The 112,553-nt window shown below is 39.0% G+C and overlaps 3 protein-coding genes and 1 pseudogene across 5 annotated transcripts; 2 read left to right on the forward strand and 2 right to left on the reverse strand.

The window, feature by feature from the left end:
• Positions 1 to 35,814: 35,814 nt before the first annotated feature.
• LOC127633770 (nebulin-related-anchoring protein-like) lies at positions 35,815 to 57,972 on the reverse strand (annotated as a pseudogene).
• A 1,823-nt stretch (positions 57,973 to 59,795) lies between these two features.
• On the forward strand, positions 59,796 to 66,984 carry LOC127633700 (caspase-7-like). 2 transcript variants are annotated; one of them, XM_052112956.1, is made up of 7 exons: positions 59,796 to 60,036; positions 61,825 to 61,947; positions 63,511 to 63,659; positions 64,394 to 64,522; positions 65,265 to 65,440; positions 65,611 to 65,749; positions 66,742 to 66,984. In XM_052112956.1, the coding sequence occupies exons 1-7, from the start codon at positions 60,026 to 60,028 to the stop codon at positions 66,966 to 66,968; spliced, it is 954 nt and encodes a 317-aa protein (XP_051968916.1). In that variant the 5' UTR covers positions 59,796 to 60,025; the 3' UTR covers positions 66,969 to 66,984. The 2 variants fall into 2 exon arrangements, with proteins under 2 accessions (XP_051968916.1, XP_051968917.1); XM_052112957.1 differs by lacking the exons at positions 59,796 to 60,036; positions 61,825 to 61,947 and adding an exon at positions 62,651 to 62,871.
• A 2,776-nt stretch (positions 66,985 to 69,760) lies between these two features.
• On the reverse strand, positions 69,761 to 74,371 carry LOC127633699 (probable E3 ubiquitin-protein ligase TRIML1). Its single transcript, XM_052112955.1, has 6 exons — positions 74,253 to 74,371; positions 73,738 to 73,833; positions 73,356 to 73,589; positions 73,004 to 73,023; positions 70,993 to 71,135; positions 69,761 to 70,360 (listed from the first exon to the last, which is right to left on the reverse strand). Exons 1-6 carry the CDS (start codon positions 74,268 to 74,270, stop codon positions 69,762 to 69,764), a joined length of 1,110 nt encoding a protein of 369 aa, XP_051968915.1. The 5' UTR covers positions 74,271 to 74,371; the 3' UTR covers position 69,761.
• A 21,622-nt stretch (positions 74,372 to 95,993) lies between these two features.
• LOC127633681 (pleckstrin homology domain-containing family S member 1-like) lies at positions 95,994 to 102,445 on the forward strand. Of its 2 annotated transcripts, XM_052112931.1 has the most exons (16): positions 95,994 to 96,093; positions 96,322 to 96,361; positions 96,500 to 96,600; positions 97,094 to 97,209; positions 97,294 to 97,446; positions 97,594 to 97,678; positions 98,155 to 98,229; positions 98,380 to 98,538; positions 98,631 to 98,695; positions 99,186 to 99,257; positions 99,576 to 99,719; positions 100,226 to 100,297; positions 100,401 to 100,487; positions 101,175 to 101,267; positions 101,383 to 101,515; positions 101,601 to 102,445. In XM_052112931.1, exons 2-16 carry the CDS (start codon positions 96,343 to 96,345, stop codon positions 101,664 to 101,666), a joined length of 1,440 nt encoding a protein of 479 aa, XP_051968891.1. In that variant the 5' UTR covers positions 95,994 to 96,093; positions 96,322 to 96,342; the 3' UTR covers positions 101,667 to 102,445. The 2 variants fall into 2 exon arrangements, with proteins under 2 accessions (XP_051968891.1, XP_051968892.1); XM_052112932.1 differs by lacking the exon at positions 100,226 to 100,297.
• Positions 102,446 to 112,553: the final 10,108 nt, after the last annotated feature.

Below are 112,553 nucleotides of genomic sequence, written 5' to 3' on the forward strand. Positions count from 1 at the left end.
ATGCTGGGAAGAGAGTAAATTGAACTGAATCACATAAACATTTTGTGCAGGCCAATTTGAGCTCTCATTACATGCATTACTTACATTTCTGAAAGTTGCAAAGCTGAAAAAACAATCAAGTAAATCTTTCGATATTTTATCAGCATTGTTCATCTAAGAATTTATTTTATAGTGTAATGTTTCTGAAAATACTCTGTACACTGTAATGCATATCATAATATTATAACATGTTTCATATTATACAAAAGAAAAAAATATGATTAAAAATAAACTAAATAACAGTCTTATGAATTTTCCATTTTAATTCAATTTCAAATTTAAATTGCAATTCTATATTTTTTTTGCTACGTCAACTCAAATTCAGTCCGAATTCAGGAATTTAATTGGATTTGAATTGTCATTCTTCATTCAGTTCTGAATGTTGCACAACCCTAGCCAATACTGATTAGATGGTGTTAAAAGTTTTGTATTTTGTAGTCTTTCCTTACTGTGATGGGCCCCAAGAGGTGAAGAGAGTCCAAATTGAAATCCCAGATGCAGTTTGTGCAACTAAAATCCCAGTAATAATCAGAAGAAAAAAATCTAATTTGTTGCATAAAGTGGGACTTTTAACTGTAAACTAGACCAAAATACACTGAAATGTCTGTGCTTATAGCTGCTCACATAAGCAGACAAGGGGAACAAAATGTACACTCTTACAGTCATTTACATTGTATCACAATATAAACACTATGACGTAAACATTGTAATATTATGAGCAGTACTTCATCAACAGTAGATCAACAATAGTAGCGACTTGAAATGTACTGTGTTCCTTTTCTCTAGGAACACCATCTATCAAAATCAGAATATAAATTAATTTATGTGCTGACAAGGCATGTTTCCATATACTTTTCATTTCATGCCCTAGTTTCAATATAGAACACTTAATTATTTATTCAAAACAAAACATAAGTATTAAAGTGAGGATTAAAATATACAATATATTTTTAATTACATTTAATCCTAAATTTCAGAGATAACAGAGTACCAAAACTTGTTGTCAAAAACTTTAATTTGGTCAATCTTTAATGTCTAGTTAACCAAGTAATGACTCCTAGATTAATGTCACATACAGTTTAAATTAGGTGAAGGTTAGCCTTTCCTAAACTTAAGCAAAAGCTCCACGCTTCACCACAATGGTAACCCCAAAACTCCAACATAACAGAATTTTAAACTCTATAATACACTCACCTGGCTCAAAATCACATACAATAACACTTCATTTCAACATATGAGGAAATCCTGCCCAGTTACAGCAATGTTATGCCAACAAAAATTATGTTCTCCCAATGTGAATGGATTAAGTAAACAACTATTTGTCAAATTGAAATGGATTGCATGCAATGAAATGACGCAATGTTCAATGATTGTGTTTCATTAGCTCATACAAGTAAATTGATCTTACAGCAAAAACATCATGATTACTGTTGTAACCTCCGTTCCCTGACGGAGGGAACGAGACATTGTGTCGAATGAAGTGACACAAGGGGTCATTGCATACCTCTGAACTTGAGAAAAGGCCAATGTGAAATTGGCAGACAGAATTTGCATGTCCCGCCCCCGGACATACGGGTATAAAGGGAAGCTGGCGTGCATTTGTCAGTCAGGTTTTTGCACTGAGGCACAGGAATAAGGCACGGACGTTTACAGTGGTAGGTCTAGTGCTGTGGCAGGAGGGACAACATTTATATCCACATTAAGGTAATTATCTGGGTAATCCTTTATTCCAAAATGTTTTTAAGTTTTAAATACTTCGTAGAGTGTAAATCTATTCAGAATATTCCTGCACACGGAGGATTACAAAAACAAACTTTCAAACACATCAAATGCTTTTCATTTTTAGAAATATATATCTTGCAATTTATTCCAGTGCGTTGAACTAATTCTGCACATGTAATTTAACGTATTATTATGTCCTCTGCAAAAATATGTGTACATTAAGACTTGAGTGTATCTGATTTACGGTGCTTTCAGTTTTTAGATTATAATCATTTATTCTAATTTATTTTAATATTCATATTTGTCTTAAATACTCATTGCAAAATGTGTACTTGACATTTTGCAATTGCTTGACACCTCATGCCTCCAGTGTTTTATTTACACAGCTCAGCAATCAGCTCTCGAAATGTCCTCCTTGATCCTCCTTGCTCCCTGTTTTGAATGCAGTTGTTAAGGCTCACCATATTTCATGAACTACTCTTTCAGAAGGACCTTGGCAGTGCGATCCTCACTCTGATTCTTTGTTGGAAATGCCTGTGTGAAATTTGTGAAAACAAGTCACAATTAACATATTCTCACGGCCATCAGAGGCAGGTTCAAGCGCAGTAAAATCTGCTGCCTCTACTTCAAGGGGCCTAGAAGCCAGAAATGTATTCAAAGGAGGATGTATCCTTGGAGGTGGCATCTTAGTTAAGATGCACCTTTGAAACTTTTTGATCCACTGCTCCACATCATTATACATGCCAAACCAGAAGCATCATTGCTTCAACAGGTTTAGCATGCACTCAATGCCCTGATGTCACATACTGTCATGGATACTTTCAAGGATATGTTATTTTAAACATGAGGTTAAGAGCAGCTGTTGGCATTCTCCGTAATGCTGTTTATTCACAATGTAATAAAGCAAGTAATCTAGCTCTCTAACACACTTCCACTGCTTTTTTAGTGACAGTACAGCCTTTGATTGACCAGATCTCTCATGAGTGGTGGGATTTTGTTTAAAAAATCAAACGGTTCTGAAAGTGTGATCTTTCATTTAAAAATCCTTCTTTGAGGGTTACTGCCTTCCTCTACTCCACACTCTAAAGCACAAATCTGTCTAAACCTCTAAGGCTGTTCCTTTTTCATGATATTGAAGATGACAATACAGTCATCATATTCTGCATCCTCAGAAGTGGGAGGCTCTTCTGCTGATCACTGCCTAGAGAGGGCATCAGCAACTGCATTATGCAGTCCTGGCGTTATTTCACCTCAATCTCAAAGACAGCTAATTGAGTGATCCATCTTTGCTCAATTACACTGAGCTTGGCCGTTTTTAGATGGCACAGAGGGTCATTATCTATTACCACAAACTTTGAACCCAGTATATAACCACAGAATTTTTCAGAGATAGCACACTTCAGAGCCAGTAGCTCAAGCTTCATGCGACAGTAATTTTTGTCATTCCTTTCAGCCTTACAAAGTCTCCAACTGGTATGAGCTATGACTCTCCTACACTCACCCTTCTGATGGTATAAGACAGCACCCAGGCCTTCAATGCTTACATTAGTCTCCAGTGTGAAAGGAAGATTGAAATCTGCATACCCTAACACAGGAGCAGGAGTAAACTTCTCCTTCAGCAGCTCAAACGCTGATTGGCACTCTGATTACCACAAAGCACTAAACTCTCTCTTTGTAGCACCAAACTGCTTGATACACAGATTCACTAAATCATTAAAAGGGTGTTCAGATCTAGAAAAACATTCAATGAACTTTCTGTAGTAACTACAGAACTCTAAGAACGAGCGTAATTCCTTAACTGTACTGGGAATTTTCTATTGTTTGACCCCTTCAACTTTACCTGGATTAGTACCAATACCTTGAGCTGAGATCTGATGACCTGATAAAGTTATTTCTTGCTGTAAGAAATTACTCTTTTCAGGCTTAACTTTGAGACTCCCAGTCTCTGTAAGTGCTCAGGGAAAGTGGGTGAGCACACTAGTAGGTCATCAATTTACACTAGCACAAAATATTACATCACCCATGGAAGCCTGCATAAGATGATGAAATGCCGAAGGCCATTTGCAAACCCCAAAGGGCACCAAAGAATACTAAAATATCCAAAATGGAGTCGTAAATGCAGTCTTATGCCTGTCTAGCTCGTGGTCAGCAATTAGATGATATCCTCTTGCTTAATCAATGGAAGAAACTCCTTGTAGTGCATCAAAGCTTTCATCTATCCTAGGCAGAGGAAAAGCATCTTGCTTGGTCTTTGAGATCAGCTACCTGTATTCAACACAAAGCCTAAGATTGCCATAGGTTTTCCTGACTAGCACAATAGGTGAAGCATAAGCACTAGTGCTTTCTTGGATCATTCCTTTCTTAAGGAGCATGGTGAGATGTTCTCTGACTTCCCTATACTGAGTGGGTGGGATACGCCTATAAGGCTGGACCACCGGTACATCATCCACCACGTGAATCTCATGTTGCACTTTGTCTGTAAAACTGAGGTATTCATCCTAGAGGGCAAAAACATCACAGTACTCAGCAGAAATTCTGTGAAATCTCACCTCATATGTCTCATTGGACTTAATCTTGACACGAGACAGAGTACCAAGTCTGGTACTAGCCTGCAACAAGATATCTTCTAGGGAGAGGTTCACAACCTGTACAGGAAACAACAGTTTCTCTGAAGACAACAAGAGAGGGAAAAGAAATCAGACGGCCAGGTAAGGGTATGTTTGGTGGTTGTAACAGGAAGTCTCGTGAACCATCATTTTACATACTCTTTGCTCCCTTGACCATTACCAATCTAACTGATATATTAGGTATATGTACCATGTCTTTTCCAACAACTTGGACTATGCCTCGTTTCTGTAGACTGCTGGCACTATGCATCTGCTGAAATTCCTCCCGCCAATCAGACTGCATCTCTCCACCTTCGGTAGTATCAAACTATTTATGAACCAGTTGTCTACATCTTTTAATGATGTTCATGCCGATGAGGGCTGCAGAAGAGATTTGTGAGTCTCTGACAACTAGAAAACCACACTCTGGTGGGGTAATACCCACGGTTTCAACCTCCAAATCAAGATAAGGGAGGTAAGGTATGTCTAAACCATTGGCAGCTGTAATCTTCAGCCAATCAGCTGTTGACAGCATATCTTCATCCTCCTCAGAAAGGTGTTCTCTGAAGAAACTCTCACAAATAGTACGCACTTGGCTTCCTGTATCAAGTAAACAACAGGCCATTACTCCACTAATCTTTAGATTAGCGACAGGACATTTTCAGACAGCACGCTTGAGTAGTCGGTCATGACAAGTATCAAAATTGGTACTCGCACTATCTTGCTCACAGCAAGCAAGAGCCCAAGTTTCCCTGCTGCACATTCAAAGTGCTTTACAAGCGATTGATGCAAAATGCAAGCAGTAAAATAACAATACAAATAAAATTATGAAATATTACAAAAAATAAATGTATTAAAATAACACTATCACTAACAAATAATAATCATCAACAGTAAAATGTTGATAAGACTAAAATAGGATAAAATAAATAATAATAATGATAATAAATAAAATACTAAAACTATAAACATTTTAAAATACTACATGAAAGTGAGACTGAATAGATGTGTTTTTAATTAAATACATTTAAAAATATCAATATTTTCAGTTCCTCTCACATCCTCTGTTTTTGTTCTGCTATGTTGAGCAGATGAAATAGAGGAACCGGAGGATCTGAGGGGCCATCTTCTGTAAACCTTGGCTGCATCTTGGGTTTACTATGAGCCATAGGTTCTGACTTTGCGCACTGCAAAGCAAGTCACTAGATCGAGCGACGTCTGTGGGAGTGAGGCCAAGTGATGAAGAGTGGTAAGGATCGACACCTGTGGGAAATTATCTCTAACAGCTGTTTTGTGTTGCAGTGAGAGCTTGAGAGAGATAAAAAGGCAATCCAGACTGCCAGAGCAGAGAGAGAGAGAGAGAGAGACAGAGAGACACGCAGAAGTGATTGTGTGTGCCATCATTTATATTCTGCTGAAAAGAAAACGTTTTGTTACACTGAAACATTTTGGAAAATAAAGACTTGCGTTGGTCATTTTACCCGGCCCTCGCTTCCTCCTTCAAAGAGATTTAGTGATTTATCACACACTTAGAGTAGAAGGGCTTTCCTCAGGTCTACCAACAGCAGTGCACAAGCTTCTGCTGTCTCAGACACAACACTTCTGTTGCTGACACATTTTTTGACACAAGATTTAAAATCTACTAAACACCACAAAAGGGCTTCATCTCACTCTTTATTTAGTGTTAACCGTGGCTTGTCTCTCACAAGCTTACAAAGCTCCCTTTTAAAGTCTGCATCCCTTATCCCCTCAATGAACCGATTGCCATATTCTCATTTGTTATTACATTTGATAATTGTTTCAGGATAGAACTCAGAATTTGAGACAAAGCATGAGAGTTAGCACAAATATTCTCGTTTTCCATTTGTTTTCAGCTATAGAATGTTTGCAATAACCGAGACACTGCGCTTTTCTCAAAAAGCTTCTCTCGTGGACACAAATAGGATACTTGGTCACTTTGGTTCATTCCCCATCCATAATCTGACCTCTTCTAAGGCTGTACCCTTTGAGAGGGAGAGTATGAGTTCTAACTTGTCCTCTGTGGTCTGATTCCTAGCAAGTAGTACCCTGTCTACTTCATCATTTAACTCATCAACATGTCTCCCATCTTTGCTGAAATCACCACTAAATGGTTGGATGTGACTGTCTCTTGGCACATAAACATAAGAACAGGTTGGCTCTTTACTCAAATTGGCGATAGCTTCGTCTCCATGCTTTCTGTTGAGTTCTTGAATCTGTCCCTGAACATCATGCATACTACTACCTGCATCATGTTCATCATCAGATTGTGACATTTGAAATGTTCAATTTATCTCATTTCAACTCAGTAAAAAATGGTGTCAGTTCACTTGTGATCAAAAAGTCTCTTAATCAGTTTTTTTTTCTGACTTATATGCTCCCAACAGTCAGATACCACACTTCTGGTAACAAAAATGTTTTTTTTTATTTCTGACTGCTATCTCAGAAAAAGGACAGTGTTCGATGGGGCTGTATTTTATTTAAAAAAAAAAAGAAATAAAGAAAAGAAAAAATGAAATACAGTAATGAAATACAAAAATGAAATATGGTAGAAGCTAATAACCAAATTAAAGGAAAAACAGGGCATTAGCTTACCTATATACTTCAACACATACTTAATGCATACTTAGACAATCACAGTATTTAATGCATTTAACACATGCTTAAATCACTCAAAGCATTTTATGCATTTCTCACCAGGCTTTAAGGACATATATAACAGTTTAAAATAATACAATTATCACATATTTACATATAACATGTATAACACAGATTCACTAAACTGGAAAACACTTGGCTATAATAAGATATAAATAAGATATAATTAATACAAAATTTACATACCCACGTCTCACATCTGAAAAATGTCAAACTCCACTGTCACTTTATACCTGGCTGCTACCTCAATAACTGTTATGTGCATAGAACACTCATCTCATAGTATGCTATGTTTACATTTGTCATTTTTAGAAACTGTCATCTTTTTGCACTACTGTGTACTGGTTGGTGCTGCACTGTCTCTCACTGTGCCTATTGTCCTGTTCATTTTTAGTAATTTACTGTACTGTCCCATACTTTTTGCACACGTTTGCACGTGCACTTTATATTGGTATGTTATTTAGTCTGTGTAGTCTCATGTGGTTCTGTGTTTGTCCTATGTTGTTTTATGTAGCACCATGGTCCTGGAGGAACGTTGTCTCGTTTCACTGTGTACTGCACTAACTGTATATGGTTGAACGACAATAAAAACTTGACTTGACACATGCAATCCATATGCATCTTTCAAGATTTATCTATAAAAAATATTAAATTTTAACATGACTCTTCTGATCACATAATGCAATTTATAAACATCTTGTGTGAAATGTTATATTTACCAATAGAATTCTCAACTGATGAACAAACCCGGGGACTCTTTTGCACAATGTATGCTCTCACATCTCTAACACAAGAAATGCCGGTGTAAGTCTGGACTACCCCTCGATAAAACAAAAGGCTCACATGAGAATTAACATTTGAACTCTCTCTTGCATATGTAACAGCAACACCCGAAACGCAACACACAGTGCAGCTCACACCTCACTTCTACAGTGTCAACATCTCCCCCTACTCTGGGTTCGGGGAGTCTGTAGGTAGATTTCCCACACGATCGCTGTGTGTAGTTTTCGTTGCAAGGTAAATATTTCTATAAATTCCTCGATTTCCGAATTGCTGTTATTATATTTGATTGATCGATGATTTTACGCTATGCAATTCCATGGGGGCTATACTGATGTATCTTTGATTGTGTAAATGTGAATGTGACCGATCTAGCAACATAGTTTCCTAATCTGAACGGGTAAAATATAATTAAAGATTTAAAAAGAATAATCAAACATTTGCTCACTTTTAATGATGCTCAGATATCATTAAAACCTTTTTCATTTATGGAGTCAGATGAAATAACGAGGTAACACATAAGAGAAAATGTATTTCATTTAATCTTGTGTTGCGTAAAAGGAAAGACAGTAACCTGCAAAGACGTTCACCCGTATTATTGGAGACCGCCATTGGACCGACAAATGGGCTCACACCGGAAAGCAGGTGTTGCAAAACTCCAGTGTCACAAAACTCCAGTTTATGACTAGAGTTAAATTACATGACATTTCTCCACTTGCCCCCCCCCCCCCCACCCCCACCCCACAGAGAACTCCCAAGTCACTGGTGAGGTCCACAAGCAGAATATGATTACATTAACAGGCTGTGAGTCCCAGCCCCCTCTTGAAAAGCACTTTGTCCAGTACAAAAGAAGAAACAAGACAGCAAAAATCGGTCAGGCATTGGTCAGCATGACTCAAACCAGACAACTTTTACTCCTGGCCTGCTTAGACTATTTTTATTTTTTTAGGTTTCTAAGGATCTGCTTTGCCACTTAAACCAAGTGAATTATAATTAATGTTCTAAACTTGATTCCTAGTATGAAGCATAATTAATCTATGTAAATAATCAATGTTTTGGACTTCTATGTTTAGCTTATCCATTTACTTTTTAATGCATTTGGCTGTTGCTTTATTCAAAGCAATTCACAGTGCATAAAAGGTAAACATTTTATCAGTATGTGTGTTCCCTGAGAGTCAATGACATGGGTGTTGCTAGTGCCATGTTCTGTCAATTGTGCTAATATGAACACATTCAGATTGATCACACTGTGGATCCAGCGACAGTAGTTTGAATGTTATGCTGCTGAAATGGGCTAAAGCGCGATGCAATTTTAGTAGTATTTTATGTAAATTTGTCTGTACAGTCACAGAAATGCATTGGTCCCTATCCCCTACCTAAAATCCCAACCCTAAACCTAACTGTTATTGGAGTAACAACACCATTTTATAGTAAAAATACATCCTCTGAATCAAGATCACCATTGTTAATGTGATTACTTTCTGGTTCCCATGGGACAAGTTCCTGGGTCTCGAATGTTGTTGGTAATGCCACCGGGAAAGTTCATCATGGTTGAATTGATGCAAAAAAATAAAAATAAAAAATAAAATCAAACCATATGATCATTTTGCCACATTGGCCTCATTATGCAGTCATTTGGCAAATCATCCATTCTGGCATATGTTTTTGCTATTTTGATCTTTTCCAGTCCTCATCTGAGAGTAAGTAGCTAAACCTTCTGATCGGTTACATAACTTCTAAATGACGGACACCTATATTCCTATATTTCATTTTTGTTTGTGAATATGTGTCCAGATGACGTAGCCACAATTTAGCACAATCTGTTTTGAAATTTAACTCAACATTGTCATATTTTGGTTATTTATGGCCTGACAAATAGTTCTGTGAGGATTCATTTTCCTCCTCAAATTCATTGAGTTAGAACTCAGAGAACTCCGACTGATGTGTGTACTGGATTCAGATTCAGTTAAATGGAATTTGCTATGTAGGATGAAAATTAAAAACCTTACTCCTTATAATTCCAGTGCACTGAAAAAATATATTTAGCCCTAAGTAAACTGTGTTTAACTCTGATTTAACTCTTTTAATTAATTTTATTATGTTGTTCATTGTACTCAATAATAATACATTGTTTTTAAATGTATTCTGTGCTTAGAATGAATGTTTGTCAATTATTTAAGGTCAATAAGAAAAAATTCTTATACTGGAATATTTATTTATTTGGCTCATGCTAGATATGTGGAATGTAAAAAGTTGTTGTTCATAATTAATAAGGGTTGTAGTTGTGATTACATTTCTGTTTAGTCCTATCCATGCTGTTTTGTGTATGTGTGTTTGTGTGTGTGTGTGTGTGTGTGTGTGTGTGTGTGTGTGTGTGTGTGTGTGTGTGTGTGTGTGTGTGTGTGTGTGTGTGTGTTTATATGGTGTTATTAATTATTGTGTTTTACTTGAAGTCACCATCATGGAGGTTAGTGTTTCTTCTCACTAACATAAACCTTGTTGTGTATATGCTTTGAAAAAGTTGTGAGTATATTACAAATATTAGTGCAGTTGGGGTCTTGTTGGTAAGTGCTCCAAAAATATTAATAAAGAGTTTCTTGTGTGTTTTAATTAAGTTGAATGAACATGATTAGGTTTGGTTGGTTTTACTGACCAAATATAAATATTATACACAAAAATCAGTTGTATCTTTCTATTGACTGTCTTTGAGTTTGGGAGCTTAACAAGATAAATAAAAGACCATTAAAGCTCCTTTCCGTTCTCCTGGACCTTTGGGTGAAATCATTACAGGATTGCTACTTATTTTGAACCTGTGAGGTCATCGCACAGGACTTTTTTTTCTCAATCATGCCAAGTACTTTCCAAACAACACAAGAGACAAGCCTTGAGATATCATTAAAACGTAAGCCCTCAGTGAAGTTGAAAGTTCCAGGAGCAGACTTGGAAATATCCATTGTTCCCTTTAAATCTGGATTGTTTTTAGTGATTAGTTGTCAAAGAGTGGCCACAGACTGTTGAAAGAAATGACATTTGTGCATCAATAAAATAATCTGGTTGTTTTTCATGGAAGAAATCTCACTTGGTTGAGGGATGAAGCATCCAACTACAGACATTTCATCTCAGTTACTGGCACATTTTGGTGAGATATGTTGAAGACCTAAAGTTCCTTTAATGTTGATTTGTTGTGTCTCAACAGTTTTTTCACAAGGGTCCTGATGACCAGATTATTTGACATTGATTTGCACAAAATGGTTTAGCAAGTGTTATTCAACCATATGAGTATTGACTTTGGGTCACTATTACATTTCTGGAGACTAGAGGAAAAATACAAGACGTACCCCTGTTTGCTTCCTGCTTTGCACCTGTGGAAGTTCAGAGTTCTGTGTGCATGGTTGTCCAGACAGAAATTAATTAATTTCCCCATTGTACTGCAACTTCAGATGCTACTTTTCAGAGAAACACCCATGTAAATGAATGAACTCACTGTTCTGAAAAACTTAGATGGTACAAACAAAATCCAGGCCGTTTTTAGACTTGCCAGTCGCTTGCTTATATTTGTAGGTAAAACAAATAAATAAAACAACCCTTATTTTAATAGGCTGTCAGTCAGACAGTCTAACCAATGAGGCCCTATTCAGTTAAGTTGCTTTCCACAGTGCTCAATGCTCGAGTGGTGGTGGTGTAGTGGGCTAAAGCACTAAACTGGTAAGCAGAAGGTTGTTGGTTTGATTCCCACAGCCACCACCATTGTGTCCTTGAGCAAGGCACTCAACTCCAGGTTGCTCCAGGGGGATTGTCCCTGTAATAAGTGCATTGTAAGTTGCTTTGGATAAAAGCATCTGCCAAATGCATAAATGTAAATGATGTTGATCTAAATTAATAGTCTAGAGATGAGGAACACACAAACAACGGTTATTTGTCTGCATATTGTTCTTGAATGGCAGCATTACTTGAAATGCATTGCAGGAAAAAAAAAAAAAGAATAATCCTTCTTTTAAGCGAACATTGCCCTTAATAAGTTATTTTTTTACATTATGTTTGTGAAGTAAAGTCTGATCATTTCTTTTTGCCAATTTTAGCAGATAACTAGATCTGTTTAATACGTAAAGCTATTTTAATATCAGCTTCTGTTTTTTTTTAACCTCTATGTTGGTGTACAGTCAACAAACTGAAGGAAAAAGATAGATCTGCTGTGTTCTTAGAACACTTATGCATTTTACTGAAGTCCGTAGACATGTAGACACATTTTTATACATAAAAAACAAATGTACCTTATTGAAACTCATTATAATTGTCATAAGAGTATCATTGCTATCTTTTGATAAATGTCATGCTCAGCAGCTCAGAAACTGTAGGGAAATTATAGATTTGCTTTGTTCTTATACTAACCTCTACTTAAGTCTCTGTGTAGGTCTGTAGACATACACATTTTAAGGATTTAAAATGATTGTGGACTTTTGATTGTTGATTCAGTGACTAAATCATTTCACACAAGACACTTATTTGTCACCATCATTTGTTCTGGCATCACCAGAAATGGTCACTGAACGAATCATTAAATGGATCTGAATTTTGGCGCACGTAGTCAAAACACTCGAGCCACTTAGATACATTTAAATCACACAATGCACTAGTGCAGGGTAAAATATAAAATTGTACAAATGCACATTTTTCATTATTGTAATTGAATACATTTTCGATTCAGGACCATCTTGAGCTCAATCTTTTATTGTCATGTGTGAAACAGAAGTGCTCTACAAGATGCTCTTTATTTTTTCAGCTAATTTTGCAATTAAATTGCAGTACATGAATCTTTAAAATACTAAAAATATTAAAAGTATATAATACATATATATAAATAAATAAATAAATATATATATATATATATATATATATATATATATATATATATATATATATATATATATATATATATATATACTGTAAAATATGAATAATACGCTGTAATATTTGGGTTTGTGCGAGCCACTTACACACAGCTGTACACATTTTTTAAATGCTACACCCCTGGGTCCAACCATATGTTAAACAAACAATATGAATATGCATGTGTTGTGGTATGGCATATTGGAAATTAACTAAAGCTGTAACTCAAAGAGAAATCAGTTAATAAAATCACCATTTTCTGGCCTCAGCACTTTGAGTTTGATTCTACTGGGCCGGTGGAATCATCTAGAGCTGCTATTAACATTTTTGCTGCTATAAAGTTTTCACTGTGTTCTTCCCTGCTTTCTCCTGGGCCACTGTCTTCCTGTTTGGACACAGGAAGATTTATAGCTATTTGTTTTGTCCAACATTTTAAGATAAAAACCGTTACATCTCTATCAATCACCACTGTTGCTGTGGAGGAATCTAGACTGCTCTTTTTTTTTCTGTCCTCACTCTGGGGGAAAGAGAAATTTACCATATGATATTCGAATAAAAAAGTGGGGCTAAGGAACTAGTGGTATTAGAGTGTGAGAGAAAGGGACAAGACATTAAGTATCATCCACAATATTTGGCGAGGTCAGATGAAACCAGATGTTGAGATTTTTCTACCAGACAGAGCATCACCATGATCGCTGCAGGTGTTTTCCATTTTGGCTCCCCTGAACACAGCGTCATTCCGGATCTGACACAAAGATAACGTATCACAAACATTACAGGGACATCCATCTGTCTAAACAAACTGTGAAACCACAGAACGAAGGCATAAATGATGAATGTCACAAAAAGGTAATAATGAGAGAACTATTAAAATGAGGCATTAATTATAGTAATCATAGAGGATAAAACTGGACAAATTAGAGGTAAAGGCTCGGTCACATTTATCTTTGCTGAAAGCGTGTTTCGTCAGTGTGGGAGACCCAGTTCGAATCTCGCGTTGAAACCAGGAAGTTATTGCGTTTGCATATTCAATGATCAGTGTAAGTCGGAGATTGCATTTTCCACTCTAACTTAAAAATTTTACTCCACTGATGCTTAGGTTTAAGTTTGGGGGGGTTCAGTTTAAGCATTCCTCTTCATTGTATTACAATGCATGTACAGCTGAAAACAACTCACTTCCCAACTCGCTTTTGGCACTCCTTCATGGGCATTTTACATGGAAAATTAACCTCACACGTGCCCAATCAGAATGATATAAATCTGCCTACACAGAGGTCACAAGCTACTTTGCATTGGTCAATGCAGTGAATTAATGTGAGCGAATTTCACCAAAGTTGAACCGCATGCTAAATTTGCATAGGGAATTTTCATCACCATTGGAAGTCCATCAGGTGAAATACCTAGTTTTTCACGGATTCCTATTGAGCTGACAATGTATTTCGTGCCATAAGCAGAGGCGATGGAAACTTTTGGCCCACACAACCAAACTTAGTCAGCTGATATTAAAATATATACATCTGTTGGCTTGCAGTAGAACCAAATTTCTAATGCAGACTGTAATTCATATTAGCCTTAGTCCCTGATATTATTTCAAACTGGTAAATGTTGCTTTTTGCCCCTTTACAAGGTGCTTTGCCAACTGCCCTAACACCTTACATACTAAAGCAAACTTTACATTTGAGTTTGTGTATTCTTCCAGGTGTTAGAAGTCCACAAATAAAATATAAATGCACATTTGTGCTCATTAAAAAACCCCACCACCAATCACAATGATTTCAGGAAACTGAACTCACATGAATGCAAAACATAACATTTTGCTACATGAAAAGTCTGTACACTATGTCTCATCCAATTTTCATGAAATTGCAAGTGCAAGTGGGCGTGGGTTGATTTAATATATCAAAATCAAATTCGGCCAGTAAAAGTGAAGTGTATGCGGATACAATCACTGTTGTGTGTCAGCAAATGAAAATAATTAATAATAATTACATTCTGTATAATTTAACTACTATAATGAGCCTACATTCAAATCCTGAACCACATATTAGATGCATAGAAAAGGATAATACTTAATACTTAAAGGAAGAGTATAAAAGTAATTGAAATATGCCTGACATTCAACAAGAACACAGTTAATGCACAAAAAATGTCCACATTTCCATAGTCCATATTTCTTCCAATTCATTGCATACAGTCCATTTACACTACCAACTTCTTATTAATGTGCTCTCTTTGTTTATATTGTTGATGTTTGAAAGGAAATAGACTAAATAATTGGACGCAGATGCAATAACCAGAGAAGAATCTCCAGATTAAATGGTTGGTTCACCCAAAAATTTTAATACTCTTAGCATTTACTTTCATTCATCTCCTGAACACAAACGATGAGTAATATCTCAGCTCTGTAGGTCCATATAATGCAAGTGAATGGGAGCCAAAATTTTGAAGCTCCAAAATCCACATAAAGGCAACATAAAAGTACTCCAGATGATTCTTGTGGTTACATCCATATCTTCTGAAGCGATATGATAGGTGTGGGTGAGAAACAGATCCATATTTGAGGCCTTTTCCTTTTAATTTTCTCCTTCTGATTTTGGTGTTTCAAATTTTTGTGCATATGACCCCCTACTGGGCGAGAATTAATGGCACAATGTGTGGACATTTTAGAAGGCCCTTTATCCTTATTAGGCAATATTTACAGCTAATATCAAGATTAGACCATCTGACCAACTTAAAATACAATACGGGAAGCAAATTTTCATCTTTAAATACGGGACGATCCCATATTTTACGCCCTCATTCACTTGCACTGTATGGACCTACAGAACTGAGATTTTCTTTCTTCTGCAGAAGAACGAAAGTCATACACATCTGGGATACCATGAGGGTGAGTAAATCATGAGAGAATTTTCATTTTTGGGTTAACTATCCCTTTAAATTGCACTCGACCTAGCTCATTAGAGCTTTGCGTAGGTGATTTTGCCAAACCCATTTCTGCATAGATTTAATGCATGCTTGCACGAAAATAACAAAACTACATGACCATGCCAATTGACTTTGCACTTATAACTTATGGCATAGCACTGCACATAGTGCAGGTGCTCTTAAAATAGGGCTTCATATTTCAAACCATATCTTGATGTTACATTTTTGACATTTTTGGGATGTGCTGCAGACACAATCTCTGAATTAATTATCGATTAATATACAAGGGTCATGAAAAAACATTAGAGCAAAAACAAAAAGAAAAAAAGCTTTAAATACATCTATGGGAACTGTAGAGAATTACTAATAAATAAGTGTAAATAATATTCCTCTGTTCAGCCTTCTCCATGTAGTGATAGCACATTTGTAACATTCACCTTGTCCCGTTTTGCCCTTACCTCTTCTTTGCCCATTTCGTCCCGTATTTAACTCCACAGTCCCCTTGTTAGCGTGCACGTTCCCTGTTATTAGTTTCACCTGCACCCGCCCCCTCTGGCTCTCGCGCTCGCTCACATTCATCAGAGTATTAGTTTCACCCGCACTCTTTCTATCACTAGATTATTAGTCTCACCTGCACTGTTCGTTTTCCCATATATATACGCTGCCCTTTCGCTTCACTCTTGTTGGTTATTGTTTAGTTTACCCCTTCGCTTTGCCAGCTCTAGTGTTCCCCTAGTATCCCCTGTCTTTTCCTCTCGCTTGTCTCGCCCCTTTGATATACTCTGATTCCCCGGCTTCGACCTAACGCTCCCCTTGACTACTCTTCTGTGGATTTGCCCCTTTTGATATTTACTGATTTTCCGGCTTCGACCTTACGCTCCGCTTGACTACGCTTCTCTGGATTTGCCCTTTGTACTGTTGCCTGCTTTTTTCAATAAAGCAGTTTTACCCCGACATTGTGACTGTCTCAACTTGTGTTCGTCACATAATAACCAACCCTACAGAACAGTCACAATGGATCCCCCGGTGGATTTTCACAGCTCACTACAGCGGATTTTCACGGCACGTTCTGCGCGAGGATCTACGTTTGGGAGGCATGACCGAAGGCCATGCCAAGGGGCAGCAGGTACGTACTATTTCCAATTAATTTCACCCTGTTCCGCCTGTGTCTGTCCCTGAGCCCGTTGATGCTCTCAACGCATCCGCGAGCGCCGTAAGCTATCCACCCCGGAGAGGTTTGATGGCTCTTCGGACGCTTGCCAAGGGTTTTTTATGCAGGGCAGCGGTTTTAGAACTTTAAACCGTGCCCTTAACATTATGGACCCAGCAGCCCAACTCTTGGTTTTGCGTCAGGGGAGTCAACCCTTGGAGGCTTATGTGGTTGACTTTTGTGCCCTGGCTAACCAGGTGAACTTTGATGAGGTGGCTCTGAAAGACATTTTTCAATGTGGACTGAATGAGCCAACCTCATCGTTCATGCCTGGTGGTCGCTGCTCCCTCAACCTGGCTCAATTTATTGACCTCGCCCTACTGTTCGCTGGTTCCTCATTTACTGTGGGGGAAGCAGACACTGAACCAGAGTTCCACGCCACGGCCCCAGTCTCGAAGCCTGCCACGGCCCCGGTCTTGAAGCCTGCCACGGCCCCAATCTCGAAGCCTGCCATGGCCCCAGTCTCGAAGCCTGCCACGGCCCCAGTCCCGAAGCCTACCAAGGCCAGCGAGCCAGCGCCCACGCCTGCCACGGTCAGTGAGCCAGCGCCTGTAGCCTCGACCGTCCCAGAGCCAGCGCCTGTAACCTAGACCGTCCCCATGGCCACGCTCCCTGTTGGCCGAAGGAGAAAGAGAAGGAAGAGGGCACCTTCTCCCCAGTCTCGTCTTGTGCTCAAGACCACAGAGGTTCCCTCAGAGTCTTTCACGGCTCTGCCGACCTCTGCTCCGCCCTCAGAGTCTTCCACGGCTCTGCCGGCCTCTGCTCCGCCCTCAGAGTCTTTCACGGCTCTGCCGACCTCTGCTCCGCCCTCAGAGTCTTCCACGGCTCTGCCGGCCTCTGCTCCGCCCTCAGAGTCTTCCACGGCTCTGCCAGCCTCTGCTCGGCCCTCAGAGTCTTCCATGGCTCTGCCAGCCTCTGCTCGTCCCTCAGAGTCCTCCAGGGCTCCGCCTCTTGGGCCTCCCAGGGCCCGCCTCTCGAGCCTCCCAGGGCTCCTCCTCTCGAGCCTCCCAGGGCTCTGCCTCTCAAGTCTCTCGAGCCCCCCCAGGGCCCTGCCTCTCAAGTCTCTCGAGTCTCCCAGGGCCCTACCTCTCGAGCCTCCCAGGGCCTCGCCTCTCGAGCCTCCCAGGGCTCCGTTTCTCAAGCCTCCCAGGGCTCTTCCTCACGAGCCTCCCAGGGCTCCGCCTCTCAAACCTCTCGAGCCCCTCAGGGCTCCGTCTCTCGAGTCTTTCAGGGCTCCCCCTCCTCTCAAGCCTCTCAGGGCTTCGTCTCTCGAGTCTTTCAGGGCTCCTCCTCCTCTCGAGCCTCTCAGGGCTCCGTCTCCCGAGTCTTTCAAGGCTCCTCCTCCTCTCAAGCCTCTCAGGGCTTCGTCTCTCAAGTCTTTCAGGGCTGCTCCTCCTCTCAAGCCTCTCAGGGCATCGTCCCTCAAGTCTTTCAGGGCTCCTCCTCCTCTCGAGCCTCTCAGGGCTCCGTCTCGCGAGTCTTCCAGGGCTCCTCCTCCTCCTTAGCCTATCAAGGCTCCATCTCTCGAGTCTTTCATGGCTCCTCCTCTCAAGTCTCTCGAGCCTCCCAGGGCTCCGCCCCTCAAATCACTTGAGCCTTCCAGGGCTCCGCTCCTCAAGTCACTCGAGTCTTCCAGGGCTCCACCTCCAGAGCCTCTAGAGTCTTCCCCGGCCTTTCTCCCCGAGCCTCCTACGGCTCCGCCTCCTGAGCCTCCTGCGGCTCCCCCTCCAGAGCCTCCTACGGCTCCGCCTCCCGAGCCTCCTACGGCTCTGCTCCCAGAGACTCCAGAGCTTTCTAGGGCTCTGCCTCTCGAGCCTCCTACGGCTCCACCTCTCGAGCCTCCTACGTCTCCACCTCCCGAGCCTCCTACAGCTCCCCCTTCAGAGCCTCCTACGGCTCCACCCCCCGAGCCTCCTACGGCTCTGCTCCCAGAGACTCCAGAGCTTTCTAGGGCTCCGCCTCTCGAGCCTCCTATGGCTCCGCCTCTCGGGCCTCCTACGGCTCTGCCCCCAGGGACTCCAGAGCCTTCTAGAGCTCTGCCTCCCGAGCCTCCTGCGGCTCCGCATCCCAGAGCCTTCCAGGCCTTCGCCCCTAAAGCCTTCTTCGGCCCCACCTCCAGAGCCTTCCAGGCCTCCGCCTCTAGAGCCTCCCACGGCGCCACCGTCATTGGCTCTGCCTCATGAGCCTTCCAGGACCCCGCCTCTAGAGCCTCCTACGGTGCCACCTCCATCGGCTCCGCTGCCAGAGCCTTCCAGGTCTCCACCTCTAGAGCCTGCTGCGGCACCACCTCCCTCTGCCCTGTCTCTCGGGCCCCCTATGGCACCGCCTCCTGAGCCCCCCGAGCCTTCCTCGGCGCCTCCTCCTCAGTCTCTCAGTGCCCCGCCTGCCGAGTCTCTCACGGCTCCGCCTTCCAGGGCTCCATCTCCCAAGTCCTCCACGGCCCCGCCTTTCACGGCTCTGCCCCCGGAAACCCTTCCTCACCTGGTTCTGCCAGCTCCCCCAGTAACTGTTCGTCTTCCCGGACTTCCTGACCCTCTTCCTGTCCTGTGGCCTCTTCCCTGGCCTCCTGACCCTGTCCGGTGGCCTCCTGCCCTTGTCCCGGCCCTGTTGCCTCATCCCTGGCCTCCTGACCCTGTTCCTGTGCCGTGGCCACCTCCCAGGTCTCCTAGCCTAGTCCCTGTCCTGTGGTCACCTTCCAGGCCCCCGGACCCAGTCCCTGTCCTACAGTCGCCTTCCAGGCCCCCTGACCCAGTCTCTTCCCTATGTCTGCCCCCCAGATCTCCCGGCCACCCACCTGTCCGCTATGTTCCCCCTGACCTTGCCCTGAACTGCCCATTTACCCTGTGGACCGTTTCATTGCCCCTCGTTGCCCTCTTGGACTTCCTGCCTACCCTCTGTGCCCCTTGGACTGCCCTTTTGTTCTTGTGCCCCTTGGACTGCCCTCTTTTTGTTTTTGGGTTTTTGTGGGTTTTCCGTTCTGGGGTTTTGTTCGTTGGGATCGTCTGGTATCCGATCCCTTGAGGGGGGGCTATGTAACATTCACCTTGTTCCGTTTTGCCCTTACCTCTTCTTTGCCCATTTCGTCCCGTATTTAACTCCACAGTCCCCTTGTTAGCGTGCACGTTCCCTGTTATTAGTTTCACCTGCACCCGCCTCCTCTGGCTCTCGCGCTCGCTCACATTCATCAGAGTATTAGTTTCACCCGCACTCGTTCTATCACTAGATTATTAGTCTCACCTGCACTGTTCGTTTTCCCATATATATATATATATATATATACGCTGCCCTTTCGCTTCACTCTTGTTGGTTATTGTTTAGTTTACCCCTTCGCTTTGTCAGCTCTAGTGTTCCCCTAGTATCCCCTGTCTTTTCCTCTCGCTTGTCTCGCCCCTTTGATATACTCTGATTCCCCGGCTTCGACCTAACGCTCCCCTTGACTACTCTTCTGTGGATTTGCCCCTTTTGATATTTACTGATTTCCCGGCTTCGACCTTACGCTCCGCATGACTACGCATCTCTGGATTTGCCCTTTGTACTGTTGCCTGCTTTTTTCAATAAAGCAGTTTTACCCCGACATTGTGACTGTCTCAACTTGTGTTCGTTACAACATTCCACCCATTTCCCCCCTCCCCCACCTCTCTAAAACTCAGCACTCCCTCTTTCCTTACTCTTCCAAATTGACAGACTGTCCTATTCCTATACTGTGACAAACTTCCCAATTCCTGTCAGCTACACTTTTGCCTTTGTTTTGTCAAATCCAGTCCAATCCGAGGGCCATCTCAGACATTCTCCAGAATATCCATCCAGAGCAGCAGTAGCTGTGAAACATCTGTGGTCAGGAAACCCTGGTCTCCACAAAAACTATTTTGAAAGCAATGATATGGAAACAGTGAGCAATAATGATTTTCCTCTGGAGCCATTGTATTGTGAAATATGAAGACAACTCGAAAAGAATTGGGCCAGTAGGAGATCCCTTGATAACTTCAAATTAGACTGTCAGTTTCTCATGGAACTACCAAGCCTCTATGGAAATCTTGGAGATCATCTTCCTTGGTTTGGCAGTTTGCACGAGTAGTAAGATCTATTCATACGAACAATTTTCAAAGCCCACAGAAATAAAACTGTATTCTTCATTTTCCCTTTAATAGATGTAAGATTGTGAGAGAGCAAAGAATTTAGGAAGAGAAGACCCATGATGTTACACTACATAGATAAGCACCACAGAGGAGAACTCAAGTAACAATGTCAGATATTTCTTAGTATATAAAACCCATTTTAAATGGCATTCTAAGGGAGCACTTACTTCCACAGTCAATTTATTACCTAGACAAATGAAAATGACCTACATATGCTTCTGTCTTTTCTTTTTTCTTTTTGGCCTTTAGGACTTTCAAAGCTTGTCTGTATATCAAAGCATTCTATTTGGTTTGGCACAGCCTCCCTCTGAAGGCGATCACATATGTCCAGAATCTGGGTTTGTAATTACTGTCGTACCATGCATGGCTAAGATACTGGCATACCAGGGAAGGATTGAAGCTAGGCTTTGGATGCACTCCCTTAGTGTTATTAATGAATAAAACAGAGACCATAGCTCAATGTGGAGAATGAAGAATCATTACAACCAAGTTTAATTATTTACAGATATACAAATCTCGAAGACCAATAGAATGTATAAAAATCAAACAAGCATTGCATGACATATTTCTACATGCGTATGCTCAACAGATACGTTTAGCTCAAGATGTATCATGGATTATACTTTAGACTGTATTCTTTTGTTCTGGTACAGTACAACACTTGCAATCAACACTCCAAAAATTGCTGGGTTAAAAACAACCAAATTTGGGTAGTTTTTTAAACATACACTAGGGTAATCTAAACCAGGGGTTTTCAAAGTCTTTCAGCTGTGATTATGACGTGCAAAGGCCCTGGGGCCAATTATCTCCGTTGTTCATGCCCAAAAGGGATTTCAAGCGGGGGGCAATAGGGCACTGGCCCTATTGGCATGGTTGGTAATCCGTCCCTGCTTGAGATGCATGCACTCTCGACATTTAACTGTGTTGTAACACCATAAATCTACTGTCTATTAAGCTGGACGCTGGTCTATTAAGGATTATTTTCATTTATCTTAACAATACATTTTATATTTATTAATCTTTTGATTTGACTTGGTGAATTTATCAAAATTCTCTGCGCCTCCCCTGACATAGCCTGGCACCACCCGGGCAGGCACACCTCACTGTTTGAAAACCATGGATCCAAACCAACAAGTTAGGGTGCTTAGTTCAATAAGCTAGTTAAACTGAAAGGGATAGTTCACCCAAAAATAAATTTCTGTCATTGTTTAGTCTTCGTTATGTTGTCCTAAACCTGTATGAATCTTTTTTTTTTTTTCGTAAAATACAATTTAATTGAATAATTACCACAAATGTGTATTTCAGTTTGACCCTCCTTTTCTTAAAAAAAAACCAAGTATTCAAATGTACAGACCATTTCAAGGCCAATTCGTAGGTTTTAGGAATTTACATCATGTTTCTTTAACATTTCCTACTAGTTGTCATACTCATTCAAAGCAACAGCATGAGGCACTTCATTCATAGTTACTAACACGATTATACATAAAATGTCATTATTAAAATGTGTATGATGGTCGGTGGCTGGATGTTCCCTGGATACCTGGAACTAACAGAAATTAAAGTGTTTAGATCACTGAAAAACATCCACAAAAGGATGCAAGAAGACAAGTGAGACAGCTGGATAAATGCAGTACTAGCAACTGTAGCACATATTTTATCTCTAGTAGGTGAACGAAATTTGTGCCAACTGGCAACTAAATGTAAGTCTGAGAGGCAGAGCTGTAAAAGTGACTATAGATCGCTCCCATTAGAGTAAATGAAGCTGTGCAAGTAATTTATTATTACATTTATTAATTTAGCAGATGCTTTTATCCAAAATGACTTAGGAATCAAATTAGGAATACAATAAAATAAATCCTTACCTTGTTCGCAGGTCATGCAGACAGCTTCCTTTAATGGCTTCATTGATTATAATAGAAAAAAGAAGTGATCTAATATTCCCAGTCTCTTCTGCTGAATAGTTGTAAGCATCTAAACTACGATACATTTTCATCACCTCTCTCGCATAGATACTCAGTATCATCAACATGTCTGGATAAGTCACTTCAGGTAAACGTTTGATGTTCTGTGAGAATATATGTTAACTCAGAGCCTTATTTAAAGGATCCTGTAATGATACTGGAAGTGCTCATAGGCCAGTAACATTCTAATTCAAGTTAAGTCAAGTCAAGTGGTTTTATTGTCATTCAACCATATACAGTTAGTGCAGTACACAGTGAAACGAGACAATGTTCCTCCAGGACCATGGTGCTACATAAAACAACATTGGACAAACACAGAACCACATGAGACTAAACAGACTAATAACATACCTATATAAGTGCACATGCAAATGTGTGCAGAAAGTACGGGACAGTACAGTAAATTACAAAATATTAACAGGACAATAGGCACAGTGAGAGACAGTGCAGCGCCGACCAGTAAACAGTAGTGCAAAAAGATGACAGTTTCTAAAAATACCATATGTAATCATAACATACGTTCATAGTTCTATGCACATAGCAGTTATTGAGGTAACAGCCAGGTATAAAGTGACAGTAATTAATGTGCAACTCAGGACACATGTGTGTGTTTCAGTCCAGTCTCTGAGTATTGAGGAGTCTGATGGCTTGGGGGAAGAAGCTGTTACACAGTCTGGCCGTGAGGGCCCGAATGCTTCGGTGCCTCTTGCCAGATGGCAGGAGGGTGAAGAGTTTGTGTGAGGGGTGTGTGGGGTCATCCACAATGCTGGCTGCTTTGCGGATGCAGTGTTTTTTGTAAATGTCTTTGATGGAGGGAAGAGAGACCCCGATGATCTTCTCAGCTGTCCTCACTATCCTCTGCAGGGCTTTGCGGTCCAAAACGGTACAGGTCCCAAACCATGCAGTGATGCAGCTGCTCAAGATGCTCTCAATAGTCCCTCTATAGAATGTAGTGAGGATGGGGGTGAGAGATGTGCTTTCCTCAGACTTCGAAGAAAGTAGAGACGCTGCTGCGCTTTCTTGGTAATAGAGCTGGTGTTGAGGGACCAGGTGAGGTTCTCCGCCATTTGAACACCAAGGAATTTGGTGCTCTTGACGATCTCCACAGAGGAGCCGTCTATGTTCAGCGGAGAGCGGTCACTTTGTGCTCTCCTAAAGTCAACAACCATCTCTTTTGTTTTGTCGACATTCAGGGACAGGTTGTTGGCTCTACACCAGTCTGTTAGCCGCTGCACATCCTCTCTGTATGCTGACTCGTCGTTCTTGCTGATGAGACCCACCACGGTCGTGTCATCGGCGAACTTAATGATGTGGTTTGAGCTGTACATTGCTGCACAGTCGTGTGTCAGCAGAGTGAACAGCAGTGGACTGAGCACACAGCCCTGGCGGGCCCCAGTGCTCAGTGTGGTGGTGGTGGAGATGCTGTTCCCGATCCGGACTGAATGAGGTCTCCCAGTCAGGAAGTCCAGGATCCAGTTGCAGAAGGAGGTGTCTAGGTCCAGCAGGTTCAGCTTTCCAATCAGGTGCTGGGGAATTATTGTGTTGAATGCTGAGCTGAAGTCTTTGAACAGCATTCAAACGTATGTGTCCTTTTTATCTAGGTGGGTGAAGGCCAGATGGAGGGTGGTTCCTTTGTTATGTGTTTACATCCTTGAAATGGTCTATAGCCACAAGATATTAACTATATGTGTTAACATAATTTTAGAGTGATAAATTCACTTACCACCCTTTTCTATGTAAAGTTATATCCAATTTTTTCATTGTCATGACAACGTCATGGCGTAAACCCCTGAAATCCTGTTAAACAACCATTTAAACTTCTTTAAACAGCTCAAATACTGTAATACATGAGTTTTTTTACAGAACATTTAATGCATTTTTATAAAATTATAAGCATCACATTTCTGACTTAAAACCCAATTCACTTCCATTGTCAGTGCCTCACTGTAACCTCAATATTTACTTTTTAATATAAATACTGCCTGGGGATCATTTTAAGCCCAGTCTATTCTGTTAATCAGAAGGTCATTGGTTCGATCCCCACGGCCACCACCATTGTGTCCTTGAGCAAGGCACTTAACTCCAAGTTGCTCCGGGGGGGATTTTCCCTGTAATAAGTGCACTGTAATCGCTTTGGATAAAAGCATCTGCCAAATGCATAAATGTAAATGTAAATGTATTCCTCAATTATCTGTTAGTCTTCCACCCCTCCATCAGTTGGCCTACATGAAGTTGCCTGATCTATCCACAGTCACAGTGGTTATCTGGAAATAATCAGATAGAGGAAAACAATACACTCATATAACATCAAACCATCCTTTGAATGGCTACAGGCTAAAAGATAGAAACAGTAAATAGCTTGCTTTGGGAATTCTTAGATCAGATTTCATGTTTGAGTAATGCAACATGGGTAGTCCTGGAGAAACATTGGCCATGTGGTGCCAATTTATGGTGTGCAGTTTTTGGAGACACATGGGAGGCTGTTAAAACACTAGTATGTCAAAAAGAGGTCAAAGGCTAATGGCTCTTTCATCCAATCAGAAACATTCATATTTAAGGATTTAGGCCAGTAAAATATTTTTTAATAATTTAAATTAATTGTACCAAACTCACATTTGTTTATGAATAATTAATGTGGTATTTCTTGTAGCTTTATTTATTTATTTATTTATTATTATTATTATTATTATTATTATTATTATTATTATTATTATGGACTCACTATAATCTTAAAATTAAAATTCTGTCATAAATTATGTAATGAAAGTGAATGGTGATTAAGGCTAACTTTCCAACTGGAATTAGAATGTCATACTGGTATAGAATGATATGAATATGAAAATATGAGGAACAATTTAAATTTATTTATTTAATAATTCATTCATTCATTTATTTTGCAAACTAACCCTTTAAAAAAAACTCCCTATGCTACACAAATAATTTGGTCCTTCTATTTAAAATGTGCTTTCTAAATGTACACTTCAGAGATAAACATATGTCTGTGTTTAAAGAATAACCCCGTATTGAAAGCAAGGGTGAGCTACCTAATTGGCATTTAGCTGCTCCGTGTAATAGCAGGGTGAGATTGGGGCACTGACAACAGTTTTTTTCAGAGGTACTAATCATAAAATAAGACTCAAGAGAAAAAGCAGAGAACTTTATTAGCTGTAATCAAATAGTTTTTTCAACAGATGGCCAGAAGCCACTTTCATGCCAGAGGCGGATCAATTTAATTTCCAAATGTATGTCAAAACTAATTTGATCCTCAGAACATTTAGAGTAAATGATCATTGCAGGAAAGTTTGCTCTATGATATTCAACATACTGCAGAAGGGAATGATGAAGTAAGCGGGTGATCCCGCTGGGCAACCAGCTGTACTTCGTCACTGTTAGCCTGTTGTTAGTGTGACATATAGCCTTTGTTCGAAAGCTGAAAAATGCTGCCTTCTCAGGGAGTATACGGCATTAAGCACTCAAGTTTAGGTAACATCGTGTCCACTTAGATGCCTTTATCTGGTCATTTTTGCAACAGATGTATTTTCTGAGGATTATTATATCCAGCAACAGGCCTACTAAACCTACGGTTTGTTGGCTGGTGGAAAAAATAATGTCATCTAATGGAGCAGTTGAAAGATGTATACTCATTTACAGTATTAAATGGGAAAACCAAAAACCTTTATTTCAGACAGTTTGTGTAAATGAACCATTTACAATAAACGGTTACCTCATATCTAGCGTTGGGAGCTCTGATTAATATTAGAGAGTCGGTTCATGTACATGAACTTGTTCACCTAAATGATTCAGTGATTCATTTGAGCCCATTATGCACAGCCTTAAAGGGATTTTGCCTGATTTTTGAAGCACAATATTTAGTTGATTGCTGCTGTTTATCACTATATTTCGATTGAGTTATGTAAAACTGGATGATTTCGAGTTATATTAGTGTAATTTATACATTTGTGTTCAAAGTAATGTTTTACTATAGTAGTAATATTGATGAAGTCCAAATGTGAGCAAGTTTTGGAACCTCTTTAGAAAGCACTTGAGCAACTTATCAAAGACACGTGGGGAACACTGAGATGTATAAGAAGTTGAATTGCTGCAGCGTTTGGCCAGGACCTGCTACCAGGCATGGCAATCCAGCAAGGTGAGTTCAGTTAAGGACACTATGAAAGACTAATGAACATAACGCAGTCATCAGAGAAAGGCTTCTGTCCAAGGTATCCGTGAGTTTTCTGAGGAAACAAGGTAGTGTGATGTTTCAAATATACTGCCAGTTGCAAAAGAATGTGCTGACGCTGCAGTCCAAACCAAAAATCTTTTTTCCAGTACTGTCTGTTGACAGATGCCCACTTCTCTGTAAATGTCTCCTGAGCTAATCCCAGGGACGGTAGTATTTGCACCCAAAAAGTCATAAATTGTGGTTTACATTCATTTCTGCTGCTTTGCTGTGCGTTTGGCTGGTTTCCTGTTCCATTCTGAAAACTTGATGGTATATCAGTGTGTAATGTTTTATTTAACATGCATGTTTTAACTTTTTTTTTATTATTGTAACCATGCAAAGGCATAGATTTGGCTTGAACATTGGGAATTTAAATTTTTCGATTGATTATGGTATAAATAATGGGGAGGTTATTGCAGGGATACTACGCTTTGCAATTATGGCATATTTGGAGACATAAATCAACCTATCTTCCATGGGGAAAGCACTGAATAGGTGACATTTTCCATTTTAGATCAGTTTGTCCAGGAAAATGGAGGACATCTTCAGATGGAATTCTGAATTCCTCCCAAAATAAACCATCCTTAAACCTTTGGATAAGAAGTAAGTAAAGGGTTGTTCACACAGTACGCATTCTTACACAGCGGAATGGAACAAAATCTCAAGATGTGCCATGGCATGCGGTCGGTGCAATGTTCAAAGACAATTCAAAAAAGATTTACAGTCATTGCACAGGATAAGGGACTCTTCTTATATTGCATAACAAATCATCTGGATGGCTGAGTTCATATTCCAAGTAGTATATCTGGGACATAATAATTGGCATATAATTTTAATAAGAAGGATACAAATTTTGGCCAATATTTTAACCTCAAACTCTCTAGCAGAGATTTGTTTTACTACACCGTGAGGAGATCAAGTCATTTAACAAAGGTTATTTCAAAAGCTAGCTAGCGAGGTCATTTGCCATCAAAATTTGTTGTTACCTAAGTGCCTGCTCAATTATCTGTTCATAAAACAGAGACCACATTGCCTCTCCATTAATGACATCAGTGAGAAACATTAACTACCCAATATAGAAAAATAAGAAAAATATTATATTTGGACATTTTCATGTAATTGTCAAAACAACCAGTAAACCAAGATTACATCAAGTTACATTACAGTCATTGGCCTTAGAATATTTATACCTGTTAATGAATGTTTGCTGGTGGAGGTAACGTGACTTTATGTAGACCCATGTATGTAGAATTGAACACAGTTTGGAAAAGCTTACCAGTTTTGGATATCTATTTTCCACAACTTTCTCTGCCAAGCTTAATGCTTCTTATTACCTCATGAGAGAATGCAATTCACTAATCCAAGCTATAACTGGACCCCAGGGGCAGATTTGTTGAAGAAAGACTTGGTTTTTAAGCCAAGAGAAATAACTCAGCAATTGGGTTCATTTCTGGGATTTTGGGAAGTGACCCCAGCAGGATCACCTGGGAATGACTCAATTTCAAGCAATTGCAATGCACCCTCTCTTTGCTTTACAAGAGACAATACCATTGTAGGAATAGTTTACCCAAATATTACAATTCTGTCATGTATGTAATGCAAAAAGTTATTTTTTCTTAATTTCCTGCCCACTTTTCCATATAATGAAAGTGAATGAGGACTGGGGCTGTCAAGCTTCAAATGGACACAAAAGCACCATAAAAGTATCATGAAATTGCTGGTAACACTTGAGAATAAGGTTGTATTTGTTCAGATTAATAAACGCATTTGATATCATGAACTAACAATGAACAATATACAGTATTATTACTTTATTTGTTAAGCTATGTTAATGTTAATTTATCCAAATAAAATGTTGTTCCTTGTAAGTTTATGTTATTTAAGAATGCCTTAACCAATGTTAACGTAGAGTACTTTTAATACAAAAAATGTATTAGTATATGTTGAAATAAACATTAACCAAGTTTAATTAGTGCTGTTAAAGCATAGCTTTTTTTTTTATAGCAATGTATAGTTCTTGTTAACTAATATACTGTAGTTAACTAATATTAATGATTACAACCTTATTGTAAAGTTTTACTTAAGTACTCCATACTTCTCATGCTATATATTCTAAGGATCCGATCACACCAAACGTGTCCTTTCAATAAAAAATAAATAAGCTAGAGGGAGCACCACAAATGCCGGTTATTTAACAGTTGAAGTTCTATTTCACTTGACATGCCGTCAAAAAACTGTAGTGTATATGTGCAAGACCCTGAAAAAAAATAAAATAAACATGATGCAGAGCAATGGTCAAAAACATTTTTGTTTTTGCATATTTAAGAAGGAAACAAATTTAAAACATATATATATATCACGGAAGGACACAATAACGTGTTTGTTGTAAACATCCCTAACATCTAAGTCTTCTTAAACCATTCAACAGCTTATTTTTTCTTTTATTCATGATCGAATTGTTCTTTTGAGCATGACATTTTCAGTGAAACGGTTGATCCAAATCACAAAAGTGGTCTTAATGATTCTTTCTCAAATCAGACTGATCTGGTTCTCGAGAACTCAAGTCGCAGCATTTCTAGAGTTAACAGCTCACTGGAGTGGAAGATTATCAGTGAATAACTACTTACATTTTGGTCTGGTACTCACACAAAGCTATTGTATGTTTTCAGAAGAATTGAAATATAGTACATGATATGTATGGGCTACTTTTATGATATTGTTATGTCATTTTTAAGCTTTTAGACCTTTTCAGTTTAATTGCATGAAAAAGATCAACCAACTATTCTTCAAAACATCTCTTTTTGCACTCCATGGAAGAAAAAAAAATCACACAGGTTTGGTTGGACCAAAATAAGGGTGAGTAAACTAAGACAGAATTTTCATTTTAGGGTGAACTATCCACTTAACAAAGGCTGTCTCAAGATGAGACTTGTTAACATATCAATGAACTCACAGTGAACATTACTGATAAATGATAACACTCATGTGGTTTGTTTGGTTTTATGGACACGGGACGCCTGTTTTCTTCTCTGCAGGATCCCACTGGCTCTGTGAACCTGTACGTCAGAAACGGGCAGCTTGGGCATTATGGCGAAGCAGGAGTGAAAACAGGCACCCATTGAAGTAGCTTTAAATGTCATGTCATGGAACCATGATGCAAAAGTGAAGCACGCTACACTTTATATTTGTGCACATGATTAATGACCACTACAAAGGTTGCTTTCCAATGGAAGCGTGTCCAGTAAAAACTCATAAGAAAACCTCACTCTGCTGGGAATCCCAGAGGCCTGTCATAGCAGCCATTCTCCTGCATCCTGTTTTAGTTTTCACACTTAGGTCACCCTGCTCTGGCACCCAGAAACAAGTCCCTGGCTCTTTCATGCTCTTATTTATTCTGCCCCCTTGCCAATACCATAGAGAAAACATGAGTGAAACAGAGATATTGAACAGTAGATCTGTAGTGCATAGAATATGGAAAATTAAGGAAGAGCTACCTGCACACACAAGGAAACAGTGACGGACCAATAGCCTAATTTAGCTACATCACTTTGTGGTCCTTGACTGTAAATAACATTGCTGGTGTTGTATTATGGTTCTTAGGTTGAGATCTTGTGTTAATTTTTCCATCTACAGATCTAAGTCCGACAACTTTCACTGCAGCTCAGAAGTCTCAGGAATTTCCTTATTTTCCATGTGGAAAGCCGACTCATGAAAGCAAATACTCCAGGGGTACACAACTCATTAGTCAGGCTTTTGTTATACAAGCCATGTGGCACTCTTTAAACAGACAGGGTTCACCTAAAACTGGACAGAACAGACTGACCACCATGTCACGATTCATGTGTGTCCTCTGTGTCTCCCTTCACTGGCTGTACAATATACAGAGTGTCCAGTGTTTGTCTTTCGAAATTAGCTTGAAGGTGCATTAAACATTTACAAGATGTTTAAACTTATACTCAGAGGCAGTATTTCCTAAGATCTTTGGCACATTAATGCTCTCTGAAAAAAGCACACCAATCATGGAGCCAGGAAGTGGTTGGTGCTCTTATTGCTGATGTTATGAATTCAGCAATTGATTTCCATTACGAAAGATTATAAAACTTCTGTTAAAACAATTTAAAATCAGGGCTGTCATTTAAGATAAATACCAGACACATCAGAGCACATTTGCTTTTGAGAACTGGTCGATCTTTTTCAATTTTGCATTAGTAGAATTCAGTCTTGCTCCCTGTATTGGCTGATGATTGTCGCTAATTAGAGTCAAGTCACATAAATTTCCATGCCCTTCCAAGCTTTATGTTGGTTAGTGCTAGTTTGGTGGCTTGTCTGGCTGGTGTTCACCAACAGAAAATGCTGGTTCTGATGAAGATGGCTGACCAAGGAATATTTGCTGGTTAAGATAGTTAAGAAGATTGGTAGGGACACCAGCATCCAAAACATATCAGGTGGAAGCAGAGGCACCACAAATTAACTCTGTGAGGCCTAGTGAGACCATGCACTGTAAACCCTAAATTTGTCATTACTGGACATGTCAAGTTGTCTTAATTGAGTATTACTTGAAATGTCAGGTTTTGGGCTCATAACTCAATATTTAAGTTTACTGAACTTATTTATGTAAAAAATCCTTAGACTTTAAAACTAGATTTTAAGTGTTAATAACTCAAAACTTAGAGCACAGAATTGAGACCATGGGGAATACCCATAATGCTTTGAGCTTGAATTATTAAATTATGTTTCCTTGGTCAAAGGGAAGTTATAGGGCATTTAAAAAGTTGTAGTTGTTTAGCTCTTTTGAGTTTGTTTTGTAGCAAATCTTTTGTTCGGGTGATGTCACCATTAGGGTGATCTGTGTCCCCTTTGGTCAAATTGGACCCTGTTGGACCCACTTCTCTTTGCATGTGCAGCTGAAGTGCAGGTATAAATGTATTTCTTTGGACATTTAAGTTTATTTAATGACTGACCTAGAATACATTATGATCTTTGTGAGCTATGTTATTGTTTGATCTAAAATTGAATCAATTCAATTTAAATGATTAACAACTGTATAAACAACAATAATCAAATAATAATTCTGAGTTTAGTCTACTTGCATCTTGTTACATTAACTTAAATAGATAAGTACATTCTATATGATAACCAAGATAATTGTACGTAATTACATGTTTTTAATCGTGTTCAATTGAGTTTACTCAGGCAAATGTCAATTGGGTTACTTATTAGGGTTTTCAGTGTGTCAGTGTTTTCATAAAGAACCTTGGGTGACAAGGGAGTTTGTGGGAATGAGGCTGAACATGGGCTGTTCTTGTCTTTATAGGAGAAACTTTCGGTTATGCAAAGTTTCCTCAGCCATGAACTTAAACTCAGGGGGTGGATACTTTTCTAACATGTAAAGTATCTTTGTGCAGCAGATTTTTGCCTTTAAAACACTTTCTATGACATGACATATGGGGACAAAAGCTGCATACAGTAATCTGCAAAGTTTGGGCAAATTTGTCAAGATTGGTCATTGTATAATACCACATAAACATTTTTATAAAACACACACACACACACACACACACACACACACATACTATTAGAAAGATTTATTGAGGGAAAAAAATTCTAATAGATTTAGGAATATGATTACTGCAATAACCTGAAGTAAAATAAACAAGCATTAAGCAGCTCTTATCCTATTGTTTCATTTATTTACCCTAAAATGCAGTAAAGCAATTGCTGGGCAAATATTTTTACATGTATTTTTTTTTTTCAGTTGAGAGGGTTTTTCCACCTATATTCTAGTAACCATCTCCAAAAACCCAGTGCCGAGAACTTGTATCAGCGATCAGGCCTTTGCAGCTGTGTCCCTATGGACTAAAAATCACCAGTTGCTCAGCACCTCTGCTTTTGGCATTACTGGTCAACACTTGCATTAGAAAAGAAAGAAAATAAACATGATTTATTTCCTTTAAATTATTTTCATTAAATTTCAGCAATAGTAAGAGAGGCCCCACTGAGCAATAAATCTAAAATTCTTGGAGGAACACTAAAACGTTTTACTACTTTTTCTATGTATCGATCTATCTATCTATCTATCTATCTATCTATCTATCTATCTATCTATCTATCTATCTATCTATCTATCTATCTATCTATCTATCTATCTATCTATCTATCTATCTATCTATCTATCTATCTATCTATCTATCTATCTATCTATCTTGAAACAAGTCATAAACCACTCAGAAAAGCCTGTCTGTGGCTGCCCTCTAGTGCTCAAGGTGGTTGGGGGAGGGGGTGTATTGATGTGACATGTGAGATGTTTCATTTTTATGAAGAGCATTAAAAAAAAATCTTTATTTATCATATGCAATATTTCACACATGTACTTACATTTCAGCTTTTTCAACTGCTAGCTGAGTTCTTTTTCATAAAATTTCTCATGAAGCTCTGCTTATCTGACTTAGTATATCCTATATCTTAAAATATATCTCAAATGTATCTCTATTTTAGTACCATTAGAGCAAAATATCCAAAATTATAAAATATGAACAAAGCAACCAGTCATGTTGCAGTTGACTCTTGTTTATCATATTTCTAGCCAAGAAAAAAGGAGAAACACTTTTCTTGCATTTCTTCAAAATTTCACTCACCTTTCTTTATTACATACATTGTATACACTCCTCCATATATCCTCAATAACCATAATCACTTCCATTTAACCATAAAAACCATTTCATTTTCAGGGGTGTAAAGTAACTAATTACAAATACTCACGTTACCGTAATTAACTACTTTTCCCCAAGAATTGTACTTAAGTAGTTTTTAAATTTTATACTTTTACTTTTTCATGGGTACATTTTAAGTGCTGTAACTGCATTTTTACTGTGCTATTTTCCCACCGTCTGTGTTCGCTACTTCCCTGTCCTGATTTAATTTTTTTCTATCAACATGATTGGCTAGAGAGAGTCTCATGACTCCCGTCAAATCAAATCACATGTAGAAGCTGCAGATCTGGCGCCAACTGTGAAGAATGCCTCAAGCATAGTTTACAGCAGAACATATCCGGCCACACCTGAAAGGCCTTTTCGCAGTGAAAAAGGTCAATTGCATGATCGTGTCATGTGAGTTTAACTTGCTCAAGCCAGATATCAGCATTAATCCTGCCTCTAATTTGAAGAAACATATTGAAGTAAATTTCATATTTCTGCTTACTAGATTCTGTGTGTCTATAACATAGCCTATAATCTTTCACTGAGATTATTGGGCTGCCATGAGAGATGAATTCAATGTAATCAATAGGGCTGGGCAATAAAATGATCTAGATGTTTGTCTGAAAAAAAGAGAGATGTCCTCGATCAAACTTTTGAGTAATTTTCTATATTTAGCCTATGTTTTACGTCCATAACAGGGGTGTTCATTACATCAATCGTGAAGCGCCCCACTAGTTGGTTGATCTTATAGATGAAATATAATATATTTACTTATTATTTCTTTATGTCTGTAGATGCATGTTGTTTGATTGACAGGCGGATGCCGGCTAATGTTTGAGTGCTAATGCAGGTACGTGCTCATCTTGATGAGGTATTAATGTAAACAAAGTTATTTATTTCAAAGTTATTTTATTAAACAGTGGGAAAAAAAGGATATTTGCATCAAAATGTCGGAAGTGTACATGTAACCGAATTGAGCACTGTCTAGTAGGCTATGTCAAATAAAGGCTATTAATCAAATAACATTAACAAAGAAACGAGAAAACCACTCACTACTTTTGTCCGAATAACTTGAGTAGCTTTAAAAGTATTAATGTAATAGAATAAAACAGTGACATTTTTAATAAATATATTTTTATTTAAATATTGTTCATTTTTTAATAATACTGACCCCTGATGTAGAGAGTGTGTTAATTTGTATAATAAATTACCAGGAAATTAGAGATGATAAAATAATTTATAATTATGCTTAGCATTTATAAACATAGAAAAGTCTCAACATTTGCAGACCAATACTTCAGGTAGAACATTCCACCAGTCACAAACTTCAGAATGCATTAGAATGAGAACACAACTATTTCTGGGCTTAAAAGATACAATAACTAAATCAATGTTGAACATTGTATCTCAAAAGGAGGACAATGTGGCCTCCCATGTGCTACTTAAAGAAATAATTCACACAAACATTCTCTTATCATTTACCAAAATGTTGCTGCTCCAAAAATTACATAAAGGCAGCATAAAATTAATACATACAACTCCAGTGGTTTAATCCGTGACTTCAGAATTTAAGTAAATTTTTGCTATAAATTTTCCTCTCTGCCCAGTAGGTGGCGATATGCATGAAGAATGTGAATCACCAAAAAAACAAGAAGAAATTGAAAGTTAAAGTTGAGATTGACTGAGCAGGGAGGAGAATTAATAGTAAAAAGGGAATTAAACATTGATCTGTTTCTCACCACATCTATCATATGTCTTCTGAAGACATGGATTAAACCACTGGAGGCACATAGATTAGACTACTTTTATGCTGATTTATGTGATTTGTGAAGCTTCAATATTTTAGCACTGATTCACTTTCATTATATGGACCAAAAGAGCTGAGATATTCTTCTAAAAACACCCACAACTATCCTATCACTTCTGAAGACATAGATTTAACCACTGGAGTTGTATGGATTACTTTTATGCTGAAATTATATGCTTTTTGGACCTTCAGAGATCTGGCCACAATTCAATTGCATTGAATAGACCAACAGAGCTGAGATATTATAAAAATCTTCGTTTGTGTGCTGCAGAAAAATAAAAAAATCAAACACATCTTGGATAGCACGAGGGTGAGTAAATTATGGGATATTTTTTTATTTTGAGGTGAACTATCCCTTTAATAAAATAGAAAACAGAAGTTGTGAGATTACATTTTTAATTACTTACATCACTAGCAATTTCTCTGGAGGCCTTGGCTGTTTGGAAGGGAATGGCGTCGAACTTGAGGTCATAGCCTGCTGACTTCACCTGCTCACCTGACGTTTTATAAACTTTCTGCAAAGTGAAAACAAAAATGGATGATAGACCATCTTAGAGGAAGTCATAAGAACTACGTTAACTCCTTACAACATCAATCTTACATTGCTTATTTGCTTAGCGTTGATCTTTGCTCTGATGAAGTCAGGATGATCAGGTGGTAAAGAGTATTTGTGAATGGACTTGGAGTCTCCAGACTTATACAACCTCTGAAACAAAGACAAATGCTTTGTTATTCACATTAGCAAAGCAATCACTGTCTGCACATATTTGAAAGAGATATTGATTGACATAAGCATGCTGGGTGAAGTTTACCTCACGACACTGCATGTAACTGTTCTTTGCATGGACAATATCTGGTGAATCGGCCACTTGGGTGAACTTCAGGCTGGCAGGGTGTTGACGGTACATCTTCTATTGAAGTTAAGGTTGGAGCAAATCATTTATTATTCATTTCAGGTGGTACAATTATAATTCCAAGATAGCATTAATATAATTAATCCAGGCCACCCCCTTCATGATGATCAGATCAGATTTGTATACATTCTTTAAAAAAAAAAAAATCGAAGAAAGAAGACAATTTGCTTTGTATTTATAGACACTATTCTATTATATTGTTTGAATTATGATTTGCATTCTCTCTTTTCTATGGTATGAGGCCAAACATCAAGACTTAACATTTCAATCACACAATTTATCTTTTGGTGCAGTGGGTCTCAGCTGGTTTTGCTCCAGATCCCAGATTTTACATTAGACATCAATTGGCATTTCAATACCAATAGCATACAAAGTTGTATTCTAAAGGCTCTTGGCAGCCCCACACACAAAACATACTTGTGGTTGGCACAAACCATTTACTCATTGCAAGTTAAACCATAATCCATATAGTCTGTTTTGTACTTTAGTTTAAATTGCATATATTTGATCATGATTTATGAGGATGAGGGCATCACAAAAGATGTCCGTGTTGGCAGCTGCCTAATTTGGCTAGCTTCTACCAAGTGACAAATTAATTTACATCAAAATACCCTACTGTTTGAATGGATGCAGATCTCCAATTAAATAAAAGAGAACATTTTATCTATCTTTCTAAAAGTAGATAAGCTTATTAATTTTCCTATCATAACCAAGCACAATTAAATGGTTAGTTGCATTTTATTATTTGCATTCAGCATTGTTTTATCCCTGCTGCCCACAACCCTAACGGAACAGACATGCAACCCATTTTTGGGTTCAACCCAAGAGGATCATTGCTCTATGGTCTCTCTCTTTCTCACCTCATTCTGCAGGTCATATGCCTTCTTGGCCCACAGCACCTTCATATCATCAGGTAGGACAGTGTAAGTGTGTGTGGGGGTTTTGTAATCCTGATCGCTGGCTAATGCCTGGGCATTCTTGGCATGAACAAGGTTCACCATGTCTAGGGGCAGGTGTTACTGGCCACTGGTGGACATGGCATCGTTGCGAAAGTACTGGTCGCTCTGTAGACGACCCATCTCCATGCAATGCATTAGATGTGAGTCCTCCAGGACACTGCGAGCTCCAATGTGCTTTCCCTTCTCCAAAAGATGGTTGTGTTTGTACTGGTACTGTCAAAGCAAAGGAGGTGAACAAATTCAATCAGATTGTAGGGAATCTTCTATAAAGTTTCAGTTGCAACAAACCTGGCTGCATGACTAGTTGAAGGAATAATTGACCTAAAATTGACCTCAGCATCATGTTAATTAAAACCTGTAAAACTGTATTTCCCCTTCTGTCGCTCTCTCCACGTTGTGTCGGAAAAAGCGACACTAGGGGTCTCTCTTGAGCGCCGATATTCACCTCTGATCTTATTGAAAAGGGCCAATGGGAGTTGGCAGTCAGTATTTGCATACCCCGCCCCCGGACATACGGGTATTTAAGCGGGGCAAATACGGGAGTTCATTCAGAAAATTTCTTCGGAGCCGATGGTCTGTCTGCAGTTTGCTGCGAGTTACACGCCACTTAAACGTTCCTGTTTTCCTCTGACGATCTGCATGCTGTTGGTCTTGACGGCGCACAACAGCGGCTTTCTCCTTCTCAGTGCACGGCGTGCATTGTTGCCCCTGAGCGCTTCGACAGCGCAGACACGTACACAAACACACTGTGTATTAAAAGAGTATTTACTAAAAGAGTAATTTTCTCTAAAAGAGCAAACACAGCGGCGTTGAACGTCCTTTTAAGGACGCGTCTTTTTCAAGATGCCTTTCTTGAAAACGCCCCTGTGTCATTCCTGGATGCGGTAGAGTGCTCTCCGCTTCAGACGGCCACAATCGCCGTCTCGTGTGTTTGGGCCGCGATCACACCGAGGCGGCGTTTGTGGATGGTTCATGTTCTCACTGCGAGAACATGACCATGACCACGTTGCGGTCGCGGCCTCCGTCCACGCTCGCGGCGATAGCGGCTCGCCTCACGGCCCGGCTGTCTATCCTCCCGAGTCCGAAGCAGATGAGCTCGCCGCTGCATCGGAGAGTGCGGTGTCTGATGCCGAGGGCTCCCCTGGACTGCCGCCTTCGGGCCAGCAGGCCCAGGCTGAGGCCGACGCTCAGATGTCCGACATGCTTGCCCGGGCCGCCTTGAGCGTGGGGTTGGACTGGAACCCTCCATCCTCCCCACAGCCTTCTCGGTTGGATGATTGGTTCCTGGGGGCAGCGCGCCATTCGCGGCCTCGCATCCCCCGGTCCCTTTCTTCCCGGAGGTGCATGATGAGCTGACGTCTACGTGGAGAGCCCCGCTCTCCTCTCGTCTAGGTGCCACTCTCTCCACCCTCGACAGCGGAGAGCGCCACGGGTACGACGCGTTCCCCAGGTTGATAGGGCAGTTGCGCACCATCTATGCCCCGGTAGCCCTACCTCCTGGCGGGGTCGCCCCGTACTCCCATCCAAGCCCTGTAGGACAACATCCTCGCTTAACGCGAAGGCCTACACTACGGCTGGACGCGCTGCCTCCACCCTGCATGCGATGGCCCTCCTGCAAGTCCACTAGGCCAAAGCTCTCAGAAACATGCACGGGGGTGGACCTGATCATGATGTGCTGCAGGAACTGCGCTCAGCGACCGATCTCGCCCTGAGAGCGACGAAGGCCACAGCGCAGGCACTCGGACAGACGATGGCCACCCTAGTGGTCCAGTAACGCCATCTTTGGCTCAACCTTGTCGAGATGCGCGAGGCTGACAAAAACCGCTTCCTGGACGCACCTGTCTCCCAGATTGGCCTTTTCGGTGACACCGTCGAGGACTTCGCCCAACAGTTCTCCGCGGTGAAGAAGCAGACGGAGGCCATTTCGCACATCATGCCCCGCCGCAGACCTGCCGCTACGGGCCCTGCCCCGTCTGCCCGCCGAGGGCGTCCCCCTGTGAGGAAACCAGCTCCTGCTCCGCCTCAACCCGGGCCAAGCTCTCAGCCCCAGCGTAGAGCACTCCGCAGGCGGCGTACGCCCCCTGTCTCACGAACCCCCTCCAGGACCCGGAAGGCTCCCAAGCGTTCCTGAGACAGACGACCCAGAGCCGAAGACATTAGCTCCGGAGGTGGTAAGACCGCTCCGTCCCCCGGTGGAGGGCGGGAGGAGAATCCTTTGTTCTTTCATTTGCCACACCCCCTGACGGGGGCTGTGGTACCCACATTCTCAATAAAAGAGCTATTTCCTTTGCCTCTGGGTCACCTGGCCCGCAAATGCCGTTTTCACGGCAATGTGCTTTCAGATCACAACAGTCCCGGTACACCGGACGCGGCGATCCCGCCTTCCGCCTGCCCATGACTGTCCCCCGGCCGGCCGGTTCAGACGAGTCCAGAGGACGTCAACATCAGACCTCCTGCTCAGTCAAGAACCCACCCCCTGCCGGACGCACGGAGCAAGGTAAGTGCCTTGAGTCTATTCTCAGCACCTCAGCCTCAGGCCGCAACGAAGCCGCCCGACGCTGCATTACCTGTTCCGCCCCGCTGCGAGGCCCCGCTGGGTACGTCCAAAATACTCTTCCCTTTAGTGCCCCTAGCGCAGAGCTGGGAAGCGTGGCTTTCGCTTCCCAACGCATCACGCTGGCTGCACCGGACCATTCGACTCGGTTACGCAATTCAGTTTGCCCGGCTCCCGCCCCTTCAGGGCGCCCGCTTCCGCAGTACACGGCGAGCATGCCAGTTCCCTGCACACGGAAATCGCGACCCTCTTAGCCAAGGGCGCGGTAGAGCCCGTCCCTCCAACCGAAATGAGGAAGGGTTTCTACAGCCCTTACTTCATTGTACCCAAGAAAGGCGGCGGCTTACAACCAATCCTGGACTTGCGAGTCTTCAATCGGGCCTTGTTAAAACTCCCGTTCAAAATGCTTACGCAGAGAAATATTCTGGCTGGCGTTCAGCATCTAGAGTGGTTCGCAGCAGTGGACCTGAAGGACGCGTACTTCCACGTCTCAATTCTGCCACGACACCGACCCTTCTTACGGTTCGCGTTCGACGGCCAGGCATTTCAGTACAAAGTCCTCCCCTTCGGCCTGTCTCTGTCCCCTCGCGTCTTCACGAAAGTCGCAGAGGCGGCCCTTGCCCCGCTACAAGTAGCCGGCATCCGCATTCTCAACTACCTCGATGACTGGCTCATCCTAGCTCATCCTAGCTCAGGTCAACTGGGAAAAGAGCAAGCTCACTCCGGTTCAGAGCATCTCTTTTCTTGGGTTGGAGTTAGACTCAGTCTCAATGACAGCACGTCTCATGAGCGAGCGTGCTCAGTCGGTGCTGGACTGCCTCGCTTCCTTCAAGCCAGGCACAGTGGTCCCTCTAAAACTTTTCCAGAGGCTCCTGGGGCATATGGCGTCCTCCATGGCGGTCGCCGCTGGGGTTGATGCATATGAGACCACTCCAGCACTGGCTCCAGACTCGAGTCCCGAGACAAGCATGGCACCGCGGCACGCATCGGGTAAGGATCATCCCCGCCTGCCTCAAAACACTCCGACCCTGGACAGACCTCTGCTTTTTACGGGCAGGAGTGCCCCTGCAGCAGGTGTCCCGACACGTCCTGGTCACAACCGACGCCTCCCGGTCCGGGTGGGGTGCCGTGTGCAGCGGGCCGTAAAAAGGGGCCCCGCTGCATTGGCACATCAATTGCCTGGAGTTGCTGACCGTCCTTCTTGCTCTCAGGAAGTTCCTCCCGTTAGTTCGGGACAAACATGTCCTTGTGAGATCGGACAGCACCACGGTGGTGGCGTACATAAATCGCCAAGGTGGCGTACGCTCCCGCCACATGTCACAACTCGCCCGCCGTCTCCTCCTATGGAGCCAGCAGCGACTCAAGTCATAGCGGACGCACTATCACGTCAACGCCTGCCCGGCGGGGAGTGGAGGCTTCACCCCCAGTCGGTCCAGCTGATTTGGGAACGGTTTGGCAAGGCCCAGGTAGACCTGTTTGCCGCCCAGGAAACCTCCCACTGCCCGCTCTGGTACGCCCTAACAGAGGCTCCCTCGGGACAGACGGCTGGCACACAGCTGGCCCTCGGGGCTGCGCAAGTACGCATTTCCCCAGTGAGCCTTCTTGCACCGGTGCTGTGCAAGGTCAGGGAGGACGAGGAGCAAGTCACGTTGGTGGCCCCCTACTGGCCCACTCAGACTTGGTTCTCGGAACTCAGGCTCCTCGCGACAGCTCCTCCCTGGCGAATTCCCTGAGAAAGGACCTCCTCTCTCAGGGACGGGCACGCTCTGGCACCCGCGCCCAGACCTCTGGAACCTCCACGTCTGGTCCCTGGACGGGATCGCGGAAGAGCTAGCAGGCTTACCGGCGACCGTTGTGAATACCATCAACCAAGCCAGAGCCCCCTCTACCAGGCACCTTTACGCCCTAAAGTGGCACTTGTTCGCAGATTGGTGTTCTTCCCGAGCCGAAGACCCGCAGAGATGCACGATTAGGTCAGTGCTTCTGTTCCTACAGGAGAGGCTGGACAGGAGGTTGTCCCCATCCACCCTCAAGGTGTATGTTGCCGCTATCGCCACCCACCACGATCCTGTAGACGGCAAGTCTTTGGGTAAGCACGACCTGATCCTCAGGTTCCTGAGAGGTGCCCGGAGGTTGAATCCCTCCCGGCCAGGCCTAGTTCCCTCCTGGGATCTCTCGGTAGTCTTGGCAGGACTCCAGAGACCTCCCTTCGAGCCGCTCGAATCAGTTGGACTCAGAGCCCTCTCTCTTAAGGCGGCCCTGCTGATCGCGCTCGCCTCCGTTAAGAGGGTCGGGGACCTGCAAGCGTTCTCTGTCAGTGACACTTGCCTGGAGTTCGGTCCGGCAGATACGTCTGTGATCTTAAGACCGCGACCGGGCTATGTGCCCAAGGTTCCTACCACACCATTTCGAGATCAGGTAGTGAACCTGCAAGCGCTGCCCTGGGAGGAGGCAGACCCAGCCCTTTCGTTGCTGTGTCCAGTGCGCGCCCTGCGCATTTACCTGGACCGCGCTCAGAGCACCAGACGCTCTGAGCAGCTCTTTGTCTGCTTTGGGGGACAGCAGAAAGGGAATGCCGTCTCCAAGCAGAGGCTCGCCCACTGGGTTGTCGACGCCATCACACTGGCTTATCACACCCAGGCCGTGCTACTACCCTTGCGGGTCCGAGCTCACTCAACAAGGGGTGTTGCGTCCTCGTGGGCGCTGGCCAAGGGCACCTCCCTAGCAGACATCTGTAGAGCCGCGGGTTGGGCAACACCCAACACCTTCGCGAGGTTTTACAACCTCCGCGTTGAGTCGATTGCGCCTCGTTTTTCTCAGGTCCGAGCCCGTAGAACTCGGTAACACGTGGACCGACCGGCCGGGTGGATCGCTTGCGCTCAGCGCCCTTTCCTGACGTCAAGGTAAAGTAGTGCGCCTTCTTCCCAGGGTGCCCCACTCCGAGTCGGGCACCTGGTCGATTCCTCCCCAGCCCTCCGGGTCCAGCGGTTCAGCGGAGGAACTCGCCGACCCAAGCCACTCGCGGGTACCCTGATGGCTACCCTGTACTGGTATAGGTGCTCCACAGGTAAGGCCTCCTGCTCGGACTCCCCTGTGTGTAATTCCACGGTTCTGTCCCCTTACGAGCGGACCCCCGTGTCTCCCTTAGGCAGTTACAGCTGCCCCGGTCGCCGTGCTGTAGCAACTCCCCCCTTTCGAGGCTGGATCTACCACCGCATCATACTTTCCACACGAGCCCTAAGACGGCCGTGTGAAGTGTCTACCACCTTTCCTCCCCAAGAAAAAGGCCAGGTGTGGTCTCCGCAGGGTCTGAGTAAGACCCCCTTCCCTATATGCGTGTAAGGGCCCCGGCCATGATTGCTCTATGCGAGAAACATAGAGAGAAAAGAGGCCCAGCCAGGCTGGCCCGTTCCCATGTTGGCAAACATCGCCTTGTTCCCCTCCCAGGGTAACTAGAAGGACTCCGATGTTCTTATGGGGCACTGGGGAAGGGTACGTGCAGCCAGGTACAGACGATGCGTGGCATTGGATGAAATCCCTGCCCGCCTCTGTATCGGCGGTCCACGTATAAGGTTCAGCGCATGGCAAGATTGGAATGGGTCCCCTAGTGTCGCTTCTCCGACACAACGTGGAGAGAGCAACAGAAGGGGAACGTTTGGTTACGTATGTAACCTCCATTCCCCGAGGGAGGGAACGACACGTTGTGTCTTTCCTCCGCCATGTCGCTGAACCGAGCCACTGTTGTGGCCGGACCATTTCTGGCTCCTCAGAAAAATTATTTAAGTATTTGCCCCGCTTATACGCAAGACCCGTATGTCCGGGGGTGGGGTATGCAAATACTGACTGCCAACTCCCATTGGCCCTTTTCAATAAGATCAGAGGTGAATATCGGCGCTCAAGAGAGACCCCTAGTGTCGCTTCTCCGACACAACGTGTCGTTCCCTCCCTCGGGGAACGGAGGTTACATACGTAACCAAACGTTCTTCAATGGAACACAAAAGGAGATGTTATACAGAATGACTGTGCCGAACATCTCCTTTCGTGTTTCACAGAAAAAAAGAAAGTTATACAGGTTTGGAACAACATGAGGATGAAACTATGTTTTAATATTTTGGGCAAACTGTTATTGGACTTGTTTTTACCCATAGGTGTTTGTGTGTATAAAATCAGTGCGTGTATTCTTACATCACTTGCAATGCTGGTGGATGCTTTGGCAGCCTGGAAGGGGATATCCTTCATGGTGAGTTTATAACCCTGAGCTCTGAGCACATGCCATGACTCCTTGTACGTAACCTGAAATTGTACAGAAAAGTTTACAATCTGACTATTTAAACTTTCTATCTGAATCTTTTGCATGTAATTCTATTTTAATCACATTCTTTAAAAATATCTTTGAAACAAGCTATCAACATTGGTTTAGAATGGTGGATTATATGATTAAGCAATAACAATGAACATAAAAATAGACTTGGAAGGCTCATCTTACATCACTGAAGTTAGCAGCGTTAATCTTAGCCTGGGTAATTTCAGGTTTCTCTGCTGTAATGGTGTAGTTGTGCCTGAAGTTCTCTCCCTTTTCTTTGTACAAGCGCTAAAGGAGATCAGACCAGAAAACATCATAATCCCTGTTCACAAATCAAAGGACACTGAGATGATGTTGCGAAAGTCCTCTTACTTCATTCGTGATCTTGCTACTGAGCTTAGCATGAACAATATCAGGAGAATCTGTTACGGATGTGTGTTTCAAAGTGTAGGGTTGCTGGCGATACTTTTTCTGTAAGGAAAAATACATATACAGTATAATAAATATAATGGTAAAACTTTACAATGAGGTTCCATTCGTTAACACTGGTTAATTAATTAGGTATCATGAACCTACATATATAAAAAACATAATATATTTTTAACAGCATTTATTAATCTTTGTTAATGTTAGTTAATAAAAATACAATTGTTCATTGTTAGTTCATGTTAGTTCATAGTGCATTAACTAATGTTACCAAATACATCTTTTGATTTAAAACATTTATTAGTATATGTTGAATATGTACATGAACTAAGATTACAAAATGCTTAATAAGTATTGTTCATTGTTACTAATGATGTTAACTAATGTTAACCAATGGAACCTGGTTGTAAAGTGTTACCTACATAATATAACATATAAGAGAAGATTTAAATATACAGTGTAGCCCTTCAGGTTTCAAGGTTTAGACTGATATTTAAATAGCCAGTCATACATCATTGATCAGATCTGTGGCTCGTTTGGATCCTTCAATCTGTAGAGCACCAGCGGCAATCCAGGCCGCACCACGAAGGTAGTTTAGATCAGAGCGATACAGTTTCTGTTGTATAAAAGCAGTGAGTTAAAGATCACCCAACTTTCAGAGACATTCTGTGCAGCAATAATTACAAGTAACCATAGGGTGCAGTGAATGTGTGTTGAATAAGGCTTTACCTCACTTTGCAGTTCATATGCTTTTTTGGCAGCTTGCACTTTGAGGTCATCAGGCAGTGTTGTGTATTTGTGCAGCGTGAGTCTATAGTCCTGATCACTGACCAGAGACTGAGCCTTCTTAGCATGAATCACCTCTAACATGTCCATTGGTAGATGGAACTCAGAATGCACCTTAGAAGAGTCCTTTTTGTATTTGATCTAAGGAGAGAGAAAGAGAATCACATGATCATCCAGACTCTGTACTATTTGTCATTCAACTACACATACTCAAAACCCATTTTGATCCCCTGGAATACTCACATCACTCTGTATCTTTGAGGCATACACAGAGTGTGCAATGTTAATATTGTCATGTAGTCTCTTCAGCCCAATCATCTTCCCCTTAGTCTTCTCAAATTGTCCCTTGTACTTTTGCTGGAGGTAAACATTTATACAGTTTTATTGGTAGACAAAAAGATAAACAGACAAATAACCAGTTAATCAAAAAGAAACAATAGTTTCTGTAGTGTATTAAATGTACTCACATCACTGAGAATTTCTGCAGAAGATTTGGCTGCTTGGAATGGAATTGCATCCAAGGGCAACTTGTAGCCAGCATCTCTGATCTTTGTCCAGGACTCTTTGTAACATGACTATACATAAAATAGTTCTCTTAGTAACAACTTATTGTGAAAATTGAATTGCATGTGTGTGTTAAATAGCTTCTGAAACGAAACAGCTAAGTGTGTGTGTGTGCGTGCGCTCGTTTAAGTGATTTACGAGGACTTTTTTTTAGGTTATAAACTGGTAATAACAAGGGTATTAGGCTATAAATGTGGTTTATGAGGACATTTCTAGTGTCCCCATAATTCAAATCGCTTAAGAAACATACTAAAAAATGTTTTATTGAAAATGTAAAAAAGCTAAAAAATGTAAAAGCTAGTTTGCTGTAAGGGTTAGGTTTAGGGGTAGGGTTAGGGTTATGGGATATAATCTATACAATGTACAAATTATTATGTCTATGGAGACTACTCATAATGATAGCTGCACCAACATGCGTGTGTGTGGGTGTGTGTGTGTGTGTGTGTGTGTGTGTGATGTGGGTGGGATTCACACCTCGCTGAGGTTCATGGCATTGATCTTTGCCTGCACATGCTCTGGAATATCTCCCTTCATTGTGTACTTGTGCATTTCATTCTCTCCTTTCTCTCTGTACAATCTCTGCAAAACATCAAGATAATTAAATCAAATTACAGTTATGTGGTTAGATCGTCTTACAAATTAATATCAATCAATTGATGATGCAATCACATACAAAGAAGAAACCCAGCATTTGTCCATCTCTTTTAAAAAAGATTAGTTGACCCAAATATTTAGTCATAATTTACTCATCCTCATTTACCCATTTCACTTTCTTTCTTTTGTGGAACACAAAAATACATCTCCTTTGAAATGGATGAGTTTACATACATCCAGCACCAGTTTGGTGCTGATTTTGGCCTGCACCATCTCTGGCGTGTCCTCCACACTGGTGAACTTCAGAGCACTCACATCCTGTCTGTATTTTTTCTGGAACATACATAAGGCATGGCAAAGCTGAGAGATGTATGGCATGTTTTGAATTTATGTTTGTTAACATTTCTTTATGTATGTATACCACTACATCACAAGCACATCACAAGGCTGATGAGGATTAAACATTTGTTACATTTCAAATCATACTCTTTAACATATGAAAGATGCATGATTAAAACGTTAACCCCAGGCATGTTCTTTTCTATTTTAGCTTACTTTATTTAACATCTTTACCCAAAGTGAAGTGCATCTAACAATGGTCATGGCTGCCATCTATGAGCCATTTATGAAATTGCAAACATATATGGTATTACAATATGAACTCTTCCTATTAATTACATATAATTTGGCTTAGTAAACTTACTGAAAATAAAACAAAGAATAGTGAATATACATTTTTCATCTATGTTTGCTGAGTAGACTGCTCTTTTAACCTGTACAAGGTCATGATGAATTCAGTAAATACGTAGTTCATACCTATTCTTATCCCTGCTAAATTTAACACATTATTCACTAACCTATCATTTAAGCTATTTACAAGCATTACTTAACTGGTCTTCTGGTGGTTATGTACAGATGACATTTCTGGACATGCAATTGATGATCTATAAACCTGGTTACTGGTGATTTTAAGAGTTGAAAGGATGAAAAACCATGACATTTAGTGTGCATGGAGTTCTTGTAACTCAACCATTAAAGAATGGTGCTGGCAATGCCAAGGCTATGGGTTCAATTCCCAGGGAACAAACATACTGAACAAATGTGTACATTGAATGCAATGCAAGTCACTTTGGATAAAGACATCTGCTAAATAAATAAATTTGTGGTATGTTGTTTTCATCACATTCATCTGTACCTCACTGGCTAAATCTGTAGCCTTTCTGGCCTGTTGTACATCAAGGGACCTGCTGGTATCCCAGCCTACCCCCTTCATCCTGGTCAGGTCAGAACAATAGCGTTTCTGCAAAGAAATCAAGTTCGATCTTGATTCAAAAAGTTATGGTCTTATATTTTGCATTTTGTGTGTTGGAGCATTGTGCATTGCAGCCATGGTCTGAAAGGGATAGTAGACTCAAAAATGAAAAGTATGTCATTATATACTAACCCACATGTCAGACAATGTATTCACCTTTGTATGACTCAATTTTAAGCTTATAAAATAACCCAAATGTGTTGTGTGGACTACGTTTATGAAACTTTTGGGTGCTTTGTAAGGTTTAAAGTGAGTCACTATCAACTGCCCTCTTTGGAAATCAGGGACTGGATGGCACATTCTTTAAAATAACTTATTTCGTGTTCCACAATCTTTTGTGTTCCACTGAAAGATTGGCATATGTGTATTGAACAACATGTAGCTGAGTAATAATTACAGGTTAAATTTTTGGGTGAACTATCCCTTTAAATTGCATGCGGGGATAGTTCTTATATGTGAGTCTTACATCACTATGTAGGCCGTAGGCCTTTTTGGCCCATTCCAGTTTCATATCAGTTGGTAGGCTGGTGTACTTGTGTAATAAGATTTTGTAGTTTGTCTCAGTGGCCAGTTCCTGGGCTTTCTTGGCATGGGTGAGGGTCATCATATCGAGCGAGGCACTGTGTTTGGTCTTGCTATCCTCATACTCTTTCTTATATTGCCGGTCACTCTGGAGTTTGGTGACCTGGGTTGAATGCGCCTTCTTAGCATGGCTCAGATTTACCATTTCCAGAGGAAGGTGGCACTTGGATTGTGTCTCCTTAGAATTCTTTTTATAAGCAACCTTTAGCAAAAAAATTGTATTGCTTCGTTCTAATACTGATCAGCTGGTATTTGCTAATTGTGAATTTGAGATTGATTCTTATGATAGTGGGAGCAATCCATGATTGGTTATCTTATCCAGACTTTAATAAAAGGACTTACCTCACTGCTCAGCTTAGCCACCTGAAGGGAATGAAGTGTTTTAGAGTCACTCACATCCATTCCAATGGCTTTGTCCTTGTTCTTTTTATATGAATCCTTGTACTTGATCTGTACAACCAAAGAAGATAAAGGCATTTAGGAAACACTCCTATCCAGAGCAACTTGACATATGACACTGTTGTTGTTATAACATAATTTCATGTATTTTCTTAAGTAACCCTTAAATGCATGGGTTTTTCCCCCAAACATTATTACATTCCACAGGTCTTTAGCAATCTGGCACATTTATCTATCACAAATGAATCTACAAAATGCCCAGATAGTGTCAAATAGAGTTGGGGTACTCGAGTTTGAACTCAGACTCGAGTCTAAGTCACGAGTCCAATTTTATTGGACTTGGACTTGTCACAGATTCGGATGCATTTTTACTCTGTCTTGGCTCAGACTCGAGCCTTTGGGAGTCCATGACATCTGTGATGCAATTTAAAAAAAATAAATAATAAATGACAAAACAGAAATTAATAAACACATCTCTGTCTGCATGCAACTGTATTAGCCCCTGAAGTCTTAGACATAGCCAGAGTTGTTTCACTGTGTTTAAGCAAACACACATACACACGTGCACAGACACACTCATCAGTCAACCAATATGCTTGAATGTTACTACAGAGACTACAGTATAACATCGACAACCGAGGTGACTGACTCGACGAAAACATAAATACGGGTATGTATCAATGTAATAGAAACTAAACAAGGCAGTTTCACATAACATGGGACCTGACAACTTGTAAAATTGCATTGTGGTTTCATATAGGGCAGTGGTGGCTCAGCGGTTAAGGCTCTGGGTTACTGACCAAAAGGTCAGGGGTTCAAGCCCCAACACCAACAGGACACCACTGTTGGGCCCTTGAGCAAGGCCCTTGAACCTACATACTAAAGCAGGACTAAACAGTACAAGCAATTTAAACTGGAATAATTATTGAAATACAATTCACATTTCACAAGCTTTTCAAAACAGAATACCCAATACAGAATGTTTTAGATCAAGACCAGTAAAATGAATGGCAGACTTACATCTTTGAGAGGCTCCAATTTTTTCTGTGTCTGGTAGGATGGTGTTATGTTGGCTGGATAGTTGTACTCACCCTGCACATTCTTCTTCTGCTCATACTTGGATTTGTAAGCGATCTGAAATCAGATGGTGTCAAAGCATACTGTATGTAAACACACTGCACTATGACATGATGATCTATCTAAAAACTTCAGTAGGTATTTACATAATCTCATATGAATAAATGTTAGCCAAAATTACCTGTCTCAAACATAGTCTCTTGTGAAATGTTTTATTAATTTATATTTAGTACAACATTATGCAAATTTAAAGCATCTAAGCTTTAGCAATAAAACTACATAAGAGATGATTTTGTCTTACATCACTGGCCAGCTTTCTGACGTTCATGGCATGCATTGTTTTTTTGTCGATGCCTCCCCCCTCATAGTGCCCCTTCATGTGATTTGTGTAATTCTCTTTGTATTTATTCTGTAATCAAACAACAACACAGGAAAAAAATTATGCCACACCAACAGTATTCTCTTTTCACTTTTGTACAACCAAGTTTTCCATTTATATACAGTACAAAGTCATATATTTTCTACCCATTGTTCACCTCACTCCATAAATATGCTTGCATATGACAGCATACAAGTGCCATGCACACTAACATATAGAGTATGCCTTTATGCTTTGTATGTAGCAGCTATATCACTGACGAGGCACTCACATCACTGGTATACTTGGCGATCCTTGACACATTCTTGAACTGTAGTGTTTCACAATAGTTGATGCTGTGTCCTTTGGTGGTCTCAAGGTCCTTCTTGTATTCAACCTGTATAAAGAGAGGAAGTGTGAGTCAGGTAGGCACTGACACTCTCGAACTTTAAATCTTTATGGTGACCTTGATGCTCCTCACACAGATACCCATGTGCTATTTTGACATTTGCTTGTAAATCTTTGCAGAATGATGATGAATTATTGTTAGAAGCATCATCAGGTGTAAGGCATGGCATGCAGACAGGGTCAGAATAGAATGATGATGTTGTCCTCCTGGCTCGCAAGCTCTCTTTGTTTATGTCTGTGTGTGGCTGGACTCAGCAGGGGAGCTCATGGAAGAGACATGGTGAATGCAGTTGTGGAGACTTTATGTCTGGCTGATCTGATGTCCAATGTGTTCTTTGATCCTGTCTGTCTCTCTCTCTCTCTCTGCACTAATCCCAATGCAGACTGAGAAACCATGTTACCAATCTATAGCTAACTAATCAATTTTTCTTCCTAAAGATTTTTGACAGGGGTGAAAACTTAATCATTGGTGTTTACAATGGAAAGCAGTACTAAAATTGCTCATTCTTAGTTTTAGGGATTTTAATAAAGGCCAACCTGAGGAATTAATCTTTGCAGTAACTCATCATGCACCATTTGAAAATGGACATGAATGAGACCTCAAAGCATGTGGCTTGCTATTACTTTTCGAAGCAACTAGACTTACAGTTTCTGCCTAGTGGAACATAAAACAACCTAAAATAAAGCCATTCTAGGGACCAGAATATCATAGAGACTTACTCCTTTTACTTGGAGCAATAATCAGCAAGAAACCATCCAAAAACCTGAACAGATGCAACATTTGCAACAAGGCAAGCGCCACTCACATTTTCTTCCCAAAATGTACAAATCTAGTTGCATGCATACTTGTAATTTCCCAAATTCTCTGTTGTAAACTATAGTAAGTAACTAAAAAAGAGATGCTGTCTTAGAGAAACCTTAGTGATAATCCACCTAAAAACTATCAAAAATATTTCCAGTTTACAGTAGCGTAGCAATCATGCATTTGAACTAACCAGTGAAAGCATCATCCTGACACCATCCCTGAATGAGAGGCTTTTCTATTTTAAATGTAAAATGTTAAACCACTGAGCATCTTCTCAACTAATGTTCAGGGCTAGGGGTCAAAATCTGCTTACCTCGCTCACAATCTTGTTGATCTTGCGTGCGCTATTCAGAGTCAGGTTGTCTTCAGAGTTTAGAGTATGGTATGCAGAAGATCCCTTCATCTTGTTAAGATCCTTCTTATATTTCAGCTGCAGGTTAAAAATGGAGAAAGGGGGACAAGGTAGGGGTTATTCAAACATAATAATACCAGAACAATCTCAATCTGCTGTCCAGGGTGCCTGATCTATCAGGAGGAATTCCTGTGGTGCAAGAGAACATTCACAATCAGTCATTCACACAGTCAGTGTGTCTAAATATGTCCTCTTGATGCCTCTAGGGTGACAACATTGGATTCTTGGTGGAAGCCATGAGATAAAGTATCCATATTCCAACAGTGATGATGGGCCAAGGTGACGAAACATTGCCTTAAAATGTTCTTTCCAGTAACCTGTTTCCAATTCTTACACTTAAATGTGAAATATCTAACATCTGGAACAGTGTCCTCTAAAGACAGACCACAAAGGTGGTGATACTTACATCACTGGCTATGTCATGAGCTTTCTTGGCCATCTGGTATCCAGGGGTTATCATAGCAGGAAAACTGCCCTTGCCTTTTTGCTGTTCATATTCTTCAGTGTAGGCATGCTAAGGGAATTAGAGACTAAGTTCAGAATATCTATATCATATGACACTTTGTTTTCTCTAAGGGAATGCTCAATGTTTGGTGTAAACAAAATGGTACATTAGAATTTGCATTCATCCTAAAACAGAGGCACTGTCCAGGAATCCATTTGACCAAAGAATTTCCATCACTTTTTCAGTTGATTGTGATTACAGGATTTTTTTCTATATTATTTAATAGAGATTGCATTAACAAAGAGTGATTTCTAGCTGATAAAATATTTTAGAGCTGAGCATAACCAGAAAAAAAATTATTCACTATAGAAATTTACAGGACTTTTTCAGGCCTGTAAATCACAGTTTAATAATTCCCTGATATTTACAGGTTTTCCATGACTGTTGGAACCCTGACAGAAAGTGTCCAGCATTCTCACCTGACTGAAGTGCTCTGCGTTCTCTTTGGCCAGAGCAAACTCTGCAGCACCAGCATCAGTGCTGGCCTTCCCCTTAATCTCTTGCTCATATTTTTGCTGCTACTTCACCTGCACACAAACAACATTGATTTTATAACAACCAGTTGTGTGGAGCTGATATAGAGTGGCCACTGGACACTTAAGTCACACTAGTAAGTGGCAAGTTTTCTCAGACAAACTTTCTGAACCATTTTTGCAATTACTTTTAACCAACTAGTCTCAAAGTTATTTTTAGTATAATTACACAGGTGTCCTTGTTGACCAAATTGCTACATGTTAAGTTTATTTTATTGACTATGGACTTGTTCCAATAATGTTTCAAATTCAGGAATTTTCGCTGTGAACATTATATCTATTTTATAATTTCAAACAAAACAAACTTTTTTTGCTTGAAAAGGATAATTTTGCAATCTTTCTTTAAAATAAATGACACTTGCTTTGATATTTTGTAATCTAATGCATTGACATTCATACATTTTAAAATGTGGCTTTAAGGGATATTTGACCCAAAAATTAAAATCCTCTCATCATTTACTCACCGTCATGCCATCCCAGATGTTCTTTTTCAGAAAACAAATAATGATTATAAGTCAGCATAAAAGTAATCCATAAGACTCCAGTTGTTAAATCCATGTCTTCAGAAGCGATATGATAAGGTGTTGTGAGAAATATATCTATATTCAATTCCTTTTTTGCTAGAAATTCTCCTCCCTGAAAATAGGGGGGATAAGCATGAACAAAGTGAATCTCCAAAAACACCAGAAGAAGAATGTGAAAGTCAAAGTCAAAGTGAGATTGTGTTACGCTGATGCGGCGAGGCAGGCAAGGAGAGCGGATCTAAGAGCAGGCTAACTTTATTTACAAACAAAAAGGGCAGGTGCAAGACAAAATCACGGGAACAAAGGAAAACTGCCGCGATGGGCAAAACAAGGTTGTAAGACACACGATGGCATAGACAAAGGACTCGGGGAGAAAACGCAGACCAAGCTTAACAACATTCAACAAACGACAAAGGAAAGGGAAAAGAAGCGGGCTTAAATAGACAGGACACGGTGATAACAAAATCACAAACAGGTGCGGACAATAACATTGTGCTGGGAGAGGGGGCCGGGAAAGATGGGAAATGTAGTTTTGACAGAGACAGTGAAACATGGGCGGACAAAACGGAAGACATGACAGGGAGCGTGAACGGTAAAACAGAAAACACGGGCGGAAAACAAGGGAGCGTGACATGGAAAGTGACTAGTGACGGGTGAAACAGAAAACAGGGGGCGGAGAATACGAAACACGGTGCAGACGACGCGAAACATGGTGCGGATGACGCGAAACACAGTGCAGGTGACACGAAACATGGTGCGGGTGACACGAAACCGTGACAGATTGACTGAGCAGGGAGGAGAATTTATAGTAAAAATTACTTAAATATTCATCAGTTACTCACCCACACCTATCATATTGCTTCTGAAGACATGGATTAAACCATTGGAGTCTTATGGATTACTTTCATGCTGATTTATGTGATTTTTGGAGCTTCAAAATTGTGGTGCCCATTCACTTGCATTGTATGGACCAAAAGAGCTATTATTCTTCTAAACATCTTCATTTGAGTTCAGATGAAAGAAAATATGTGTCATTCACATCTGGGATGGCATAAGGGTGAGTACTGAAAATGATGAGAGAATTTTCATTTCTGGGTGAACTTTCCCTTTAAGTGTCCAAACACTTTTGGGGTCACTCAATGGATAATGCACACACTATTTGGACACTTACTTTGCTGGCCATCTCGCCTGCATTTTTGGCCACCTGGTATCCAGGAGTGAAGTGTGCTGGGAAACTGCCTTTGCCCCTTTGCTGTTCATAATCCTCAGTGTACACATACTTTTAAAGAACGAGATGCAGGATCAGCACATATGGACAATTTTCAGCCACATATATCAAATAAAGAGTAAACTGCATTATTTGTGAGTTAATGCTTACATTACTAGCAATCTTCTCCTGGTTTTTAGCTAGAAGTACATCAGGAGTATCTGTCACTGTGGTATGCTTTGACAGTCTTTCTTCATGTCCTTTCCTATAATCCAACTGAAAAGAAAATTGTGGAAAATAATAGCTGTCATGCTGTCAAATATGGATTTCACAGTAATACATTGGATGATCTTATTGAACAGAGACTGCTCTAGTTGCAACATGTATTGTTTTACTTACATTGCTAGCCAGTGTGTTGGCTTTCTTTGCCATCTCATATCCTGGAGTGATCATGGCTGGAAAGCTGCCCTTTCCTTTAGACTGCTGATATTCATCTGAGTATTTCACCTGTAAACCAACATGAAGCATCTCAGATACCATATCAAGTATTCAATGACTGATTATCACATAAACAGGGGTAACCTGTACAGCAAATAACATTTTATTGTCTGTGTGTAAATATTCTTGAATATTCAAAGACATTCATGCAATTTTTTGTGTGTTGTGCATTTGTCAAATGTGCCCTTACATCACTGGCCATTGAGACTCCAGTCTTGGCATGTATGATCTCAGGTGTGTCTGCCACAGAGGTAAACTGTGTGACATGCTCCTCATGGCCTCCCTTGTAATCTACCTATAGCCCAAATTACAGTATGGGTCACTATTTGTTACATATTACATATAATTCATTTGTTTTTTGGCGCAGCCAAAGATAATTAAAGTCATAATGTTTCAAAGCATTTCTCCACTGATTCTGAACCAGACCACTCATGTCACTGATGGTCTTCTGTGCCTGGCTCACACGTATCATTTCCTGGCTGGTAACACTGTCGGAGTACCAGGACTGTTTGCCCACAAACTCAGTTTGGTAGCCCAGCTGATTTCAGAAAGATTTGAAAGCAGTCACTAATTGGAATACAATCTTTTATTTTCATTATGGTTTTTATACACACAGCTATAAATACAGGTATTTCAACATTTAACCCTCCTGTTGTCTCATTTTTGAGTAATTTTTGGCCCAGGACAGGTAAATAATAAATAAATGTCGTATCAGACTTTGTAAAGACCATCAAAAAATGTTTTGTTTGTTTTTGGTTTATATAATTTTTTAAGATAAATAACTATTTAAAACAACATTTATTTTCATTTATTTTCATAATGGCCCATATTGTCTTAATGGGTCTTAATGGCCCGTATTGGAAGAACAAGTTTGGAGTTTGGACCTTTAACTTTTTTATTTTATTGGGATGTTAAACATCTTTATATATTTATTTATTTATTGCCCCTCTAAAAATCTGATTTGACCCATAGCATTTCAAATGTTGTTACATTTAGCCCCTACCTAGCCCCATACTGTTCTCTAGCTTCCCTACCTGCTCCACTGGGTACTGCATCTTTTTAGTTTCAAACCAAACGAATGTTTTTGTTTAAAAAATTATAATTAAGTGTGACTTATTTAAATAGTTTTTGGGTTATTATTAATATTTTTTGGTTACTCACCTGGCTGGCAAACTGACTGGCCTTACGAGCCTGTTCAGTTTCTTTTGATCTCATGTCATAGTGGAAAGTAGACATGAAGCTCTCCCCTTCCTCACGATATTTATTCTAAAAACCAGAGAGAGGTAAACAGAGGGCTGTCAGAGCACTTACTCAGGCTCACACTTCAGTGTTCTGAGGTGCATTGCAAAGCAGCAATGAATGTTATTGAATACCACATAGAAAGACAAATCCAAGGAAATGCAATATAAGTGGGTCTAATGGGTCCCATGGAGAAAGAGATACAGAGAACCAGAGGGAGGGAAATGAAGCATAAAAGAAAGAGAGGTGGGCTATGTTCATGAGGTGGGCTATGTTCATGTGGTATACATTTAAACAGCAAATAGATAAAGAGGGCCAGAGAAGGGATCATGTTACACCATAGAAATAACTTGGAGGAGAGATGATGTACTCGTTCCAAACCGGCAGAGTCAGTGGGGTTTTGGGCTCTCCTAAAAACACGCCAATGTCTTGACTCATATAGGGGAAAAGCTGGGTATTACAAGCAAAATGATTCCCATTCAATTCTTTAAATACTTTGCTTGTAAATTACTGACCATTCGCAGCAGCATCCTAGTGCAGCACTAGACAGTTTCAACAGCCCATCTACAAAGCTACCATTTCATTTAAAACAAGAAAAGTTTTTTTTCCATGTCTGAAGAACCTTGGAACAAGGTTGTTCAAATGCTTATAAATTTCAAATCTAAAGTTTTTATTTAGATATTGCAATTTCATATATTCTATATAATACACCTCAATGTGGCATCGGTACCTTTGAACGTTCAACTTGTAAAATACTCAGTAAAATAATGTTATTGAATACCACAACAAATATATAGCTTAAATTTTATTTTTTCAACCTAAACTTTTCTCTGTGACAGATGTACAGTATTGGCTGTTGTAATAACAAAGATTGGTTGTGTTTTTTGGTGTCTTGACATCATCAAAAGCTCACCTCACTGACTGCCTCAGACTGCTTCTTGGCATTGATGTTGATTGGAGTCTCATAGTCACTTGTGAACATGTTGTTCTTTGGATTGTGCCTATGAGAGACCAAATGTATGTGTATATATATATATATTTATATATATATATATATATATATATATATATATTCAACTCAATGAATTGCCAAATTGTACAAATTATACTTTCAAACTGCACAAAGCAATGGAAATGCAATGCTAATTTACTGGAACATTGAGCCTTGATTATAGGTCATGTGTTTTAATACTTATTGTTATATAATAAAAAAAAAAAAGAAAATAAAAAATTAGATCCCAGCCAAAAATTGCCCAAAACTTACACTTGGCAGTATGGAATTTTCTGATTGCTGGCATAATTATTGGCTGTCAAAACCATCTTACAGACTTCACAGTGAAAACATGCTTTGTGCCAATTCTGAAAGAGAAAAGGATGGGTGACATAAAGACTGTTTAAATGAAAAATAGGATTTTGAAAATAACTCAGTCCAATTTGTCCACACAAGAGGAGACAGACAAATATGTCCAACCTAACTAGTCTGAAGTAGTCATGCTTACAACATACTGTAACACACTCATAATAATAATAATAATAATAATAACACTCCTAATATAATAATACACTCATGATTATATGAATTGTTTCTAATTTGTAAGATCAATGAGACATTATAAGGCAAGCTTACCTGACCAATAAGATTTATTTTCTCCGCTGGGTACACCACAAACCCACACCTGGCACACTTTTGAACATTAATTTTTTTTTTGTCTTATTAAAACAGCCGTTCCAATAAAAACTAAAAACTTGTACAGACAGTCAGTGCAGGTAAAGCAAGGTGTCCCTGACAGTCTCTTGTTCCCACTACTGTCTCAGTCTCTGTCCTGTGTTAAACTTAGATCTGGTCCCTGACATAGACCCTGTCTATTTCTTGTCAGTGGGGACAATGACCCATCCCTCTTTGGCTGTTGCCGGTCAGCTGACTGGCTGTCCATCAATCTGACACTTGAAAGGAGAGAGAGATGTCACTGAATTGTTATCAAGGTGTTGCTCACTTTGAGTATCTTAATCAGAGGCTTCAGACTTTCTCTTAATACAGTAGGCACATGAAGTCACGGCTAGATTGTTCGTTGCACATGTAATGAACTGAAATGCAGTATATGTTGATTCTACTTACTTGTCACCTATGTATACAACCTCATCGTTTCTCTGTCATTTTATTTTTATTTTTTTCAAATAAGCATATTCACTGTGCTATATTGCTGCTATATACTACTATTTAATGTACTGTAGTGTACATGAATTATCTGTAAAACAATTTAAAGTATAATATAATGAGGTGTTTCCATTTTCACACATATAATATTTTATATAATACATAAATAATATTGTAACACTTTTTGTTTAATTTGGCAAAATTACAGCTTAACTGCAAACAACGGCCAATTGAATTTAAACCCTTGAATTTTCTCAGTCACTTGAAAAGGTGAAAAGCGCACTAACTATTGAGGGGGGAAACATTGTTGCCAACATTGTTGCTTTAGTGGACTTGACTCCAAAACTGTGAGTCTGACCTAGCCTCATATTTTAAAAAGGTTTAGATTATCATAGCTATAAATATTTAATAATTAATTTTTATAATGCATTTTTATTTTTAAAACAGTATTTTAACATCTATTCATATTAGGCATTTGAAAAGAAACTAAAATAAACGTTTCTAATTCAGTTTTAATGAGACCCTCATATAACAAAAATAAAAAGTTTAAATCTGTTCTGTTTGATGGAAATTTGATGATCCAAATTTGAAGAAACACCCAATGATGTTTGTTAATTTCTTACTAAGAAATTAAACAAGTTAAGAAATGTAAAAAAAAAAAAAAAATAATCCAGAATGCATACAGAATATGACATAATTAATAATGTTTACAGTAATGATACAGTAAAAAAATATGAATTAATATAAAAAATATATAACATAATAATTACTATATTATGAACTGTATAATTATAGTATACTCTATTTTTTATGTGATAAATATTATAACTTATTATTATTAATATTTTCTTAAAACTTTTAAATTGAAAATAAATATATTATCTAGATTTAAACATGTATGTATATAAAAATATAGCAAAAACATATTATCCAAAAACAGCATATACGTAGTTATTTCGGATGACACGTGTTTCGGCTTCAGAACATTTCTATTGGCTGTCTCGTTTCAAAGGACTCGTCCTGGCTAGCTCGCAGTCTTTGATACTGCTATTGTATTTAATAAATAAACAGGAAGTATATAAACAATCGTTTTTACATCCTACTAAGTGGCTCTGTTTCTTTAAATAAAGCGAGACTATCGGAAACTCAGCAGAATCAGGACAGAGTGGAAGTAGTTTCGTTTTCTGTGTAGTGCTGATCTTGAGCTGTACTTGGAAGAACATTCCTCACAGAACTGAAGTTGATATGACAGAAATGTAAGTTCTGACTGTAAAGATTCAATGTCGTTATAAAAAACATCTACGTACGCTAAACTTAATTTTTATTAGATACAAACGCCATCAAAATGTGTGTTGTGATGGCAAACATCACGCGAAGAAGCGTTAGGAAATCAAATTTATTTTTTAAATAAATACATTTATTTAATAAGTATCTAGATTTATATATATATATATATATATAAAAAAGTGGTAATGAACATTGTCGAATGTAAAAAAAAAAAAAAAGTTAAATAAAATAATGCTATAAAACAAGTAGTCAGCAAATAATCGTAAAGTTCAGAGGAGTCGTTAATCCTTTACGCAAGTTAGTGAGACATTACATGTGTTCTTACGATGTAATAATATGCTAGCAACAATAATTGCTAATGCTAATGAAATGTACATTTGACGTTGCACCCGGCTTGTTGTGATAACACTTTAATAGAGCTTTACTTTATCAGCAACCTCAAGACTAAACAAAATACACAAAAAACACAGGGGTTTTATTTGACCATGAGCCATAAATAAGAGTAAAAAATACATAAATAAATAAACAGTTAAGATGGCATAACATACTAGTGAAAGCAGAAGTTCTGGCTGAGGGGTTTTAGGTAATTTACACGTATGTGTAATAACAAAGGATCAAAAGGCCATGACTTTGTTTAAAAGGGACTTTAGGACAGTTAAAATTGCACACATTTACCGTGGTAACCATAGTGTCCTCTAAAATACTACATACAATTGTAATGTTTCATGATAAGGAGGAGGAGGCATGGCCGGAGGGTGCACTGCTAATCAAAGGGAGAGAGATAAATGGGAGCCGGAAAGGCCAGTGCGCTGCTGTGTGTGTCTATCTATGTGTCTGTGTTTAAATTGATTTAAGTTAATTTATGGCATTAAAAGTTATTAAAAGTGTACTAGTCAGCCGATTCCCACCTCCTTGCCCACCCTTTACCTGTTACATTGGTCCCGAAACCCAATGTAGCAGAAAGGAAGGATGCGCTGCCGTGGAGTCTTCGCCGCTGCCGTTAGCCAGGGGAGGAGCTGCTGCCGTACACCGGGGGACAGAGGAGTCGCTGCCAGGTGTCGGAGGAACCGGTGCCATCCGCCAGGAAGGGGAAGAGCGGTTCCATTAGCCAGGGGTCGGAGGACTCCCTGCAGTCCGCCCAGGGAGGAGCAGCTGTCATCCGCTAGAGCGCTCGCCCTTTCCCTCTCCCACTCCCTCCCCTCGTCTCTAACCAGGTTCCCAGGAGGCGGGGTGGACCATCGGCTGCCGGAACAGCTGGATGGGCAGCGTCTCCCCTCCAGAGGTGGGGGGGGGGAGTAGGCCAGTCCTGATGGTGCCCCGGCCTGAATTGGGAAGGGGAGGAGTGTGACAAGGAGGAGGGCGCAGTCGGGCCATGAGGGTGCACGGCCAGCGCTGAGCCAACTAATCAGTGGGAGAGAGAGATAAAGGGCAGCCGGAGACAACAGTTCGAGAGAAAGAGAGAGCCATAGGTCGCCGCTGTGTGTTTGTCCATGTGTTTATTGATTTAAGTTAATTTATGACATTAAAAGTTAAGTTTAGCCGGTTCCCGCCTCCTCCTTGCCCACCTTACCCCGTTACATTTTTGTTCAATCCTTTTCAATTAAAATGGGATCTCCTTCATAAAATCTATCTGTCCTTTTAATGTTCTTATTTTGATGTCAGTGGTGGACAATACTAAGAAACCACAGTTTTATTGCAGTAAGAACTAGTAATTTGCATAGGTTGAGTGAAGTAACAGCTTTCATCCTTGTGTTCAGAATGGATGAAGAAACTCTGACTGCTGAGATAGAGGTGACAGAGGAGGATCAAGAGAACTGTGGAGAAGGAGATGTGACAGATGCAAAACCTGACTGGAAAGGGAGATTGAAACGTTTTGTCAGGTGAGACTCTATTATACTGTTCATCTAAACATCTAGGCTTAGACATCTTTCATCTGTAATATTCCAAATAAATATTCCATGTAGTCTCTCAATTGAAATAAGGTCATGAAAGTTGCATGCATAGTAATTATAAAAGAATAAGCCAAATAATGTTTAAGTTGTTTTAGCATGTCAAGCCACAGGTCAACTTCACAATAATATTTTACATCTATTGTATAATATTTAAAATTACAACTACCCTTGCACAATCTTCAGGCATGTCCACACTAGGTGGCGCCACAGTCCGCTTCGTAAATAACAGGACCAGTAACGAGCTGTAACATGCCAAACGTGCATCATAATCATTTGGATATGCCTATTTATTAGAGGTTCGGATTTGGTGTTTTTTATGACAGTACACAAATGAAAAACTTTTTAATAGCAACAAATACTCCATATACATGTATGTGTTTTGAAACGCTCATAATAACTTTTTTTATAGCTCATCATTATGAAAGCATCATGCAAAAATTATATAGACGTCTGCATATTTTATATGTTTGACCAGTTTGACTCTTTTTGAGATTCGGATTGTCTCTTTTGAGCATGCTTGCTCTGCCTAACTGGGCTAGTGTGTAACTCATGCCTGTGCTCGATTGTATGTTTGTCAGTAGAGGTGTGCTAATGTCCTGTATAAACCTAGTTGAGGGGTTTGAATAGGCCTTTCGAAAGCTCTGGGTGTTGGGTTGGTGCTGACTCAGGTAGCGTGCACCGCCCATGCCCAGAGGAGCCACCACTTCACTCTTTATAGAGTATAGAGCATGCCAGTATCCTAGCACACCCCACATCACACGACAAGGAAAATTTGGGACAAATTCAGCAGCGCTAGAGAGAGGAACAACACATTTCAATGCAGAGTGGCGTACCATTAAATGAAGAGCCCAGGTAGGAGATCATTCAGATGGGATATGATGTAGGGAGGAAAGCCAGGGTCTAGTTGGGGGGACGGGGGGATGGGGGTGCTGCTGCCCAGATCACATGGGATATCTATGGAACAGTTTGTGTCCGAGAGAGAGAGGGTGTATAGGCAGGAACCCATTGTTATGATTGGGTAAAGTGATGACTAGGCTCTTCTGGAATACAGGCACATATTGTACATCCATTGGCCACTATGGCCTACTAATCTGGATGGATCCTTTGGAAATTTGACAATTACGATATGAGATGTCTGTGAGAAGTCTTCCTTCAGGCATGTGGAATATTATCTCTTGGGGACAGTGTGTAGGTTTAGAGCAGCTAATATTATGATTGATAAGGGGACTTCATCATTTTTATGAGACTGGAGGATAGTCTGGTTAGCAGTTGTTTCATATTCTCTCACATGGTTGTATTTTGCTTGAGGTTTGTTTGTTTGTCTACTTACAGAGCTATGTTTTAAAAGACCCTGTATATTTTTTCTATTACATTGCTATAGCATATACTTGTGGAAAATATGTGATGATCTTTGTTTGGAGGCCAGAATTTCTGTCATAGAGTTGCCATGTACAGTAATAGATTGGTCAGCTCTCCATCTCTGTTTCTCAGTAAGAAGAAGGATGGCAAGTTGCAGGAAAAAGAGCAATCTTCTGAAAGCCATTACAAGATTGATTCACCAACATTCCTGTATAAGATGAGCCACCAGCGCGTGGGCAAGTGCATCATCATCAACAACAAGAACTTTGATGAAAAGACAGGTGAGTCTTCTTCCTTCCCATAAGAAAGAAAAATCAGAAGTGAGATCTCTTTCTTATCTCAGTTGCTTCCCTTTGACAGTAATGAGATTTATTGAGGGTAAAAATTTGTATCCTGCTTTTCAGATAAATAAGTCCCCTGCATCTAAGAAAAAAATCCCAGTTTGTTTGTTAGTTTTTGAAGAGATTTAAAAAATGTCTCAAACTCTCTTTGCCAAGATACCAAAGTCTACCATCAAATGTCACATTTCTCATCAAATTCTTCTAAGAAATCTTCCAAGGTCTTAACTCTACTATCCACATAATTTTTTTTGAATTAGACTTATGACTTGCCTTGATGTACCTGTATGTCAGCAAGTGTTTTATTTCAATTTATTAGAGAAACACCTGATTTTAGGAGAAAAAACTGAGACCATGTTGATAGCCTACTTACAGTAAAATAAAACATAATTTAGAACTCCATAAAACTTTTGAGCAATAAAAGTTTCCTCTGGGATATGTCTGCCCATTTTAAAGAACCAATATTTATCAATATTTTCAAGCTATATTTTAAATAGCTCACTGTGTGTAATAACATATTTTGCAATTATTTAGATAATGTGCACATTAACAAAGGAAAAATTAATTGGCTTATGTCGTGAAGTCATTTTGTTAATTAAACGGTGAAAAATGTGCAATGTTAAAAAAAAGATGTAAAAATTAGCAGTTTGGCTAATGCTTCATGCTCTGTGCTTAAGGGATGACTGTACGCAATGGCACAGATCGTGATGCAGGAGAGCTGTTCAAATGCTTTAAAAGCTTGGGCTTTGAAGTTTCCATCTACAATGACCAAACCTGTAAGAATATGGAACTGCTTCTTAAAGAAGGTGAGTGACAAAAAGTGTTGCTTTACCCCGCATCATTAAAGTGTTTCAATGGAATTATGAAAATTAACATTTAAAGTATTCTGCTACAGAAAGTACTAGTATATCATTTGGAAAATATCTAAAACCAAGTCATGGAAAATTAGCAGAATGTGGTTGGGCTGCCAGATTGTTAAAAGACTGCATCATGACATTTGTTGTTTTGATTGTTTTTCTGTGTGTATTATTTAAACCTTTTTGTGTGTGTGTGTGTGTGGGGGGGGGGGGGGTTGTTCCTCTTGGGGTTCCTCTTGGAAAACAGAAACGTTTCTGAAGCAAAGTTTCTAATTTTGTTTTTCAAGTGTGTAAGCTTACAGTAATCAGTTCAGTTTGTCAAGCATTACAGTAATATGTCTCTGGATCTTACTTTAAGTCTCTGCTGTCCTCTACAGTCTAAAAGCCCAAACTACTTCTATTTGCAAACCTGCAGCCGTTAAATTTCTTTTGGCACCTGGCATTTTCTTTCAATGCCAGGTGCCAATGCAAAATGAGAAAATTCTTTTTTGCTTCATTTTTATTTAAAATATTAAAATATTATATTTTTGTGCTTCCAACAATGGAATTTTTACCCCCTTTGGTGCGTGTTAAATAAGTGTTTGTTAATTGTGGACCCTGCCTACAGTTTCCCTGTGCTTTAAGCTAAAACTGAAGTTTAATAAGAGTAAGCTCTTACTTGAGAACTTTTGTGTTTGTGCATGTGTGTCAGTCTCAGACGAGGACCACAGTGACAGCTCCTGCTTCGCCTGCATCCTGTTGAGTCACGGCGAGGAGGGCATGATTTACGGCACGGACGGAGCCGTGCCCATCAAGAGCATGACCTCGCTCTTCAAAGGAGACATGTGCAAGAGCCTCGTGGGAAAGCCCAAGCTCTTTTTCATTCAGGTAAGATGTGCATGGCCACAGGAGATAATGGGAGGAGAGAGGAGGATGAGGAGGAGGAAAACCTACACACAACGGTGTCTATTGTTTTAATGCCATTTCATTCGCACTGGAGGTCTTTTTGAGGCATGCTTCAAATGGATGTTGACATGGTCATGTGTTTTTAATGGCAGGCTTGTCGAGGTTCTGAATTTGATGATGGCTTACAGACGGACTCAGGGCCGCCCAATGACACGATAGAGACAGATGCCAATCCAAGACACAAGATTCCAGTAGAGGCAGACTTCCTGTTTGCATACTCTACTGTTCCTGGTAATGTAAACACGTCAATACTTTTAACTCTGTAACTTCTGTCACTGTGGGTTTAATTACGGTACTGAGGCATGAAGGAAGTTTAGTTCCAGAGATTTCTGGAATCTTTGCCTTACTCTTTTTTACCGCTTCATGACCCTGCATTAAATTCATGTATATTAATACTTTTTTCTCCATTAAAACATTTTGCTCCTACAGAAATTAATTGTAATTTTGAAACATATGTATAAAATCATGACCACTCACATGAGATGAGGACTCTAGTCATATCAGTAACCTTATAAAAGCTGTTTCATTCTACATGGGGCAGGGGTGCCCTCATGGGGGCTGCCATTTTAGAATCACATAACCAGCTGAATACACCTTGCTTAATCTCAGTAAACGTCTTGTTATTGGACACTTTCACACTTGGATTAAATTAATCATGGCTGATTGTGAATAGTGAATTTCTCCAGTTGCATCTGTAATTGAAAACTATTGATTTTGAATGATGCGGTATCCACATCACCAGGTGTCACTGTAAGTCCAAGATGACGCAAACAAAATGTTACTGAGTGCACCTTTATAGCAATAAGCCATGAGAGGTTGTGCATTACAATTGTTTTACTGTGGGTAAAGGGTGTTCTTAGTCACAATGTGAAGTGGACTGTCCTGCTTTTATAAATTGGCAGCAACAGCAATTTGATAAAAGACACCAACAGCGATGTGTGATTTGTGAGCAAATCTTACTTTTGAGTCATTGCTATTCAGTAAATTGGCCAAAACCAATTTATTACCGAATCATTTTATATCAAAATGAATTTAAAAAATCCATATCCAGTAATCAGAGATCACTGGAAAAGTCTTTGAAAAGCTTTTTTAATTACTGTTTCACAACGTCTTCAAACGCAGCTTCCCCAGTCGGAATTGTCAGTTTTATAACAATGACGTGACAGTGATCTTACTGTTATGACACTACAGTATTGTAACATTATACACATTTGTTTTTACAGGTTATTACTCCTGGAGGAATCCGGGAAGAGGGTCCTGGTTTGTCCAAGCCCTCTGTAATGTTCTTAATGAGTTCGGCAAGCAACTTGAGATCATGCAGATCCTCACACGGGTCAACTACATGGTGGCCACCAGCTTCGAGTCCTGGTCAGAGGACCCCCGTTTTAGCGAGAAGAAACAAATACCCTGCGTGGTCTCCATGTTGACTAAAGAGCTGTACTTCAACTGATCTGAATAGTCAATTTCACATCCTTTCTCAGAAAGCGCAGATGTTCTAGCCAAGGACGTAAAGGAATAGTTCACCCAAAAATGAAAATCATGTCATTATTTACTCACCCTAATGTTGCTCCAAACCTGTATGTCTTTCTTCCATGGAACTCAAATGGTGAATTTTAAAAAGTAATCTCAGTGTTTATTTGCCGTATTTATTTTTCAAGCTTGAAAAGAGTCAATAAAACTATATAAGCACAGCAAAAGAAAAAGGAAGAAAGAAAGTCACGTGTTTAGAGTGACATTAGGGTGAATAAATAGTAACAGAATTCTAATTTCTGGGTGAATTATTCCTTTAATAGTAGCTCACTTTTAATCTGTGATATTAGCCAAACTGTTATCCTTTTTTGTCATTAATCTGCCATACAGAGGGAAACCTCAATGTAATACTTGAGCAAAATATTTGTTCCATAAATTTTAGGAATTGTTAAACGGTGCACATTTCCATAGCAGACAGTGAAGACACATCGGGTGTGCCAAGACTGACCACTGACTGACTCACTGACACTTCACTCAACCAATCGGTCACAACATTCAGGGATGATCCAAACCCAGCTGGAAGCGTTGTTGTTTGTGTGTGAAAGCAATTGTTTACGTCATGCTGGGCATACGGACACTGAAAAGGTTTTCCTCTGTGCTACTACATGTTCAAGTTTTGGTGGTTCGACTTCACTTCCACATTGTATTCCAGGTAATGGTGATGTCACATTTGATTTGATCTTTCTTAACTGGCAGTGTAAAATATTCATGTTGCTTTGCCAACTTTGAAAGTTTGCTGCCAGCTCTCTCAATAAAACGCCAGTGGCTTTTTATGGCTCAAAGGCGTCTGCTCATTTGGATTATCAATCTACTTACTAAGTTCTTCCCTTAGTCAAAGTTTCAAAGTTCAGCTATTTTATTTTTGTTGCTGTGAAAAACTGGCTGAAAAAAGGAGTGGAACCGGCAATGGAGTGGGACTTATCTATTATGTTTTATCTGTTTGTCAGCATCTCATTAGTCATTGATACTCTTGGAATGTTTTACATCCAAGATTGAATCTCACCACTAAAGTAAACTTTCTTTTTCTATTTATTCTGCTGTGCCAGCAAGAGCAATGGTAGTTTTTATTGCTTGTCATCTTAGTTTCAGCCCAGCAGTCTATGATTTTTTTTATAAGTGTCATCTTTAGGCTTGGATTCAAATGATAATTTCCATAAATCCTTAAGTTTGACCTGCAAAGATACTGAATGGTTCTTTCAAATGTTTCTGTCACCGCTTATCAAATGTTTAATCCACTTGCCTGTTTATATTTTCAGTTGTACAATTCTAAGCATAAATGGCAATTTGTAGCATTTTAGCATTGGTTTGGCTTGGTTCTTAGTCCAGAATGCTCTTCAAAGGGGGTCAAAGAAAGGTCTTGAATGGAAATGGAGTGGCAAATAGTGTGGTAATGCTGACACATGCCTGTTTTAGAGGCTATTCATCCATCCCTCAGTGGTTAGTTTACAAAAAAAAAAAACAATTACCCTCTGTATTCAAGGTGTAATTTTAAGCACAGTGAATCTTAAGTTGTCTTATGTTTTGTATTGATTTGTTTGTAATCCTCAGAGGCAGCTATTGTACCACTGGTAACCAGTTTTACCATTTATCATCTGTCCCAGCTGACCTGATCTACTCTTTCAACCTTAAAGGATAGTTCATCCAAAAATTAAAGTTCTGTAATTATTTTACCTTGTATGGTATTATTTTTTTGGTGCAACATAACATGATAATTTTATAAGAACCTTTATGAAGCCTTTACCTATACAACATGTTACTGTCAAGCTCAAAAAAGGACAAAAAAGTAGTCTATATGACATGTGCACTATATTCCGGGTCTTCTGAATCAATGCAGTACAATAGCTTTGTGTAAGGAACAGACTGAAAGTAAGGAAATTATAAAAAAAAAAACAAAAAAACATCCTTTCTATTGCATCTCTCTAATTGTAGGGAAAAGAGCTGCGTAAAGATTCATTAAAATTTGTCATTTTGTGTGCCACAAAAAATAACAGCATATAGGTTTGAAACAACATGAGGATAAGTAAATACATAATTATAATTTTTTGGTGGACTATTCCTTTAATGAAAGGCTCTGATGTGTTGGCTGGTTGTGTTTGGTTTTGTTTAACACTTTCTTTCCTGACAGTTGTTTCTGTGTATTTCATTCTCTTTTATTCATACATTATTCATCCAAATAACACTGAATCTGCCAGCCTGTGCACTGATAAGGCCCTCTCTTCTTTATGCATGGATTATTAGTGAAGTGCTCTGACTTGCTTTGAAATGGAATTGTAGGGGAAAAATATAAATTTTATTGTAAATTAGTTTAAATTCTAAATGCTTTACAGTGATAATGAAAAATTTTAAATGATAATCTATGATATTTTTGGGTCAAATGCCCTGAAACAATTGTTTGTACTGTGTTAGCATTATATTTTGTTTCATTTCTTCACAACAAATGACTGCATTAGTTAGCAATTTACTGTGTTGTATTAAAATACTTTATTGAACTTTTTGTTTTCTTTCTTTTTCTTTTTTGCCACTACTTCATGTCAATTATAAATTACATGAAATAAGTTTAGTAAGCATATAAATTCATATTTCCCCACTGGTCTCAAGATTGAATAAAATCCACTGTACAATATGCTTTGTTTAATTAATACATTTTGGGAAATAAGTGCTTGAAACATGAATCAGTATGTAAATTAAGCTAATTTTAATCCTGACTCTGACCTTAGTTCTTATTGGTTGTCCATCTCAACATTGAAGTGGACTTTGAAGCATCACAAAGCAGCAATGGTTTGTTGTTCGTCCCCTGGTTGTCATGGCCAGGACAGACAGCTTGGTAGAGTGAATCTGTGAAGGTTCCTGCACAAAAGCTGTATAAGGGTGTCATGGTGTCGGCCCCCAAAAAACAAACCAAGCCTCCTTCTGAGCTGGAGAAGATGCCAATGCGCTCAAAGTTTCTCCCAGATAAATGGGTGAGATGATGGGGAACGCCATTGTGCCAGGCTGTGTAATCGGCATTAAAATACTCAATGCACCAGGACGTTGGGCCCCGGCCCAGCCAGCAGTCCTCCTCTCGTCCCTTCCTGGGAATGTTAGGGTATGCGATCCCTAGCTCCCAGTATGTCTTGCCAGTAACCTGCACCTCCCAATAGTTGCGAACATCCTGAAAGGCCTTTCGGCTTAGCACGTTCAGGGTGGTGTCGAAGCGAGAGGGATTTTCAGGAACTTCCTGCCAGGTGTCGGTATAAGTAACTGATTCTCCTGCAGGGCAAATAATAAGCTTAGGGTGAGCTGACTCAGGATCCAGAACAACTTCTTGGGCATCTGAGAGAAGCAAAGTATCAAAAACATATGATTAGAAACTATCATTTGAAAAGGAAAGTTTAAGACAAACTTTGAATGTTGGCATGCAGTATGAACAGTGTTACTTTATGTCACAAGGTTACTTAAAGTAATATAAAAAGTTTGGTTTGAATGATTTGGCAGTATGAATATACTGTAGATTGAAGTTTGATGGGATGTAGGCCTTGCTTCACCATGGGTGGTTGTTAAGGTGCTCTGAGTTGCTGCAAGGCAGTTGTTGTGTCTAGCTACTAAAGTGTTGCTTGCATAGGCGTCATTTATCTGCACATAACCTAATTAATATTTACGAGTTTTGCCATGGTTGCTAGGAGGATGTATGTTCTGGCTGGTTGCTAACGCATTGCTAAGCTGTTTCAAGGGTCTTCTGTGTGGTTGTTAGGTGGTTGCCAATGTGTTCTGTGTGGTCGCTAGGGTGATTTGGATGGTTGCTAAGGTATTCCAGCTGTTTTCTAGGGCATTGTGGGTGGCTGCTACAGTAGGGTATTCTGCATGTTTGCTAAGGAATTGCAAGGTGTTGCTAGGGTGTTCTGGATGGTTGATTCCAGCAGAATATCTTAAACAAAATGGTTCAATTTTCATATGAAGATGCTCACAGCTTTGGAAAAGTTTCTTGGTGACAGGAACCTGTGAGCGTATGAACAGCAACAGGTTAAGGGTTAAATCAAGTAGCTGCTCATTCTTAAACTCATCCATCTGTATTAACTCTGGATCTGTCTTCTTCAGAGTCTTCATTACCCTTTGGACAAGAAAGCAGATGTAGAGAAAAAAGGCTGACATTAATTACAGTAACAATTTATAATAATGGTCTGTCATTAATAGGTGATTATGCAGGAATTATTGCAGGACAAACAAGTAGTAATACATTCACACTTTAGTAACTACTATTAACTAATATGGAAACATGATTTACCAATCAGTTAGTAATAGTGAACTGATGACTGATGTAGTTCACTGTTAGGTAATCAGTAATTATTGAATTTGATCTGCCTCATTGAGAACTATTAACTAACTATGGCAAATTTAAAATGATTACTAATGAATTACTAATCAAAACATAAACATATGTCTAAAATAGGAATGATTATGTTTTTATTGTGAACAAGGTCATGCACGAGTTCTTTGTGGGAACTGATTTATGAATGTAACAGGTCACTAAATCAAGGCTACAGTGTCTGGTAGAGTATCATAGTTGAGGATGTAACCACATATTCAGGATTGATGGGGACCAAATTGATGGGGTGGGAGGCATGTCCCCCTCAATGTCTATGGTGGTTACGGCGATGATCATGTTCAGCTTACCTTACAGAAATATATGGATGTATGTGCCCAACCTGTGTATTCCTTGGGATATCTCTTCTGTTCATTAAAAATATATACATATAAATCTGTAAGTTGACTATGATACTCTACCAGACACTGTAGCCATGATTTAGAGAGCTCTTATGTTCATAAATTAATTCGAGCAAAGAACACACATGAGGCACATGTTTCTCTGAAGGCGCATTTCATGATTATGTTCACAATAAAAACATAATCATTCACATTTTAGACATATATTAATGTTTTGATTTGTAATTAATTAGTAGTTATTTTAAATTAGCCATAGTTAGTTAATAGTTCTCAATGAGGAAAATCAAATTCAGTAATTATTGATTATCTAACAGTGAACTACATCAGTCATCAGTTCACTATTACTTACTGATTGGTTAATCATGTTTCCATATTAGTTAATAGTAGTAACTCAATTATTAATGTAGTGCTACTCATTTGTCCTGCATTAATTCCTGCTTAATTACCTATTAATGACATTAGCGAACTTAGTAGTGTCACATCTAGATGTGTTTTTGTCCATGATTTTATGTTTATGTCTTTTATTTTGAAGTTGTTCCTTGTCATGTTATTTCATGTTTCCCTGCCATGTCATGTGATTCCCTGTCTCCATGTCAAGTCATGTGATCATCCTGTTTTCCTCCATGTTCATGTGTCTTGTTAACTCGTTATCAGATTTAGTTTGTCATTGGTTTATGTTTATTAGTCTTGTTATCTTGTTTATAGTTCTGTCTGTTCATTGGTTGTTTTGTTACTCCTGTCCAAGTATTTATATCCTCATGTTTGCTATGGTTCTTTGTCAGGTATTGTTTATGTAACTTTGTTTAAGGTAAGTCAAGTCAATTCAAGTCAAGTCAAGTTCATGTTTATGTTTTGTTTTATAGTCAATTCAAGTCAAGTTCATGTTTATGATTTGTTTTGGTTTCACATTTGGATATATAATTCTTTGTGTAAATAAACTGCCGCTGGGTTCTTCACATCATCATCGTCTTTGTCTGCCTGTCACTGCCAGCATCGGTACAAGTAGATTTGATGTGATTAAATGCCTGACTAATTTATTGAGTTTCCTGTATAATATGTGCTCTATGTAGTTCACACGAAAAGAAACATCCAATTACCAAATAAATAAATAAATCACTTAAGTTCTTGCTATCAAAAACTATATTGACTGGAGTTTGGTTAATATACTTAAGCTGACATCATGGACATACATTAAATTCATCAAGGTACTTACACCAAATTGACAAATACTCCCTTAACTGCAAAACTACTTACCTTCCTTCCATTTCTGAAATCTGTAATTAAAGGAAAGAGAGAGAGATGTCACCATCGGTGAAGAAGTGAACAGCACAAAAAAAAATTATATATATAAATATGAACATACAGTTTGATATACAGTATGTTTAGTATATGGCCATATATCAGATTTCTATGTAGGATAGATTTGTGTGTCTAAAACTATCTACATTTTGTATTATGCTATTGGCGATGCAAATAGGTGAGATTTTGACCATTTTCAACCTGCGCATTTGAGCACAATGACGGCAGCTCATTAATTGCTCCTTTAGGGTTCAATCTGTATAACTTTTTGATAACCATCCCATCTATATCTGAACTAAAGATGCACCTTCTCTTGACACTGTTGTTTATCTTTCTCCAGCTGTGCAGATAGTTCAGCCAGCTGTTGGTCAATTTCCAGGGTTAGATGGTAACACTTCTCAATCCTGTCCTCAACAGTTCTCTCCATGGCCTCTGCCTCAGTGTCCAGCTGGCTCAATGTAATTTGCAGGTCATCATCCAAAATCCTTTTCATGTCATCATATTTCTTCTTAATGTTCTCTTTAAGAGTGGCAGTTTTGCTCTATGGAATAAGCAAAGAGTACTGTGCATGTAACATGATACAACAAAGTAATTTGCCATTTTAATAGTGCATATTAATGTTTATCTGGAGCACTCAAAGCAATGCATTTTTCATATTTATAGGCATTTGTGGGAGTTTGACAACTTACACTGAAGTCAGATTGTTTTGATGACAGCTTTTTCGTTTGGAATGACAGAATGTCACTTTGTCTCTTCAGGTGCTCCTGATATTTTATTGGGGTGTCCTTGAATACAAAGATGTGATTAAATATTAAAGATCGGAAGGGACAAAATAAAAAATAAAAAACTATTCTGAAAATTGGGAGGGGGCATGATCCCCTCAATGTCTATTGTAATAATGCTACTAATTCTCTGCTTGAATGTGATGTTTTTATAGAGTCAAATATGCATTTCACAATATAACTGTTCAGTTTGTAAAGTTTTCCTAAACCTGAAGAGAATTAGTAAATGTTGAGCTCTCTGCCTTTTCCAATGGGTTTTAGAATAGCAGTTTGCAATTTACAATATGAGTTCAGTAAGGTAAATTTCATTAACATGCTTTCACATTTTGTTGTACAACATAAAATACACATGTAAAATATTAAACTGCTACAAGTTGTTAGATAAGGACCAATAAGTTGCTAAATGTAATGAGATTCTTTACCTGAGTTTGGGTTTTCATGGTTTACTCATCAACTCTAATCCGTACTAGTGCCAGTTCGTAACTTGATTTGATAGATGATTTAAGTTTTTATTCCCGCCTTTCCAATCTCTTTCTCCACTAGCAAACAACTAGCCCAAGCCCCAATCTTCAGTCTTTATAGTGGACTGTTAAGATCCCAAGGATGGGGGAGGAGTGATGGGGAGGGTTGTGCCTATTATGGACTATTTGTTGTTCCCGTGCCCTGAGAAGTATTCACGGTGTACAACTGGTGTCTGTAAATCTGGCCTTGGTGAACAGGGAAAGGCATGACTCCTCAGGACTGAAGGAGCTGTACTAGTACTAGGCCTGCTGCAGTCTGAGTACACTGTGCCCAAAATAGAGGGTAAAGCCGGTGCCATACTAACAGACTTCAAACAACTGAAAAGTGCTTTGCTGAGATCTTGCTCTCTTCACTCAGAGCAGTGACACACTTTCCGATACATAATGGCAGAGGGGTGACAGGCATACCAACTCACCGCAACTCTCTCTCATTCCCTGTCACGTGGAGCTTACCTAAATAACAACAGGAGTACAGTGTGAGCATAAACAACTACAACAGAGTGATTTAGGGCATTTTCAAATCTGTCTCTTGCTAGATTTGGTCTGAAACAGGGGCTAAAATAGTTGCATTTTTTTCATTGTTTGGTTCACTTTCACAAGGTAATATTTCAAAATGACCCAAAACTGTAAAACGTCCATTGTGGTTATGTTTATTTATCATTAGCTGCTTCTACATTATTTCTGCATTAAAAAGAAGGCTACCTGTACTCACAATCACAGAGCTCTTTGTCTCTTCCTCTTTTGCTCCTGTACACTGACACACAGAAAGCATGAAGCCACGTTTTTATCTGTCAAGAAGTTGCCATGCAGTCCGACCTGTGCCTGTTCTGCCGCTAGAGAGAGAAGCAATGCCGAATCTAATATCCTATATTTAATATAGCTGCCAAAAGGGTATATCTGCTTTTGATTACAGGGACAAACTGACCAACAGATTTCTTCTCCATCCAGGTGGTCTCAAACCAATGGTTTTGGAGCAGGTGGGAGTGTGATTCCCATGTTCATATGCCTACTAACCCAACAGAGGAAGAAAATGCACCAGGTTCAGAAACAAAGGCTCCAAACGAGCCAGGTGTGAAAACGCCCTTTGGCACTTTACCATGTGAATTTGCGTGATTGTGTATTTATTCCATCGAGACTTGCTATAGAATGCATATGTCCATATACTGTTGTGGCTCTACATTTAGATGTCATTTTAGTGTTGGGAAAAAAGGCATGAAAAAGCATGGTGAAACAATCTCTATTGATTATGACTGCGTTTGTAATAATATGAAGCTAAGTGGAATGAAAGATCAGCTTGATGATTTGTCAGTTCTTGAGTAAAAGAAGACGCTCATTGGTCACTTGACGAGAACACTAGAGCCTGCCAAGGCGACAGAATTATTTTTTCAAGCAAGCTTGATGTGCATTTTAGTTTTTGAAGCCATAAACTCGGTCAGAAATCTAGGGGTAACCATTGATAACAAACTCAATTTCACAGACCACATCTCAAAGATTAATACTCTACAATATCAAGAAAATAAGATCCTTCCACTCTGAACATGCCACACAACTTCTTGCTCAGTCACTTGTCATAACTAGACTGGACTACTGTAACACTCTCATTGCAGGCCTTCCTGCATGTGCAATTAGGCTTCTGCAAATTATCCAGAATGCAGCAGCATGTCTGGTCTTTAATGAACCAAAGTGCATGTTACACCACTCCTTGTCTCCCTTCACTGGCTGCCAGTTACTGCACGTATTAAATTCAAGGCTCTGATGCTGGCATACAGAACAGTCACTGGGTCTGCTCCAGCATACATAAAATAATTTCTGCAGAGCTACGTTCCCATCAGAAGCCTGCGGTCGGCTAATGAGCGACGCCTTGTTGTACCAACACAAAGAGGCACCAAAACACTTTTACAGACTTTCGGTTTCACGTTAGAAGAATGACCTTCCCAACTCCATCTGTGAAGCAGACCACTATCTGTCTTCAAAAAATGGCTAAATCACATCTTTTCCATGAGCACTTAACTGTTCACTCATAAAAACAGAATACAAATATTATATATAAATATATTATATAGATTTATATATATATATATATATATATATATATATATATATATATATATATATATATATATATATATATATACAGTATATATATATATATATATATATATATATATATATATATATATATATATATATATATTATGCTTATGATGCATTATTCCTCTTTTGAAAGTCGATTTGGATAAAAGCATCTGCCAAATGAATACATGTAAATTTAAATAAACTTAGCAGGGATTCTTAGTGATTAATGACCTCCTCTTGGCAGACACTAATGTACGCCTGCCCCTAGTCTGGCCAACAATTGTGTTACTGAAGCTCACACCTAAAAATCACTGGAAAATCGTCTTGAGTGGCGTCAGCTTAAGCAGCACTTCAAGCCATCACAAATCCTCTATTTATATCATTTTCACATGTAAGACTTGCATGCATCTGTCACATCAAATGTTTGGATATTTAAATCAGTATGTCCTGTTTAATCATTAAAACAGTGAGGAACATTTCAACAAAGTGTGTCCTAATGGTATGTCTGGTTGTGAGTGTGTGTGTGTGTGTGTGTGTGTGTGTGTGTGTGTGTGTGTGTGTGTGTGTGTGTGTATGTGTGAGCGTGTATTTATCACTTTGTGGGGACCAAATGTCCCCATAAGGATAGTAAAACCCGAAATTTTTGACCTTGTGGGGACATCGGTCCCCATGAGGAAAACAGCTTATAAATCATACTAAATTATGTTTTTTGAAAATGTAAAAATCCAGAAATTTTTCTGTGAGGGTTAGGTTTAGGGGTAGGGTTAGGTTTAGGGGATAGAATATAAAGTTTGTACAGTATAAAAACCATTATGTCTATGGAAAGTCCCCATAAAACATGGAAACACAACATGTGTGTGTGTGTGTGTGTGTGTGTGTTTGTGTGTGTGTCACAAAGGAGATCTCTTTAATATCTCAATCGTTTCTCCTAGACACCAATGAGATTAAATGGAAAGTCACTAAGAAAAAAGCCCCTAAAAATCTCAGAATGTCCAAACAGCTCTGACCATGGTCACCATCATTGTTAGGTAAGTTACTTAAAAAGTAATCCACAAAAAATGACTAATTACTTTTATAAAATGTATTCAGATTATTGATTACTTCACTGAAATGACTTGCATTAATAGTTACTTTTGTAATTACTTTTTACAACACTTTTTATCTCTATGTTACCTCCTTGTTACTTTTCGCACTCAGCACCATGTTTCTCCCTTACAATGACTTGTTAGGGCTGTACGCCCTTCTGATGTCACAGAAATGCCAATGATATTGTCACGTTCCTGTGATGTCTGCCCCGTGTTTTCTGTTTCACTCAGCACGTCACATTCCATGTCACGTTCCTTGTGGTCCGGTCCATGTTTTCACCAGTCATTGTCTAGAAATCTACACTTCCCAACTCTCCTTGCCCGCACCACCTGCCAGCACTCACTCATTGTTTTCACTTGCGTATGGTTTAGTTCCATCACCTCTGTGTATATAACCCTGTTTATTTCTCCATTCCCCTGTCGGTCTTTAATGTTTGTGGATGCTTGTTTCCGTGCTCTCCGTCATTGTTTCTCAGAATCAGCTTTATTGCCAAGTATGCTTACACATACAAGGAATTTGTCTAGGTGACAGGAGCTTCCAGTCAACAACAATACAAACAATACCAAAAAAAACAGCAGCAAGGCATAGGTAATTAAAAACAAAAAAGAACACAAAATAAATAATTATACATATACGTACATAAACTCACCTTCATACATACCCACATACACACACGTAGTGCAAATCTAATACAATCTGTATATAAAGAACAAAAAACAGTATATTATGTACAGAGCAATGTAAGTAATGGCAGAAGTGGATAAGTTGGATAATATAATTTAAATTAAAATTAAACTGTGTATTGCACATAATTATTGCTCAATGGGGGTAATTTAACTGTTCATTAGATGGATGGCCTGAGGGAAAAAACTGTTCCTGTGTCTGACGGTTCTGGTGCTCAGTGCTCTGAAGCGCCGGCCAGAAGGCAACAGTTCAAAAAGGTAGTGGGCAGGGTGAGTGGGGTCCAGAGTGATTTTACCAGCCTTTTTCCTCACTCTGGAAGTGTATAGTTCTTGAAGGGAGGGCAGGGGGCAACCAATAATCCTCTCAGCAGACCGAACTGTCCTTTGTAGTCTTCTGATGTCTAATTTCGTGGCTGCACCAAACCAGACAGTTACTGAAGTGCAGAGGACAGACTCAATGACCGCTGAGTAGAACTGTTTCAGCAGCACTGGTGGCAGGTTGAATTTCCTCAGTTGGCGAAGGAAGTACAACCTCTGCTGGGCCTTTTTCACAATGGAGTCGATGTGTATCTCCCACTTCAGGTCCTGTGAGATGGTAGTGCCCAGGAACCTGAATGACTCCACTGCTGACACAGTGCTGTTTAGAATGGTGAGGGGGGACAATGTTGGGGTGTTCCTCCTAAAGTCCACAATCATCTCCACTGTTTTGAGCGTGTTCAGCTCCAGGTTGTTTTGACTGCACCAGACAGCCAGCCGTTCAACCTCCTTTCTATACGCAGACTCATCATCATCTCGGATGAGGCCGATGACAGTGGTGTCGTCTGCAAACTTCAGGAGCTTGACAGAGTGGTCCTTGGTGGTGCAGTCATTGGTGTACAGGGAGAAGAGTAGTGGGGAGAGCACACATCCCTGGGGGGCACCAGTGCTGATGGTACAGGTGGTGGAAGTGAATTTTCCCTGCCTCACAAGCTGCTGCCTGTCCGTCAGAAAGCTGGTAATCCACTGACAGGTAGAGGTGGGAACAGGGAGTTGGTTTAACTTAGTCCGGAGTATATCTGGTATGATTGTGTTGAAAGCCGAGCTGAAGTCCACAAAAAGGATCCTTGCGTATGTCCCCGGTCTGTCCAGATGTTGCAGGATATGATGCAAACCCATGTTGACTGCATCATCCACAGACCTGTTTGCTCGATAAGCAAATTGAAGGGGGTCCAGAAAGGGTCCAGTGATGTCCTTCAGGTGGGCCAACACCAGTCTCTCAAATGACTTCATGACCACAGATGTCAGGGCGACAGGTCTGTAGTCATTAAGTCCTGTGATTTTTGGTTTCTTAGGGACGGGGATAATGACTGAGCGTTTGAAGCAGCATGGGACTTCACATTGCTCCAGTGATCTATTGAAGATCTGAGTGAAGATGGGGGCCAGTTGGTTAGCACAGGAACGAAGGCAAGCTGGTGAGATGCCATCTGGTCCTGGAGCCTTCCTTGTCCTTTGCTTCCGAAAGACACGGCACACATCGTCCTCACAGATCTTTAGTGCAGGTAGTGTAGCAGGAGGGGGAGGAGGGGGTTGCAGGAGGTGTTAATGGTTGTGTGAAATGAAGGTCCGAGTGCATGTGGGGTGTGAAATCGGGCCTTTCAAATCTGCAGTAAAACACATTCAGGTCGTCAGCCAGTCGTTGGTCCGCCACAGGGTTGGGGGTAGGAGTCCTGTAATTAGTAAGTTGTTTCAGGCCACTCCACACTGATGCTGGGTCGTTAGCTGAAAACTTGTTTTTCAGCTTCTCAGAGTAGCTTCTTTTAGCCACTCTGATTTCCCTATTCAGTGTGTTCCTGGCCTGATTATACAAGACTCTATCCCCACCCCTGTAAGCCTCCTCTTTGGCATGACGAAGCTGTCTGAGTTTTCCTGTGAACCATGGTTTATCATTGTTGAATGACAAAAATGTCCTAGTAGGGATGCACATATCCTCACAGAAACTGATGTATGATGTAACAGTATCTGTGAGCTCGTCCAGGTCTGTAGCTGCAGCTTCAAAAACACTCCAATCAGTGCAGTCAAAGCAGGCTTGTAGTTCCAGCTCTGCTTCAATAGTCCATCTCCTTATAGTCCTTACAACTGGCTTGGTTGATTTTAATTTCTGCCTGTAGGTCGGGAGAAGATGAACCAGACAGTGATCAGAGAGACCCAAAGCTGCACGTGGGACAGAGCGATATGCATCCTTTAATGTAGTATAGCAGTGGTCCAGTATATTCCTGTCTCTGGTGGGGCATGTAATGTGCTGTCTGTATTTGGGCAGTTCGCGTGTGAGATTTGTTTTGTTAAAGTCCCCAAGAATAATAATGACTGAGTCCGGGTATTGTTGTTCTGTGTCTGAGATTTGATCAGCCAGCTGTTGCAGCGCTAAGTTCCCAGACGCGTTTGGAGGAATGTAAACACTCACCAGAATAAACGAAGAAAACTCCCGCGGCGAGTAGAACGGCTTACAGTTAATAAAGAGCGCTTCCAGATTAGGACAGCACATCCTCTTTAGTGTTGTTACATCTGTACACCAACTTTCGTTGATGTAAAAGCATGTTCCACCACCTCTCGTTTTCCCCGTTAACTCCGCGATGCGATCCGCTCTGAACAGCTGGAAGCCCGGCAGATGTAATGCGCTGTCCGGAATGGCTTCACTCAACCAGGTTTCAGTGAAGCACAGTGCAGCAGAGTTTGAAAAAACCCGTTAAACCCTTCTAATGTCTTTCGTGTTGTTTTTGTAGTTTTGCTTTATTTTTCCCCATCGCGGGTATTTCCTTTGTTCTTGTAGTGTTTGTTTCCTTTTGTTTTATTTCAAATAAAGAACCGCTGCACCTAGATCCTCGCTCCTTGTCTGCCTTCACCTACATTCGTGACAGATATGAACATAAATCATGTTTTTAATTCTACATAATACTATATTAAAAATGTGTAACCCTAATGTACTTAAAAGTAATTAATTTAATTAAAAATCAGTAACTGCAATCAAATTACTAGAATTTAAAAAAGTTACGTTTTCCACTACTTTTTGATTAAATAAGTAAATCGTTTACAACAACTAATTTCTTTGTGACAAGATTACACCCAACACTGGTTATCATTCACTTATATTGTATGGAAACAATGCAATGAAAGTGAATGGTGACTGAGACCAACATGTTACCTAACATCTCCTATTGTGTTCGATGAAAGATAGTAAGTCATATGGGTTTGGAACGACATAACGTTTTTTAACTGATGACAGAATTTTCATATTTGAGTGAACTATCCCTTCAATTCTCATGACCTATGAGCAATAACATTTTCCTCTAGGTGTCACAACTGGGACAAATTCCAAATAGTTCAGGAAGACTTATGGAACAGGTTGCACCAATATTAGGCTTTAGCCATGACCCTTGCAATGACTGATTCAAATTCTATGAATGGCATGTGCTTAGGAACGCTTGGATTGATGCCTGTGCCAAACCACCTGCAGCTGCTGCTTGTCTTTCTACAGTCCTGGACTTAGAGAGGATCTCTGACACTCCACTGCAGCCAACTTACCCCTTACACAGATGGAACATGTGCAGGTTCCAATCAGAGTGCCATTAAGCAAAAATGTATGTTTAATATCCTTGGATGAGGTGGCATGTGGGAAGCCTGAAGTGAGCCAGCAGTTGAAGTGAGCCATGGCATTTTGATTTATACAGTGATTTAAAATATGGTTGAAAATTAAAGCAAGTGTTAAATACATTAAGTAAGTGTAAGGTTACACTGCCTTTATTTCTGTCAGTTGGCACACAAGCCAAATTTCTTCAAAGTTGCCTTTTGGAATGCATCAGATTGGCAATTGTCTAACTGTAACACTAGCAACACAAAAAAATGTACATAGACTGCTGAGTCAATCCTGATAATGTAGTATATGGGTGTGTTAAACTGGTTTTAGGTTATCTTGGTTATTTGTTGTGTTGCCATGTAGTTGGCACGTTTGGTGCAGCAGAACCCCTGAGGTGTATCTATGAGCACTGATTATTGTGACAGTAGTGTTGTGTAACATTACACAACACTACTGTCACATTACTTAAGTTGTGAATACATAAATAGAATAGTTTAACAGATTGTTTGGACACCAAATTCTGTTTAGATGAGCCACAACGTTTTTGTAGAGATACTGATACCCGGGATAGCACACGGCACATTTTAATGCCCCAAGTTGCTATGTTGCTTGGTAACTTTATATTGCCAAAAAGTTACTTTATAACTTGACAGAAAATAGTTTAGTTCACCTGTTATTATTATAATTTTAAAAGTATTATAATGCATTCATAATGTCTCGTAATACAACGTATAATAAATCTTCTCATAAATGATTGTAAGGACAGTTATAATACTTAACCTATTGATAGTAACAATGTTGCACCTGGAGAAGTTAGTAACATTGTAGAAACATTGTACCACAACAGCTGCCCTGAAGGTCTCGAATGACATCTTTGAGGCCCACGAAAAAGGATATCATTGTGCATTCCTTTTCATTGATTTACCTAAGGCTTTCGATTCTGTGGATCATGATATATTTATTAAGCTTGTACATAAAAATATTGGACTATCTGTTAAAACTGTATTTTGGTGTAGCCAAGAGGAGAAATTTCATGAAATTGATCTCTTATCATAAATTGGATGTGGCCCCTTAAAGACCGGATTTTTTTGACACCAGGGTTTTTGTGACACCTGCTTTCCGTCACTCTCTTGTGTTAAAAGCATGAGAACATACATTGTACTATAGAGCTCCCGGTTTAGTTCATTGATTGAGAATTCTTTGGGTAAATATAACATTTTACACAAATGTTTATAAATTGCATTAAATATGTGTTCAGAAGAGTTGTATGAAAAAAAAATTGTGTTTGTTTTGGGTAATGTTTGATAGATGCATATGGATTGCATGTGTGGAGCTTGACCACGTTTGTGCACATGCAAGTGGGTATGCAACTGGGTACGTAAATTTAGCTTTAATCATTATTGAATTATATATATATAGTCTTTTCCAATTAAGTAACATGTGTAATGAGAATTTTATTGTTTTAAACTGCAATACATGTCCTTAAAGCATGGCTAAAAATAAGTAAAATACAGTGAGTGATTTAAGCATGTGTTAACTGCATAAGATGTTGTTGTTTTTTTGTGGTTTGAGCAAGTATTTAAATGCATAAAAAGCTGTGAATGATATAAGCATGTATTAAGTTGATGTATGATGAAGCATATGGTAGGCTACTGCCCTGTTTGTATTTTCTTTCGACATTAGCCTCTACCGTAATTCAGTTTCAGTTTTTTTTTTAAATACAACTTGTCTACAGTTTTTTGTCTTTTTTATAAACAGTCATCAGAATAAAAACCCAAAAAAGATATTTTTGGTATCCAGTGTTGTTTCTTTTCAACTCACCAGCTACATTGGTTTGAAAATGGTAGAACTCAATGTGTACGAACTGAAGGTTACCAAGGGTGTTCTCAGGGATCTGTTTGAGGCCACTCATTCAATTTATATTAATCGCCTTGATATTAATATTTAATGATGTTGCGCAATATAGGCTTTATAGTTTAAAAAGTCATGGTAAAGCTAGGGTTTTATTACAGACATAAGTCCTGTATTTCATTTGATGCAAAAAATAAACAAATTTCTGCCACTTTTCAGTGCTAGATTATGGATATGTTTTGTATAATTTTGCACATTCTTGTCTTTTACTTTCCTACTATTAATCATGGGTTGTTAATATTCATAATAAATTGTAATATTGCCACTCATCATTGTTGTGACGAAGCAGGCGGAGAATGGGGATCTATATGCAGCAGTTTATTCAAAAAACATAAAGAAAAACTCAGAAGAAAGCAAAACAAGGGAGACCTGGCACAGAGCATCCAAAACATGCAAGAACTAACAAGGAAACAAGGAAACTAAAAGGGCTTATATACACAAAAGGAACAAACAAGGGAATGAGGAACACATGGGGAAACAATCAGGGAATCAGAACTAATCAGGGGAAAACCAATCATAAAATGAAACTACAAAGGACTACAAAAACCAAACAGGAACTAAACTAAATTTCAACATAAAAGCACAAAACAAAAGACAACAGTGAACATGACAATTGTGAGTTTTACAAAATAATTTATTGGCATTCATTGTCCAAATGCAGACTTATGCATTGGTATTTGTTCATCTAAAACTCTATTTTGGGTTTATTGCCACCACATCTACTCTCTCAGAATGCTTATTCACTCTCGGCTACATTTGTTCGAACTGAACTTGGGAAACAAGTTTTTCGGTATGCTGACCCTGTGACTGGAATACTCTACAAAGTGATTTAAAGATACAAAACCTGGTGTCAAAGTGTACTTTCAAATCTTTAATTCGAGAATTTGAGAAAGATTTATCAATTTGCAAATGTCTTTAAAATACTATTCTATCTTTGTGGTAAATAACATATTATAAGTTGTATTATGAGGCATTACAATTTTATTGTAATGCATTTATAATGCCTTTACAATGCAAATAAAAATGGGCTTCACAGAAAGTGTTACCATATTTTTTTTTTATTAAAGCAATAAACCATTCAAGACATTGCAGTGCATTACAGTGATTTTACTACAATTAGTTTATCACCAGTGAGTTTCCACACACTTCTATTAAGTTCACACAGATGAGCAGTCAGACAGTGCATAACATACTATGGCTCAAATCATTGCCTTCCTTTTGACATCACCTTTAAGGGTTTTTGCCACTGATGGGGAATTCCTTGTATTTTTACTACAATTTGTGTCCTCACAGACCGGGAACATCCACATCAGGTACAGTCAACACATTCTCACACCCCAACTCGTCACATACGGACGCTAGGGCAGGACCCCTTGGCGGCGCTTATTGATGCGCCGGGTGTACCTTTACAGTGACAAACTTTTTCAGTCAAGTGAGAATAGTACAACCATTATGTTTAATAATAATGACATATTACATTCATATGGGATTGTGGCTGCAGAGGGAGTAATTGTGTTGTGTGATTGACAGGGTTGATGCCTGAGGTTGCAAAAATGTGTGTGTGTGTGTGTGTGTGTGTGTGTGTGTGTGTGTGTGTGTGTGTGTGTGTGTGTTGTTTGTTTGTTTGTTTGTTTGTTTGTTTGTCTTTCAGGTTCACATTCACAGCATTTCATTTGTTACCACAACTGTAAAATGGCCAGTATGTCTTTTTCAGGAACTGTGATTTACAATAACTAGAAATTAAGTTGAAGTTAGCATGTGGCTTCTGTGGGTGTACTGCTTGCTTTAAAATATATAATTTTTTTTTTCAGTCAACTCTACATTCAGTCAATATGAATGGTGAGTAAATTATAACTTAACAACATTTTTGAGTGAACTAACATTTCAATAGTAGATTACCAATCTCTTTGTTAATTTATTGCATGCTGCATTGTTTTGCAGAAATCATTGAAGCGGAGGTATTTCATGCTTCTAAAGTACAGTGACCACACATGCCAGCTTAAATACTTTAAAAGTGAAGTCAAGAACAAGCCAGTCATAGATTTGTCTGGGTATGAATGCTAAATAATTACCAATTAATAATTAAATGTTTGTACATTCTGTGGGGCTGCAGAGAGAGAAATTGTTTTTTTCTGTCTGTTCTTTTTAGGATTACCTTGATGTTTTTATGCCCCGAGATGCATTCAATGTGGAAATGGATTCACAAAAATGTCTCCTTGTGTACTGTTTATTAAAGTACCAGAAAGTGGCATCCTTTTTGGAGGGAACAGGTTTGTCCTGATTTTGTTTGCTTTGTTTGTGGCAGTGATGTGTTGCTGTTATATATATATTCTTGATAATAATTTTTGTATTGTTTCCCTGTAAAATATCTATAAATCATTAAAACAAGATCAGTTTGATTTATCTTGTTTTAGAAACAACACTGCATAAGATATTTAGGTTTTTCAGAGAATGTATTTTTAACATGTGTATTTTGTCTTACTGTACTGGCAGTTTTTATAGTCAAAACAAGTGAAAAAATCTACCAGCACTGAAGAAGTAATCCAAAGTATTTAGTTATGTTACTGCTCTTGAATAATCTAACAAAATACATTACAAATTACATTTTGCAGCATGTATTCTGTAATCTGTAGTGGAATATTTTTCAAAAGTAACCCTCCCAACCCTGAGTCTATATGTATATACACTCACCTAAAGGATTATTAGGAACACCATACTAATACGGTGTTTGACCCCCTTTCGCCTTCAGAACTGCCTTAATTCTACATGGCATTGATTCAACAAGGTGCTGAAAGCATTCTTTAGAAATGTTGGCCCATATTGATAGGATAGCATCTTGCAGTTGATGGAGATTAGGGCACGAAGCTCCCGTTCCACCACATCCCAAAGATGCTCTATTGGGTTGAGATCTGGTGACTGTGGGGGCCATTTTAGTACAGTGAACTCATTGTCATTTTCAAGAAACCAATTTGAAATGATTCGAGCTTTGTGACATGGTGCATTATCCTGCTGGAAGTAGCCATCAGAGGATGGGTACATGGTGGCCATAAAGGGATGGACATGGTCAGAAACAATGCTCAGGTAGGCCGTGGCATTTAAACGATGCCCAATTGGCACTAAGGGGCCTAAAGTGTGCCAAGAAAACATCCCCCACACCATTACACCACCACCACCAGCCTGCACAGTGGTAACAAGGCATGATGGATCCATGTTCTCATTCTGTTTACGCCAAATTCTGACTCTACCATCTGAATGTCTCAACAGAAATCGAGACTCATCAGACCAGGCAACATTTTTCCAGTCTTCAACTGTCCAATTTTGGTGAGCTCTTGCAAATTGTAGCCTCTTTTTCCTATTTGTAGTGGAGATGAGTGGTACCCGGTGGGGTCTTCTGCTGTTGTAGCCCATCCGCCTCAAGGTTGTGCGTGTTGTGGCTTCACAAATGCTTTGCTGCATACCTCGGTTGTAACGAGTGGTTATTTCAGGCAAAGTCGGCCCATTCTCCTCTGACCTCTAGCATCAACAAGGCATTTTCGCCCACAGGACTGCCGCATACTGGATGTTTTCACACCATTCTTTGTAAACCCTAGAAATGGTTGTGCGTGAAAATCCCAGTAACTGAGCAGATTGTGAAATACTCAGACCGGCCCGTCTGGCACCAACAACCATGCCACTCTCAAAATTGCTTAAATCACCTTTCTTTCCCATTCTGACATTCAGTTTGGAGTTCAGGAGATTGTCTTGACCAGGACCACACCCCTAAAATGCATTGAAGCAACTGCCATGTGATTGGTTGATTAAATAATTGCATTAATGTGAAATTGAACAGGTGTTCCTAATAATCCTTTAGGTGAGTGTATATATACATATATATATATATATATATATATATATATATATATATATATATATATATATATATACATATATATATATATATATACCGTGAATTGAATAGGAACATTTTAGAGTTTCTAATTTTAGATGACATTTTTCACATTTAATTAAATTCAAATGTATTTACAAAGCACTTTATAAAACCACAAAGTGTACCAAAGTGCTATACAAATAAAAGTTAATTAAAATACATAATAACAATAAAAAGCACAAATATGTCTTTACAACACCTAATGATCATTATAAATTAGCATAGTCTTAAGATGGGTTTTAAACATATTATCAGAGGATCTAATAGATAAAGGTAGTCCATTCCACAATGTTGGGGCAGTGATTGATAATGTGATCTCCTTTACCCTTTAAGCGTGACCGGGGAATATCAAGGAGCAGCTGGTTATTAGATCTAAGAGATTTCTGAGAGCAGTGAAAATGTATATGCTCAGAAATGTAATCTGGTGCCAGTCCATGAAGAGCTTTAAAAACATACAACAAGACCTTTTATTATATTCTAAAATGAACTGGTAACTAGAGCAGAGATGCCAGAATAGTGGATATATGATCCCACTTTCTTGTGTTAGTCAGCAGTCTTGCTGCTGCATTCTGCACCCTTTGCTGTTTTGATAGTGAAGACTGACTTACACCCAGATATAAATCATTACAATAGTCCAGACGTGATGAAGGAAAGGCATGGATTACTTTCTCCAGCTCATTAAATGAAAAGACAGATTTGAGTTTAGCGATATTTCTCAGTTGAAAGAACACAACTGCGTTTATCAGCCTGTCAAACTTTAGTTATGTGTCAAAAATTAAAACGCGCATGAAAATTAGATGACAAAGGAGCAATATTACTCTTTGCAATATTATAAACACAGTTACTAGTTCCAAAAATTATAATCTCTGTCTTTTTGTCATTTAACTGGAGAAAGTTATTGTCCATCCAGCATTTATCATCTTTCAGACACTCAAAATGAGATTTTACATATACATCATCACCAGATTTCAAAGGGAGGTACATCAGCATATCATCAGCATAAAAGTGATACAAAATACCATATTTTCTAAAAATAGCACCAATGGTGAGCATAAATAATGAAAATAAAACTGGTCCTAAAATGGAACCGTGAGGGACCCCAACTGGTGATAGAAACTGAGGATGACGAGAAGTTTCTAATTTTGACAAAAAATGTATATTGTGCAAATATAGCTTAGGGCAGCTTAGGGCAGGTCCTTGGATGCCAACATGCTGCCTTAGGCATTAAATCAGAATAGTATGATCAATTGTATCAAATGCTGCACTACAATCCAGCAGAACTAAGGCAACCCAGCTATCAGAGTCCACTTTAAATAATAGGTCATTGGCTACCCTAAGAAGAGCTGATTCTGTGCCGTGACCAGATCTAAAACCAGACAGAAATTTATCAAAGACCTAATTTTTCATTAAAAATGAGGTAAGTTGAGTGAAAATGATCTTGTCCAGTATATTAGATATACTTGGTAGCTTAGAAATAGACTTAGATCTAAACTGTGTTTCCCCGTCTGTCGCTCACTTCAACATTGTGTTGAGTGAAGCGACACAAGGGTACTTTCTTGAAGGCCTCGGTTAGGTCTGAACTTGAGAAAAGTACCAGTTCAATGTCCTCCCCTTCAGTCTATACCTGTCACCTCACGCCTTCACGAAGGTCACAGAGGCAGCCCTTGCCCCACTAAGGGAAACGGGCATCCGCATCAACAACTATCTCGATGGCTGGCTGATTCTAGCTCACTGGCAGGATTTGTTGTTTGCGCACAGGGATCTGGTGCTCAGGCATCTCATCCGGCTGGAGCTTTGGGTCAACTGGAAAAAGAGCTAGCTCTCCCTGGTTCAGAGCATCTCTTTTCTCTGCATAGAGTTAGACTCAGTCTCAATGATGGCACGCCTCACGAGCGAGCGTACGCAGTCAGTGTTGAACTTTCTGAAGGCGTTCAGGTGGGGCATATGGCATCCTCGCCGGTGGTCATGCTGCTCTGGTTGATGCATATGAGACCGCTTCAACACTGGCTTCAGACTCGAGTTCTGAGATGGCATCGCATGCTCGTCACATCGGTCTGCCACTGTCTATTCAGCCCTGGGACGGACCTGGTGTTTCTACGGGCAGGGGCCCCCCTAGAGCAGGTCTCCAAGCGAGTTGTCATCATGACAGACGCCTCCAAGTCGGGCTGGGGTGCCGAGTGTAACAGGCACTTCAGGGCCTATGGGTAGCTCTATTTGTTCCCCTGGAGTCAGTCGAGCTAAAGACACTCTCCTTGAAGACTGCCCTCCTGACTGCGCTCACTTCCATCAAGAGGGTAGGGGATCTGCAGGCGTTCTCTGTCAGCGAACGTGCCAGAAGTTCAGTCCGGAAAACTCATGTGGTCCTGAGACCCTGTCCAGGCTATGTGCTCAAGGTTCCCACGACCCCGTTTCGGGATCAGGTGGTGAACCTGCAAGCAAAAACCTATCCACTGAAATGGCTGGTACCTTGTCTCGGATCCTCAACACAAAACCCGAATGCGTGGTTGCGAGCCAGATCCTTTAACACACGTATGTCTGGGGGGATGGCATACAAATACCACTTTTCTCAAAGATCAGAGGTGTTTGGGTCTCCCAAGTGTGACTCCTAGTGTCACTACATCGACACAACGTCTCGCTCTCTCTATCAGAGAACGGAGGTTACATAAGTAACCAGGATGTTTTATGTCTCCTTAACTTGAAGGCAGCAACATGATCAAGAATATCCATGCAAACCTTATTGAACATGGTAACCAATTCCTCTCGACCCACAGAAGTATAAGGGAACTCAACAGTTTAAGTTGATGAATGGTCACTAAATGGTTTTGAAACATCGCTAGCTGTATTAGATGTAATTAATCAAGAGAAATAAGCATGTGACTGATGTTTTGGGAGATCACATGAAAAGATAATATGAAACACAATAGGCTTGTGGTCAGAAAAGTAATAATCTAGAACCTGTATACTACAGACAGGAATACCCATACATAAGACCATATCAAGAGAGTGACCATGCTGATGAGCAGGACCAGTAACACACTGGAAAAAATGTAGAGAACGAATAAGGTTTAAAAACTCTTTGGCTAAAGGCTTTGATGGACAACAAACATGAATATTTAAACAATGCCAGTGTTGTTGTTGTTGTTGTTATTGTTGTTTTAAATATAATTTTAAAGTTTCTGTGATGACTGTTAGAAAAATGCTTCATCATTACTCACCCTCATGTTGTTCCAGACCTGTAAAACTTATTTCTTCGTTGGAACACATGTGAGGCAGAATGTTGACTGACAACCTCAGTCTTTATTTACTTTCATTGTATGGAAAAACATTCAACATTCTTCAGCATTCTTCTACATTTCTCCTCTTGTGTTCTTTGGAAGGAAATATGTGTTTGGAACAACATAATGGTGAGTAATGATGAAGCATTTCTCTAACAATTAAATAATGCGTACTCACCCGAGGAGACAGTTTAGACCCAATAATAAAAGGAGATGCAATATACAGTATGAATCTTGTCAAACAAGCTAAGAACAACATTCCTGTTTTCCTTTAAGAAAAGTGCCTTTAAAGCCCATCGATCATGCCAAAGGCAACAATGGAAGGGAAAACTTCCTAAGAACACACAGATTTTAACCCATGAAACCTTGTTTTCAAAGTGCACAAAGAATATAAACAGTATTGTATGCTGTTTAATTTATGAATTTCTAAATCTAATCACATTCTGGTGACAGCTCTTTTACGAGACACTGACATTTCTCTATTCCACCTTTTATAAGATGTTTGACATTCAAATTTGTGGGTCTTCATTTGTGGCTGTGCAATCATGTAATAAGTTTATCATCTGTATTGTGCTTATGACAGAAAGCCGAGTGGGAGCTGAGTCTCACAAAATGTATCACACATGAGCTGTCATCATCTGTGATTCATGAGCCAGTGGCGTAAGTCAGGGCAACTATTCATTTGCCATGGGGGGCTGCAACAGGGGGGTGACATTTTGCGACTAAAAATTCTATGGCACACATCTATCCCACATAGGCTAACCATCGTCAATATTTTTCCTTTTCAAGAACTTGTCCATGTTTTCTGACCATCTCAGTAGCTCGTTTACTTGTAAAGTTTGAAATTCGTCAATGCAAAAAAAATTTTTAAAAACTCTGTTTAGGTCACATAGGTAGGCTACGCTGTGTGAGGTCAAAGGTGGCAAGAGAGCTAAATGGCTAATGAAAAAACAACAAATTTGCTACGTTTCTAATTTGTAGATTTGTTCTTGCAATGCTGCAACAAATTCTAGGGATGCAAACTCGTAAGCGGCGAAAAAAGTAAGACAATAACATCCACGAAAAAAATATTTCAGAGGATATTTTTTTTAAAGAATAAGCTAAAAGCACCAATTCCAGTTATTTTAGTGATTCAGGTTTACAAATGTGCAGAATTAGCTGCAAAATAAAAGAGTATTTTTGTGAGGCTTGCTTCTGTTTCACAATTTATTTCAATTTTATTAACTGATTAGTTCAGTGACCCCTTCTGGAAATGTCACTAGGTGGCAACAAATGAGCGTCTTATGTGCCATGAGTGAGTCAGTGAATCATTTTGAGTCATTCATGACCAAAATCTACCAAGAGACTTGATAGTGTTTAAGCATTAAAAGCACAAAGCAGATCTATAGTCTTCCTTCAGTCTGAGCATTATTTTTCATCCAAAAAGACAACAATAATAGTGTAATAATAGTGTTTCATTAATGTCCTTACCTTCTCCTTTATTAAAACTTGCATGGCTGCAAATCTACTGACTTCAGTATAAGAATTATAAACACAAAGCAGATCTACGGTATCATTTTCCTTCAGTAGCCTATTTAAACTGCTGAGCATGGCTTTTATCAGAAAAGACCACAATAATAGACAAATAATAATACTTTTGAGTTTCAATAATGTTCTTTCATTGTAAAGCGCATTTCACATTAGTTGAGTCAAGACATCAATGCTCTGTTCAACGCCAGCGTCAAGCGCCGCATCGCCCTCCACATAACAAGAGTTGCAGAAAGCTTCACAGAGGGGCAATTTATGAGTTTGCCATATTAAAAAGAGGGAGGTGAGCACAATAAACATTTAAATATGTATTTGGAAGAGGAAAAAAAGCTTGCAGTCGCTTTGATAGCAGAAAGTAATAAAAGACTTGTTTATATTTTCTTGGTGAATTTAAATTAGTTCAATAACAGGGGTCTCTGATATTCTTTAACGATAAGGTAATATTTAATTAAAATAAATTATAAGACATTCAATGTCTCTTCACAAATTTGGACAGTTAAAGTAAATATTTCTTGTTGCTTAGTACTCTCAAAGACATTATTGGTGAAGCAAAAACGTGTGTGTGGCATCACTTCATAGGCTACAATGTATTCTGCAGTGCTGACACGAGTCATGTGTTGACCCTTAACACGTATAAATATCAGTCACTTTTGCACATTAATCATTGCTCTTCACAATCACTAGTGACCGATTATGGCACCAAACGGCAAATTTCTCTGAAAATTGAGGAGTTTGGATCCCTGATTTTATAAAAAACAATTTCATGCATTGGAATTTTATAATTTTCTACGGCACACCTGACAATCTTTCATGGCACAGTGGTTGGGAAACACTGTATTACTGTATATTTGATACCAAAATTTAATTTCATAATTAAAAGAACCACAAAAGACATTGATTAAAGCATTTGACCAGCAGACTATAATTTCAGAAAATGTAGCCTTTCGTAAGAAATATAAAACACCTTGATAATGGAAGTACTGTATTTATTGTATATTACAACATGTTTGAAACAACAAATGTGCATCCATAAAAACTGCGTTGTTATGAAAATAGCAGCACATGAAAAATATAATGGTTTAAATGTTATTTGCTGTTTAAAAAAAGATTTGTTGTATCCATTAACAGTTTCAGTGAACAAGATTGTTTCATGGATTGTTTTTTAAAGCAGTTTCCAGTGTTTTGTAGCTAAGTTACATTTATGCAAGTTTACATAGTTTACATCAGTGTATTATTTGTAAACTACATAATTTTTAAATTGTGTATTTATTTTGCATTTAGCCTGTGGGTGTGTAACCTTTTGACTGTTCATTATGCACTAATTAAAAATCTTTTCTGTTTGGAAAAAAAAACAAACATTTTGTTTTTTGTGTTCCATAAATTACTTCTCAAAATCAAGCAAAATTTGTAATCTATTACACAGCACAAACAATCAATGCTCTGTTAAATGTAGCACGTGTTTTGATGCAAGTAGATACAAAGATTAATCAGTAAATCAGCAGAACGTTTGCAAAGGAAGTTTTTGTGCCAGGAATGAGCCAAGAGCAAAAATGAAAAGCATTCTCGGTACAGCAGGTGCAAGAATGTTGCCTCACTGTCCTGCCACTTGAATGTTGTTTTCCTATAAGAATGGTATGTTTTACTTGAAAAGATATAGAAAAAAGTGCACACTGTTCACAACAGTCAGTGACTTGCAGTAGGGGTTTTCATATTTTACAGTTGCAAGCAGACCACGCAATCTCTCAGTCTTTTTTCTTGTTTCCGCAGGGCCCCTGCAGTACCTTCATGGACTCCCAATCCATTGATCCCTGGTTGAAAATCCTGGTTATTCGGCAGGCTCTAGGCTACTATGTTAGCATTTTGGTGAAGGTCTTATGAAGAAAGTGCCTTTACTGTAAAAAAAAAAAAAAAAACTATATGAGAGACTGATATTTACATTGAATTCTGGTGCTTGGCAATTTATTTATTTATTTAATGCTTTAAGATGAAAACACAAAAATTATGCCATCCATCATAGTTGAAAACCCTAGTTATGTAACCAAACATATACCTACTGAAGAATAAAAATCTGTATTACTTGGAGCAAATCCAGGAGAAAGGGTGGGGGGAAAACAATTATTATCAAATAGTGAGATCTAGATCAAGGATTTCCCCAAAACTTTCCAGTTGCGAGTTCCTGACAGGAACCAGAAGACTAACTGTAAAAATCACTGGAATCTGCAGAATAGAAGAGCAAGACATTTCAAATTAAATAAAATCCTTTTATTTTCACTCAACCACATACACAAGTGCAACAGTGGGTGAACGTTTTGGGTGCAGATCAGAGGAACAAAGCACTATGATAATTACTATAACCATCTGATATGCACATAACACAGTTTACACATCTGTTACACAACACAATATACACCTAATAATATACAGTATACACAAAATAAGAAGACTGTATCCAAAAAATTATAATAATAATATATAATATACAGTATACACAAAATAAGAAGACTGTATAAGGCTAATAAAGTGATATATGTATCATGATCGATCAAGAGTTCAAAAGTCTGATTGCTTGGGGGAAAAAGCTATCATGTAGTCGGCTGGTGCGGGTCCTGATACTGTGATACCGCCTGCCTGATGTTAGCAGTGAGAGCAGACCATGGCTCGGGTGGCTGGAGTCTCTGATGATCCTCCAAGCTTTTTCACACACCACCTGGTATAGATGTCCTGGAGGGATGGAAGCTCACCTCCGATGATGTGTCTGGCAGATCCCACCACCCTTTACAGGGCTTTGCAGTTGAGGGCGGTGCTGTTGCTGTGCCAGGCAGTGAAACAGCCAGTCAGGATGCTCTCTACAGTGCTGGAACCGTGTGAGGATGTGGTGGTTCATTCCAAACTTCCTCAGCCATCTCAGGAAGAAGAGGCGCAGGTGAGCCTTCTTCACAACGGCCTCAGTGTGGATGGACCATGTGAGTTCCTCAGTGATGTGGACACAGAGGACCTTGAAGCTCCTGACTCTCTCCACCAGTGCTCCATTGATGGTGATGGGACTGTTTTCTCTGTCTTTTCTCCTGAAGTCCACCACAAGCTCCTTGGTCTTGCTGGTGTTGTGGGAGAGCTTGTGCTACTGACACCAGCATGTCAGAGAGTGCACCTCCTCTCTGAAGGCTGTTTCTTCATTGTCAGTGATCAGACCTTCCACCGTTGCATATATCAGAAAATTTAATGATGGCATTGGAGCTATGTGTTGCCACACAGTCATGTGTGTACATGTATAAAGTATGTAAATGAGTTTCAAAAAATGTATTCAAACAAAACTTTTTCATTTTAATTTTAATGTGCAGAAGCTAAATCTCTTCTTGTCATGTCAAACTTCTTTACACTACCTTACAAACTATTTATATCAAGATGCACATTAATAAAGCCAACATAATTTTTACGGTGATTTCCACAAACTAATATTAGACACAATCAAAGGGGAGGGACATTAAACCTGAGGTCTAACGAGAAACTCCTCCTCCTCTTACCAGCATAACTCTATGAAAGAAACAAAATACCTTGAGCTTCCTTCTAAACTAACATATTGACATGCACATTGTGAGTGCAGGATAACTTAAAAGAGGACACTGATTTTAAACTTACAGCTACTAAGGTAAGGCATTGATAATATACTTGGAACATCTATAGAAATTATGCTGATACTTTTCATTTGGGAACTTTAGCTGCAACACAATTTTGTTATCATTATTATTGCACTTACACTTCTTTGAATATTATTATTGCATGAGTATCAATCATTGCTCAAATGTGTTTGCATCTGATGTGCATCAGTGGCTCATGGTTAGACAACAACTTACAGAAAATTTTGCATCTATTGTAGCACTACAGCAACAGCATCAATATGGTCAGAAGTAAATCAAGTAAGTCTGAAATCTATTGGGGAAATAACAGAATCAAGGAACAGTCTTTTTGATCAGTCTAATGACATATTACTTTTAAAAGATTTTAAATGGGCGGTGTCTGTATTTGTGATTACTTTTGATGGCTTATTTCTGCAGCACCAATGTCTACATTTTACAATGAACCAGCAAAGTCTGAGGAGCTTTACACTGGTTACCTGCACAAGTCCCCTTGTTTGACCAGATTAACAAATGGCTTGGTAAGCATTTTAACACAATAATTAAATTCATTCTAATAGATTTATTTATTAGATTTATTTATTTATTATTATTTTTCAAATAGATTTCAAACTAATTGTAAATATATGTTGTGAACAGCATGGCTGAAAAAATAGAACCCATATTATGTTTAATCTTTCAAATGAAAAAAAAAAAAAGATATATTAGCAAAATATATTTATGCTGTAGTGGCAAGAAATCAATCAAAACATTGGTATAAAGAAAATGTTTTCTATTCTTGCTTAAATGGTTTTTAAAAATATATGTTTTGGACAATACATAAAAAATATATAACTAGATTATATTTTAAATACATTTGCAGAGTGTAAGTATGTTTTACAAAATATATTAGCAATACATTACTAATTTTTCAATTTGTATGCATATTTTCAAAGACAAAAATGATTAATGCCATGCGTTAAGGTCATATAGTCTATTGAAATATGTATGTAAGCAGTTTCCTGTCCACTGCAGAAATCATGGAAGCGCCGGTTCTTTGTGCTCTCCAAGATGGAGGAAGACACATATCAATTGGCATACTTTAAAAACCATGAAAGGAAGGAACAATATGGAAAAATAGACCTTTCAAAGTAAGTAAAATAGCATCGAACATTCATTACAAAAATATATAAAGTATTATAACAGTGTAATGAGAAATTATTCCTATTTTATAGAGTCAGCTGTCTGACTACTGGCCCTGAGGAACATCATATGTGGGACTGGATCCAGAAAAACTTCAAGTGTCCTCCATCCTCAGTGTTGTTCTTGAGGGTGGATGATATTGTGTCAAAATTTACAAGAGACTATTTCCTCATTGGAAAAAACAGGTTAGCCATGATTATTATGAGCATATCTCTCACTGATGTCACACCATAATTTTATGAAACTCAGGATGCAAGCAAAGAATTTATTCTTTTGATTTTAAAATGACCAGAACTGTGTGTATTCTGGTGTTTGTTTGTTTGTTGTTTTAGTGATGAGGTAGATGGTTTGTTCAAAGCCTTAATCAAGGTTCTGAAGAATGAGAAATTAAAACAGAATCTGCCAGATTGTCAATCGGTAAACAAACATTTACATATCTCTCTCTCTCTCTCTCTCTCTCTCGCTCTCTCTCTCTACACACACACACACACACACACATGCTTATACACGTGTCCAATACCAGTCCATACCAAGATCAGACACACTCATGATCTTAAATTCAAATACTGTTGAAAAGCATCCCAAGTGGACACCTCATGCACACAGAATGCATATAAAGAGTGCTTAGCTGTAATCTAAGAAAAGTGTGGCTACTTTGAAAAAGAAAAACAAATTACATAGTATTAATTTGTTCAAATGCTTTAGGCCATTGAATTCCCATTCTTCCATTTGTGTTTTTTAATAGTTGTTATAACAAAACAAAAAAAATGGTATGACATTGGATTTATAAATATGGAAAGCATTGCAGTAATAATAAAGTATAAGTAGGAATGTCCACATTATATATATATATACCGCTTGTTATATTCAAGTAGTTTACTCTTTTTTCACAGGAAAACAGATGTAGATCAATATCTGCACCTACTCAAGGTCCAGAATCCAACTCTCAAGATTGTACTGGAGAGCAAGTAGGTCAAATCCTGCATTCTGCATACAAGAATATATTGTATATGTATTATTGATTTGTTTATATATTTTAGCAATATAACAAGACATATAATCACCCATCCAATGTTCAGTCGATTTGAATACTATGGTACATCTCTTAATGATTGCAGAGCGTAACTGATCATTGCCCCTACTGGTCCCATGTGAGACACACTGCACCTGCATGTATATTCAATTATGTGCCAGCAACGAACGACCACTATGATATTCCTCGCAAGTTCAGCGAATCAGCTGCAATGCCAGAAGCCCACATGGTTTTACACAATCAAGTACATACTGTTTCTTTCACATATGCAAGCAATTGCTCTTAAATCTTTATATGAAAACAAATTAAACAAAAACTCAAACCTCTATTTGACAGACTCAAGAGAGTGATGATGATGATGAGGATGAAGACGACAACGAGTACATGCATATGTCATCAGTGTAAGATAGCCTACTCTCTGTTTGTTAGTGCATTAAGAGCACTTGTCCCTCTGAAGGTGAAGTGTTTCATTTCTGCGCCATTAGAGTCACCAAACAGAATTGAAAAAATTATGGTTTTAAATATGTTTTCCAATCGTATGTTCATAGTGGTACAAATACAGTACTGTATGTAGCCAGTCCCCCAAACACATGCTATTGGATGGATGAGCAAATTTTGCTGTGCCAGGCTGGTCAGTATACTCAAACAAACAGAGCAATGTCTTGACAGCGCCACAGAGCCAAAGTGTTTACACTTTTCAGAGGAGTCAACTTACAAATGGCTTGTATATAGTTCATTGAGTTGGAATAGTGAAAGTATTTTAACATTGAAAATAATGAAAAACTTCACCTTGAACTGGCCATGTGAAACATGAAATGTACTATATTGCTGAATGTACTCTGACATGCAATTTAAAAAAATTTAATGATTTTCTTTTTCTTTTATGGCTAGGCAATCTGTGTTTCAACAGTCCCTGGAGGAGGAGGAGGAGGAGGAGGAGGACATTGCATGCATTCAGAAAAAGTGTGTTTGAACTCTTTGGTTCACTGTTGTTTAACCCATGAGAGTTTTCTAATATTAGTTTCTGTTACATTTTACAGTACACAATTTGTACATTTCAATGTGTGTTTGCTAGATATCATGCACAGCATTTCCTTTTATGGAAACGTAATACAGTACATATTTGCTTCCTTGTTAGACTTGACATTGAAACCCTGTTCTTAGCTTTTATGATCAAACAGTATAGTGAGAATATATAAAGACTGACAGGGTGTGTGCATTGATAAGATGTACTGGTGCATTGTTGGGTGATGATTTGTCATAAATAATTTGTTTCTGAAGGGACAGAGAGATCTCTGCTGTGCGTGCAGACAGTCTGTCAGATTGTGTCACAAAACCACAATCTGAGGACACGGCAAATCTGAGGACACAGCAAATATCATCCACTGAGTTTGAGGAGCAGAAAAAGCAAAAAACTGAGCAAAGGTGAAATATGATGAACTACAGTACAGTATTTGCTAGTAAACTCTCTGTTGCAGTCATCAGTGCATGCCATTGTTATATGTGCATTATATTTCACTTGTTAAGTTCACTCCTTGCCATGCCCCAATTGCTAAACACATACATGATTCTTTGTTTATTTAAGGACCGCATAACAACACTGTTTTTCTATCTTTACATGGCTGAACAGTCTGTTTTGCTGTTTGGAGAATGACATTCCAATAAAACTAGTCTTGCCGAACGGGTCTGTATAGACATAGGTGATTGTTGAGATTAAAACAAACACTTGGCATGGTTTTTAGCATCCTGATTCCTGAGACTTATGGTCATGGCTGACAAAAGGATTAACCGCTGTAGTAGTTTTGAGTTGAGATATCATGTTCGATGGAGGTGTGACCCTAATTCAGCACTTAAAAGATCTTGATCATTGATGCCTTTTTAATTCAAACACAGTTCATATTTGTTTTTTTCCTTTTTTTCTGGCTTTTCAGCCCTTCCACAAAATCTTCCCACGATTTGTGCAATGGTACTGTCAACCAGGATAAGGAGAGTGAATCTAAAAGGTCAAATTTGGAATGAAAAAAAAAAACAGAGAGTTTTCTGTTTTCATGTGAAACATGGGTTTATCTCTCCATGTCTTACTTTTTTTTTCTTTTTCTTTCTCAGATCGAGGAATATTTCTAAGGACTTTAACCTCAACTTCAATGGTAATTGTGACTCAGCTGCGTTGATTGAGGCACCTCCAAACAAGAGGTGATTTTTATAATTTTAGTCAAGGCTGTAATCGCTATAGACATTGTGAAGGTTGCAGTGATGTGCACAGACTGTAACTGGGGCAGGGGCAATAGAACATGTACATGTATGCCAAATGCATAAATGTAAATGTAAATGAAAGACTTGTTGGAACATGTCCAAAACTGCTATAATGTAATGAACAGCTACACCTGTGATTACTCTGCTAGGGTACCTGTGTAAACTTGACACGGCCACTAGTTGAACTTGAGACCAGTTGGTTAAAAGACATTTAAAATGTTATTATATTAAATGGTTAGCAGAAGTAAAGTTGGTTCAGAAAAAAGATCTAGTATAATTTGCTTGCAGATGTCACTTGATTTGATATTTTATCCAATGACACTCCTATGATTTTAAGAGTTGCATAAATGTCCAAATCATTCTTAAGGCCACTGTGAAGGCGTGGACCAATAATAAATTATTTTATCTGGTCTCCTCCAATTGTGATTATGTGGTTACATCTTTAATTTCAGAGATGTAAAAATAACTTTGGGAGGGCTCGTCTACTTTAGGGGGGAAAAAAACAAATCTGAGTAATTGTGTCCATGACCAAATTAAAACAGTGCCATCTGATTGTTAAATATGTTTAACACTATGTTTAAGAAAAATGTGGTTTGAATTTTGAACATATATATTTCTATTCTGTAGTGAAACACACACACGTGTTAAGAAGGACATCTGCTTAAGTCAAAAAGACCTGGAAAATGGCTTGATCTTCACACAGGAAGGAGGCAAACCATGGTACAACTCTCATACGTAATTAAGAACATTGCCATCTAATAAGTATCCTGAAAGAGTACAAATCAACCACTTCTAATGTATTACGCATGTGTTCTCTCATCCTCCTCCTCTTCAGTGTGTCTGAGTGTAAGCTGATTGAAAACTCATGTCTGTTCCATAAGGGGGATCAGATCTTGGCTTTCAATGACCTGCTAATAGACACAGTGGAGGAGATACACAAATACCTAAGAAGGCTAAGCAAGGATGAGGTAGGGTAATAAGCCATAGCTAAAGAATGCTTTTATGTCAATGTAATTGGTGAACTTTACTAAATGTTACTTAAATGACTTTCAGGTAAAACTGACAGTTCTTCGGCATCCGGGATCCCAGCCTTTGCACTCTGAATCCTATCTATCATAGTGAGGACATGAAACAACATAAATATTAATTATATTATCACTGCTTAGCTCATTCTAGGTCAAGTTTAGGTTATTATTTCATTAGGACTGTTGTGTATGAGTCTGGTTTCAGCTCAGCAGGTCTCTAATAAGTAGTTCCTTCTTGTAGAGATTTCAGAAACTACACTGTGGGAAAGAAAAGCTCATTCTTTAGTGTTTAATCACAGATGTGGGAAACGGGGCATTGAAATCAAGTAAAAGGACCCATTGGGTTTTTGGAAAGTACCATGTACTCTTTTGTGTGTAAATGTAGATGGATAGTGCAATAAATGATGATGTAAGTAAGACCTGTCAATCTTAAAAAAGTTGATTGACAAAAATTGGTAAGATTTTGATTGTATATATGTAGATAAGACTATATGACTGGTGATGGGTATATGCTGTCTAAGATTAATTAGGGTTTTTGTTTTATAATGTGAACATAAGGCACAACAATACAAAAGTATTACTTGATGGCAAATATGAAGGTTTATCCACTGTGAAACATTTAGTTGTAAACTGCTCAAATATTTGAACCTCTTTAAAGCTGCACTTTTCTACCATTGTTACACTACGAGGCACTTTATTAACTGTTTATATTCAACTTTTCTGTCATGGTCACGTATTGCCTTTAATCATTATGCATTGATTAATGTTTCAGTAACACTTTAGACTGATCTGATTCATTTAGAACATGTACATGTAATCCACTAAATATAGAATTATTTTGTGGAAAATCATTGCACCATGTTTTTGTTACACTTTAATGTAGTTTATTAAACTTTGATAATATTACATCTTTGATTTTGTGTTTCACTGAAATCCATCTTGGCTTTATATACAACAACAATAAGATTTTTTTATTATTATTTTTATTTAATTGAAGAATGTAAAGAACATTCATACATGTTAATCTATTTAAAAAATTAGTTTCAAAAGATTTTCTGATCAACTTCTGATGAAACTGAAATCAAAAACTTTTTTCAGCATTCTGCAAAAACTACAATTTACTTTAGAGAGCTGCATACGTTTTTTGTTTTTTGTTGTTGTGGTTTTTCCATGTCTGGAAAAGCAGATTGCAGAAACATATCACAGAATTTCTTAGAAACCCCTAATACACAAGAATATTCAAGTACACAGACACATGTGAATTAATAATGCGCATAATTTGCATGACTCATCCTTTTCATTATAATCAGACTTTATAATCAGCATTAGTGATTTGTCTGTATCTCTGCATATGTGAATATATGCACAACAACAATATTAGGGTTTAACTAATTATATGCACATGTATATCACAAATGTAAACTTTTTCATGTATTGTCCGGTGGTTTCCCCAACAAAATGCGTAACACAATCCCATGATGAACTATACGTTTTTTTGTTGCTAAGAGAGGGGACTTTTGTCTGAGCGTCTAAACAGAAACTTCATCTCCTTTTCCGATCATAGCCAGAAACAAAAGATGCCTAGCTTCCTTCTAAACTACCATCATGAAAAAACTGTCTGCGCTCAGCAACAGTGCAGAAATTCTGCAAGAATGTAAACCTGAGGTTGAAAATAACAAAGGTTAGGCTACTGTATGGAGGAAAACAATTGAACTGAAACTGTGAAGAAGAAATATCAGCTACCACACATAGCTGCATATGACACCCTGGTTGAACCAATCTAAGAATGTTTTGTTGTAGAATCCAATCAACTTAAAGAATGTTAAAGAAATAGTTCACCCAAAAAAAATAATTATCTCATAATTTATTCCCCTCACGCATCCCAATTTGAATGACTTTCTTTCTTCTGCATAGCTCAAACAAATATTTTTAGACAAATATCTCAGCTCTGTAGGTCCATACAATGCAAGTGAATAGTGACTAAAACTTTGAAGCTCTAAAAAGCACATAAAGGCAGCATAATTCATAAGACTCCAGTAAGGTTTAATCCATTTCTTCTGAAGCAATCTAATTGGTTTTGGGTGAGAAAAGGCCAAAATACAACTCTTTATTCACTGTACATCTTGCCATTGCAGTCTCTAGACATGATCATGATTTCAAGCTCGATTACAATTCCTAGTGCTTAACATTTACATTTACATTCATGCCTTTGGCAGATGCTTTTATCCAAAGTGACTTACAGTGCACTTATTACACTAGAGGCACTATAACAACAATAACTTTTATTCCATCTCACAAATCACAGATCATATGGAAGATTGTCAGTTCATAAACACCTGTTTCTCATACGTTATTATATGACATCAAAACTCTATACTTTTGTACTACATAAGCAACTACATTTACAAGCTTGTTCGAGCATGATTATATTGTACAGTACCTCAACATGTTTGCTTCAGCAATTGTGTTTTTCATGCCATATTTGCTTTTTGTGACACTATCATATCGGTTAAGTTTAGGTTTATGTTTCAGGGGAAGTTAGATTTGTTGATTTAAAACAGCATTAACCTCTAAAACCTGCTTTTCATCTCTCATTTGCTTTTATGACAATATTAGTTAGGTTTAAGGTTTTGTTCCTATAAAACTTGATCATTAACCTTTAGAGCGTTATCTGTAAAACCCCCATCTGTTTGGGAGAATATGTAACTCGCTTTTAACACAACACAGTGAAAATGTCACCTCAGAACTTCCGCAATACGTGTATTGAAACATAATATCATTTTGCAAAAATGTCGCCAGAGTCACATAATTTTCATACACTACTGTAATACAATAAGACAACATCACTAAAAATAAATTTCACATGTATTTTAGCACCAAATCAACAGTATGCAAATGACTAGTTGAGGAAAATCTAATAAATAGAAGCTATTGAGATGAACTACCCTGAAAGGACACAAGATATCTTTTTGGTACATTTTTTTTATTACCTTTCTCAAGAAGGTTCAAATTCAGGTAAGGGGAGTAAACATTGGCCACTTCCTTCCTGCCAAACAAAAACATTTGCTTTGAGGTTTATCTGACATAGTAATGGATTTTTAGAAACTTATTCAACCTGTGTATAGATAGCAACAGAGGGTTTTCAAAGATTATTTCCTCATTGGAGAAGTCAGGTTTGTCAGGTTGCGTCACATCCAAGAAACTTGACAGGCAAAAAAAAATAAAAAAAATAATAAATTATGTAGCATTTACACAACTTTATGTAAATCAGTTTTTTAAAGCATTTATATAAGGTGTGCACTGAGTTTTGATGTGAGTTTAGACATAGGCTCTCTGGCATTTGTTGTTATTGATGCATTGAAAAGAAAATACAGGACTCATTATACACATGAGAAAAGACATTTGATCATATTTGCTATAATAATTGTATCTAATAGACCAGTAGTTTCCCAAATATGTTAAGGTGTTTTTAGTGAGGTCCATCATTTACTCAAATCTCTGAAGACTCCCATAAGCTGCAAAAAGCCTTTTGGCATTGTACATGTACATCATGATCTGCTTCTGGAATTATAAAAAGTAATTTATTTATAATATTACATAAATAATAAATGTACACATAAATTTATTTAAAATCAATATTTTTTCATCAAAGAAGAACATAGGTCTACTTAATAAATAATTAGGGTGTGCAGAATCATATTTAATTTAATCAATGCATTATGTGTAACATTGTGGTATTGTAATGTAACATACTTTTAACATTTAATTTTGCTTAATCCTTTTCTTTTGCTAAACAAATGGGTAAATAACTGGTATTTGTAAAAAAATAAATAAATAAATAAATAAATAATTCGGTAGAATATATGAATCTATTTAAAAACTTTTTTTTACTGTTAACATTACAAATTCCTGCATAATACAAAAATAACTTAATTCTAATTTTTACATAAAATCTAATTGTGCTTAAAAACAGAAAACACAAATATTCATAAATATATAGTTATTACTGATGCTAATATGTTTTAATAATTTCTAAGGTTGTTTTTTATTTCTACAGGAAAAGATTTTGGTCAATATCTGCACTTACAGTAAAAACTGATCATTATATTTTCAATAGTGATCATATAAATCATAAAGTGTAGTTCTCTGCAGTAGTGGGTGTTTCAATGTAGGTTAATGATATATTTCGCAATGGAAAAAGGTGTTTCCAAATACCCACTCAGTTCCCATTAGTGATGTCATTCGATGGATATCGAATTTGGCAAGCGCTTTTATCCAAAGCGACTTACAGTGCAATTATTACAGGGACAATCCCCCGGGGAACCTGGAGTTAAGTGCCTTGCTCAAGGACACAATGGTGGTGGCCGTGGGTATCGAACCAGTGATCTTCTGATTAACAGTTATGTGCTTTAGCTGCCACCACAACGTATGATCTAAAGATGTGCTTAGTGAAACTGAATGTTTAACAGCATGTGTAAACCAATCACTAAGCATAACCTTACCAACTATTTACACATAGCACATTTAAAAGAATTGTCCGGGTTCAATACAAGTAAAGCTCAATCTACACTATTTGTGGCATAATATTGTTGACCAGCTGTGTGTTGAGTTATTTTGAGGGGACAGCAAGTTTACACTGTTATACAAGCTGTTCACTCACTACTTTACATTTTAGCAAAGTGTCATTTCTTCAGTGTTGTCACATGAAAAGATATAATCAAATATTTACAATAATGTGAGGGGTGTACTCACTTTTGTGAGATACTGTATGTTTACAAAACACTGTGTGTGTGTGTGTGTGTGTGTGTGTGTGTGTGTGTGTGTGTGTGTGTGTGTGTGTGAGCGTGTATTTATCACTTTGCGGGGCTCAAATGTCCCCATAAGGATGGTAAAACCTGAAATTTTTGTCCTTGTGGGGACATTTTGTCGGTCCCCATGAGGAAAACAGCTTATAAATCATACATGTTTTTTGAAAATGTAAAAATGCAGAAATTTTTCTGTGAGGGTTAGGTTTAGGGGATATAATATAAATTTTGTACAGTATAAAAACCATTATGTATATGGAAAGTCCCCATAAAACATGGAAACACATGTGTGTGTGTGTGTGTGTGTGTGTGTGTGTGTGGTACCTACTTCACCCAGTAACATTTTGAAATTCAGTTGTTACAGTAAATATTAATATTATAACCCAACAAACATTTATTGTTGTCCAGATTGTCACTATAGTATGATACAATAATATTATTATTACTTTGAGGATTTGCTGTATACAGTATTAATATAGTTCTGTCTTATTTACTTGGACCTGGAGCTTATATTCTAATGTGGCAGTGTATTGTTCAAAATGTCATGATCAACCGTATCGAAAGCAGCACTAAGATCCAGCAGCAGATGACCAACAGGACTACCAGAATCCACACCTAAAAAAATATAATTTAAAACTCTCAACAGAGCTGACTCTGTGCTATGACCAGTTCTGAAGCCTGACTGAAATTTATCGAGCAAATTATTGATAGCTAAAAAGTCATTTAATTGTGCAAGCACCATCTTCTCTATTATTTTTGACATAAAGGATCATTTTGATATAGGTCTAAAGCTGTTCATATCAGTTCTTACCCCAGTCTCACCACTGTCTTTCTTTTAAATTGCCTAGTGAGTTATAAATGCATCCTATTATTTTACATTCAGTATGGACAAAGGTTTCTCGCATGTTCATTCTGATACTTACCTAAATGTTTCCTCAATTATATGGCTGTACACCAAATGATGAATTGACAAGTCACCCTTTTGCTGGAAAGAATGGATCGAGAGGGGTGTTGCTACACTTGGTGACCTGTATGAAATTGGAGCTTTGACATAATTTGGAAATATAACGCAGCAATTTGGGATTTCTACACTGTAAAAACAAATTTAATTGTCAAATGACAGGCAGAAGACAAAATAAACAGTCTCTAAAAATACTGTATAAAACAGTGTGTTTGTGTTTAGATTAAAACCTGTAAAAGTACAATCTAAATACAATATTTAATGATTCAGTTTTTATAGAATTACAGTACAAACCTTAAATGAAATACAACATTTAATATTTCATTTACTGTACTGATTAACAGTAAAAAGGTTTCTTCAAATTCATATAAACATATAAGCTTTAAGATTACTGTGAAATATCCGCAATTGAAAACATACTGAAGAAATACAAAATAAATTGTTACATCTACACTTAATGTGGGGTTGGAAACTTAATTAAAAATAAAGTGCACACCACTATTGATGCTAAAACACTTTTTATTTTAAGTATTCAGATGTAAATTTACAATATCAACCAATTATTCACATACCGTTCTTCTGAGCAATTGAAGGAGGAATTGAAAAACTAAAAATTCCTTGTCTATAGGGTTACTATCATGATGAGGTCATAGAGAGAGCTACAAATTGTGCTGAGTTGAAGGGGGTTGTGGTCTTTTGTTTTTTAGCTTGTATTTTCCAAATCAGTTTCATGTTGTTTTTCACAAAATTCTTCTGACCCCCTGGGGCTCTGTATAGTTCTAATATATGTGGACAAACATTACACTGTATTTTAATTCAGAATCCTAACTATACAGTGTATTAATAAGCAAAATCAAAACATAAAAAAAACCACACTAAAGTTTCACTGAAAAGTCCTTAAAAAGTAGGATTTCGTTTACCATTCCTTTAAACAAGTTTAAACAAACTTTATTTTAATTGTTTGTACCAACATTTGCCATTATGAGACAATCTGGCAATGTGAATACAGAGTACTGTCAGCTTTGAGAGTGTTCGTTATTAAATGTTTACCAATTAAACCATGCACCTAGCACCCCCCGTCAGAAAAATTTGAACCACCAAAAGAAGACATGGATTCACAACAATGGACACTTTTCATATATGTATCATAACAAGGTAAACCCAGTTGTAGTTAAAAAAATATTGCACATTGGTACACCAAAATCAAACCAACCATCTAATATATGTATTAACTGCAGCTGCGTTTACCCTGTTTATCATGTCTGAGGGGCATGAGGAAATGGGTATGTAAAAACTGCTCAAAGAAACAGGCAGCTACACATACACTACCAGTCAGAACTTTTGAAAAACTTGACTGAAATGCTTCTCATGATCTTAAAAATCTTTTGATCTGAAGGTGTATGCTTAAATGTACAGCGGAGAATAGCGTGAAACCTCCACACGCGCAATGTCTCCACGTGATTTCTCCACCAGCCACGTGATAAGACGCGCGCATTGACGGTCTCAGACGCAGCGGTTACTGAGATTTGTCCTCCGCCACCCAGATTGAGACGAGTCACTACGCCACCACAAGGACTTAAGCGTGTATTGAGCATTCCAAATTGGGGATAAAAAGTGGAGAAAATAAAATTATGGAGGCCGCTGTGCTCATGGAAACCTTCAATGCAACAGAATTTTTTGTAGCCTTCCCCAGATCTGTGCCTTGACACAATCCTCTTTGGTGATCGGATGACATGAGTCGAGGACAAAGGTATGTATAGAATATTCCTCTAGCTGGCTGTTCTGACAGAGATGACCACCAATGCGTATGGGTTTGGTGTCCTCATCAAATTTAGGAGCTAAGCACAGCAAGCGACTACTTTTTGGTAAAGATTTACCAGCTCAGAAGTTTGACAGTTCCTCTGGAAATGAGTCAGTTTGGTTTTGACAAATGACTACAAGTTCTGCCTCTTTGTAGTCATCTGCTGTTGGGATATCAGTGGCTGCCCTAATGACATGCTGGATGTAAGCCTTCAGAAAACTCTGGAAGTGTATGGTACTTCTGTGGATCGGGAGGGGGTGGAAAGGAGATTGATAGACTACAGAAGATTGGCTTTCTCAATTCCCTGTCCTGAGTGATAGTTGTTAATGGCGGAAGCTCTGGCCAATAGTCAATTGGTTGTCTGAGAAATTTTGGCCCTTTATTCCATCTGCTTTCCTGACCTATGTCACAGAGCAATTTTCCCTTTGTGAGGTCATCTGCGGGGTTCTCCTTTGATGACACATACGTCCAGTTATCAGACTCAGTGTGTTTCTGGATTTCTGCCACTCAGGTGCCTACGAACACTTTAAAACGACAGGATTGTGTTAGCAGCCAGGTAAGTACTGTTGTTGAGTCAGACCACAGAGCGACACTGAGTATGGGCAAAGTTTGCTCTGTCTTCAGAACTTCCACGAGTTGTGCACCTGTGAGTGCTGCAAATAATTCCAAACGTCGAATCGTTTGCTGCTGTTTCGGGGCTACCAGAGATCTAGTGGCTACAAATGCTATCTCCACTCTACCTTCAGGCTTTTCAGTTCGTAAGTAGGCCACAGAATCGTAGGCTCGCTCTATCGCAGAATATGTGGATCTGCCTCATGCTGGTAGGGTGATTCAGTTCTTCACTGCAGTTCACTCTCCCAAGTTTTCCACAAGTTCAACAGTTCCTCAGGCAGCCAGGGATCATCCCACTCTCTTTTCTTATCCCATAACCTCTCTACTATCACCTTGGCTCATGTTGTGAATGGCACAATATAGCCAATAGGGTCATACTGGCTAGTGAGTATATGGTATATGCTCCACATAGCTGAAATGGGTGGTCTGTTAGACGCTGCTTATGTGTGTCTGATGAGCAATGCTAATGTTTACATTTACATTTATGCATGTGACAGTGCACTTATTACACCACCACCACTCAATGTAACCCAAGAGTTGACTACTGTTGATGAAGAGTTGATGACCTTTGCTAAGCCACTGAATGCTGCTTTGAGATCAAGCATCAGCTGGCAGGTGGCTGATGACTGCCAGATCATGATTAATAGCCTTTATATGACAGCCGACAGTGCTCAATTCGGTTACATTAGGGTGACCATATGTCCTCTTTTTCGGACCTTAAAAAGCGTCCGGCCGGAATTTCTAAATTTGCAAAAATGCCTTCTAACACTTCATTGTGTGTGTGCTCCCATATTTGCATTGCTTTAACCCGTCTTTGTAAGTCCCGCTTTCTCGCACACCAATTGGTCGATTATAAGAGGCTTTTATTGGCCATATTCCTGCCTGTCAATCTCTACACGAACGAGCGAAGCGCTGTTGTGTTCGGCATGAAACAGTTACTTGCTTGACAGTAGCAGCAAATGACAGCTTTACAGTTTGCATTCATAGTAACACTGTTTTGAACCCTATTATTCCACTATATTCCTATTATAATACTCGAATTCCAGTATTTGTAATTCGTTACTTTACACCCTTGTCAGGATGGCGGGGCTTCCTGGCCACTGCTGTGACTTGTCTGTCAATGGACAGACGTGTGTTCAAAAACTGCTTCCATGATTTCACGCACGAGGTGTTTACCCATATGAGATATCTCACTCCTCGCTCTATTTCTTCCTATATGCCTAAATTAATATTCTAGTCACATCTTATCTGCAAATACAGTTTTTGTTCTTTATGCTTGACATTAGAAAGCTTTTTGATCAAGTGAGGACACCTATTGGTGTCAGTCACAGTAAACTGTAAAGAGAAACAGAACACAAATGATAAACAGTGATTATAAATTGCAACAAAAACATGGGTGGCACATCTCCTGGAAAATAGTTTGCCAGTGCATGTTACTATTTGTCAAGTTTCATTGTGTTCTGTGTTATCTATTGTTCTGTCCCAGAATCTAAAATTAGACATGACTATTTGTTTGACTTATCAACCATAACTGCTTTGTTGTTTAGTAAAAGTATTCAGGATTCAGTAGTTCAGTCGTGCCTGACTAAGATCTTGACTGATAGGCCTCAGATCACCTGGGCCTGGCTGCCGGTAGACACTTGGCACCATTTTTAACATCCTGATACCAGAGGAGTGATGTCATCTCTAAACAGATGAGTGATCTCTGGTGTTGTGTTTTTTTTAGTTCACACAGTGCTACCATAACCTACTTTAGGTCTAAATATTTTATATATGTTGTGGTGTCCGTTTAAATCTAACAAACTTAAAACTAAGCAAATTAAAACAGATATAATCACAGATATTCAAACTCACTGTGTCTCTGGTGAACAGGTCTCTCTTGTGGTGATTTTTGGAACTGCACTGAGGGGATATGGGTGTTGTTCAAATATCTGTCTGGTGAAACAAATTGTTGTTGTTTTAAGTAGTAATATACAATGACATTTTGAATAGAATAAGCCTCTAGAATAAGTTTCCCTTTGGTTTTATGTACCCCCACAGCCCAATCAAATATGCCCCCTCATTGACATAAAAAAAGTTGTTTTTTTGTCCATTTTTTCAATTGAACCCATATTCGATATAATTTAGCATTACTATTAATATTATTGAAGTTGCAATGAAGAAAAACTATTGATATTGTGGGTGAAACACAGACTAGAATTATGTATGTTCTGCTATTAGTTTTGTCACACAAATGAATAAAACGTCATTTTGTTGTCTTAGCTTAAAAGGAACAGAAAACAGCACTTTTTACTGCACTAATATTTTAAGTCAATAATAAGTAAAACCAAAGTCTTCCGAAGTATCCCTTGCAACCTGATTGAGTACCCTTGGTGGATATACGTTACCGTGGTTTGTAATCAGTGCAATTAGTAACTGTTTATAAGTCTGTTTGACTGCTGAGGATATACAGTACATGAAAGCCTATGAGGAGCAGTGCATGTATGTAATTGCATGAGAATAAGGCAGAAAGCCAAACACAAATTCAGGTTTGATACTTTCTTTAAATTTAAAGAGGAATGAGGAAAGAACAGTGATTTTAAAAACCACGCTGCCACAAATGCATGTAAGAATGTTTAGGGATTTTCAGACCACATTTTATTTTATCATGTGTTTCTCATGTTTCTACAGTTTTGGAGCATGCACAGTGTAGTAGTCAGTACAGATGTTCCCAGAACTTTGCACATACTTGCATACATATACAAATATACAGTAAATGTCACATGCATTAAATAGTATGACTATTTCTGCACCTGGCTCTGT

This window comes from Xyrauchen texanus, chromosome 40 (genome assembly GCF_025860055.1).
Source record: "Xyrauchen texanus isolate HMW12.3.18 chromosome 40, RBS_HiC_50CHRs, whole genome shotgun sequence".
Taxonomy (NCBI): domain Eukaryota; kingdom Metazoa; phylum Chordata; class Actinopteri; order Cypriniformes; family Catostomidae; genus Xyrauchen; species Xyrauchen texanus.

Bases quoted from the DNA above. Each gene is read 5' to 3' on its own strand.
- LOC127633700 (XM_052112956.1), top strand. The intron at 61,948-63,510 runs GTGAGACTCTAT...TCTGTTTCTCAG, and splicing joins AGATTGAAACGTTTTGTCAG to TAAGAAGAAGGATGGCAAGT. The intron at 65,750-66,741 runs GTAATGTAAACA...TTGTTTTTACAG, and splicing joins TGCATACTCTACTGTTCCTG to GTTATTACTCCTGGAGGAAT.
- LOC127633699 (XM_052112955.1), bottom strand. The intron at 73,590-73,737 runs GTAAGTTGTCAA...CTTATTCCATAG, and splicing joins CAAAACAATCTGACTTCAGT to AGCAAAACTGCCACTCTTAA. The intron at 73,024-73,355 runs GTGCATCTTTAG...CTTTAATTACAG, and splicing joins AACAACAGTGTCAAGAGAAG to ATTTCAGAAATGGAAGGAAG.
- LOC127633681 (XM_052112931.1), top strand. The intron at 98,230-98,379 runs GTAGGTCAAATC...TAATGATTGCAG, and splicing joins AAGATTGTACTGGAGAGCAA to AGCGTAACTGATCATTGCCC. The intron at 101,516-101,600 runs GTAGGGTAATAA...AATGACTTTCAG, and splicing joins GAAGGCTAAGCAAGGATGAG to GTAAAACTGACAGTTCTTCG.